The sequence below is a fragment of the Solenopsis invicta genome, chromosome 12 (assembly GCF_016802725.1).
Source record: "Solenopsis invicta isolate M01_SB chromosome 12, UNIL_Sinv_3.0, whole genome shotgun sequence".
In the NCBI taxonomy this organism is placed as follows: domain Eukaryota; kingdom Metazoa; phylum Arthropoda; class Insecta; order Hymenoptera; family Formicidae; genus Solenopsis; species Solenopsis invicta.
Window position 1 is genome coordinate 19,414,146 of NC_052675.1, and position 113,829 is coordinate 19,527,974.

The 113,829-nt window shown below is 40.3% G+C and overlaps 9 protein-coding genes across 13 annotated transcripts; 6 read left to right on the plus strand and 3 right to left on the minus strand.

Annotated features, from left to right (window-relative positions):
- Positions 1-23,499: 23,499 nt before the first annotated feature.
- Positions 23,500-26,347, plus strand: LOC105202575. Of its 2 annotated transcripts, XM_011171156.3 has the most exons (5): positions 23,500-24,001; positions 24,310-24,688; positions 25,189-25,365; positions 25,520-25,634; positions 25,895-26,347. In XM_011171156.3, the coding sequence occupies exons 2-5, from the start codon at positions 24,625-24,627 to the stop codon at positions 26,007-26,009; spliced, it is 471 nt and encodes a 156-aa protein (XP_011169458.1). In that variant the 5' UTR covers positions 23,500-24,001; positions 24,310-24,624; the 3' UTR covers positions 26,010-26,347. The 2 variants fall into 2 exon arrangements, with proteins under 2 accessions (XP_011169458.1, XP_039311596.1); XM_039455662.1 differs by having other exon boundaries at positions 23,500-24,688.
- A 145-nt stretch (positions 26,348-26,492) lies between these two features.
- LOC105202576 lies at positions 26,493-27,269 on the plus strand. Its single transcript, XM_011171157.3, has 2 exons — positions 26,493-26,719; positions 27,018-27,269. The coding sequence occupies exons 1-2, from the start codon at positions 26,555-26,557 to the stop codon at positions 27,267-27,269; spliced, it is 417 nt and encodes a 138-aa protein (XP_011169459.2). The 5' UTR covers positions 26,493-26,554.
- Positions 27,270-28,375: 1,106 nt separating this feature from the next.
- LOC105202577 (suppressor of fused homolog) lies at positions 28,376-32,531 on the minus strand. Of its 2 annotated transcripts, none has more exons than XM_011171159.3 (7): positions 32,142-32,531; positions 31,588-31,680; positions 30,173-30,482; positions 29,730-29,965; positions 29,418-29,639; positions 29,129-29,336; positions 28,376-28,973 (listed from the first exon to the last, which is right to left on the minus strand). In XM_011171159.3, exons 1-7 carry the CDS (start codon positions 32,339-32,341, stop codon positions 28,908-28,910), a joined length of 1,335 nt encoding a protein of 444 aa, XP_011169461.1. In that variant the 5' UTR covers positions 32,342-32,531; the 3' UTR covers positions 28,376-28,907. The 2 variants fall into 2 exon arrangements, with proteins under 2 accessions (XP_011169461.1, XP_025991877.1); XM_026136092.2 differs by having other exon boundaries at positions 32,034-32,147.
- A 1,423-nt stretch (positions 32,532-33,954) lies between these two features.
- On the plus strand, positions 33,955-36,372 carry LOC105202572 (translocation protein SEC62). The gene is made up of 5 exons (XM_011171150.3): positions 33,955-34,308; positions 34,645-35,088; positions 35,171-35,518; positions 35,616-35,716; positions 35,803-36,372. The coding sequence occupies exons 1-5, from the start codon at positions 34,273-34,275 to the stop codon at positions 35,963-35,965; spliced, it is 1,092 nt and encodes a 363-aa protein (XP_011169452.1). The 5' UTR covers positions 33,955-34,272; the 3' UTR covers positions 35,966-36,372.
- On the minus strand, positions 36,242-40,008 carry LOC105202573 (tetratricopeptide repeat protein 36). Its single transcript, XM_011171151.3, has 3 exons — positions 39,736-40,008; positions 37,170-37,370; positions 36,242-37,083 (listed from the first exon to the last, which is right to left on the minus strand). Exons 1-3 carry the CDS (start codon positions 39,830-39,832, stop codon positions 36,839-36,841), a joined length of 543 nt encoding a protein of 180 aa, XP_011169453.1. The 5' UTR covers positions 39,833-40,008; the 3' UTR covers positions 36,242-36,838.
- A 9,914-nt stretch (positions 40,009-49,922) lies between these two features.
- LOC105202571 lies at positions 49,923-64,043 on the plus strand. 3 transcript variants are annotated; one of them, XM_011171147.3, is made up of 7 exons: positions 49,923-50,280; positions 51,773-52,399; positions 54,811-55,044; positions 56,353-56,555; positions 56,957-57,357; positions 58,137-58,214; positions 63,543-64,043. In XM_011171147.3, the coding sequence occupies exons 2-7, from the start codon at positions 52,013-52,015 to the stop codon at positions 63,698-63,700; spliced, it is 1,461 nt and encodes a 486-aa protein (XP_011169449.1). In that variant the 5' UTR covers positions 49,923-50,280; positions 51,773-52,012; the 3' UTR covers positions 63,701-64,043. The 3 variants fall into 3 exon arrangements, with proteins under 3 accessions (XP_011169449.1, XP_025991876.1, XP_011169450.1); XM_026136091.2 differs by having other exon boundaries at positions 63,558-64,043; XM_011171148.3 differs by lacking the exon at positions 49,923-50,280 and adding an exon at positions 50,320-50,798.
- A 2,202-nt stretch (positions 64,044-66,245) lies between these two features.
- On the plus strand, positions 66,246-68,822 carry LOC105202570 (inositol polyphosphate 5-phosphatase K). The gene is made up of 9 exons (XM_011171146.3): positions 66,246-66,655; positions 66,756-66,878; positions 66,965-67,045; positions 67,267-67,414; positions 67,471-67,646; positions 67,716-67,943; positions 68,064-68,220; positions 68,293-68,470; positions 68,557-68,822. Exons 1-9 carry the CDS (start codon positions 66,630-66,632, stop codon positions 68,733-68,735), a joined length of 1,296 nt encoding a protein of 431 aa, XP_011169448.1. The 5' UTR covers positions 66,246-66,629; the 3' UTR covers positions 68,736-68,822.
- Positions 68,823-69,294: 472 nt separating this feature from the next.
- On the minus strand, positions 69,295-78,566 carry LOC105202569 (G-protein coupled receptor Mth2). Its single transcript, XM_011171144.3, has 7 exons — positions 78,110-78,566; positions 76,804-77,580; positions 75,854-76,092; positions 73,592-73,761; positions 72,188-72,421; positions 71,526-71,789; positions 69,295-71,261 (listed from the first exon to the last, which is right to left on the minus strand). The coding sequence occupies exons 2-7, from the start codon at positions 76,897-76,899 to the stop codon at positions 70,774-70,776; spliced, it is 1,491 nt and encodes a 496-aa protein (XP_011169446.1). The 5' UTR covers positions 76,900-77,580; positions 78,110-78,566; the 3' UTR covers positions 69,295-70,773.
- Positions 78,567-85,473: 6,907 nt separating this feature from the next.
- On the plus strand, positions 85,474-109,394 carry LOC105202584. Its single transcript, XM_026135995.2, has 2 exons — positions 85,474-90,039; positions 106,395-109,394. The coding sequence occupies exons 1-2, from the start codon at positions 86,642-86,644 to the stop codon at positions 106,537-106,539; spliced, it is 3,543 nt and encodes a 1,180-aa protein (XP_025991780.2). The 5' UTR covers positions 85,474-86,641; the 3' UTR covers positions 106,540-109,394.
- Positions 109,395-113,829: the final 4,435 nt, after the last annotated feature.

The following is a 113,829-nucleotide window of genomic DNA, read 5'->3' on the forward strand; positions in this document are numbered from 1 at the left end:
TTAACAAATCTTTAAGAAAAAAAATCGAACGATAGCACGTTCGCTACGAAGAACCGCGTATTACACATTTCCTTCATTTCGCAGCGTCAAACAAGGGGTTGCCTCGGTCCAGCATCTGTCTACCATATCTACCTCGCCTCGGCGCCGTGCAATGTGCCCCTCATAAGTAAGCGACGGCGGCAGAATCGCTCGAATCGCGCGCAGATGCGTCTCCTTAATAGGGATTCCCGGTGGCGAGGATGTCAGCGGCGACCCGTATGCATATAACATAATGTGAAATAGCGGAAGCAAGGCGGGATGGCAGGAAGTCGGAGAAACCGACGCGTGCGCGAACCGTTCTCGCATCCTCGTCCCCTCGTGGAAATATAGAAGGCGATGAGAGAGAGAGAGAGAGAGAGAGAGAAAGAGAGGGGGGAGGGTATTCTAGAAGTGTACTGCCGGCTCGGATTACTATACGCGATCCCCCCGAAGAAGAGAGGGAACAGATAGATGACGGATCCTCCAACGGTTGCTAACCTCCCACACATTGCTAACCTCTCGATTTTCTCTCGACGCAGCTGATTTCAGTCTAATCTCGAATTTCCTGCGCAAACGTATCTCTCAACGGTAAACTTCATTGACTGTCACGGCGAATTCGTCGCCGTTATATAATTGTTAGTTGATTTTGTTCGGTTACCATTATGCCGACTATGAAAAGTGGCAAGCGAAACGTACGGTGTAACATTGATATTACGTTGTATTTGACGTAACAAGATTACGATAGCCTGAGGTTTATAACTTTCTTTAGTTAGGCCTGGTGAGAGCGTAGTGTCAAATAATGAAACACCACGGTAAGGCGGACTGGAGTCTCCGCTTGCTTTGAGCAAGGAAGCGGAGATACGCTTGGCAACCCCTAGGCGGAATTGACTCTCGCGTCGAACGGGCAATGCGTCTGAAAGCAGTCCGTTCGGGTACAATAAATTTGGGGTATTACGTACGATCTCTCGTAAAAAAAAAAAAAGAAGCAATGCATGCAACGCTTTTCCTCGGCGGCGTTTCAGTCCCATTCACAACTCGGCATTTGCGTGCCGCGTTCGAAAGTAACGTTTCCGGAGGAGCAACGAGGCAGCTCATTCAAGATTTAGGACAATGAGAGAAGATCGACGCGATTTCCTTCTCCTTTACAATCATTTCTAAATCGCTCTGAAGCAAAAGATTGTGTTCCGCGATTTAACATCCATAATCAATTAAATGAGAGAGGAAGAGTGTTTTGCGCAACGTCAACGCGTTATAGACGCGTGGGAAGGAAAAATTTGTGCTACGCGGAATATTTGTAATTTTCGGTGCGACATTTCGCTTCTGTGACGTACATGCGACGGTATTACGGATATTAAAGTACAATATGCTTTGACGTACTGCGTGTCTTTAGAGGCACGACACTGAAGACACGAGTCACTAGACTAAGTTGACCCCATTGTACCACAATCATTCTATTATCACTCAATTTGTACCGATGCACGACGTCGTGCACACGTACGTGGCGTTGTGAAGAAAGTACGTTGTTTAATGCCGTTGAACGTTACTGAGAAAGTAGGTACGGTTCACCCAATTAATTTATATCTCATTTATGTCATACACACATACACACGTATGTATGCGGAATGCGAAAGTATCTATAAAACAAAGATTTTTTCTTTATAAATGCAGTTTAAATATCTCTCCTGTTTCAAACAAAGTTTATGACATAAGTAAAATAAAAATTACTTGGAGGAATCCGTTTCTCTAGGCAACATTCAATAAACAACATACACATAGCTTATAAGTTTAAATATATAATATAGCTTGTTTAATGAGAAAATTAGTTTTGTCAATATTCACTACACGCTTGCTCTTTTTCAGAATGACGACATATATATTATTATTAATCGCCTGTAGCAATTGCGGATCAATATCGATTTTGCGAATGTTCCTGCGGAGATCTACGAACGGTGAATTCTACAACTGATGAAGAACAATCGCAAACACTTTATTTGCGGTACAATTATCTAAATGTACGCGAACAGCTGCATACGGGCGTTATATACTCAGTCGCGTAATGATTCTTCAGCTGTCACCATATCATCCGAGACGAGACAACGAAGTGCCCGGTCTCTCGTTGCCGCGGACAATACCTAAGTGCACCTGTCCTGACGATGTCAGGAAACTCTCAACGCCAATAGCGTCGATGCCTAAAGAAATATCTCTTTCTTTTCGCTCATGCGGGTCGCTAGCACTTCCCTTTTATCGGTCAGTCGCTGATAATTCAACTGGATAGTCTGTAACGGATACTCGGCGAGTTTCAAACTCGATGAAATAACAGCGCGAATACCAAGTTCCTAAAATGAGGACAACTTCATCATGCGAAATGGTTGATAAGAGCAGCGTGCTCAACGTGGCGTCGTGCCGAGACTAAAGATCTCCGAGGAGCGCGGCGCGCTCGAAAACGCGTTATAAATTCAAGACCCTGTTAAATAAACACGCGGCTGAGACGTTTGATCGGCGATGCGAGAAGCACCGAGAGTGTGGAGCTGCTCAAAGTGCGTACGTAGAGAGCGGTTTGTTGAGCGAGTTTATAAAAGGCGTTCACACAGATTAGAGCGAGTAAAGCCGGGAGAAAAGCGCGCGAGATACGGACGACCGTTGAGGGACAATCACGGCGTAATCGGCTTTTTGGTAGCGACAAAGAAGACCATTATCTCGTTGCTCAAATAAACCGCTTATCGCCGCCCGCTGCACAGCCTGGATAGGTCGTGCCAAAAGTAATCTTTGGAATGTACAAAATGATGACTTTCCACAATCCGTCATCGTTCATCGGGAAAAATAGTTCAAGCTTAGAACTGACAGCGCTAATCAGCACTCATCAAATTAAGGCATAAAAGAGATCTAAACACGGATTAAAAAAATTAACCTTGTCCCAGATAGATATTTGATTTTTCTTTCATAAATCAATTCTGTTGAGATAAGATAATCGAAAAGCAAACACATATTTCCTATCCGAAATCACAATTTGTTTTATTCTGACATGTGTAAAATATAAAGTATCTAATAAAATATTATATTTTTTCGATGATTTTATTTTAATAATTCTATATATAAAATGACAAAAAATTGATTAATAAAAGAAAAAAGTGATGTTGAAAAGAATATTTTCAAACGGCTCGCTTCAGAGATGCTACATATCAAATCTCAGAGAGAGAGTCTGAATTTACAAACAGACACAGACTTTCTCGACCATGCCTACTCGGCGATCTTAGACAGGTTGTGACTTCTCTGATACATATCGCCTATTATTTCGTGCTCATTTGTGTTCGAACCATTGACAAAGAAATATCTCTGTGCCATTCTATTTATTATATTTATTAATTTTATTATTTCCGACTCAATGACGTCTTTTTTAAAAAATCTGTGTTAATTTATTATTTTACGATGTGACGTCAACACCTCACAAAATGGCTTGAATTAAGTTGTCTAAATTTTTTATTTTATAACTTCCGAGGATTCATGTTCACTGTCCACCACAGATTACGGCATGATCGCTCATATGTGGTCTCCATCTTGGTGGTCAACATTGATGGACCATAATGTGTAAATTCGCTCTGAATTCTTGTACACGAAAAAGCGGCGTGTCAATTTCTCGCCCTCGAGTGTGAGACAACGTATGCCGGACTTGAAACGTTTGCTTCTTTTGTTCAACGCGACCACCACAACGGTCATTTTAATGGAATTGCATCGTTGAAAATGACTTCAAGGAAAGTCAAAACGCGTCCGAATTAATATATACATATCGATGTACTAAATCTTAAATATATTGTATTACATGTTATTAACGCACCAATTACCGCGTTCTGACTCGCATTTCCTACGTTTCATTTTTTAATAAAGAAAAAAAGATTTCCTGAACAAACAAGTTGCTTATATTAAATAGTTAAGTTTTCGAGCGATGTTAGACATTTTTTACACGATTCACTCGAAATAATTCAATATTATTATTAGATGTAATTATCAGGTGTGATATTTATTGAGAGAGATAAACGATATTTTCAAACATTTCCAAGACAGAATTTGGAAAAAGTTTGAGCTTTGTCTCGTCCTTTTGTGAATGGCAGCTTGGATTCAAATGACGATATTTGAACCAATTCAATGACCACACGACATCCAGGAAACGACATCCACGGAAAGAGTAACATTGTCAGTACGCCTTTGCGCCAGGAAGTCCGAGTGCAGATCGCATGGCTGTGCACGCGATCACACATCGGTAGCGTCTGCTAACAAAGTATAACATTCCAATAACTACACGGAAAAGCAAGCACGTGCGTGCCTCGCAATAGTTACGCCAGAAGTGAACGGCATATGTAGCGTCGTTGTTGAGCGAATAAATGAGTGAGTGAGTGACTGAGTAAGTGAGTAATTCAGTGCACCTGGCCCGCACTGTGAACAGTGAGGGGGGAGGGGGGGGAGGATTTAACTATTTCAATTACCCTGTATAATATATATAATTAAAGCATAAATATATAAACCACGACTTTAGAAAGCTTACGTTAATAATAATACTGCAAAAAATTAAAAAGCAAATTCTTCTTCGCTCATTTCGTCGACTTCCGTTTAACATATCGAGCGAGTCCATTTTGATTTGCCAGCGTGTGAAACGGATAAATTTAAATACTTCGTCGAAAATAATTTTTTTTACTTGGCCAGAAAGTGTAGTTCATTCACTATCGCGTTCGCGTTCCGGCAGTTACGCAAAGCAGATGTTCGATCTTAAAAAATGAAGACTGACTTCCCACCCTGAAAAAATGCCGGGACGAAGAACAGGTGCTTGTAAAAAAATCTCCTTTCGGAACTCTAGAGTCGATCTTTGTACGGGAAAACACTGACTTTACCACCTCATACAATGTGCAGTTTTAATCGACGTTACTTGGAAATTATGAGACAGATATGTTCTAATTAGAAATAGAAAAGAAATTTCGCAACTTTCGAAATCTCGACTGCTGCTTTCTGACATTCCAATTTTCTTTTTTTTTCCTTCTTTGCAACTGATTAACCCACATGGGTTTTGTCCCTGCCATAACACATTTGACAATCACCGGTAGACCAACACGTTCGATAGGATGGCTTCCTAAATCGTTTTGTATAGTCGAAGATTTTTTTTTGTAAAGACCTTCACGTTCGCTAAGAATAGGGCGTGATTCGAAAAAAGATCGGCGTTTCTGGAAGTCACAAAGATGCAGGTAGTGGCATTCACTACTACTACTATTCAAAAATCGTCTTTAGAAACCTCAACACATTGTGAAAAATTACGTTTTACGATGCGAAACGACGAAGAAATGTGCATAATATCATCAAACCTTCTTTCCGCCATTCATGATTATTCATATAAAATATAGTATACCGTCATATTATTTAAAGAGAGATATTTAAGCCTTTGAGAGTCAGATACCCGCGATTAGGAAATATTGAAACTATGCGAACGTGCCAAATTATGTGGAATGTCAATACGGAATTTGTTATGTTAAGTGAACTCTCGGTATTAGGTTTCGCAAGACGCGACGATACGGAACGTATCCTTTTAAACGGCGGTCTTTATACCTGGGCAAGGGTGGCGCAATATTTTTCGGGACAACGACGTAACATCCTCGACTTTAAATCATCAGAGCAGGTAAAAAGACCTCACCTGAGGTCGCGTATATACGAGACCGCTTCTCCATCCAAGAGTTTCCGGAGACTGTCCCTTTCAATATCTTTCCATTTAAAACGCAGCTATTCAAGAGATTTAAACCGCCGATCGCATCTCAAGTGCCGAACCTATACCATCGTTATTAATGGATATATTCTTCCTTATCATCAAGCTTAATTTCCGCTCGTAACTTGCTAATTATAAATTGCTGATCATAAATTAACTTTATTACGGTCGTTATTATAAATTAACATTATACATTTTTGATACAGATGTGTATGTGCACGTGTGTATTATAGTTACATTTTATTCGTACGTGGTTTTACGCTAACCACATCATGCGCCAATTTTTATACGTTAATCCTCTAGTTTCTTTCTCGACTGCGCCGCATTTTGTCAAACGTTCACCACTTCCTCAATTATAAATAAGCCTGTATCCGCACTGGATCGCGTTTCCGCTATTCTTTAATCCCGCTCGGCTATTTTGCATGGCGGAACGGAGTTTCTTCCTGCTGCCGTGTTCCTTCCGAGGCGGCTCGACAAAAGCCGTTCGAAAAAGATGCGTGGCAGGTGCGTACGCGTGCCCGCCGTCCAATGGTGTTCAGCCGCCGCCGCCGCCGCCGCCGTACCGGTGAGCATGTGTGTACGTTTTACCAGGTACCAAGGAGCACGCGTGAGACGACAAGAGGGAGAAGAACCGCGATGCACCTTGCGCCGGCCTCGATCCCATTGACAGAATTCCCCCGCCACGAGCTCCCGCGCGCACGTAATCGTGCTTGGAGAAAAAAAGGGAACCCTCGCGAATTAATTGCACGCTCGATTAGGATCGTCGGGAATCGTTGAGCGACGCGACACCACCCATGTTAAGGATACCGAGGTGCGGGCATTCGCCTTCTCATTTTTTGCATGCAAAACGAGGACCGTTGTTGGCTACTCAAGCGCCTCAAGAAGCCGGTGTCTTCCGAGAAAAAAACGGACTCCGGAGTCCGCATTTAGATCCCGTATATTTAATGTAACTGTTCGTTCAAGCGTTCGGATCATTCTCTCTATTTGACAAATTCGAAATATCTGTTGTGCGTGATTAATTTCGGATAATCGAAACGGATATTATCCACGGCAATACTTTGACGCGATGAGCTATAACGAAACTGGCCGTTGGCTTTTTATCTTGCGAGTCGAGGATTCGTGCCGAAGTCCAACCGATCGCCCATGCCTTAATTGGAATCGAGCCCGCGGACGAATCCGACAGGTGAGTAAGAACACGATTAACGTTGAAACGGGAACGTTTATACTGTCCAGTTATCGTCCACCTGATACGGGTGGCGATCGCGTTGCAGGCTCTGTTTACAGGCTGTCGAGCTACGAACGGATGTCGTATAATGATGGAATTTATGCAAATAGAAAAGCAATTAAATTGTGCCGCGTAAACTTGTGTTACAGATGACAGCCATACATTGTTTAAACCTTCAAAAACAATGCCGTTGTTTCGACGAATGCTATTGTCGAATCTTAAGGAGTAAATTAAATTTTTCAACCTTTCTACAATTTTTTGTTGTAAAAAAAAGTCTTGAGAATTTTTTCGCTTTCCCTCATTTCAGAAAGCGACATTTATTCTTGCACCGTTGCCGGCTTGGAATAATGACTCTCGAGAATAATTACTACATTCTCGAAGCATGTACGCACGTCACCCGATCGCTTTCAGTATCGCCTTCGCACCTGTTTCCATCGTGCAGATCGATCGATAAAAATTCGAAATTTATACAGGGGATGGCAGTCGGGAAAATTAACGGTCCCGGATCCTCTTTATGCATTTTTGTGTAATGGTAGAGCAAAAACGCACGTATCTGTCGGTTTATTGGATATAAATCGTTAAGTTATCTCTTGAAAAAATATTGAGATTTTAGGATGTAATTTGAAGTCAAATGAAAAAAAAATATGCAATTTTACGTTTTCATTTAATTAAAAATGGAGTCTTTCGACTTCTGTCAGAAAGACTGTCAGTGTCTCAGGATTAAATGATCTCTAAACTGAAGACACCTATGGCTCTTGGTCCACTCACTCGACCAAGCCATGTACACCGCGAGGAGAAAGTACACCAAAGAAAAACGTGGAAGCGGGAGAAGTCGGCACGTGCTACGCGTTCCGTCCGTGCGGAGTTTACCAAGCGATCGTTTAAACAAAGTTCATTACCTCAAGAACGCCGGTCGCACAAAGGACACGCTTAAGTCACGTCAAGTGTTCATTCGTCTCCTCGGAATCTTCTCCGCAAGAAAAGAACATTCCTCCTTATGTATTCACGAGGCAGTCGTCGCGTCGAACGCGAGCGAACGTTAAATCCCAACGGAACGAAACGACGTAAACAAACCTACACTAAACTTACGTCTAACTTGCGCGCGATCCAAATGTTACGGCGTGCCTCGAAGGGCATGAAGAAAGATGAGGAAACCAATTTAACCATTCTTTTAAGTTATGAATGTATTTTTTGACGCGAGAACACACGCGTGTATATGCCAGCAATTTTCAGGATTGACAGGATGAATTTCGGTGCAGATGCCTTTTCGCACCCCATGTGCATTCTTTCAATTCTCTTGAAACGTATTCTCGTTACATAATCAAAAGCGTCAACCAGTAACCATGGAAACTCGCAGCGAACTGAAAACCAGAAGTTCCGCTGGTTATAATAGTGCGAGGTTGACCGGATTGAAAAGAGGAAGGCTGTATAGCGCGTACCACCTTTGGTTTTATTCAAATATATTCGTACCCCTCCGCCCCTCCCTCCAGGATAGATTCCGATACAGTTCATCAAACGGGGAGCCATCCTGGCGCCAGATGTTTCACCGCTGTTCAGCCCTCCGAACTTTGCCTGTTGCGCATAGAAATTTTCATCATTCTCGCGTGTCTATCGAGAAACTATTTAATAGATCATAAATTACTACGGAAGAAATTATATATTTTTATGGCATCATTATTTTAACAAGAAAATTTAAAAAACAGCAAAAAAGTTTGTGCAATTAAACTTTAAAATAAAATTAAACTTGTGCCAATATTGTAATTGTGTAACTAAATATAATAATTTTCGCAAAATTATAAGCTGCATTTTTAGAATTTTAATATAATTTCTTAATATGAATGCGTTTTTCCAAGCAGAAAGCAACATAGCAACGCGTTAAATTATAACAAGATAATCATTTACATATATTTTTAAATATTATAAGCAAAGAATTTAATTTCCACGCGTGAAAATAATAATTACAAGAGAAATAGAGAAGCGAGATAGCATTGCATAGCAAACCCATTGCACGTCGCAAAAATGTCGAAGCGCCGCAAGTTAAAAATAAAATAAAACTTGTATGTAAGGAGCATCCGAAAATGAAAAACGCGATTCGGCATATGTTTACCAGGTGTCAATTTTATGCAGGAGGGCATCGACACAACGAGAAGATCCCAGATGCCCAAATTGTTCGCCGATACTCCACCACCGAAGGTGTGCTTTCAATGGATTCCGATGCACATTTTATTGCGACGATGCACGCTGGTCATGCAGAAGCAGCGACACAGCTGTGTGCCAGACGACGAAGACAAATTGGCAAAAGATAAAAGAAAAAGGATTTTACACGGCAAGTTGTGAAATAAACGAAATTTGATTTAAAAAATCTATAAAATTCTTTCAGAACAAATTTGAGCTTTCAAAGTTAGTAATATTTAATTACTAATGTACATAATGTGATAATGTAAAAAAAATTCTGAACTGTTAGATAATATAAGAAAATACAAAATGTTTTTTTTTAGATTAGGTTGCAAATTGCTGGTATACGATGTTATAATTCAAAGAGACAATTATACGACTTCGACAGTTTTGCGAGTCACTATAAATGGTGGTCAATATAAATTGCGTACGTAATTTATAACCCTACAGTGTTACTCGTGTTTTTTCTGACGTAATATTACTCTGAGAGAAAATTCACTTACATAATTATTTATAAGAATTTTTTTAGATTTATTTCTATTTTATAAGTTGCAAGGTATTAAAATAATTAAACTCAGTTATTTTAATAACTATAACACATTTTTAATGCCAAATAAATTTATTAAATATTTTAAACTATGCAAATTTTAATAACGCAAAAACTGTACTAAATTTGAATTAGCTTCTGGATGGAAATTGACTTACAGTAGCTCTAAAATTAAGTAAACTGTTTTATAAATAATGAGTAGTTTTGCTAATTATGAACGGAGTATTGTCTTGACCACGAAGTATAATAATAGCAATTTTACAGCTGCTTAGAACACATAAGTATGAAAGTATAAGAGTATAGAATGATTCATTACACTAACACAGAAGTAAAAGAGTATAGAATTCATTGTCTGAAATTCAGCTGCACTTTCTAAACTTTCGAATATTCCTTAATAAGTAATAAAATTAATAAAATTTCTTCCGATGTTAGACAGGAAGCTTTTAAAATGCTAGAAAAGCAATTTTCAGATTTTTTTTTAATACAGTGTATATAATACAGTGATACACACGAAATTAATCATACATCATAAAAATTGAAATAATTATTTAAAAATGCTTGCTTCCCCCCCCCTTTTTTTCATTTTCTGATTATCATGTTATATAGCACATTTATATATACATATATATATATATATATATATATTATATAATATACATCTTTTACATTATAAAATTTTTGTGTACTATATAATATATACATAATTAAATAGAAGCTTGTATATTACATATAAAATTTTAAAACATCTAAAAGTTTAGAGAGAGTTGTTTTAAAATTCTACGTAACTACTATTTTCCATATGTAACTGAATTTATAATTCTATATAATATAAATATAATATTTTCCAATATTCAAAAAATTAAATTTTGTAACATATCTCATATCATCTCATTTCGTATAAGATATAGTTTTTCTTCTTTACAAAAATGTAGAAATCTGGTTTTCTTTTGTTGCGTCACATTTTTCGAATTTTACTTTCTAGACTTGCTTGAGATTTTTCACGAATTATAGAATTTATTCCGATATCACTGATATTGATAAAAATTTATCACTCGCCGCTTGCCGGGCGGTGCCACTTCTCTATCGCAGTCAGGGAATGTCAGCTGCCTTCTAGGGTACCCTCTACAGGGTACAAGCCAGACACCATTGTTCGATCAACAATACTCAACCGAATCGCTCACAACATATCCTATTCACATCATCCACCCACTTTATATCCGCCTCCGTACGCCTTCTTCATCGTGTACAACCGGCGAAAAAAGGGAACCGGAACAGAACTAACGTCCATTTGGTCCGCGGAAGAAGCTGTCACCCTTGCCGAATCAGAACTCCTCCCCTAAGGGGAGAATTTCTAGATCTCTCTGGTCAATGCAATCCATTCATTTTTTTTCTCTAATTTGAAGGTTTATTCTTACTCTGAAACGCGTGTACCTAATTATAATTTTTTTTAATAAAAATTATATAATAAAGAATTCGAGTTAAGAATTGTTATAATTTACATATAAATTCCGATAAATTATAAATACTTAGCAAATTTGGAATAAACGCAATTGTACGGGCAATTGTTGAATTAGAGCTTGATTGTCCTGTCTGATTGTCCGATCGTTTAGGCGGAGTTTGGGGCAAATTGACGCATTGTCCGTCCCCAATAGGGACGTCGGACAGTGGTCAGTCGATTGATAATGCTCGTATCTCAAATGTGAATCTTATTATGCCTACTACGTGCGCCGGGTAACGCGGGCATATCGATACGCACCGATCTCGCAAACCGCGGATGCAAAAAAAAAACCCCTTATTCTAGGGATATCTGCCTATATAGATCACGAAGAACACGTGGTAGTCTCGTTAATGAAGAGACGAAAGTCGTTTCTCATAAAAGAGTCGGCGGCGGCACGCGCCACCGGGGCGGGGTGTCAGCTGGTGAAGAATGCCGATCGGTACCCATACGTCCTCGATTCGATGCAGCAGGTTTTTATCTTCGCGCAGTATCTTCCGTTCTCGAGGAACTCGCTACCGACATGACGAAATAAACGATTCGCTTAATCGGTCGATTCGCCGTTCGGCAAAAACTTGTCTGCTCGTTTTCGCCAAGTAAATTTCTTATTTTTTAATAATCGGCATCTCGATTGGAAAGAGCATTGTCGAAGAAACAAACGGCATTCAAAGAAGGTAAATTTCGAACACCTCAAAAGGTCCGATGCAATCACGTGAACCTAGAGAAAAGGTTCAACGCCCTTCGAGCTTTCAGAGCCCATCGTCTCACCCTCCCTCTCTTTCCCCAGCATCACCATTCCCCCTTACACCATCATGGTCGTCTTAAGTGTCTCCTACACCCTATATTTATCCCCACCATGGTGGCCAGGCTGCCACGCGCCACCATGCTCCGTTGTCTTCTCGCCAACATCACGTCTCTCTCTCAGCAGCCGCTCTCATCCCTCTCCCTCCCTTCTCCCTTCTCGCTCGGGCGGACCCAGCTCTCGAGGTCGAAATTCTCAACATCTGTCGTATCTCCTACCACCGCCGTCGTTAATACGTTCACTTGGTAACAGCAGCAACATCCCAACGACCCTCTCGCCTGCTTCCTGTAATCCTCCAAGTTCTCTCGGCTAGAAGTCGGAACAGGGAGCTCCTTTCTCGTCTGTACGGAGATCCGCTCAACTTGCCGGAGAGTTATTCAGTTACCTCACGCGCGAATTCTATTCGCGGAAGACTCGAAATGATGTCGCGGCTTAAGACGCCTTGGAGTAAGAAAGGATTTCTCCGGTAAGTTGCCCAAACTTCCCTCGAACTTGTTGCAGTTTCGAAGCGCCAACTCAGTTACTGGGACCACTCGCGATGCTCGCATTTGCAACGCCCGTTGCAAACGAGATCTTAAAGTCCTACCATTGATTTACTTTGAAGTCGTCGTGAAAGTTCGTGCCATTCTCACCATCGGGACCAACTGCAACGACCGTGCTATTGTTTTGCGGAGCGCAACATGCACGACTAAAAAGAAAAAAAAACCTACGACAGTTTGCGTCGCCCGCGACGACGACAACGACGACGGCGACGCGGGTATCGATGTTGTTTAGGCTGTTTAAGCGGCCGGCAAGCTTGTTTCCCGGCCAGTTCGGCATCTCCCCGTGACCAGGAGGCGATTCGAGGCTTGACGTCGGTCAAGCCGGACCCGGCAACATCTGCCTGTTCGTCGTGGCAGGTGGCGACTTATTCTCTTCTCTCCGCACGCTCGTTTCGTCCTCGTCGCATCCCCGTCGCGTGATCTCTCCTCTCCATCGCTCTCGCTCATTCCGTGTGTATTTCTTTTCGGTGAACGACGTGCCACGCGACAACGGCACGGCAGGCGCGTGTCGGAATCGCCACCATGGCGGGGAGAAATGGCGCACTCCGCCTTAAGGGAGGCTGCGCCCGTGCAGCGGTTCATAATTTGCGAGCGTGACACAAATTCTTATTGCGATCAATTTCTGCGATCGTTTATCGTTAGCCTCCCGTTACATAAAAAGCAAAAAAAAAAAAAGAAAAATAAAAACCGAGAGAAAAGAAGAAAAAGGAAAGTTGATTTCCACACAATTCGGGGAATATATTCCTTCAATTCAAATTCAGATCGCGATTCACATGTGTGGGACGTGCTACGTATATTTTGATACTTCCCCTTTGAATTCCCAAAAATTCCTGTCCGGTTTTTTGTCACAAGTTAAATTACAAAGTTAACAATCAAAGAAGGGGAAAGATCCGTTGTCTCTTTGAGAAAAGAGGCGAGCATCGGGCGCTCTTCGTTACCCAATTTACAGGCGAGAGATATCTGCATGTGCGTGCGCACAATGTGACAGGCTCACCACAAACAGGTGGTTAGGAAAAAAAACATTTCTCTTCGAGTCACTCGGAGCACTGCGGTACTTGGAGGAAAAGAGAGAGAGACATAGAGAGAGAGGGAGAGAACACGCGCAATGTGTCTCTTACAACCAGCCAGCTGGTAATTAATTTAACGTCGAACAATAATATTTATACGTACAATGAAATGAGATATTCGTCTCGAATAAAATTATTAACGTCATTCCTTTCGAACGTCTACGTCATACAAGTCGACCAAATAAAAAGTGACAAGAAATTCGAACTGTCAGAACGTTTAAACGTCATCTAATACTTGAAGATCGAAGCTATAAGAAAAAAATAAGAAGCTCAATCAAAAGATTTGCTGTCGCGTATATCCGCGCCAAGATGAAAGAAATTATGTCAAGGAGTGGTTGCCAAGTGGCTATCGATGCAATTACGACAGGCGGAGCGAGCAGAAAGGGTTAGCGGGACATCGTGGAGTTTTTTTTAAGTCATCTTAAATTTAGACGACCACGTCGCGTTCTAAATTTAGTCCCGTTCATGTCGATTATTGCTCGCGCCGCGCATGTGTTCCGGAAATTCATTCACCAATCTCCGCCGCTGAAGACGCTTTCGCGGCTTTCCGAAAGACTTCAAACGATTAAACTCAATTTTGCAGAAATTTGACGAAAAGAATCATAAAATATAAATCTACCTCGTATTGACAAAGTATTGACCAATATAAAGCTCGCCGCAAAGGGTTAAGCCAAAAAGAGAGTTGGAGTGAAACACACTGGACAGGCCTGATGTGTCTCGGACCTAACATACCGTGAATTTCCGAAAGGAAGGGTGAGCGCGTACTTGAATGACGAAGGGGTTAATTCTGGTCATTAGCACTCGCTTGCGCGACGTGAACGATTGCTGCTGTTCCCACTGTTTGTTCCCGCGATCCCGATGAATTATGACGTTTCGAATCTGTTCACGCATGTTTCACCCCTTCAGACGTTCTTCAAAAGAAAAAAAAATCGCTAAAAAACGTGTGCCCAGACTCACGTGCGGATCAATATAGGTCTAAATTTTAAAAAGTAATAATCGGGAGACACGGGAGTTATATACACGAACTAACGAAAACTTTGTGTTCAACGAATTCGATTATTTATTATTATTAATAACTCCAATCATTTATTTTAATAAATTAATTTATTATATGATCAATATTCTTTCAAACAGTTAGCTTGGTTTTTAAAATATTCAATGGAAAGTATATAATGCAAATAATTAATATCACGTGACAGAACAAAACGTATTTTTTATGTCACAAAATATTATTAGTATACTAAGAGAAAATATTTAGTCTAATGATTAACTAAATGTTAACTTAATTTAACAATTATTTGGTTGCATAAAAAAAAGGTATAGTTCATCCATTATCAACCATTCAAATTTTTTAATCAAGAATTAAATAAATCAATTCAATATTTAGTTGAACCTATCGGACAAAATATTTTAGATTTTCGAAAAATTTTTTTCAGTGTATTTAAAAAAATTAAATAAAAAAAGCCAATAATAATGTCGCAATACAAATCGTGCGGAAAATTTCAATATATTCTCTGGGGAGGCTGAAAAAATTCGTACTTGCAAAAAAAAAGCTCTCTGCCTTCGGATAAGCATTTATTTCCTTTCCTCTAAAAAAGTTTTCCCCCTATCAAGTTGAACAAGGGTGGTTTCTATAATTGCAAGGGTTTCGAACATTTTATAACGAAGGATAAAAGCCTTTCGCCTCTCAATTTTCTTTTCTCCTCCTCCCTATCCCTCGATCGACACCCGCCGTGTACATCGACCCTGACATTCACTCACGCATGTGGAAATGCGCGCGCCATTTTAATTGCAGAGAGAGAGAGAGAGACAGAGAGAGATGAAAAGCACATAATTAATCGCGAGGTAAGATAAAAGCTTGTTCGTGTTCTGTTTCTCGCGCGATATCGATCCACATCGCGAACGAGCACTCCATTTAAATGGCGAAAGTGATTGCTTCGTTACTTTTATTTTACAGCGGAGCCGAAAGACGAATTCTTTTAAATAAATTGTGTTCAACGAGGCGACAGTAATGCGACGTGTTTGAAAGGCATTCGCGTTGCCGTCTTAAAACAAGACGTTTCATTCAACTGAATGTCCCGAGAAGAATTCGTGAGTTAAATCACGGACGATCAGCGTCGTGGAAAGCGAGATAGAACGAAAAGAGCAGTGGTGGCGGCGGGCGGATAGTTCCGAAATTGTCATTCCCTCTTAAAATTAATCCACAAGGATTGCAAATAGCCGGTGAGCTTGACGTGCGGCCAATTGCATCGCGCGCGAATCCCACGGATGCCGTCGCGCGGACACACTTTCGCCGATTCGACGACGTTGGACAGCGAAGACCGCGCGAAGGGGATGACGCGAGCGCGAAAGAGGACGAGCGCGGAAGAAAAAGCCTTTGGCACTTTGGCTCGTGCATCGGCGACGGACGAGGACGGTGGACGGATGGAAGAGAGAGAGAGTATCGCGCGGTTCGCGCCCCGTGGCACGACAAGAACCTTTTCCAATTGACGTCATAGACACGCTCTTTTGCCCTTTTTTCACCCCGCCCCTCGCCCCGCCGTCGGGTTAAGAATAACAACGCACGGCGGGATCGTTCGCGTGCTATGTGTTGCAACGCACTGGGAATAGACGGTGGCCGACTACCGGTGGCCACCGCCACCGTTGAATCGACTTTGTCGGCCGTGTTGCCACTCGACCTGAGTATATCCCACAAATCGCCAACATAAAATTTTTATGACAAATTCTTCTATAAATTCCAAGTTGGCTTTTCTCGAGTAGAAACGCGAGTAACGGCGAGATCTTCGAATACAGTAGCGAGGGAAAAAGAGAAAGCTCTTTTGCCAACTTGAGCTTCAAGAACCACAAAATCGTACCCTTCAATTAAGTTCAATAAGCCTTGTTTTAACAAAATCTTAAAATTTAATTAGACATGGAGAAAGGCAGGGGTCGTGAGATATCTCGTATAATTCTGGTTGAATTCTAAGAGCAACCATTAAAATTACTCCGTTACGGTTTATTACGTTCTTAAAACATCTCTAGATACCGTTCGTTTAATGATAAAATAATAAGAGTGCCACGATCTGTCATTTTTACTTGAGATTTATTCTCAAGGTGCTAAATCGATAATACGTACAAGCGATTCTCCTACGTGCCATCATTATTTGAAAAAAAAAAAGCTCTGGATGGAAGAATTAAAGAGGCGGATACAGTACACGACGCAACGGGCGTCGTGTATCTGGTGTCAGAAATAGCCGCCGTCTTTAAGGCACGCTCCATTACACATTCATACATGGGCAAGATGCACACATGTGACGCCGAATATACGTATGCATATACCGTTCATTTATATCTGCGTTCGAGAATCTTATCTCCTCGCCAGTTCCTGTCATTAATTTCTGATTAATCCATTTTAATTGAGAATAATTATAAAACTTTTATTACTGAACTGTAAACTCAGAAGCACAGTGTCGAGTGTACTACATTTCGGTTTCATCGAGAAATTGCGGTAGATCAGCGAGGACAAAAATAGTAGACGCAAGGGATTTCTTCCCTCCGGAATAACATCCGTAATAACCCATATTCCGCGATGTTCGGAACGTCGGGAGTTTATTGACAGATCATCGTACGAAAATGGACGCCACTCCGATTTACTGTAGCGTGTGCAGCAACGAAACGCGAGGGGATTCACTTTCGCGAATCCCAAAAATAAGGTTTGCTTACGCCTGTGCGCTATCAACGTCGCGTAGCCGTCAATTTACTTCTCTATACCTCGCTCTCTCGACGCAGCACGTGTCTATACGATTTTTGACGATAGCGATTGTACGCAAATAGATTTCCATATCAGCACAGAGGAGAGGAGGCCTTTCTTTCTCTCAAATCGATCGCACCGCTAACGTTTTCCGGGCGAATTTTGTCCGACATGAATCCGAAAGGTGCTTCGAGGGAAGAGAGTAATCTGAAAGACTTCTTTCCTTTTGCCACGGTATTTTCTCCTCAGCAGAGGTTCCCTGCAGCACCTTTCGCGGCTAGTTTTCCGAGTTTTTCCTTCAACGTTGCACGTACTACTACCTGACCCAATCATCAATGCCATACAATAGACCTGCTACCTTCTCAGTCAGGTTGGCGTGCACAATTGCGCAGTCGAGGCTTGCACAATACGATCTTTCTGTCGAGCTGCACGGTTCGAGCACCAGCAACGCTTTACCGAATTTTCTGCCGCGCCGCGTGCCGTTTCGCACAAAGGCGGCCTAGAGTTTTTACAACAAATCAGTGTGTGTGTGACGTTGCCTAAACCGAGATCAGCTGCGCACCACGTGACAGAATCTTCTGATTGAAATTTATGAGTGTCTCCTCCTTCTCTACGTTCTTGACAACCGAAAGTGTGATTTGCGATCGCGTGTGATGCTATTCTCTGGCAATTCCGTTTGTAACGATAACCGAACGACAACGCGCGTTAGCGTGGCTATCTCTGGGAATCTCTGCGCCTCCCCGATTTTACAGTCACGTGTCTCGCAGACACGGCGACGCTGATGCATCTCCGCGGTAACGAAATTATCTTTCAAAGTGCGGCAAGTGACGGGATCCCGTCGAAGTTGCGACGCAACCGAAATTGGATTTCCAGAGTCATTAGACTCGCGTCGGAGCGCGTCCCGTGACGCACGGAGAGACCTCTCCTCCTGTCTCTCTTTCTCTCTCTTCCTTTCGTCGTCTAATCCCTCTTTCTCTCTTTGGATCTCCAAAATGGCCACACGCAGCCAGCGTAGCGTCTTCTTGGTATAAATACATATGAGAACTGGGTCGCTGCCCTGAACCCCGGCCATCACGCACCGTCTACGATCCTTCTTCCTCGATAATCCCCTTCCCCGGAAGTGTCGTCTACGAATCCCGAGCGCGCGCCTTTTACTGCGTTTTTTTCTTTCAAAGAATGACGATTCCGATATATCATTAAACTTCGATTATCGTTATATATTAAAGAAAAAAATTCATGCTTTATTTTTCAATAGTTTTTGAACAATAACATCCAATAACATCGTAACCTAACACAAAATGTAATATTTTGTTAAATGCAATATTTTGTTATTTTAATTCAATCTCTTTCATATGTACTTGAAATTTTCATTTTCTATCCGTTCTATGGCCGCGTTCGCGGAGCGTATTATCAGCGCTATTCCGTCATTTTATCCTTATTTTACATTTAACGACCGACAAAGATAAAATGACGAAAAAGTGTTAATAGTGCACTCTCCGAACTAATCTCAAATCGTGCGAGAATTTAATGAATGTCATCCACTCGTCACGGAGTCGCTCCCGAAACGTAAAATGCTCCGGTCAAGACACTGGTAGCAAGAAAAAGAAAAGAAAGGAAAAAAAAGAAGAACCGACCGCTCGCGTGACGTCGATTAGATAATTCGATGGGAGGGAAACCCGCGCGCCGGGTCTGTCGTGGATTTGTGCGGATGTGCAATCGCGGTTTCACTGGCAGGCCGGCCTCTGTGTCTGCCATATGACAATACCATCTGCGGCCCATGCCGGGCGACCAGGGTACACCACCGATGATCCTGCGGGATAGGTAGCTACGCGCCGCGACGGGGGTGCGGGAGCATCTTGCAAGCCTTCGAGAAGCCCGCCAGCCTTACGAGACGGAATCGAAAGGTGTGTGCCCAAAAAAGATGCAGCTGGCAAAATATCGTGTAATCGCCGAAATGCAACGTAAAACCGTTCATCGCGCGTCGAGCATTGCGCGCGTCACGTCGTCTGGTGACGAACGATCCGGAGATAGATCCATTATTGCATTTGATTGTAGTGCAACAACGAAAAGTGCAAAATCCGAACAAATCAGGATTCATGATCCATAAAGGGGATGATATTAGATTAATTAGGAAGAAAATGCATCGCTGGATTATTGAGTAAGCGTCCGTATTAACAATTTCCTAACTTTAATTAAAATCGTTGATCCTGTAAATTGATCCAGATTAATTATATGCAAAAAGTGACGTTTTTTTTATTTGTGCTAAGGCTACTCGCAGGAATTTCGCAAGTAAAATTTTAATGGCAGACATTAACTTTGTGACATCAAATTAATTATAGTTCTAAAGAAAAAGAAAAGCAGAGAAAAAAAATAGTGCTCGCCGTATTACCAACGGAGCAAGATGCATCTTGAAGCAGATGTCGCCCGAAGACAGCGTCTGGTAGAATTTCTCAAGTAAGTTTGGATATATCATTTAAACAACTTTTGATACATCCGCCATGAAATATTTTAAGCTTATATTTCAAACTACAAAGAAATTTATATAATTTATTATTATTTATTTATTTTCATTATTACTGTTCATTTTCACTATTATTTGTATTGTAAAAAAATCTTATTTATTATATTAATAACATTTATGCATTAAACTACTGAATTAAATTAATTTTTTATCAATAACGTCTATCTCCATTAACGCTAATAGATAAGATTAGATAAGATTAATTAGATAGATAAGATTAATTTTGATCTTGAATTAATTTGCTCCTTTTTTGTTCAAATTCTTAGAACCAGAAAGAGATAAAGAGTAATTTAAACCAACATCAAAGTTGATCTACATTAGTGGAAGCGGACGTTAATCGCATAGATACTAAGGGCCACTTCTACCAATTTCGATTAACTTTGATCGACAATCGACAAAGTTGCCAACATGAAATGTAAAAGGGTTTATTATTAAAACAAGACGCAAAATTTGTTTTTCTTCTCTTTGTCATCTACACTTAATCGATTCTAACATCTTGATAAATGTTGTATTTTTTTTTATAAAATTACTAATTTTTTATTTTTTAATAAATGTGTTGTTGGCAACACTACTGATAGAATTAAAATTAATCGGAGTTATAACAGTTAAAGTGACCGTAAGCTATGCTAATATAAATACTTAATGAAAAAAGCATCATAGTTAATTTAAAAATGGCGAACTGTGTCAAAACTCTTATTAAAAAAACTACAATATGTCTGGGAGTATACTGTACACCGATAGTATAAAGTAGGAGTACTGACATACCATTTTGCATTAATAAAATAATCATTCAAGAAAATTGAAGAATCATTAGTCGAAAAAAAGATCAAAAAACATAAATGTAAAGCTAACATAAATGTTAGCGCATTACCAAACGTTTTTTGTTTACGTTTCTCATTAAAATTTTGCTTTCTCTTCAAGCGTCATTATATGTTAATTACCATTTCCGTTAAAAAGAAAAAAAAATTTTTAGTTTTTTAAATATTTCTTAAGCGAATTTCTCGTTTCGCTATCATCAAATAAGTAAAAAATGGTAAGTTCGAAATATTTTATAATTTTAACACATGCAGCGTGTCTTCGTAGGCTTGCGCAATCGCTAACGAGCAATTGATAACACTGTCAATTGACAATTCTTCAAAAATTGAAATTTGTCATGTGGAATCATCAAAAGACGATAGCGAGAACAAGCATTTCTTTTTTTTTACAAAGATTTTAAAAACGCAGTGGTGGTGATCTGATTCGTGATTCCCGCGGATGATCCATAAGCACGCTTCAGCATTATCAAGTTATCGCTGTCATGTCACATTATCAAATCGAACAATCTTGTTTCAGTTCTCGAGGGAATAATTTCCATGAAGGGGATTCATCTGGCGCTAATTCAGCGCGTTGGTAGATGGGAAGATACGAACATAACAATTTCTAATAGATACGAACATAACCTCTTTGAGAGGATTTTCGCGCGACGAAGGGGGACCGGATACCTCCGGTAATCGTCGAGATGTCGCCGGACAGCGGCTACGGATCATCGGTAGTCAATCGTCGCTGTCACGACTGACACATGACAAGCGCGCGCGTAAAGATACATTTGGGCCGGCAAGTTGCACGCGATCGTCGTTAAGAGAAAGCGTCATAATGCGGGGACTCACCGCTGTGCCCGGTGTTGCTCGACGACTGGCCCATCGTCGTCGTTGTCAGCCCGGCGGCGACGGCGGCGGCGGATGCGACGGCGGCAGACAATTGCGTCGGGTCGTAGGGCGGCGGTGCTCGGGGGCGGACGCGGGCTCACGTGAAAAAGCGGTCGCATGGGCGCGCGTGAAACGAACACATCTTTCGCGACGACGGTGGCAGCGGCTGCGGCAGCGGCTACGGCTACGGTTACGGCTACGGCGGCGGCAGCGGCGGCGGCGACGGCGACAGCGGCTGATCGCTGTCAGTCACGATGCATGGTACATCCGCTAGCATCCGCGGTGTCGCTACACGGCAGCGAGACGACGAGGCGGACGACCGCACACTCGCACCGCTGCGCCGCCGGCGGGCGGCGGTCGAGAACGCCGCGCGAGGTGATTGGCCCGGCGGCGGTGGCGCGCAGGCGCGCCAATTAGCGCGCCGCTTTGAACGCGCCGCGTCGCGTGCGGCGCGGTGCACGCGGTGCCGCAGCGCCGAAATTGATTCTCTCTCTCGATGTGATGCGGATGTGCGCCGCGGTGGATGCTGATCGCGTTTTTCCGCGGTGCCGCGGACATCCTCGCACACCTTGACCCGAGAATGCTCGTGCCTTATCCTCTGGATAAGGATTATGAATTAACGACTTTATCGATTTTTTATTGCGCGTACATACCTCTACGTTTACAAACGCGCAATGCAAAAAACTTATAATAATTATATCAGCATTGAGATTCGTATAACTGACATTTTTATAATATCAATACGTATAAGTATATTTTGATATTACACTGCTAACATTAAATAATTTACCTCTATTACAAATTATATTATTCAATCAATTTTGTTTGTATTTTTACAAGGTATATTTAAAAAAAAAACGCAAAATGTATTCATTGTAAATATGGAAATTTGTAAAAAGTTGTTATTGTGTTATTGTCTATGATTATTTACGTTATTTTCGTATTTTTTAAATAAAATATGCATAAAACACCTATGAATGTAATCGATAGTATTAACATACAATGATGTAGTGACGTATTGACGAAAATTTGAATATACGATCACTGCACCAGTCGTTGAACAACCACCAGTAAATAACTATTTCAGAAAAGTATTAAAATAATAAGACTTTAAAATAATAAATTGTAAATTAATTGTACTTGTTATAATCTAATTTTCATAAAGATTTTATGAAAATGTGTTTTCATTTTCTATTTAAAAATTAATTATATTAAAGTAATTATATTTAAATTTCATTTCACAAAAACAAAGGATTTGTGTGAGTCGTGCGTGGTTTACACATATTTCAACTTACATATTTCACCCAAAAGTAATGTACCATGTTTTGGCTATCTTTCAAGCCATTTTCAGACTGCTTTTATAAAAATTAATGTAATTGAGGCATCTAATTCTTTCTTCAACAACACGTTATCAGATCAAAGTCGACACCATGTCACTCTTATTGGTTAGAAAGCCGTATGAGAAAATATTCAAAATTTTTGAATATTTTACGTCCCTAAGAGATTGACGTCATGCTACAGAAATTAAAACTAAAGTTGCTCGTAATAAAATATTTGGCCATTACAGGTAAAATTAATAAAAACCGAATAAATTACATTAAAACTAGACAAATATTCTGGTCTGTATTTAAATCAAGCGATATCGGTAACTCAAATATATTATTCTTGAAACGATCACGCACTGACTATTAAAATTTCATTCAAATGTTCATTGACTAGTTCAATATTTTATTTGTTCATTGACTGGTGCAGTAACCCTCTGTATCGATATTACAAAAATTTTAATTTTATACTAATGTTTATGTCATATTGGAATAATTAAAGATATTGTAGTTTTAATAGAAATGTATATAATGTGTACATTATAAATGTATATGTATAATTAATATAATTGTTTCGAATAACTATGATTACTCGTTTTGTTATTAGCGTCATTCTTATGTATTCACATAAGTTATCATTTAATTTTAAGTTTGAGATTTAAAAAAATCATTCCTCTATTCTTCTCATATATTCTATTTTGTTACTGACCTGAGTCTAACCGAGAGAAATAGAAACATATGAGGTCACTTATATGCTTAGATCCTTCTTGAGAAACATATGAGGTCACTTATGTGTTTATGTCCTCCCAACATCTTGGAGACATCAAGTAATTTAGCACATTGCAGGTAAAAGTTCAGAAATAAATGAACGAGGAATCACAAATCACCATATTTTTTTTTACACTATTATTCATCGTAATTCCTAACTGCACCCACTATTCGCGTGTCGCGTGACCCAAGGTGGGACCATACGAGGAGCGTTCAGAATGATATAAAGACCAAGTTGAGCCCGACCTCGCAACATGTTCTCACACGGTTTGTGGACGACGACGACGACGAAGTCTTATGTTAATACTTGTCATCTGTTGGCGACGACAGAGATGCTCGACTAAAATCCATCGATCATAATGTTGTAAGATAACATTGTTCTAGTCCCTTTTCCTTTGTAATTTGTTTATGAAATTAGTGAGACACAAATCACTCTCCTTTTCGTTTATATTGCACCACTGCGTATGCGCTCTAGTGCTTCTTTTCGCTCTAGTGCTTCGTTTTTTCTGCCTTCATTCCTTACGACAAATTAATGTTAGCCTGCACGTTTAACTTATACTGCTGTGCGTTCGAGAAAAGTTAGAGTTTATTAGTAATAAATTTTCATCAGAAAATGAATTCAATTATGTTAATCTCATTTGATAATCACATGACACTTAAATCTTCGTCAAGGATGAAATCGAGGTCTACACGACTACGAGCCATAGATCGTCTTGGCAACCGAACGTCAAAACACTGTATATCGGAACATAGTCAACGTCGACGAGAAGCTGTGATCGGGAGAGTTCGGCCAGTCACACGGTATCCGATAGATCATTCTCTCCGGCGATAATCCCGACGATTGAACGATCGACGATTAGAGAACGTCGGGTCCGCGACTGAGATGGTCGCCGGCGCGGGATTCGCTCGGTACCATCCAGAATGTAGAAGCTGACGTTTACGAGAGAGCGATTCCACCGGGAACGAACGCCTCCGGGTCGCCGAAGCATGAACGTAGGGAATCCCCGGATCGTTTGCCTTGTGCTCACCGTCCTCGCCTTCTTCCAAAGAGGTAGATGATTAGGTGCTGAGCACAGTCGTGATCTTGTGGAAGAATAGATCACTCCCGGTATCGAAATCAAAAAGTGGAGTACGACTGGGGATGGGGGGGGGGGGGGGGGACTATCTGCGAATTTCGCATTAGCAAAATCGATAACTGGATTGCACTACATTGCTTTCGAAGACAAGCCGCATGACGTGTATAGTGTTTACACTGTTTAATATAAAAATAGCAGGCTTTTGGCGCCACCCAAGTTCCGAGACCGTCTTGACTATCACTGAGAGAGATTTTATCTCAGTATAAAAATTTCTCGTGACGAAATATTTTTACCACTTTCTCCTTATCATGGAGCAAGTATATTGGCAAGTGCAATTTTGTATCTAGATCAAAACATTCGAACAAACGGGATATCCCAAATACTAGAGACGTCGGGCTGCCAAATTTTATTTGTCGCACTCTTTTTCGTTTCGCCTCACGATCGATCGCGAGTATAAGTTTTGCCTCTTCCGCAGGGTGGGCCATCGACTGTTTCAAGTGTGTCTCGATCGATGGCAGCAACAAACCCTGTGATGACCCATTTCATAACAATGGCAGCCGCGCTTTCTTGGAGTCGCCCTGCTTGGGGGGTCGGAAAGGCCGAGACGGCCTCTTCCCAGCAACCGCTTGTCTCAAAATTGCTGGCGTATACGGTAAACCAAGTTACCGGAATATTACTATTTTTTATTATTTTATACAATAATATTTTTGTTCATTTTTTCATACATTTATTGTGTCAAAGTCGACCAAAAATATTGCCTTTATCTTAAACTGTATCTTAATCGACTTGCGATGGCTTATAATTAGGTGAATCTGGTCAAACCTTGATGGTGAGGGGCTGTGCATTGGACAGCGGAACCCTAACAACGGATTCCGAGATAATCAGAATGTCTCATTGCGGTGGTTTCTACTTTGATGACAAGTAAGACAAGCTATCGATCGAGAACATTTACAAGTTTCCCCAAACTGCGCGCCGTATGTTTGTCGAACTTAAAATAGCTTTTAAATTTAATAATTTTGATGCCTACAAGTATCTCTATGATCTTTTGTTATCCTAGTAATTTAATATAATATTAATTATATTTCATTCAAGAATATTAAATTCAAACAAAAATTCAATTTGCTTATTATATTTTGCTTATTAAAATTAATTATTTTTAAACATTAACAAACACTTCGTAGGTACGTGCGCGGGTGTGTGCAATCATGCAGCGATGCGGACGCGTGCAACGCGTCATCGAAGAATCTTGCACCACTGATCGCCCTCGTGTTACCAATTCTCGCGGGACTCGCGTGATCCATTCATCGCTTCGCAATGAAAGTGCGATTGGACGTCGTTTTGAGAACGGGACAATCGAGATGCAACGGCGACAATGAAAGAGATTACAATAGCGAGCGTTGTGTAGTGGATATTAACCATGATTTTTATTATTAAACCTTTGTTATTAAATCATATGATGCATCAACCATATAGTGAATATACTGCCAGATTATTAATAATAATTAAGTGTAATAGTTTCTTTACCGTCAAGCAGCATCCACGCGCCATTTACTGTAGCTATCACTGGCTATATATATGTACGCTGATTTTAATTATAGCTTCATATCAATAAAGCATAGCCTGAAATTGTTAAACAAACTGTCTTCTTTGCCCCCTTTTCTCGTAAGACATGTGCGGATAATTTCAGATAATGCCATAAGCACTTCGTCGCTTTTTGTTTCGTTCAAATTAATGGACTTATTTCTCTTTCTTTATTATTTCGGATGATCAACGCGACTGCTTCAGTTTCGATTCGTGAAATTTCTACGGCAAAGCGTAAATTTTAACAGCAATGACCGACCATGAAAAACCGAATATTATCCAATGTCCCCGATCAATTCGCAAACCTTTTTTGGCGAGTTGCTTGTTGGATCTGGGAGACTCTCGAGCTCATTCTGATCATCATACTTGACTGCTTAGCGAGGCTAATTGAACTAATACTCGTGATGGTGAAATTAATATTTCAGGTAACGACGCGCTCGTAATTATATTTCAAATATATTGCAAATAAGATATCCGTCGATTCAAAAACTAAAGACTAAAGAGAAATATATATATATACATCTTTTTTTTCAACTAAAATATATTGACGCATTTCAAAGGATTTAAATTAAAATTAAAGATGCATTTTCGAATTTGTTTCAAGTGATTAGAAATATGCAATAAAAAAATGAAACATATTTATATAACGAATACATCTCGTCCTTGAGAAAAATTTCACGGATATAGTCGAGAAATTGCTATAGAAGATAATTGAAATTTTAGGTGATCTGTTTCTTCAGGGATTTATGCATCGACGCGATGCAGACATTCGCTCATGTTTTTCGAGGAATCGTTAATGTCATTAGCAGCATCAGCTGCGATGACGTCGAGGACTTCGCCTCTGCCTGCATCGTCGTTGCCTTGTGCACCGGGGCCATTAAGATGTTCATGGACCTTCTGAAGAGGGTATACACAGAGTATATCGCGATAATCGTTATTGTCAACAACGGACAGCAATTCGCCGAAGCGGGTTAAAATCGGTCGTGAATTAGTAAACAACCGCGCTTATCTCAGCCTTGAATTTTAGAAAATACATTTAAAAAATTATCAGATTTATACATCTGAGATATTCAAATTTTAGAAAGTCCAAGTTTCAGAGAATAATCTCATACCTTCTCAATCGAGATCAAAACAGGACACCCTGCATTTCAAAAAATAAATAAAAATCTTTTCGAAATTATTTTTGTTTATATAACGATCCTCAGAAAATTTTACAAAATGGAACATTATGGGCATGTCCCATTCTGGCCAGTACTGTTTCCCGTTGCTGTCATTATTTTGCGATCGCTTGCAAATTGTGATACCCTGCTTTTAGAACTGTCAAACAAGGCGAAGTGCAGGTACTTTAAACCGTTCGTGCGCGTGTCTTGCAAGGATTATCGCTGCAGTATGACAAGAAAAGCTACGGTGCAAAAACCAGGTAAATTACTTTGTAGACTACTCTTGCGATTGATATATTGATCACGATTGATATATTGATAGAAATCCGCGCGTGGTCGCATGGTGCATTATCTGGTTTTTGATCCAACAAGAAAAATTTAAATGTTTCCTTAACGTAGACGGTTAACAGTTCCGTTAATTGTTTGTTTTTAATATGCTACATATTATATATATATATATATATATATATATATATATTATATATATATATATAAATGCAAAACTCACCCGACAGCGAGACGATTTCATTATGAGTGATGTCAAAATGCAGGGAAATTAGATCCATTGCTGCGATTATCATATATTAAAAGCAACACACTGCAACTCAAATATCAAAATTTGTACCGTGATTGCTTACTCTCACGTCAAAATGTTAACTAGTTCCACTCAACATGTGCGATTGATTTCAATGTCATGTCGATACTTTAGAATCCCCACGCGAAGCTGTTTGACATGTTTGGGCAACGCGTGACGCAAAGCGATAACAACAATCCGACAGCGAGGAGCCACGGCCAGAAAGCGTGTCTTCCGGCGAAAAAGACGAGCAGAAGGCCAAAGCAACGAAATAACAGGCGATATCGATCATAAAAAAAAGACAATTACATAAGGTTTCCTTTGTAAAGTACGAATATCTCTATCAATTATTTACATAAACGTTTATTATCTACAACAATATGTAAGGCGCATATCAAATTTTGTCGTAAAATAGCATATAATTTATGTCGTATTTATGTATGTACATAGTGAAGTATACATAAAAAATTTGCAACATTTCATTACTTACCGTTTTTATATAAGAGATAACAATATTGTCAATTTGAACAACTTGGCAAGTGTTGCAGAAATTTTTCATGTATATATAAGCAGGCATCAATTTGTAAAAGAGAGACGTTCATATATAGAAAAATACGCTGTTTTTTAAAAATTGCATCTAGGAACGTGCGCAAATCTCTGCTTTCGCACATTGATGAATGGTTCAAGTCTCTTAAACGCGTAAGATAACATTTATAAATTATAAAATCTTACGTTAGGTCATGGGAAACGTAGTTATAAATAAAAAGATTCGAGGCTCGATAATACTTTCGTTGTCCTATCTTTAACTTAAATAATATGAAACGGTATGGAGAATGATGTTCGTGAATTGCAGTTGGATCGGCGGATCGTTGAACAGTTTTAATCATTGATGATGGTGATGACTAAATTATGTTCTGGCCAAGAAAACGATTTTGGCAATTGGATCTGTAACAAGATATATTAAAACGTTAAATATTCGGCAATAGCAGTATTAATAGTAAGACTAAAGATATTTTTAAATTTTGAAATAACTGGACGTGGCTTCCTATATACGCTACATTATCGTTTTAATAATCGCAATCTCGCAATCTCGTTGTTACCTTATCCGGCGCGTTAAGGACTTGGAACTCCTCGGCCATCTTCTCAGACAGCTCTTCCGAAAGAAGTACCTGCAGCCACGGTCCTTGAACGACATATGGCTTGTCTTTGGACACGAAGGTGCCCGTGACTGATGGCGCGACTATCGTTACGGCCGAATGGGACAGTATGGATTTAAACGTGAAATGCCTTCCATGCATAACGCGACCCCTGCAATATGAATATTGCATTATTCATCGAACGTCGTCGTTGCAGTGCTGTCGCATGAACTCCGTTTCTATCATTACTAACTTTATCGCCAATGGTAACAACGAGCCAGCTTCAAGGTTGAACGTTAGATGTAGTCCAGACAAAGTTCTAATACTATTTTCGTCAGAGACGTTGGCATCCTGCTGCTCACACGGCGATAGCCTCTCCGTTTTCACGATTGGCTTCACGTCTTCATCGTCGTCGGAATCGTCCCTTTTCTCCCTGTATCTCTCCGCGCTTCTGTCATTTGTTATTTGCACCCACCTATATATAACACCCAAATACATAAAGATACAATCCTAATAAATTCAACTCAAAATAACATCCAGTTTCTATCGATTAGTCATCACTTACCAACATTTGGCTGATACGCCGCTAGTATTTGAGCCGTCTCTTTCAATGCCACATTGTATCTTCTCCGCTATAGTGGGATCGTCCTCCATAGCGGAATGCATTCTGCTCATATCCGTGATCAACCATGGGCCGCAACCCCTGGCGCTTCTCAGCAAGTTAACCACACCCAGGCCATTCCAATGTTGAGCCGCCTGCAACTCCTCGGAAGTAACGCCGACAATTTGAACAAACGAAACCTGTTTCCAACAATAAGAGACTGTATCAACGATCCACCTTCAACATTTAAAGCACATATTCACTTTTTCCTTCGTTCACAATTTAAAACTAAACGGACTTTCGCCAAAGTTACAAATTTTATTTATCTGCCGTAAAAATCTTAAGAAGTTTTAAAATCATCAAATCGTCTTATTTTATGAATACGAGCTTAAGCTTTTTATACGTACGTCGCCGTGAGGTGTCGAGATCGACGTTGAAAGCTGCGGGTCTTGTCCCATCAAAATCTGGGTGATACAACCATTTCCGCCGTCCAGCGGAGCGTGCCAAGAGACGTGGTCGCCCGGCATCAACGTGTTCCCGGAATTGAAAACATATTTGGCCAATTGCTGCATCACGTTTGCCGGCCACGTGGGCGGTGTCGTCTCGCCCCTCTCACGAGCGAGACGGAAGGTCAACTCAAATCCGAATCCGCTGGGACGGCCCGGACCAGGTTTGGGATGTAATCGGCCATCGCCATGTAAATCGCTCAACCCTAAACTGCATTTAAACGAACGGAGTATAAAGCTAACGTAAAATTAATGTCTCGGTACTGTACGTTTTTTCCTGTCATGCTCTTCTTCTCTTTTTAAAGGTGATTTCTAACCGTAAGAAGAAATAAAAATCTCGTTGAATTAAACAGCGACTTAAGGAAACTTTTTAAAAATATACGCGAGAGAGAGAGAGAGAGAGAACTCTCAGCAATAAAAATCTCGTAAAAAAAGTACGTAGATTTTCGTCAATGGCGAAGTATAATTAGCCGGCGCAGACGAAAAAGGGGAAGTCCGGCGCTTCTATTTCCGACTCCCCGCGACTTTAAACGACTTCGTTCCTCCTGCACCCTATGCACTCTCTATATATAGAGAAGCGCGCGGAGTAGTATTAGGACAGCTGTCTGAAGAAGCGAGGGTCGCCAAGGCGCAAGAAAAAAGAGAAAGGGCCCGCACCCTTTGGCGGAAGATCATTCGTCATTCCGCACACAGATTCCAATGAAACATCGGAATGAAACGGTAGCGTCTAACAACTAACAACATATCGCGCATCTGCCATAGTTTGTATTCCACTTTCTAGAAAATATCAAGATCTTGTGTGGATATCTAAAAGATATCTCATTAAAGAATATCTTCAAAATATTTTTAAGATATGTTTAAAAAAAATATTAAAAAATACTTTTAAGATATATGTTACATATAATATCTTTTAAATTTTTCAAAAATATCTTCCAAACATCTCCATAGACATTCCTCTGAAATGATGTATCAAAATGTTGCACAAAATATCCTTTAAATTACTAAATCTGTCTTTTCAAAAAAATGTAAGACACATCTCGAGACATGGTAAGATATCTTTTAGAAGTCTAAATATCTTTTGTTTATGCAAATTAAACTTAATGAATATGCGAGTCTGAAATACAAGCGCATCTTAAATCATATATTTAAATTCAAATGTGGGGAAATAAAAAATATATAAACATTCTGATCTTAGTTGCTCGTTTCTTGAGCTCCAAATAAAACTGGAGCAATAAATTGCTCCAGCTCTTTAGATTCGAGATGGAAATACCCTGTACAGATCTTACTTTTAACACTAGTATAACAACCATTCTTACCTGATATAGTGCCAATGTGGAGGTACTCCAAGCTCGGGGTATCCCGAATTGGCGTACATACTGATGTAGTCGAGGGGATCCGGTCCTCCTAACCTAAAGGGAAAACTCAAGTCAGCTGACGGGATATCCGGTTTTACGTGTGTAAAAGGGGAGGCTAAATATAACCACGGTAATCGCCTTTTCTCGCGAGGGAGGAATGGAAAAATCGTGTCTCAATGCTTTCGAGAGACGTATTTCGTATAACGGTTTACTGCAGCTTCAGTGCATTGACTCGAGAAGAAAATTGATATAATAGCTCATAGAAAATCCCCGAAGATTCCATGCAATAATTGCCGAGAAACAACAGAGAAAATTAATGCATGCTAATTAGATAAGTTTAATTAATTAAATACAAGTGATACAAAATAATTGCTGAGAAGCTTCTGAAAAATTAATTAATCGACTACCTAGCAAGGGACCACCAATCGCCAGGCCGAGCATCCAAGCCACCTGTGATCCTTGGTAAAACGAATGACGTTCTTCGACGAGAACAATCGGCGTCGTGGGGTTCTTACCAATATTTCACGATCGCCGTAACCGTCAACGGGTTGCTCTGGTCCGGGTAGATCTGCTTGCAGAGGCTATGCAAGGCGTCCAAGCCTGGAGCCCGTGGCGACGGCGGTGGTGGCGGCGGTGGCAGCGGGACCTGGGCCGGTTGCCCCGGTAGAAAACACCTCGAGAGCTCCTCGCGCTCGCGCATGTTAGCGCCGTACATAAAACCCCCGTTGATGTACGCCGAATATACGCGCCTTTGTTTACCTGCAACAGTCACGCACGCAACGCGACGCGCAACGACACTCGGAATACACCAGCAGTAACAGGCTGTAACAGCACCAACAGTGACCAACAGCACTGACAAACAAAAGCCTGATCGTCTTCAGCGCGTGTAACGTACAGTAACGTAGACGAGAGGTCGACGAGCGAGTGGAAGCCTCGAGGATGATGCGCGCGCAACCCCATCTACAGGAGCGGAAAGTTATTAAAAGCTGGTGCAGCTGGTCTAGTCATGAATCACATTGAACCTAGGACAATTTAGGATTGTGATTTTATGCGTAAAATTATTATACATACCTATTTTATTGCTCCTAGCTATTACATTCTAGCTGTATGTAAGCCAGAGAATGAGACAAACTTCTTCACTGCCGACTAAATGAAAGAGCTGACAGGTGATTAACGTTGACATTAGAGGTTTGTTCGCGTCACATGCTCCAATATATTCCAACGTGCTCCAATACGTTTGCTGCAAATGCATTGGAGCACGTTGGAGTATGTTGGAGTATGCGACGCGAACAAACCTTAGGTCGATCACGAATCGTTATGTGAGAAGGGTTGTAAAAGTGAGATGTCAGATTTTAATGTATTGATGTTTCACATTAAATATTTATAAATTTTTTGTTAACCGTTCACAAATATTTGTATAATTTTATACTTTATTATAATGCAGACAAGATTCTTTTACGGTTTTTTTTGTAATAAACATACATTTATAAAAGTTATTGGTAGTCATGCACGTAGACACAAAAAATATTAAGAAACTTTATTATAAATAAATATATTAAATTTTATATTATACATAAATTTTATCATTGATAAAAATCTGCATTACTTTCTTTAATATTTTTTATTTTATTTTCTGATTTGGACTTAACAATCATATAATTACGCTACTGCAATGTGCATGAGTGGAAAAATTCCATTCGTTTGAATTCGTGTAATACAAAAAAGCCTGTGTTCTTTAATTACTAAACAAACTCTAGCTAATTAGAGACAATGAGGAAAAAGAAGAAACAGATGGATCGTACAAAGTACAAAGTTCAGTTGCAAAGAGAGAATGGCATACTTAAAATATATTTATTTTATTATACACATATACCTCGAATCGATTAACAAAAAGAAACGCGCGACAAAAAGAAAGAGATCTTTTCTTTATTTTGAAGATTGCGTTACATAAAACTATCATAAAAATCATTTTCATAAATTAATAAATCTTAATACTCTAATTCTATATATTTATTTTTAATTTGACACTTTCATTTTCTCTTTTTTTTTTATTAATATTGTATTATTACTTCAATCATTTACAATCTTTCACTATCTTTATTTGAATTATTATATGGATTTATAAATCATGCTAAAACAATTGTGATAAATTGGCAATGAAACAGTAGACTCGTTAGCAACGTTCGCGAAACCAAAACGTTCGACAATGTCATATAATTCTCCAATTGCCCTCCTCGATGGTCCATTGAAGTCCGATGATCCGAACGCTGTTCACGTCATCGGTTCCATGACCTTTCTAAAAGCTTCCCAGATACGCCACTGAGCCTCTTGATCGGCGCTACTGCTGTTTCCAGTTTGTGAATCGGAGTAAACACCAGGTGGTGTGCCGTGTCCCAAAAGAGACGAATATTCACGCTAGGAGAAGGCAGGAGAAGGTGCAAAGGAAGTGAAGGAGCAGGAGACGAAGGAGGTGGTGAAAAGAAGCAAACGCGGACGACGTGACGGGGATCGTTTCCGCGTGCCACCACGGTGCGTGCTTAGGGTTACGCATCCGCGGCGTTCGCATATGCCAGTTCGCAGCAGCTTCGGCGGCCGGCAGCGTGAGCAGCGGATCTGTGCGCGCAAGCGTAACACGGGATTCACAGCATGGCGGAGCGCAGGAAAAACAGGAAGCGCAAAGATGTAAGCCGTCGCATATGGGCGAAAATCGCGGATAGTTGCGTGTCACGTACGGCACGCGACCCACAAACGTACGTCGCGATCGGCCAAGGCGAAATGCGACGTCATGTCGCTGCTCGCGATCCGTCGCTCCGTGAAACGCGACAGCGCCGATAAGCGCCGCTCTGAGTGACGTAGACAGATTTCTCGAGATGTTTTCTGCGATCTTTCCGTTCCCGAAGGATCGTAAATCACAGCTCGCACTTCCCTTTCGTGTCAATCAAATTCGCATGTCTCCTTAGATCTTTCCTTCGCTCTCGAATCAAACTGCCTAACGGACATTGTTGCTTTTTGTAACAGGAAGTAGCCAGTTTGGATACTAAAGTCGCCCAGGACAAGCCGTCCAAGGAGGAGTACGCGGTAGCTAAGTGGATCCGCAATAATGTACCGTCGAAGAAGACCAAGTTCGATAGGACTCACAATGTCGAGTACTTTACTGGGTCGCGCGCGATTGACGCTCTACTGGAAAATTCACCCTGGAGCACAGTGTTCGAGACTCGCGAGCAGGTCTCTCAGTTCTTGGACCTCATGCTCAGGCACAAGTTCTTTCACCGAGCCAAGAAGGTGGTAATCTCGGAGGAGGAGCTTAACAAAATGCGGGGTATTAAGAAGAAGCCTACTAAGGAGGACAAAAAAGGAACTGACAAGGAAGACTTCAAGGAGAGCAAAGATACGGCTGTGGTGAAAGATGAGAAGAGTGAAGAGAAAATTGATGAACGGAAGGAACATAAGAAGAAGCCAAAAGTAAGTGTGAAAATTTATTCGTCCCACTAAAATTCTCTCTTCCTTCACCTTCTTTCTTAATAAAAGACACCTTTGCTTTCAGGTAAGACTAGAAATGCACATGGAACAGTACTTTGTGGATTGTAACGATGCATACGTGTGGATATATGAGCCAATTCCTGTGTATTACTGGTTTTTTGGTACACTTGTAGTCTTAGGTGCAATAGGAGTCTGTCTGTTCCCACTGTGGCCCTTGACTATTCGTCATGGAGTTTACTATCTAAGTGTCGCCGCTGCGGGATTTCTCGTATTTATATTAGCACTGGCTATTATTAGAATGATTGTATTCTGTCTTCTGTGGGTGCCCACACTGGGTAGATGTCATCTATGGTTATTGCCCAACCTGACAGCCGACGTTGGCTTCTTCGCGTCCTTCTGGCCATTATATCAGGTTAGTAGTTTATCACATTCATTTGTTCAGTCGCAGTGATAACATTTAATTTATGTATCCGAACATTTTAATTTATGATACAAAAATATCTTTACAGTACGAATATTATGGTCCCACGTCGGACGGTGACAAGAAGACAAGTAAAAAGAAAAGAAAGAAAGAGAAGGATTCTGACTCTGAAGATGCACCATTAGTTCAGTGAGTGTTTCGAGATTCACATTTGATAGACAATCTGAAATATAATAACATGTATTTCTAATTCTTTATACTTTTATCCTTTTTAGAGAAGAGAAAGAACTTGTAGCGACGAAAGTGTCTAACGAGGAATTATCCTTGCCTAGCGAAGAGAGGAAAGCTTCGTCCGACTCGGCCGAAGGAGAGGACGGCAGTGAGGAAGGTTCGGAAAGCGAAAAATCTAATACGAGTCGTGATTTCGTTATGGTTTAAAACATGAGAACTGGGCAGTAGATAGCTTCATGTTTGCTGGGACAAACAGCTATATTAATTGTCGCATTAATCATCACTGAAACTGATATATGCTTGCGGGTACGTTAATCCGAGTGTCGTTCGACGCACGAATCTAAGAAATCGACCGTAGCAGGTTCTCCACATTTATTGCATTTAAGGGTCGAGCATGAACGAGTGGGAAAATCACTTGTGACTTTTGCATGGATAGAATTTCCCGGCGTGAATGTAAAGTATTGTCTCTAAAAAGCATAAGCGTGATATAAGGCATATTTTATTCTATACATATATAAATATCTATACAAGTATATGTGTGTAATATGAAGAAATCATATTAGGCATAATTTCGTTATCGGTTTCCGTTGAATAAATTGTGGGTACTGTTCGAAGTCTTCAATCTTTCTCAATGCGATCAATGTCTACCGACAATGTAGTTAATTAATACGCACCGAGTTCTCTCTCTCTCTGTTAGATGTAAATCTTCGAATTTAGGGAGAACTGATTTAGCTGGAAGAGAAGGAATCTTTACGGGTATACAGAACTTGACGTTTTCTTCGTTGGCGATTTAGCGCGAGTTCCTTTTTAACAAAAATTAGGCCCGATTTTACAGATGGATATATATATATCCGGGTTTAATACAGATAATTTATATTTTTATGTGAAATTTTTTTCTAATGATCATTATTGTTAATACTATTATTATTATATTATTACTTTTACGATTATCATTATATCAAGATCTGTAGGTCTTGTGGATCCGTTCGTGGATTTATCTATATAGAAATAAAATAAAACGTTATTATCTATTAAATGATCATTGTTTTGACTTGTAATCCTATGTTAGATCAAAGTTGATTAGTTATGAATATGCGTCATCTTGCGCAGCATCGCGTTGCACATAGCCGCGTAAGGATTTAAAGCGACCAGTTGCGATTTAGCGAAACTCGAACCAGCCTTGGCTGCACGGGTAAAATCTTCTCTGGCCTTGTCATCCTGCTCCATCGAACGATAAAGAGCACCGCGTTGACAAAGCGCCTGGATCCCCGCCTTTCCTTTTCCTCCACTCAGTTCCACCGCTAAATGTAAATCCTTCAACGCCTCTAAATGACAATTTACATGATTATCGAGTTATAATTCTATCCTAAAATTTTTATAGAAACCCTTGTATTATAACTAAAAGTAATACCTTCGTCTCGATTCGCCAGACGTAACGCTTGCGCTCTATCATTTAAGATCAACGGCGATTCAGGTGCTTGCTTTAATGCCTCGTCAAAAAGCCGGAAAGAATCGTCGAAATTCTTCGCTTCCGCGAAGACTATTGCCTTCTTCACGATGTCTAATACATCCGGTTCTAAGCGAGCCTCCTCTAAGGTATTTGTTGTCTCTTCTTAATTGAATATTGAAAAAGATATGTGTATTAGGCATAGCTGTTACACGTAACGTACTTACAAAGTTCCACATTATAATTGCACATTTCAAATATATCAATTGTTCCTTATTATTAGAGAAAAGAAAGTATTTATTTCAAATTCAAATTTCGTAGTTTTAGGGTGGAAATATAATTTATGTAAGATATTTTCTACATACATTTTATACATATTTTGATGAAACGTGTATGTTACGGATACTTTTTTTAATGAAACCAAATAATTTTTTACATAATACAATTTTTCTAATTATTTCAAATAAAAAATATTAATGTAGTTATTTTAAAAATTCATAAGAAATGTAGTATTCACGATATACATTTTACATTTTATTTTACTATAAAATATAACATATTAGATTGTAACAAGTATTTGTTCGATTTTTCAAAATTCAAAATTTAAATTTGTAGAAATAAATCTTTTTTCAAAAATTTCCATTTTTAAAAATAATTTTTAACAATTTTTAGAGATAATTTTATGATTTTATTCTTCTAGAATTTCTTAGATTTTTAAATAAAAACTTGCTCACGATAGATTTTACAGTTTTTTAATAAGAAATGAAATTTTGCCCTTGAAGAAATATATCTATAAAGAAGAAAGAAAGTGGTAATTTGAAGATACAAGGTCAGATGAGTATGGCAAATGGAATATGTCTCAACCAAGTTGTAATAATTTTTGCCAGAGCGACATGCGGTCTGGCATTGTCCTTGTGGAACACGACGCCCTTCTGTTGGCCAATTCTGAACGTTCTTTATCGATCGCTGTCTTTAGTTTGAACACTTTTTTGATTTAATCGTTTGAGTCGAAAGTAACTCATTGTATAATAATTTAATTACATTAATAGTACACAATATTTACCAGCACTTTCCCATCGGACATATAGCATGATTTTTCTTGGAGCCGACTAATAGCGGATTGCTTTGCTTGCTCCCAGAATCTGTTCTTATTCTACTTAATGTTTTTGTAAATAGTTCACTTTTCGCCTGTTATCATTCGTCGAAAAAAAAACGAATCACTTTCATTGCGCTTTAACAGCAAATGAAGAGACGGTTAGCATCTTTTTATGTTTGCTTTTTTTACGTTTGCAGTGCATTCTTACCTTTAATAGAAAGATGCTCATAATGCACCGTATCCTTTTCCAATTTTCAAAATTATATACATATAACGAGTACAATATTAAATTTGACCAGATATCAAATATTTTCAAAAGGCGTGATTCGGAATAGTACACGTTTAAAATGATTGGACACACAATAGTCACGAATCATTGTCCATATTATCTATTGGCAGAAACACTGAACGAATACGTTACAATCTATTTAAATATTTATCTCGTAAAATATTAATTCTCTGACCTTCTTTTCATGCTTTTACAGAATAATAAATTAAATTAATTATATATAAAGGAAATGCGCAGTTATTTTTAAGGGAAAATGTAAACTACTTAATTGCCTAGTTATTTGTATGTGTCTGTGTTTAATTTATACGTACACAGTTTACAAAAAAATTGAATGACAACATGAAATTTTATTAACTCTGTAGAGCGTAGCCTTGAGAATATAAAACAAGAGACTTTATCTGTTATTGCATCGCGCGATTCCTTGCATATTCATGATGATCTGAATGTCTGGCGTGAGAGTTGACTCGCGCCAGACGAATGCGGTTACTCACGGGCTTTAAGCGTCCGCGAATTTTTCGAGCGATCTGAGGTGCCTGCGGTTTGAATCGTGTCCAACTAGTGCAACAAGTGTCTCGACTACACCGTCATTAAAATTGAATGGCAATCTCGGTTTTAAATCGCACGCGGCGGATGAGTTACGCGCAGATTTATAAAGGATCACCATCCATTATTATATGCTCAGATTTTAATCTTTACACTTAAAATTTAAAGAAATTTTAATGCCGATTGTTTGTCATTTATCATAAAAAGTAAGCATAAAATCATACTACTGTTACTACATTTATTAACACGTTTTCATATATGTCGTATATAACGTCATATAATCAAGATGAACAAACTTTAACCATGACTTGAAGATAATGTTTTCCTTTTTTTTTATTTCAGCAATCTTTCGAAAAGCGTATGGAATAACCGTATAAATATATATGAAATAATCTTTTCGAAATGTTTATACAATATTATCATGAAATGATTAAAAGTACACATGAAATCAACATTTCTAAATGTTGTTTAATGTGCCTTGCTTACTGGGTTTCTTCTATAAGACTTTTAGCGTAAAAAAAAAATTGGTTGTTTTAAAAGTTCTGATAGATACCACAGTAAGTATTTTAATAACTGCTATATTATAGTTAGTAGCCACGTACCATCTTCCTGGAAAACCGCGAAGCCAGGAAAATCGGATTGAAACGGATCGAAGATCGTCTTCAAGACAGCCCTGTCACCTTCGCTCAGACTCTCCATGATGTCGACTGATTTCTTTCTAATCTCGACATTTCCGTCGCACTCGACGGAAACTCGTTTCTGTTTATCTATCCGTCCCGAATTAATCGCCTTGCGTAATAGATTAACAGGTCTGGAATGCTACCTGAATGTAAACTGGCTGTATCGTTCGAATTAGTGGGGAGTTCTACTTTACACATGGACACGATGTGGGAATTTTCCAGTGATCGCTGCTCAGTCACACTCGAACGATTACGCAAGTATCAAGTGGCGCGAAAACAAATATTAATTGCAATTGATTATGGCAAAAAGCCGGAATTGAACGTCAATAAATCCTCGCGCAGGATTTTCAGGAATGCCACTCGCGATGCCACACGTGGTTAACGACCGCGTCGTTAAAGAGACAAAAATTCTGATCGATTCCTAATAATGATTAATTAATTTAAATTAACATTTGACTTTTAATTAACTCATTTCGACGCCGGAGACGAGAGTCCGCCGCGTCCGTGCAACTCGTTACGCCGCACAAAAAACGCGAGTTGAGCGGAGAGACTCGCGGGTGCCATTAATTTCGGGAATCCCCCATAAATTTACGGTCGCCGTGCGTGCGAGGCGAAGATATCCGGGAAACGGCTGCGCGTTCAATCGCTATATTTCTCGCGGATCGTCGTAACAGTAAACGCGAGATTTGACGCTCGGCGAGGTAGATTATATTCGATGGGACGGGCGTAACCGAGCGCGCGGCCAAGAGGCGGCCGGGAAACGACTCGCGGAGCCGGTTTTCGAAAATTGACTACGGGACACCAACGCGCGTCCCGTTTCTTCGTCATTAACCACGCTCGCGAAGGCTCGAAGCACGGGATTTTTCACGATTCCTCACGTCGCCGCGACTCCGCCGTTACCGTTACCGCGGGGGACTGTTAAATGGTCTCGTCGTCCTTACGCGCGCTTTCCCACGGATAGAAAAGACACACCGAGGGTTTTCCCTCATCATAGCCAGATCGCGGCAAAGTCCACGAACCGAGCCGTTTCACGGTGATTCGATTTGAAAATAACCCGATCGAACGATATTGTTTCTTCTCGTTTCTCACGAGGTCATGTATAACAATAGACTTGTGCTTCAGAGTTCGAATCGTATAATTGTCAGCAGTTTCTTTGTCAAATACTGTTAATCTTTGCTTATTATAAATTATTAGAGATGTGCGAATAGTTTGAATTTCAATTTGAATAATTCGAGAATTTCGAATCGATCATGTATTTTGATTATTTTGTTTATATTGCATCATTTATATCTCCCGCGAGATCAATCTTCAGCTCATGCTCAGCACATGCCAATTCTCATGATTTGTCTACTTTCAAAACCTTTCTATTGCTTCTATCTTATAAACTATTCAAAATTTTGTGTATACGATAGATGATTGTTTTTGTAAATTTGTTTCAACTTTTCATAGGTTTGTATCATGAGATTTTATAGTATTCAGAACAAAATTTCAAATTGCTTCATTTTTTTAAATGAAAAGTACACCAAACAATCACTACACATTTATCAGTATAATACTCTCCCATTTATTGTCTAGTATTTATTATCTGTAAATGTTTCTTAACACATCATTTTTTTTTAATATTTGCTTAAATTCTTGCGATTAATTTTCTCTATTAAAAAAGATTTGCAATTCATCGAAAACACTTTATTATGTTTAAATTACCATGTAATATAAATTTGAAAAAATTTAATTTGAATTCGATTCGATTCAACTTTACAAATGTTTGATTCGCACATCTTTATGAAAAACAAAAGCAGAACAAAAAAAAATCATTATGACATCAAAATGACTCCAAAACAATTATTAAAATCACTTTTGAAGTGTTACAATTCATGTTAACATCATCGTTTTGACGTTATCATGATTTGTTCTACTTGAGTACCTACTCTGACAAACGTAATCGATAGATAGGACGGCATTCCTCTCTTTAGGGACCTAAGTAAATATTAACTGTTCAAAATTCCATTCAAATTTATTCCATGTTGCTTATACAGAAAGAATTTTTCGTTATATTTTACAAAATTCAAATTTTAACTGTGTGATAAATTTAGGATAACTTGGCAACCTATGAAATACAATTCTTACAGCACAGAATATTTTAGCAACATTGCGATATTTCTGTAATATTAAAAAAAACGTTGAATATATTCCTATAACATTACTGAAATATTCTGTGCTATATGGAAGAAATTTGGATCGAAAGATTTTTTCAGTTCAATTTACAATTTAATAAAACATCGAATATCCCGATTTTAATTTCAATTTCTTGACTAGTGAAGAAAAGATAAACTGTAAAAATATTACAGTCTTTTACGGTTTTTAAATATATGATTATAGTTACTCGCACAGTAGGGGAGGAGTTTAAAATTAAAAAAAAAATGACTAGTTACAATATATTGTGTATTAAAAGAGAAAATTGACCAATCATAGTGACGCCGCGACACGCACATCATTTAACAATAATGACGCAACTCACGACAGACAGTGACGTGAGTAGACAAAGACGCAAGCGTTAGAGCCCATGCAAGCACGTTGTGGTAACAATCTTTTCAAGAATATACATATATCGGTTTGTGCAGCAGTGCAGAGAGCATTTTGCCCACTTTCTTCGTATCCTCCATTTCTCATTCGTGCATAAAAGAACGCAACACACAGTAAGATGTAAATCTCAGAATTAATATCTTATAGTTACATTTTTGTTTTAAAATAATTGATGATAGCAGAACACTATGTATATGTGCATGAAGTTTTTTGCTTCTTCCAATATTGCTTCATACACCGACATCTACGATTCGGTTCACATTAGCTTATTTCCGAGTGGTGCCTATATAATTTATAAAGAGTTTGAGACGCGTGACGCGAGAGAGGCGAATCGTGGGCAAACGCACTACGTAGAAATCGGTGCGATAATCGGACAAGGGCAGTCTCTCTCGCGGCCACCTTTGCGGACGCATCGCGATAACCCGACTCGCCGACGGACGGCGCGGTTCGCGAAAGCGCAGCACGGTTCAGCGCATTACAATACGGGCTGTGCGCGTCTCGTAATGGAATAAATATTTCATTTCGCGCGGCGCGGTGCAGCCATCCCAAGCCCTCTCCTCCCCTTCATCCCGCGTGCTTTTCCTCCGGGCGGCCAGGCCGCAGTGGCGATGCCAGCTCGCTACGCGCGCTCGCGCGCACTCGCGAAGCCGAGAAGGGCTTCGGTCCCGTCCCGTTCCGACCCGTCACGACGGCGAACTTAACGGCCCATAATTCATCGCCGACGTATAATAAATATCGTTAGCCCGTCGTGAGCGCGCGTAGACACGCGGGCAGCGAGCTCACCCGTGCGGGCTCCCTTCACCCCTTCGCTCCTCCTATTCTCCCCGCCGATCCAGAGGTTTTATTGTACATGAAAGGAAGGCCCGTATCGCGTCAAACGCGTCCCACGAATCGATACGTCCGTGTGGACCGTGAGGAACCTCTCCGATCGAGCTTGAAAAAATCGAGGATGAACGTGTGTGGCCGACCGGCTTTGTACGCGACCTCACCCGACAGCCACACACAGATCGTTTCGCTGCTGGAAAATCCGCAAGGGCAAGCGTGCATGTATCCGCTAATAACGCGGATTTGGACAGCGCACGTTTAATTACAGACACCCCCTCGTGGCGAACGCGCAGACTCGTTTTTCGGCCGGCGAACGGCGCGGCGTCGGATTTATGGAGCATCGCGCTATATGCATTTATGTGCGATATTTATGGTTATAAGAAGACGACCCTTTCGTGCGCACGGTACACGCCTTCCTCTCGTCGACTTCTCCGGATGCGGGCTCTGCGGCGAGCTTTCGGCCTTGGCCGGCCTAATAAAACTTTCTTGAATAATGCGCACCGCGCTCTCTCGTGCATCGATGCCGCGCACATAATACGCGGCTAAAACGCCTAAAACCAATATTGGAATATGCTAAAGTGTATTTATCATAATTTTAGCATACCCTGGCAACGTACGAAAAATATTCTATAAATATATATGAATATTCTGAGCATATCCTGACGATGTACGAAAAATAATATTTTATAGAGATGTTATAAAAATATTCTGAGCATATCATAGATATTATTCATACATTCCGTATGAAAACAGAATATTTGTATATCATGTTCCGTTAGGGGAGTTGCGCCGTCTTGAGAAATACACAGCAGAGTAGAAATTAATACGGCAAAATTATAATAATCATTATCTTATAATGCATTGCTCTTATTACAGAAGCACGTGATTCTTTCATATTTTTCCCTCGATCTATGTATACTTGACAATATCAATTAACTGCAAAGATTGGTTACAAAGATCAGTCAAGGCTCGAGTTCCGACGAAAGCGAATATATTTTTCAATTATGCGTAATACGTTTATTTGTCTATTTTCATCCGCCCCGCGTGCCAGGTTAATCTCGCTCGACAAAAAAATTCCGCCCAAGGGCAGCTCAACCGCGAATAACCATTTCGAAATTTTACGAGATCGTTACGCGGCGCAGCTGCATCCTGTGGACCGTAGATGCTGCTGATCTTCCTCGTTCTTGTCGGCGGGCAGGCGGGCCGATAGAATTTCAAATGAGGGTGCGGTCGCGCGTACGAAATCGTCCGAATGAATTCTCGTCAGGGCATGTTCGCGCTCGCATGATCGGCGCATCGATTCAAGAGGACCGCCCGAGTCGTGGACATCGCGCGAGGGCATTAAAATTGCCGAACAGAGAGACGAGGGATCGGAGGAAAAAGAGAGAGAGAGAGAGAGAGAGAGAGAGAGAGAGAGAGAAAGGACGACGAGAAGACCCATCGAATAAAACCACCAAAAAGCCATGAATCCAGCACGACCAACCGTCGCAGTCGATTTGCGGTTACCGCGAATACGCAACAAAAAAAGAAGATTCTGCTTTTTGTTTCTCTCTCTCTCTCTCTCTCTCTCTCTCTCTCTCTCTCTCTCTCTTTCTGTTTTCTCATATAGTGTTTTTTTTCTACTTTTATTTTTACTCGCGTTTCATGTATCTTCTTTCGTTTTATATTTTATTTGCAAATTCACTTACGTGATTCTTTACTTCTTAGTTTACTTTTTTCTATTATTTCTGTTGTATTATTTCTGATTTATCTTTCTGTATTTTTTCTGATTTCTATATTATTTTATTTGTTCTCAAGAGAGCTTACTCTGAACGCGTTGATAAACGCTCAGTCTGTCTGTCTTCGCCCATTCACTTCTTCGCACGTCCTTAGCGTTATCGTTCCCTTCCGATCCTGCAAAAGTCTTCTATAGTAAGCGAGGGAGAGCGCGTAGACAGTCGGATTTATATTCAAATGAATTGCGATGGAAATCTCGATTTATCGACGCCCCATCAAACCCCGTGGCGCACGTATGGATTGCGCAGGTCGTAGGGACGGAAAATCAAAGGGTTAAGTTACGAGAGAGGAAGGATGCGCCTAAGGAGCCAGATCCCTTTCCTCGCTCGCTCAACGCTATTACCGCTCGGGGGCTACGATCTTGGCAACCGAAGTCGAAGATTGCACGGTATAACAAGCCTCTTCTTCGGAATCCCGAATTTTTTCCTATCATTATGTTTTATAATTATATACGTTGAATTAACGGCACGTCACGTCGGGACTTCCTTCAAAACGTTACCGCATTCTTCATCTGCGCGCGCAGCGAATGTTTCCGCAATAACGCGAGCATTGCTGAATCCTCAGGACCGTCTTAGTCGACGATAACGCGACAACAATCTGCGAGCCAGCTTTTTCGAGAGCGCAATTAACGACATGGCGGTGTCCTACCCTTGCAGCGTGTGCGTGCGTGCATGCGTGCGTATGCGTGCATGCCTTTATTTAGCTTTAGTTGGTTGAAACCGGTTGCAAGCGACTCCACTCCACTCTGTGATTCGGGAGAGAAAGAGAGAGAAGAGAAAGAAGAGAGAGAGGGAGGGAAGAATGGGAGGGAAGAAATGCCCGTGGTCCAACACACTGCAACTTTTAGGGTTCCCCTAAGGCGCAGGAAGGAATTTCGCACGGCGGAATGAAGCGACGTCGTGAGATGTCCGTTTCTTTCAGTCGGAAATCATCGCTGAGGTAACATCGTGTCTGGCCGTCACAGATTATCAGCGAATACGATTCGATTTGAATAAAGAATTACCTGTTTATTTTGAGCCCGTTGTGATCATGGTACCGAGATACGCATTATACATGATAAAAAGAATTTCCGTACACGTATTGAAATATATTTGGACAAATTTTTTATAATGAGACAAAAATAAAAAATCTATGATTAAATGTATATTTTGTATTAGTCTGTACATGAGAATTTATATTCAAAGTATAGATTTTTCTTTCCTTACCTAGCCAGAGATCGGCAATTAATTATTTTTCTTGTAACAAGTGATTCTAAATGAACTCGACAAGTAATCTTATTTGCATTATTTTTAATTATGTGCACAGGTGCATTTATGATCCGTATTAAATATTATGCAAGGTATAAAGTAACACGTAAACAAGGGTTCAGCGCAATTTTCCGCAAAGTGCTCAAACAAAAATCTCGCACTTCTCTATCGAAATTCGGTCAGGGTCGATCGGGTAATTTGCTACCTGCCCGCAACCGGCGACTTAATTACTCCTTCTCGCGCCCTGTAATTTTCGTTTCCACCTCACTCGCGGATCTGTCCAGAACGAAAGCGTATTACGTGCCTCACGCTAGATCGCGTGGGCAGCTTGCGTCATTAAGGGGTAGTAACTCGCGGTGCCGGAATGAGACTTTAGCTACGGCGGAGAAAGTGGCCGGGTGTGGCCAGACACTACCACTCTAGAAGATAATCTCTCTCTCTCTCTCTCCCCACCTCTCTTTCTGACTGTTTGTATGTATGAGAGAAGTCATTCTCCTTTAAAGAACCACTTTTAGATTTCTCAATTGCCTCCGAATTCTGAATTCTTTCGTAATAGACGACAAGTATGGGATGCGCATGCACCTCAATCATTACTCCTCGTCTCGAGATAATTACGTTTCTTCGTCCTGCTGATTCATTGCGGAGTGCGCTCGATCTTCCGCGATCACTCTCGCGTCCTCCTTCTCGCGTTCTCTCGCGTGACACGTGCGAGAACGGCGCACGCTACGATCGCACGTGGGTGCACGCGTCGCACGTCACGCGGACCGACGACGGCGAGTCGGTACACGCGGCGCGCGTTCGGTAGCCGCCGCGCCGCATCGAACGGTTGGAGTTCGACGAACTCTTTGTCTCGAAAACCGGACAAACCGTACGTTCGTTCGTTCGTTCGTACGTACGTGCGTGCGTACGTATGTACGTACAACGTCGGCCACCTCTGGCCATGCCGTAATAGCGCCTAACATACCTCGCGTTTCTTGCCTCTCCCGCGACAAAGTCGCCGCCGTCACTTTCCTCCCTTTCGCAAAATTAAATGCAAACTGTTTCTGAGATCGGATGTGCAGTTTTGCAACAATGAAATTTGACGACTAAAACGAAACTAATACCTAATTCGAATAGATAATTGAATAATTTTCCTGTAACACATTTACTACACTGACGTAATTTAAAACTTTTCCAAAAGAAAGGTAAAAATGGGCGCCAAGTGTGTGTGTGTGTGCTTCTAAGAAAAACATTATACTATATATTTAATTTTTTATAAATCACAAAATTTTCGAACTCAGCTTAATGTTATACAAACCCAAGTGATAATATCTTTAACATGTTTAAATTCAAGCGGTACGTTTGTATTCATATTTAGACGTAATTTAATTCAATGAGAAAGGAAGTCTTCTATATGGCTTCAGCAACTTCGCGCCGCGCCATCTCGTTTTGGGGAGAAACCGGGAGTCTCAAGGACAATTGGTTGTGAAAATAAGCGTGTTTATTGTTGTGAGATTTACTTACGATATATATATTCGGTGTTTTCTCGCCGCTGTTTTTTACCTCACGCTCGTTCGCTTCACTCGAACGCGAAGTCGGTGAGTACACCTTTGCGGTTGTCGGGTCCTCGCTTCTTAACCGCGGGCCCCCCTTTTTCTCGGGCCGATTTACGGCGCGATATACGCGAGAGGGAATTACGCGGCGAATTTTTATGCGCGTTTTATTCTTTTCTTCCCCCACGCACACGCTTACGCGCGGACATCCGAAACAGCGTAGGTATCGCGCAACAATGTTACGGATCACCGGCAAACTGGCAGGAAACATAAATATCGAGTCTTCGAAAGTACCGAAGCACCGAAATACGTTTCCCCCCTTTTACGGGAGCGACCCAACCCTTTCTAGACAGGACGGCGATTGCAGTTTTGCGTGCTTTTTACGCGATCGGTGTATCAGAATACTGGTAGCGCGCTAATATGGCACTTTGGAGAATTTTTAAATTAAGCTGTGATTTGATATAAAATTATGCTAATCGAAAAAGACAAACAAAATTTTACAACTATTCCTCAATAATAAATTTAAAGTTGATTCTATAAGTGCTACAATATTATTTAATATTAAATAATATTCCTAAATGGTTATACGTTCACTCCTGATAATATTATATAAATATGAGAAATAAATAATTTTCAATTATCAAGAATATTATAACTTTTAAATGTAATAATTATAAAGTTTATAAACATTTTATGCATAATTCATATTAATTTTTGAAAAAAAAATTCGTAGAACATTTTCATAATATTCCACGGATATTGAAGTAATATATGACGTATAAAGCAGACATATAACATTAATACAATATTTTTATAATATTAAAGTAATATTTAAAAAATTGAATAATATTCTCGGAATGTTATTTTAATATTATTTCAATTGTTTACAACATTCTAGGAATATTGTAACGCTTATAGAGGATACACTGTTTTAATTTTTGAACAGTCTGCCTATTTAAAAAGACGAACAAATCTTATTGAAAAATAGTTTTAATCTGATTGATAGAATTCCATGGAAAGCTTTTGATTAGCGAGCATCTGCCCTCGCAAACGTTCCGTCTGTCATTGTTTGAGATTTCAGACGGTTCGTTTGCTAAACGTTTCTTCTCAACCCCGCTTCCTTTAGTTCTCGTCTCTCTCTCGGCCTTCTCGCCTTTCGCTTGAACCTCGGGCCATTGTTAAAACTTTTTCGAGGTTATTACATGTGAGATATGTAAATGCGTCGCCGGTCGGGGTCGGTCCTCGACGTCGAAGGACCAGCTCCACTGGCTCGTTCCCACTCGTTCTTTCGGACTCTTCCTCACTCTCTCTTCCCGATTCCTTTGCTCTACTCAGCAGGGGCGGATCGGACTGTGGTGTAGCAAGTAATTCGCAATCCTGTGCAATTGCATACATACGTGGTTAATCTTCATTACATTTATGGCGATTAAAATTGTTGAAAAATTTTTAACAATTTAATCACATCAGGATTCGAGTTACTTAAAAAATTATTCAAAATCGAATATCTCAAAAGCCTTAACATCAAAATCTTAAAAATATCAAATCTTGAAACTCTTGAAAATCTTAAATGTTCAAAAAAATCTTTCCTCGAAAATGTTTGAACATTTAAACTCTCTAAAATTTTTCAAAATAAAAGTTTTCTATAGCAGAGAATCAGAGTTACTTAGCATTATAAATATTTTTTAAGTTCATTATTCGAAATAATATGAGATTTTTCATTATACATATATTTGAAATAATTCAACATGCTTATAACTTCTTCCTTCAGTTAACCACCAAATTTATTTAGGATGGATCAAACTAACAAACTAACAAACTAACCCAAAATATCGATAAATTTATATGAGAAAGTTTCTGAATCAGTCAATCAAGTGTCCTACAGATTCAATTCACTCGTTGCTGCTGTGCAAATATCCCTGGATAAGAATGTAACTGACATTGTTTCATACGTCTTACAACGATATCCTCCCTTTCCGAGTTGATATTATTTAATCGCAACCCCGGTGCGTCGTCGGAGATGGAATTTCTTTTCAATATCCGCTCCTGCTCCTCACCGTCGCCACCACCGCCGCCTCTGCATCGTCATCACCATCTCCCCGACTTCTCTGTAACGGATAGGCCTCACCTCCGGAACGGAACTGACTCCAGTCTGCTTTCGATTTGGCCATCGCGAATGCCAGCGCGCCGAGCTCAGTAAGAGCGCGGCATTCACGACGTGCGCTTCGCTGACCACCGATCACGCGAGCGTCTCGTTATCCCGGCTAAAGTTTTCGGCGATCAGAGACCATCGCTTAATTCGCGTCGTCTCAGTTCTATCGCTCTTCGAACGAAAAGAAGATCGAGGCAACACGTGCGCGCACGCGCGCGCGCGCGCGAAAGGACGAGAATCCTGGAAGTGACGAGAGAATCAAATCTAGGATACCGCTTGTGATCGGGTTGGAAGGAATGAGTTCAAATAATTCGGCAGAACCACGCGAGAGAAGTTCGATGTTCAAGAAGAGCCTGTAAGAGTCCTCTCTGTTGGAGAACTTCTTTTTCTCAAATAAAATAAGATTCGAGATTCTTCCAGTATTATAAATAATTAACTTGACATAGGTGAATTTCTTAGCGATATATGTACGGACATATATCCTCAGATAAATTGTTACGATGTGCTTTCCCTATTAAATCCACGACGATCAGTTACAACAATTCAATCGGATCATGCAGTGACTCTTAAACTAGTGCTAATTGGTGATTAACCGTGATTGATTTTAATACAGATTGTTGCCACGATCGAAGCCTCATTGATCGAGATTCGAGATCGAACGAGACGCATGGACAGATCCTCCGTTGTTCCGTTTTAACGTGAAACCGAAGAGTCTGTCGCGATGCTCGACTCTTCGCTCGATCCTCGCCAGGCTGTTTCACTCCGTCCGTGCTTCACTCTACTTACTGAGGCTGACCCTGTTCGTAATAATTAATGGCGTTACACCGGGCGAGTGCGTGGCGGTGGTTTACTCATGGCTAGTCCCGGTGATAAGTATGTATTATACATACGAACCCAGGTATCCGTTCGCGAGTAATGCCACAGCGCGCCCACTCCTCCTCCGGTTATTAAACAATTTCCGCGCGCAATTGAACACGCACGTAATTAACGACGTTGTAATTAACGGCGCTAGAGTATACGAATCGCTCGTCAAGTTACGCGCTTGTATTCGACGTTAGAAGCGAGGCGCGGCCTAATTGGTCATTAACATCGGGGGATCCATTAATCTCTTTGCCCTCCTTCGTTTTCGGTTGTGACTCCGTCGAATATCGCGTTATTATTGTAATACGGCGGCCTGTAAAGACCCGGAACACGGCTCACGGTCGGCTTAAGCCACATCGGGTGGTGATCCGTCCCAGAGAAGTTGATACGCGTCTCTGATAGCCTCGATGTGCACTGGGATGATATGATTGAAAATATTCGAAAGGCTCGGGCGTAAACACGCCGAGCCACACGAACGAATTTGACACGCGAGCGTAGCGGAAGGGGAATCATAAATCATTAATGCGATCCGGCATTCCTCCGTTAATGAGATCCCCTCCCACGAGACGAAGCCGGAGTCGGTTTTCGCAAATGCTGAGCATCAAGAGCAGCGAACTAACAATTACCAATTATGTTGCGGCTTGCCTTTCAATCAGTTTTAAGTGAATTCCACGTAATTGATCCAACACATTGAGAGACAATTACATTTCTAACTTGAAAACTATGTCGAATGATAGATAAACATATTTGTAGCTTTACAAATATGTTTGCTCATACTGCTTACATCCGTTTTTATGTAAAAAAAAAATATATATATATTGTATATAGGAAACATTGTTCGAAGAATCTCGCGATTCAACAAAAATTTCACCTATTCGCAGAAATACGTAAACTGATTAAGAACTCGTGTAGGGACTAAAAGGACCGATATCGGCTGCAGGCATGCTAACCGGCGAGTGCCATTTAATCACGAGTTGGTTTTACAGGCGCAGCCGGTGAACCCTAACCGAGACCACGAGCAAGGGTGCGTGACTGCAAGGATGCGCGCACGCAGGAGACGGTGCGTGATGTCCCGGTGACGACGACGGCGACGGCCACGATCGCGATCAAGACCACGATCACGCACGCACGCACGTACGTATTCACGGACGTGTACACGCGCGAGAGAAAAAAGACAGAATAAGAAACAAAAAGGTAGAGAGCCAGAAACAGCCGCCGATGCCGCAATGAGGCTGGGTCCGATTATCCTGTCCTGGGCCACGGCCACGGCCGGCTGGCTGGGCTCATCGAGCGGAATCGCGACGGCGACAGCGGCGGCAATGGCGCGGGCCCCGCGCTCTCGGGACTACGAGCTTTCGACGGAGTTCTTCCTGGTGCCGTCCGAGATCGGGCACGGCCTGGCGAGCGTGGCGAGCGTCATCAGCGTGCCGGCACCGAACCGGACGATCACGGTCTTCAGGACGCCGCCGGGCGTCAGGAAGAGCCAGGAGGTAGAGATGCGACCGACCCCGAAGTCCCTGCTGAAGCAACGGCCCTGGGCGCTGCCGCTCGCCGCGCTCAGCGCCGCGGTGATGCTCCTCATGGCCGGTTTCGAGGTCTTCGTCTTGTTCAAGGTAGGTCCGGAATTTTTTAACAATTAATACATAATGTTATCTCTTTCTTTGCTCTTTCTAACTTTCAATTTCTACGAGAAGAGAAAGGAATTATCCTCCGAAATAAAGGACGAATAACATAAACTTTTTTTTCTTTTTTTTTCTTGTTTCTATTGTAAATATTTCTTAAATACTTTTATAATAGATTATGATTATACCGAAATTTTATTCGCGAAATGATATGACCTATAATATTATGTATCTTCATAATTGAGTTCTGCAAATAATATTATTTGATTAATTGATCGTTTAAGAATCTTTATACTCTTCTTTTTATCTACTAATGATTTTTCTTTTTAAACTAAATTATAGCTGTCTTAAACGCGCAAATCCACCTTTCAATCCATTTCGTCTCATTCGATTTATTTCATAGTCCACACATCCATGTAATTCCTGCCTAGTGCACGTCTTATTAGAAATCTACTTTTTATAATCATAATCAGAATTTATTGTCAATTTTATTCCGAAGCGTAACAAATATTGTCATTCGTTCGCTCGCTCGCTCTCGCGACGTCTTAATTTCACTTTTTCACGTCAATCGTATACGAAAAATGTGTGACCGCGGAGCGACGTTGAGGAGGAAACTGCGAGTGAAATGGAACGCGTAAACATCGGCAAGACTTGTCACTTGGCGATCGCGCAACCGCGGGATTAATAGAGCTCGGAAAAGAACTCGTCTATCGCGCGCCGGCCTCTCCCCGCCGACCCACTACTATTAATCGTTTTCGTTTCGACAAGCTCCAGTAACCGAGGCACCGAGGGAATTTCGCCGAGACCTAGGCCCAGTTTACGCTCACGTCAAACCGGCGCCGGTTTTCTCCCGGTCGCACCCTCCGACGCGCTCCACTGAGCACTTTCGGCGAGAAAGGCCAAGCTATAGCTAACGCTGTCAGATTAATTAATGTCGGAAATTCGGGATTTCAATCCACACGAGAGAAAGTAAATCGAGAATAATCGAACAAACAAAATTAAAATTTAATATTTAATATGATGTATAACCATTTACGAAAATCATATTAAATAGAGAATATCGACCGATATGTGAAAAGAAAAATGTTAAACGAAAAGTCTTATAGGTCGCAACTAGATCTCAGTGCTGATATTTGTTGTCTGATTTTACATTTTTAAGTTCACAAAACTACGCACCAAATAACTTTTCGGTCTTAAGCACTAATTGTAAGATCTAGCTCTGACCTATAATAATAGGCTTTTCGTTTAATATTTGAATTTATGAAAACCACAAGGCTGAATTAGTAAATTTTTTTCGACCCGAGCTTTGTATCCAGATCGGCCCAATTATATGTATTATTAGAATTTACTAAAATTAATTAAATCAATGATTAATAAAAAATGTCATTACTTTTAAAAAGTTTATTTGCAGTAACGTAGTAAAATTGAAAAGTAAACTAGAAAATTAACGTAAACAAAAAATTTTTTAATCAAAGAAGAGATTATATAGTTTAATTTTAAAAATATTATTTCACGTTGTAATGGGGAAAACGTGATAGCGTACATGTTTATAAACAACGTCTAAATTGGAATAAGCCAGTGTATGCACTCTCTCTGTATGCATATTGTTAAAACAAAGAAGCAGCAAATAATGCAATTTTTGCATATATTCTCGCGTTCCACTTTTATCGGTTTTGTTTCATTTTCTTCAGAAAAGTCTTGTTCTTAATCATCAGTAGCAATATAAGTGATTAGAATTTATTGCAATTTCCTTAATAGTTCCATTTTAAGACAAAGTCGGTTCCCGATTGTGTTTTTCGCGAATCTACAGACGACCGACTTTTCTCAAGCTCATGCTGGCCCATGCATTATTCTTGTTAATTTATTATTTATTTATTATATCATAAAGAAAAGATATGAAAAAGAAATGATTTATTTTTTAATATAAGAAGCGAGTCGTGGCGAAAAGCAGAATATCGGTTATTTTAATTGGAGAAATTAACATTGGCTCCACGTGAGCTCACTTCAAGTTTAATCCGCGTATAATTATGACACGCGCGAGCGGTTACGGTCCACTCCGTACGATTCGCATTTCGCGTCTCGATCCTCTTTACGGAATTAATAGTGTGAGAGCGATATGGAGATCGGTACTTCCAGGGCTTTTGAAAATGCACTCTTGCATCTTATAGAGTAGTACGCGTCAAACCACCCGAGCGTATCAAACGACGAAAGTGCATTTTGTATTTTAAATGTAAACGTATAATACGGCAAAAGTACAACTTTAGAACGGCCCCAACTTGAGATCAATTAATTCTTTTCTACGTACATAAAAACAAAAAGAAATTTTATCATGAAGATTATTTTTTAGAGAAAATAATTATTTTTTTATCAGTCTGAGCAAACTCTTATTGACACTGTTCCAGGCTAGAGCAACGGCACCGAACAGACGACACTTGTTCCTGGGCCAGGCCTTGCTTCTCGGCCTCTTCCTCCTGGCGGGTCTCTCGGCCGCTGCCTCCCTCAGTCAAAATCCACTGTCCTGCGCCGCTTTCCGGTTGGTGGGCCTCCCTGCTGCCCTCGTGTTCGCCGCTCTGCTGGTCAAATGCGTCTTCCTGCTCTCGTTGAATAGCGGCGTATACCTGCCGGCGCCTTATCAGGTGAGCGATCATATGTACAGACTGTCCCAGAACCACGAGCGAGTTATCGATTGATTTAATATTCGTTTTTGCATCTTGAAATTCGATGCCGTAATTTCTAATGAGCAACGGAGATCCAAAGATATTTTGGATTTGTTTTTCGTGCAAACAATTATGTAGAAAAAAATATCGTTTTGAAGTCTGAAACTGAAATAGCCTCCCAGCGTATTAGAGAATCGAAAGTTAAAACGATATCGAGAAATTCATGTCGGTCGAAGGAGTGGCTGAAAATAATTTCAGAAAACGCGCGGAAGACGAGCCTTGGATAAGGCTCAGACGGTTAGCCAAAGTAGGCACAAAAATATAAATTATAACGTCATTCTATTCGCCTTTTCCCGCGGAGAAACTTGCCGCGCAGCGAAGCGACGATCTCCGTCGATTTTTCCGTCGTACCCGCACCGATCCGGATGTTCATCTCGCACGGCCATTTGTACGTCGCGGACGGATCCCGGATTCTCCCATCATCCTTCTCCCCTCGACTTCCCTTTTTCCCTTGTGTTGCGTCATCGTACCGTACGCGCGACGATTAATTACAGGCGTGCGCGCGCGCGAAAAACCACGGAGGCAATTACCGCGACGGTGTGTTGGTGCGCACGCTGAATGACAGGCGTGGCAGGACATGCGCTTCTCGCCCTGCGGAGGCCTCCTCCCCACAGGATAAACATCCATTTTTCACGTTCGACGTGTTACCCCGCCTACCCCGGCGCCTCGCCGGTGAATCGCCTTTGTACGAGGTGGAGAAGAGGCTACTCTTCTAAAAACTCGCGAGCAAGAACGAAATCGGGACGGTCCGTTCGCGGCTGACAAGATGAAACGTCCGGTGAAATGTAATTACATTTCGCGTAATTAAGAACACTGCCGTTGAAATGTTTGATTAAAGGAAAGCAGTGGCTGGCCGATACGCGCGAGTGACATTAATAGGATTTTAACGATGTAATTATAGCCCTTGTATCTATAATCTTCTCGTGTCCTTAAGAAAGAGAATATAAGAGTAGAGATTAAATTTCTAATGGATGAACGCTCGCTTTTGAAACTTGCAACTTTTCCACACGCATCCCTCGCGTTGAGTGTGCCATTCTATTTCTCATATGTCACGCGCGTTTGACGTCACGCGTTAAAAGAACGCGCGCCGCACCGGCAATGTCACCGCAGGCCGTTCACCTTTAATTAAAGGCGATCGACCATCAGGGGTAGACGGCCGCGTGAATCTTATAGAAGGGAAGTGTAATCGTGCAAGGGCCTTTCTTGTCTCGGTTCTCGATGCTGCAGGCGCTGGTGCTGGTGTTCGCGGTGTTGGTGCAGGTGGCCATTGTCGGGCAATGGTTTTACGGTGAACCACCTGCGGTGATCCAGGTGCAACAGCAGCAGCAACAGCAGCAGCAGACGCCACGGCAAGCTACGGGCCAGAGCTCGTCGTCGTCCACCATCACTTCCTGCAGGACCCCGCTCGGGCAGATAGTGGCTTCCCTCGGGTAAACTTCTCTTCCTTCCCCAATTCGAGGGACAAATCGAATCGATCGTGACCATCTCTCTAAATCAGTGTATTATTTACTGAAAGATCGATACAATGAATAGTTGGATTTCAATGATATATGCACTGTCTTTCAATAACAATATATTGATTCCGGTCAATGAAAGTATTCGGTGAATTACCGAAAAACAGTGAATAATCATTGATCGTTATAAGTACACAGTTATAAGTATAGTACTGGAAATCAGTAAGATTTCACTGATTCAGATTTAGAGAGTACGTTGGTCAAATTGTTTGAGTAAATTATTATCCACGAGACACGCGACTCTCGACCTGACGATCCCAATGATCCACTTTCACTATACAAGTAAACGAAAGGCGTCCTGTCCACGCAAATTGCAGGTATCCCGGAGCGCTGTTGGTAGCAGTGGCATGCTTAGCGATCCGCGCGCGGGGCGTCCGGGACAATAATCGGGAGGCGGCCTTCATCGGCCTGGCCGTCGGGCTCTCGCTGCCGATTTGGATTTCCAGCGGCATCGGCACGTTCGCGGCCGGCAGCGAGGGCGATCGAGAGGCCTGGCTGGCTTACGGCTTGCTCGCCACGTCACTCTTCGTCTTTCTCACGATGTTTCTGCCGAAGGGCCGCCAGCTGGCCGCCCTGGGTCGCGAAGGACCCGCCGCGGTCATTCGCGATCGCGACGACGCCCTCAGCTCTCTCCCCGGTAGCGGCTACTCGCCTTCCTTCTTTCACTTCAAGCCCGCGGAGGCGTCCCTCAAGAGAAAGATGCATTATCACAGCGCCGGTAAGTTGCCGAGGCCTTTTAAGTAAACACGGATTTTAAGTAAACACCGAGAATACCGAGAAGCCGTTCGCAATAACGACGCGTCGAGCAGAAGATGCGCAACAATATTATCGCGATGATCTCTCTTTCTTTCTCTTTGCTTATCCGAATATCCGAGTTTCTCTCGCCGCGCACGCACGTTACGCGATTATTATATGCCTCTCGGAGCTGCAGCGTGCAACGTTCCGATTCGTTTGTTCGATATCCGCAGGCGGCAGATATCCTCAGGTCACCGCGCGGTAGCCGCGCTAAAAGCGCGGACAACGTAATCGCGCGCGCCGAATAACGGAAATGCGGTCACGACCGCAAGCGGGCTCGGCAGCGCGTGAAACGTGAATAAATGGGTAAACGAGAAAGTAAATAAACGGAACGCGTATTTTCATCGCCTTGAAAAAAATAGAGCGGCAATTCTCGCGATCGATGACGCGAAAACGTTCTCGCGATCACGATAACCGCGCGCGCGTGGGAATGCATCGCGCGCGAATGTGCGCTACTTAACGATCGAGCCGCGATCGAGTGTCGCTTAAATCCGATCGAGAACCCAATGTCCCTTTAACTCGCAACGCAACCACGGTGATAGAGACGGTGAGCTTAAATCAAGCGTGATTAACTGGCGATTGGTTAAGACGGCGCGCGGCGCGCGGCGGTTTCTGGAGTAGATGGTAATGGCCTCGTAATTCGCGTAATCGCTCTTTCCCTCCCCCTTGAGAATATCGTAACGTGGAAACTTCTAATTATAGATCGAGTCGCACTGGTCTCGTCCGGGATACCCGGATGCAGCGCCTGCAGGCACGGAGGAAGTCCCATATACTCGGACGGTAAGCCGTCATTATTTATTTTCAAAATTAGTCGACCGATTATTATTACGCCGCCGTATGCACAACTACCCTGTTGCACATTGCCCTGTAACGTATCGCGGCGCAAAGACCCCGTCGTAGATGCTCTTGGGACAGGCATTTTCACCAGTTACGGTACGGTGTCCTTCGCGTCACGCAACGGCGCGGGCAGGTCTGCGACGAGGCAAACGATAAAAGCGATTCGAATACGTTATAGTTAGCGCAACAATCTTAATTCTTTCACGTCTCGCGGAACATGTATGTCCCAGCACGTTTAAGCGATCATATTTCCGTAAAATATTGAGTCACGAAAGCCAAATAGAAATATTTAAAAATTTAATAAAAAAAAACATGTAAATGGTACTATTATAAAATATCAAAAGTCATTTGCATGATAAAGTCAGAGATTTCTCGGATTAACCAGTTTTGAGTTAGTGTTACTTTCGCGTGACAAAATCTGATTCTGATAACATGAATTTCTCTAATTATTATATTTAGACTATAAAGTATAAATTAAACTTTCGAGACTCATATATATTCTCTTATCATGATTATACTTGCAGATGCGCTATATAAATTACATTGAAAATCTGTGTACGTGTCACGTAATTCCAATATCGATTTAATTATATTTTTTATTTCGTTTAACAAAAATTACGTCCATAATATCTTGCAATCCTGAAAACATCTCAATTGAGAAGCTTTCATTAGAATTTAGAGATATTTTATCTTTTGCATTCGCGTCATCCAAATGTCCTGCGCAAAATTTGTTCCGTATATTTTTTATCTTTAACTTAAGAGAGAGACTTAGTTTAAACATATATTCTCTTCCACGTCGGTATCGCGCGTACATCCGCAGAATCTCGACATTTCCTGTCCGCGCATTTCCTGGCCCGAAACTTTTCCTTCGTCACGCTAACGCCCTCGACGACCTTCACCTCGAGGTGCGAACGAACGAAAGGGAGGAAAAGCGGGGGAAGGGGTCGCGCAGCGGCGGAGAAAAGAGGCGGAGAGGAAGAAAGTCCGAGGCGGAGGTCAATCGCTTCTCGCTTCACGTGATGTTGGAGACGCGGGTGAAGCGTGGAAGAGGGAGAATAAATCCCGTTAGATTGGACCACATGCCCTCGTGAAACGTCAACGCCACGGTGACAAAAATCTGGCGGCTAAGGTGGAATAGAATGATCGCGGTGAACCGCCTTCCTCGCTTACGGACGAACGATATCTCGCGGAGACGCGCGTGGAGCGGCCTTTCCTCGTCTTTCCTCGTCCGAGAGAGAATTCGAGTTTCCAAATATATTTCCCTCTGGAGAGAACAACATTGTAAGCGGGAGTTTCACACTTTCTAGAGACACATAATGGAAAAGCGAGCGCGCGCGCGTGAGTTTCTAGATCCTATTCAGCTCTATTCGAAGGGAACGCGCCATTGTAACGAGGTCACTCCGTTACTCAATGTGTTACAGATATGAGCCAGGAGCAAATAATACAAAAACAAAGAAAAAGAAAAGGAAGACGAGAAGTCTCCCATCGACGCGAATCCACGATCATTTCTCAAATGCACGCGCACACGCTCGTACTACACGACGTATGAGACGTAGATCATAGCTGGATCGTAAATCACATCTGGATGACTTTCACCCACGCGCGATACGCATTTACGTTAAAGATCCTGCGCGCGCGCGCGTGTCCATTCAGCGAGGAACGACGTAGCACACTTTGTAACGAGCGTACATACGCCAACATCACGGCCGTCAGGCCGCGTGATTCTCGCGTCGGATCTTCGAGAAATCGAGAAACATGCCACTTTCGCCCGAGGATTCGACAAACGGTTCCCGACAAGCGCGAGGATTTTCTCGCGGATATCGATGTTAGAGATAGTTGCACGCACATTTCCCGACACGATACGGATTTCTTTGCGTTTCTTGCCGGGCTCATTATTACAAGCAAGGCGTGAAACGTGTGCGAGAGATTACGAGAGAGCCGAAGGTCGCTAGCCTCCTCGGACCGGGAACGCCACAAGCTGGTTCACGACCCTCATTAAGCGAGGCACGACGTCTCGCTGACAGAAGCTTCCTTTACCATTAGTCCACAGTGCGTAGCACAACAAATGCAAACACGAACAAAATATCCTAGTAGAAATAACAATGAAACCCTTGTCTGGAATATATAGCGACGTACGCGATGGAAATCGAGATATTTTCATTTGATATATTATATACGTTTCATAATGTACGTTTCAAAAGGATTATTGCAATCATTCCGATTAACTTATTGTATAATTTAAAATATAATCAGATTTCATTGAAACAAGAAAAAGATCTTACAATTTCAATACATGAAACTTAATGATAATGATAATGATATGGCAATTTTAACAAAAAATTGTGAATACAATATATAACATATCTAATTATAACGTATAACTGTTATATACATATTATAATAGACTGTTTTCAAATCCATAATTTTTTATGTGTGGCATTATTTAAAAAAACAATATAATCTTTTATAGAATATATTGTAACTTTTGCTAATGTAATCAGAAACACATACAGCAAGATTGGCTTAGATAATGTATTTTTTTAAATTAAGTTAAATTTATACGGCTTATAAAATTATTTCAGTTATGTTAAAAAGTTACACGATCAAAAAACTAACTAGTTGAAAGTTATGTTAAAATAAAATTAATTTAATTTAATTTTTGAAAAACATTTTATTTATATTAAATTAAAAATTCGTAAGTTTTTAAAGTTGGAAATTATAATACAGAACAATTATAATACAGATTACCAAACAAATTTAATATTTTATTTGTAAATTAAGTTTACATGAAATAACAAAAAAATATTGTTTTTTATGTAGGAATGTATTATAATTTTTCTTTTATAATTTTTTTTCTTTTTCACTTTTAACTTGAAGGAAAAAGTTAATAAATTAAAGTTTACATGTTTCAAAAATAATTAATTAAAGTTAAAAATTAAATTATTTCAAATTAATTAAGTTAAGTGGTATTAATTTTTTTAATTTATTATTTAACTTTTAGCTTTTTAACTAATTATTATACAACTCTGCATATAATTGATTATCAGCTGTTATTATATAAATATTAATATGAGAGTATTACATCATTTATTATTTAGTAATAAATATTATAATCCTTCTGTTCAAAAATAAGTTTGGTTATTACAAGTAAAAAATAATGGCAGAAGTGAAAATTACTAGCATTGCGTTTTGTTTCTTCCACCAGTAAAACTAGTAGACGATCTCAAATAAAAAAGTTATTAATTTTATTATTTACCTTTTAATTTTTTAATTACCCAACCCTGTAAATAAATTACGAGAGTTTGTAATGCAGTGCGATGCAAGAAGATATCCCTAAAAGTCGTTGTGATATCTCGTGTAGTGAGAGACTCCGCTTTCCCGAGGCGCTCGTGTTAAAGCCCCGCCATTCGGGTCGTTGACCGCACATGGTCGCGCACGTGCTCGCCGTCTAGGCCGTCTCTCCCCACTCTTCTCGGCTGTCTGGGCCGCCACCCCACTCTTCTCGGCCGACGACGCGCACGTGCGGTCAACGACTCGAGTGGCGGGACTTTAACACGCGCGCCTCGAGAAAACGGAGTCTCTCTCGCTGTGCGAGACTCCTACGACGACTTTTAGATAGATCTTCTTGCATTACACTGCATTACAAATTCTCGTAACTCATTTGCAGAATAGGGTAATTAGAAAATTAAAAGTTAAATAATAAAGTTAATAACTTTTAACTTAACTCAGTTAATTTTAAATGATATAATTTTTAACTTTAACTAGTTATTTTTGAAACACATAAACTTTAATTTATTAACTTTTTACCAAGATAAAAAATTTATTTGTATAAAAAAGGGTTATAGAAAAAAACATTTTGAAAGAAAGAAAAACAAAGAAAAGTAAAAAAAAGTTTAAAATAAAGAATAAAACACAAAAAAAGTAGGAGAGCGAATATACACAAAAAAATAATACATTTTTAATAACCGCTGGATTAGGTGTAATATTTGGAAATTTTAATACAGAAATAAAAATTTATTTAATAAAATATTATTTTCTTTTCTGTCTTTCAGACAAATCACATATAATAGATGAATAGATATTATAAAACATTGGATATAAAAAAAAAAGATAGAATAATGAAAAATGACAGGAGAAGAAAGAAAAGAGTTTTTAAATACGGAAAAAAGATGAAGATGAAAAGAGGAAAGGAAAAAAGGAAGAGAAAAAGTTTAAAATTAAAAAATTCATATTTTAATAATATTAACCATTAATATAATATTTGTTATAAAAAGCAAAAGTTAGAATCATAACCAGCATTGAAAGATTAAAGAAACATTGCATAAACTTTACATTGAAACAATATTGTAATATTGTGTAGAAGTTACAAAAGATTTTTGCAATGTTACCACAAGCTTGCGGTAACGTTAAAATGTCCGCAATTTTAAACCTGAAAATCTTTATAACGTTTTAGACTATTTAGGATCGTCTACTGGTTTTACTGGTGGAAGAAACGAAACGCAGCGCCAGTAATTTTCACTTCTGCTAACTGCATTATTTTTATTAGTAATAACCAAATCCATTTTCGAACAGGCTATAAGTCGTTATATTTCAACAAAGCATTATAAAAATAAATTCTCATATAATTATGCTTTTTTCATTTCTCTTTTTCTCTTCTGTTCTACGATATTTTCTCCATGTAGAAATACTTACATGGGAAAAAGTAACATTAATCAAAAGACTCGTGAGAAAAAAATGCAACATAATATCTGCAAATTTATCAAATTTCTCCAGAGAAAATGTTCTTCAATTTTTTATAGTAAACTATGTTAGGAGCGTATCAAAAGTAGAAGCTTAATTACAGATTAGGCTACACGTGTCAAGGCAAAGACGAATTTACGTAATCATCTTGTAACGACAGCTGTGAACGACGAGGCCTACTTTAAGCAGACGCCGACGATTTGAAATTATAGTCGCGCTCAACGCGTGCAGCATAACGAGGGCTCCGGTTATGCACAATGCATTTTCGATTCCTGCGTACATCTCGATACCTGCAATTTATTTATTATCGCGAGGCGAAAATGATAGCCACTAGACACGCGGCACGGAAACGCCGGGATTATGACCGGATGCGCGCCTCTCCGATCGATACTGGATAATAATACGGTGGACCCGCGTTAAATCAAGGCAATGCGTAGGGCGGTTCGCTCCAGTTTTCCTATCCAGTCTCGATTCTCTCTTTTATAAATTAATTGCTCAGAGAAAACGAGTAAACACTCAATATTATTCCAGATTCCCTGTTTCCAGATGTGCACGGACCGATGGAAACGTTCGTTCTGCCACCCGGTATGTACTTGAGACCGGAGGACGCCGGGAATCTCTACACGACCTTGTCGGCCAATCCCAACGTGTTCTTTCAAAGGGCTGCCCATCCCGGAATGATGTACTGAGGCGAATCTTATCTCGTCGATGACAAGACTCATGTATATGCGTGTCGCGTATTAAGATTAGATTACGGACAAGAGCGCGATTGTTGATCTCTCGTTACTTGTAAATAATTGCCGTTATCAGACTTGGCGAGCGACTCTACGTACTTCTTTGTAGCTCGAACGATCATCACGCGGGAGTGTGTATCTCCCGCCAGAGACGCACACGCGATCAATTGCAGATCGCCGCGAGCAATAAACGAGCCGCCTCTGCGTACCGCGGATCACCGATACGAGAGAGACTCGAACTGAAAGTGTACGTGCCTCCAGAATAACGCAATAAATGTTACGATACATTTTTTTTTAATACGAGAAACATTATTTTCCACATCATCATCATCATCATCATTTGAGGACAAATTTCTTCAACGATATGTTTGAAAAATATTTGTGCTAACCATTTCTTCAATTAATCGAGAAATGAAGATCGTTTTTTAATGATGCTACGATTATTGTGAGCGTCAGAATTTTAGACCTTTGGAGGAAAATCAACTCTTCGAAGACGACTACGATCAAATTAGATTAAACTTTTGTGCCGAATATAATACAATATGTATTATGATAATACAATATGTATAAACGAAATGTTAGGGGATGCTAAAATTGTCCTTTTTTACCGACTGAACGTTACTTTTCGCGCGCGCCGTTTCTTCTAACTGTAAGTGCATTTACAGATTTAAAAATCCTCCTCCACAATTAAAGTGTAGGCAGTAATCTATAACGGACGCTACATAAGAATAAAACAAGAAAAATTGAAAATAATTTTACATACTTTTTCAAATTCACTAATTAATTAATTCTCTATAGGCGTTCATTGTCTATTGTTATCAATGTAGATTAATTTCTTTAATTTATATCTTTTTCTTATTATAAGAATTAAAAGAAGATGGGGAAATAAATTAAACCGAGATTAAAGTTAATCTATATGATAAAAATAGACATCAAAGAAATTTAATATGTATCTCTCCGGAGGAACAAAAAAAATTGACTGATATGTGACGATTAAATTCAAAATTGCTTATAATTCGTCCCTGACCTTTCTCTCCGTCATGTGTCGAGAGATAAGAAATTAATAGTTCTACACACGTTAACAAAACAGGTATTACATGACGAGGTATTGATCGCTAATAAACCTTCGTACCTCACTTTTTCCTAAAATAATGAGCATCTAATTCACGTCTAAGTAATGGTTTTTAGGATCGCTGATTATAATTATAAACTTGTAATCAAAATTTCAAAGTTTAAACGGCGGATCACAATTCAATAAAATTTAACATTTGATGCCACATTATATCCAACATTTTTAATTTTGAAACTTTTACTGCAAATTTAACAATCTCAAAAAAAAAATATATATATATATATCAACTTACATGTAAATGCAACAAAATTTAGTATTTTAAAATTAGTAGCGATTTTTTAATATAACCGTTTCATTAGTCTTCAAAATAAATTTGGAGAAATTTCACTATCTTGATTTTTGTAGAAGACAAATGGATTTTTCACTTTCAACTCATTTAACGAATATTCAACGAGGTATACAGATCAAGGGATGAAACTATTTTATAAGGGTGTTGATATTTTTGTTTTTATATAAAGAGTCCTATCCTTCAGCTTTAAAATGAACCCAGCAGGCCTATTCTGTAACTCTCAACTAGTTTCGTTATCGTTACAACGTCATTGTGCAAATATAATATATGGTAAAAAAAATTGCACAACGACGTTATAACGATAACAAAACTGTTATTAAAAGTTACAGAATAGACCTGCGGGAAGACGTCGCTCTCTTTATTTTTGTGAAAAATACGAATTTTTGAAGGATTGGGACATATATGTCCCATCAAGCACACGAAAGGGGTAAGTTATTCAAATTGAACAGTCCGGATTCGCGAAGAAATCCATCATATAATTTTTTAATTCATCGATTGATCAATCACATTATGCGCAAATGCAATTTTGTTCTGTAAAAGCTGCATTTGCGCATAATGCTAATGAATTAAAAAACTCGACCAATATATCTGCTGATACGGGACTAAATTGAATATCTCATCTCTTTGCTGCAAAAAGTTCAGAGATCGCGACGACGACGAAGAAAAATCAATAAATCACTGTAGTTCTCTCTTGATGCAGGTTCAAGAAAAATGCAACAAAAAACACGTAATATATACCAGGAATTACAGAAAAACCGGTATATATCTTAGCTAAATTACAATGTTAATCGACGCGTACATCCCAGAGACAATGGCACAGAACACGACAATAGGATATCCGCTACCGCTGCAAGCGGCCTCACCCAGGGCCCGGGCCCATCGCCCTAGCACCACCCATCAATCATCGATGAGATACGTGTGTTGATATATAAATGACGCGCGAATTCAAATTGCAATTGATTTTCTGCAATTACAATCGCCGCGTTCGATCGCGATCGATTGAGCAGCAGTGCGTGCAGCTGCAAGGTACAACTGTACAGATGTCACGTGGAACGACAATCGTGGTAGGGAAAGCTCGCGAAGTGGGGAAGAGAACTGTCTTTCCCCAGTTTTGCCCTGTTGCCCAGTTCCCTCCAGTTCCCTCCACACTTGTCAACAATATGGCTTCGTAGACGATGCACCGTCGTACTAGATTCGCGTGACCAACTGACCAGATGTTGCACGCGACAGCAAACGCGACGAGGGTCTCGCTGTGCGACAGTATTCTCGCGGCCGATATAACCGCGAGTGAAAGCAAGAAGAACGAGAACGTGACGCGTATAAGTTCCTAACCTGCGCGGACGATGTGTTTTCCAGCGTCGTGCGGAGTCACCGCGACGTGAATCCCTTTTCGTAGCTACACGTATTACGTAAATTCCTCGTCGAATTGCCCCTTGCCTCTTGTGTCATCGAGGATCCCCGAAATGGCGTGTCCAGTGGAACGACTCAGGTAAATCGATGGAATAACCGGTTCTAGGAACACGTTCCTACTGTCATAAATTATATTTCACAAAGATATTACTTAACGCGCTTTTTTTCACGCTACATAGAATCTTCTTCGTGACGTACAATGTGGCTACGAAATTCCCGGATCCCAATCAGGATCTTCATCAGCTCTTAGGCATTATACCTTGCGACAAGTCAATGTTATGGCCAGATTTATATTTCGTCGGGTACATTCAGAACACTTTTCTGCATATGTAACAGATCTATTATATATAATTTTATTATATAAATAAAATAAAATATATTCTTTTAGTTTACAAGAAGTTAAATCACAACCACAAAATATAGTATTAGACTATATACTGTTCGAGGATCCATGGACTAAAGCCTTCAGGTAAGTCTACAGCCTTGTGCGAAAGTGTATATACAGTTTTATTTTTGCCTGCCTCTATCACAATTTAAAATAACTTGAAAATTATAAGGTGCCTGATACTTTTGCACAAGGTTGTATTATGTAAAGTAACTAATTAAAATATCATAAATATATAATTTTTCAATGTATATTCATTTAGGAGATGAAAATTAAGTGTGCTGACATTTAAGATTTTTTTGCAGAGACGTGCTGAAGAAATATGATTATATTAAAATACGTTCACAACGAATGCAGGGACTCGTTCTAAATGCTTTTTGTCTGAGGAAGCACTTGACACGTTTAAGATTGATAGAAGCTCAATACACTAAAACAGGTTTTGGTGGCATGTGGGTAAGGAAACAGTGCAACGACGACAATTGTTATTCTACTAACAGTGTTATCTTTAGGGAAACAAGGGTGCGGTGAGCATAAGAATGAACGCCTACGGAGTCAGCGTTTGCGTAGTAAATACGCATTTGACTCCCCATGACCACTTGTTAGCTGATAGAGTTGCGGATTATAATACCATTGTGACAGATCATACTTTCACTGCTCCATACACATCGAGGATATTATATCATGAGTATGAACATCGTTCAAATGGAATTAACTACATTCTTTGTAATGTGTAATATACTGTCTCTCTTGGCAGCTATATATTTTGGATCGGTGATTTGAACTTTCGGCTCAATGGAGAGGAATTAAGCGCTGCGGATATAAATTTATTAGTGAAGAAGGAGCAATTAGAGGAACTTCTGAAAAGAGATCAATTGAGGGCAGTGATGAAGGAACAACAGGCTTTTGCCGAATTAAATGAAAGTAGCATCACATTCCCGCCTACTTACAAATATGAATTTGAATCTCAGGAATTTGATCTCAGGTAAATTATATCTTAATATTTTGATAAATCTGACAATATAGTAATTAAATATAATACTGATATATATTCTTTTTAATGAAAATAGCATTTTGATATGTTCTATAATTATTTGCCACATAGGCGTAGACCATCGTGGACCGACAGAATTTTATACAAAGTAAATGCGGCAGATATATACGACGACATAAAAATTAACACTGTACAGCATACTTACAAGAGTCATCCCGATTACAGTGTTTCGGATCATAAACCTGTAACTGGAGAGTTCGATATAGTGGTAAGAATACACAGTCTTACTGTATATTTTTTTTATCGAGTTTTGTGTGTGAAGGGCAAATTTTTTTTCTAGGTCAGACCTAATGTAGAAGATCAAATTGTGGAATTCCAAGACTGTACCGTAGAGGACAATTTTATATCTTACAAATTGCAGAGAGATTTTGTCCCGAGTAATGGGGATTGGATAGGTCTCTTTTCTAACGAATTTTCCAGTCTGGATGATTACATCGTTTATGAATACATTGGCCGCAGTAAGTTTTTTCTTGCTATTACATTCTGATGTCATTTGATGACATCGTTGTATTCAAATCTCTTTTAATAACTACTTAATATTCAGGTAAACCAATGTCAGTTTCTGATGAACTTTACGCAAACACGGAACGAATATCGTACAATGATTCGGCGCTTCGTCTGACGGAAAAGTACTGCTTGGTATATGTAGCACAACGAGGAGATATCGTAGAAATTTTGGGTGTAAGTCCGGAATTTGCGGGCCCTCGTAGATCAGTCGAATGACGCGATTCATCTACATAAGTTTTATAACGAAGAATCAATTTACTTAAAAAAAAAAAAAAAAAAAGTTTGCACATGAACGGTAATCGTTTTGCCAAGAGATTAAATCAAGCTTTGTGCAATTTTCTAGACGAAAAAAATTTTTTTTTTTACTTGATTTTATCTTATCTTATTAAGACAATCTTTGCAATTTTGGGAATAACATTTTAAGGGTTAAATAGGTTCACTACTCTAAATTATGAGTAGGAAAGTTAAATATGAATCAAGAAATATATGGCCTTTACCAGAGGGTGCTTTTGGTATAATGTGATAAGTTTATAAATTAAAAACGTCGTGAAACGGTACTTTACACATAGGTTTTAGATGTTACTTTTGGTACCTGGTTTTCGCGCTCTCAGGGTGCATTGCGGCAGTGCCGCTTAGAGTACGTTGTGACGTTATTCGTCTGCTTTAGAGCTTGCAGTGAGTGCACCGTCACGACTCTCTACACGCGAAATTTTCCTTGATCCATTAACGTCCGCTGTTATTAGAGAATAGAATAGGTATATAATTATTTTTTTGCACTGGGTGTTAATGGGTTATGTACGTGTGCGCTCACGACTGTTGTATGTCACAACAGTTTTCTTAGCATAATTTTTAGCAGAAAATTTTAATTCTGGCAAGGTACGCTTGAATTGTAAAAACTTACATTGTTATACACATTATATATATATATATATATATATATATATATATATATATATAGAAAGCGCTGTCAGAATAAATTAAACGAACAAATGTACATTATGGTTTCAAAGGGAACGCAAAAATAAAGGATATTAATATTTTTTATTTGTTTTGACTCATTTGTCTCGTCGTGTAATTTATTCAATAAATTAATGCTTGCCACGACAATAAATAACACGCTAGCTTCAACAACGCGGTACGACAATAATATTGTTAGTATTGTATAAAACCTGTTCTTCATTCTGAATCCAGTTACAATATGCAATATTAATACATCACAAACTTATAGTTGTGTACAAATATGTTTTGATGTATCCTATTTAGTATTCTGCGATTTTGTTTGAACTTGTAATATTAACGTAATGTATCATGCTGGATTCGCGAGATAAATGTTTCGCACAATATTATTATTGTACACGTTATTGTGTCTTTTAACAGTAAGCGACACGTAAGTACGAAGGTATAAATGCTAGGTTATCGATGTGAACATTGACTTGCGACATTTGAAGAACTATAAGTACCGTCGCAGGATTGCAACTTATGATGCATATTTATTATTAACAAGTAGTCGCATTTTTGATGAACATCGATTACAGCCGGTTCTCACACTTGCGCGCCAATTGCGTTCTTATCACTTGAGATCCTTGAGTGAGGTTTATCCGTTTCCTCACGTTGTATAATTCGCCCAGAAACTTCGCGACGTAATATGCGCTATATTTCATGGAAGCGGTCGAATAATGCGTTGTGTAACGCGTTACCTTGCAGAAAAAAGTATATTTTCACAATGCCGCGATTTAACTGCAATTCAACACGCGCGAAGTCACGTTGCAAGTTCCCTCTGTGGATGTATTTTACTCGAAATTAAAATACGCCACTTGCACTGATAATTACGATAACAGATATACTGCAAAGAGACTAGAACTATTATTTATAACGATTACGGTTCAGTTAAATATAAATAATCTCCTTCGGGCGGAAGTTCCGCGCGTTGGATCTCGCGGGCTAATTCCGTGCTAACTTGAATAGGTTCCTCGAGTGGTTCGCGACAAAACTGCATGAATAATATATTTCATGTCTCTTCACGTGAGCGACGAGAAGGCCGTTCCGTTGCATACAGCGAAGTTAAAATAACTTTTATCGTCGTCGTGAGACCATGCAGCCCGGCTCCTTCCTTCTGCCGGTTCATCGGTTTATCGGTTTATCGATCGTTTCAAATTCACGGCCGATATCACTTCGACCAATTACCTACATTAAATGCAAAGTCCACTCTCGTTCAAAAAAAGATCAATCTATGTCTTTCTCTAAGAATTCCTTTCTAAGAATGATTGAACGATCTGTCTGGAATATCGCCGTTTATTACGGGCAATAGCGCTAGGTCCATGCTTCCGACGTCCAGTTCCGTGGTGTCTATCCCCCGTATCTTCTGTATTCGATGCCAGACCAAGTCTCTGATAGGTCTTCTCAGAACGAACAGGCCGAAGATGAGGACACCCTGGAGTGCGTTTACCAAATCAAACGCCGTCCAGTCGAAAGGATCGCCGCCGACCGACCAGGAGATTAATTCCATCATCCAGTTGAGACCCATCAGAAAGAAGAGCACGAGGCAAACGATGAAGATCCGCTTGAGCCTGCGGAAGAGCCTTTGATCCTCTCGATCGGAATGCTGGTTCCTCGCCAAGCGTCTCAGCGCGAGCTCCTGCTGATACCGGCTGATCCTGACAGCGGTGATTATGAAGAGGATCATGTTCACCAGTAGAAGGAAACCGACCGGCACATAGAAATACGGCATAGCTTCCGCGTCGGCTGCAGAAGAAGCGATAATAATTAATATTCCGACTTCCCTGAATATATTAAACGGAGATGTTAAGCAAAATGGAAAAATATGACAAGTTTGAATTGCGATATTTCATGATGAGGAAATTGTTAGAGCCATCGGATGATGATTGGATCAAATTGTACATACATCTATTTTATATAACTGTGGAAAAATGTGAAATGCTTCTTTAGTATGCGTATTTGTGATGACGATGAGACGTGCGATGATTACGAGTGTCGTAAATGACTCACACTTAAACCAACAACTCTCGCTACCGAAAGCGGGCTTGACATAGGTCATGGGTATTGTAGGACTGAGATCCATCGCCATCGAGACGAGAATGAGGATCGCCGGGAGGCCCCAGGCCCATATCGAGTAGTAGAAAAACAACGTTTTAGGCTGGATTCTCCTGTACGCGCGCTGCTTCACGTGATGGCGTATCAACAACCATGTTTCGATGCACATCACGTTCAGCCAGAAGAAGCAGGCCACGAACGAGAACTGGATGACGAATGCTGAAAACGACGCCCGTCCACAAAACTCTCAATCAATTTGCTTGTCATCTGCGTGTCGTCAGACTGCCCAAAGCAAACCCGCCGCACGCTACCCGTCGCCGTCGAAATTATATCGGTCAGTAAAAACGACGGTCCAAAGTCCAACATTATCAAATTATATAGACTACCGCTTGAAAATTATTAATTACTTGTTACCGTCAAATTTCTATAACTTCTTATAATAACTTCGAAATAGAAAAATTAAATGCGATTAAAAGCAGCGGTGTAATTAAAAAAAAATCAAGATTTTCTACTAGAAAAAAGTAATAAATTTCTAAAAATCTACACTATTGTATGTAACTATTATCTAACGATGTCACACTGACAATGTGTCTCTCGTTGATAATTAATTATCTTACCTATGCTAACGCAGGCTTGAGGCGGTAATTGTGCACTCGCGAGTTGCGTAATAGCCAAAGTAGTGAAGGCCAGTGCCAAGCAACCGCAATAGTGGCAAAGGGCTTTGCCGTGCACGTCCCTCAACCTCGGTGTAATTGCATATGCCGCAATGGTGAGTATCAAAAAGGGAACTGAGATCAGGAGCCCGCAGGCGTAAACGGTGACCCGCGCATCCGCGGTCGGGGCAGCGAAGTCTGCAATCGTTGTATTTTATTAAGAGACTTCATTGCGAAGAGACTCCAAAGAAATTATATGTCAATAAATTGTCGATTTTTTGTGATATGTTATGAATCTTTTGCATAAACGATTCATTATGCAAATGAGTAATAAATATTTTCTTGGATTGAAAAATTCCAGAGATACATTTAGGAGGATTATGTTAATGAAGATTAAATATTTTCGTACAAAATATACGAAGTAAGCATAAAATCATGCCCTGTTATTATATTACATATGAACAAATTATAATTTTCTATTAGAAAAAATATTCGTTTTCAAGAGAATACCATTGCGATGCCAAAATTTGCTTTATGGTACGATATTCTACATGTATTGAAGTATTTTTGAGAATTTTTTCAGATTTTTAAAAATAAATATAATTGTTCATTTCTTTATTTAAAACTAAAAAAATTAATTTTTTCAATACTATTAAATTTTTCTCACTAAAATTAACATTTTTTATCTAAAAGTATGAGAAAAATTCTAAAAAAAATCATATCTCTAAAAATGTTTTAATTTTAGCTATAAATGTTAAAAACAAAAAAATTTCTTTTTTTAATTTAAACAATAGCCTTCAATATCTTTAATGCAAGGCATATAACACTTATTTCTTTTATCATCAATCTTATACAATATGTTCACTAATGTTTTCATTATCATTTAAAAAATCCCAACAGTTTATTTTTAGGTGAACCCCTTTCACGTAGAATGCCTCATATATAAATATATAAATCTTAAATACATTTTCAGTTTTCATAAACTGTCCACCAATAGACTTGGAACTCAATAATAAACTAAAACTAGAAATAATATCATAAATTAAATTAATCGTCAATTTAATAACGATACTACCAACCAGTTTAAAAAATTGTAAATAATTTATTGAAGAAAATATTATCCCAGCCAAAATTCAAATCAAGTTTCTAAATGTTATTTTAATGCTTCTTGCTTACCAGGACTGCATTCCAATATACACTGTCAGTACTAGACATTTATAATTCATGTTATGTATAGATTTTCAATGCCGGCAGTGAATTTTGGAACACACCCCATGTATAGATATAAATAAGAAACATAAAGAAAAAACATAAAAGATGAGAGGTAGGGGAAGATCGGGAGAACTTTCAGATATCTCAGTTCCAAACCTTGAAAACAGACGAGTGCCCTAAGTCCCAACTCTGGCACAACCTCCATACAGTAATTTTCACCGGGCATCAGCATAAGTGGTACATGATCGATTCGCGGCGCGAAGAGGGAACCATTCGTCAATAAATAATACACATCGTCCTTGCTTTCCTCCGGGAATAGCATATACCTGAAAATTGCTTCGTCAAATACGTGCGCGGGAATGTGCAAACTTGGAGCGTGTCGGCTCAAGAAAGGTGCTTTAAGTCGAGTATTTAAAGTAAATAAAGTTTTAATTTACTTTGAATACCCGCGCACCAGGATACACATGACCGCGACAGAAGATCTTTCCGAGAAAACGCGTTTCTGTAATCAATCTCTGAGAAACGAGTTTTGCCTGTGCACGAGGAAATAATTCTCATTTAATTACTACGGGAATGACAATTACATTTTACGGTGGAAAAGAACAGAATATAAAGCATTATTTACCACACAAAACGTTGAACGTCGCTTCTCAATATCGCGTCTGCGCGGAAAGAACAATTTTACTGCAGCATTTAAAAATTTTGCTAGATACAGATCAGAAAATAATTTATTGGGCCATCAAAATGACTATGTAGAAACTCCAAGTATATTAATGTTGCTGCAAACAGTTTTGATATTATAACAACCAAGTTAAATATTTAATATAATTGTTTAAATAGTTCAACATAATTATTTTCAGATCTGTGTTTCAGTAAAATTGTTCTTTCCGTATGTATGTATCCAGCATGCTTAATAGAAATTTGTAAACAAAACTACTCGAATCGATCCATCGAATCATGTTACAAGAATGTTACAAAATTCATCTTGCTAATTACTCATTTCAACAGAAAAATTACATTGACTGCGAAAGAGATCGTTTAAAAATTATATCTAGTTGTTATATTTCTTAAAAAAGTGCAATATATGTTTTATATATTCATGTTTATATTTTTATTCAGCCGTTACGTTTTTATTCCAAAAAATCTCTTGATATTTTGTATTTGAAGATTTATCTTCTCGAATTCTCTTACGTTTCCTGGCGAGGAACAAAGCCTCTCGAGATCAAGCAATGCGATGTTTTCACAAATCTGGATTCGCGCGTTGTAACCTTCATTTCTACAAGTGTTCATAAGCTGTTGCATTATCCGTTCATTTCGCACTCGATATTTGTATCCTTCGTCAATAGTTCGTGAACAATAGCGCGGCGATGTCACTGTCATCTGTCGCTAAGTTACACATTCGGCGAGATATTAAACGTCCCTTTATGATTTCATCTTGGCGGGTTATCACGGCACGATATAATTTTCTTTTTATGAAAAAAAGTAAATATTGTTGATACGTTATCTGCCGTAATGGAGGACGCAATGAGTGCGCGCGTGGACTCGAACAGTTTGTAAATTACTTTCAATAATACACACAATTGCTTCGATATGTCAAGTATCTGAAGAATGCAACATCGAGAGTGCAGTTATCAGTACGCTGGTCCTCTCCTCTCGATTTACGCGGTATTTTTTATACACAATCTCTTTTACGTGGTCAAAAAATATAATTTTTCATAGTATTTATTAAAATTATTTTATTAGCGAATCCTAAAAATTTTTACTTGATTGTACTTATTATACCGATTGACTGTTTTGGAGTACTGTAACGAATAAAATTTAAATTTGTTTTTCTTAACTTTTTTTATTATTGTTAACTTTTTATTATTATTTTTTTGCGCATATACGTGAAATAAATATTTACAATGTAATTAATATTTTGCACATTTTTTATTTTATTTTATTTTTTAACAGACTCCATTTACACTGTTCTCAATTGTGCAAAAAAAATCATGTGTTAATACTCCACATAAATGGGTATATAATATCAATAATATTTTTTTCAATCAAAAGAAACGTTGTAAATAAATTCATCTTTCGTTTCTATGTAACAAGATATACCTATACATGAGCTTACGTAAAGCCTATAAGAATATTTCACGTGATTGTTCTTTGTTTGATTTGCCAAATTTTACACAATCGTTAACTTGGTATTTCAGTCGACAACAATTCGGTATAACACGAAAACGTAGTCTTATCAGTAAATGGCCAACTGACGTTCCGATTTATTGATAAGGATATATCGATAGTACGAGGTCTATACATTTTATATTATGTAACACGCGACCTTCGGTAAGATGGTTTCTAACGTGAATCTCTCGACCGATTCGATCATCCAAATCTTTACAGATTACTCCTCTGTGTTCCTCATATACGTACTTTCGATCACAGGGATTTCCCACGATAGCGGCGAATGTCTTATATTCGTCACCGGGCACCAGCGCGCCGGTTTCATTGAAGTCGCAGAAGAAAGGTGAGAAATACATCGCCGACGAGTCGTTTGAAGCGGCACAAACGGTATTCCCGTCCGTATCTTTTGCGAGGACCTCGCCTAAGGAGCAACATTTTCCCACCAACGGCAGATGCCTGTATTCCTCCGGCACTGCGGTCTCATTTTGCTAAAACGAAGATATTGAAAATATATATATTTGCTGAGTGTTGTGAGAACGACGTTACCGAAAGCTGGGTGCTTTAAAAATCGAGGAAAATGCAACTCGGGACGCGTCGTGAGTGTAAACAAGAGAACAATGACGTAAATGATGACAGAGATTGTTGGCATTGTAAACTTGTCACTATTAAAAAAAAAAAAAACTGACTTGACATATTTGAAGTCTGAGATTCGAAATCGAACAAAAAAAATTTGATGCTTTCTTGTACAACTTCGAAACTCCTGCAAAACAGAGTCTCTATACAAATAAGCGGTAGATCGTTGAGTAAACAACAATACGTAATATCGTAATTCATAGATTGATAGATTGACTGCACGTTTTCCACAGAATTTCTAGTGTTTACGTCAATTAGCAAGAGATACCGATTTGCATCGTGTATCTTCTTTTAGACACTTTGTTTTTCTCAGCTTTTCAATTTCTTATGCAACCTCGCAAAACAAGATATCTGCGTAGAGCTTTTACAACCTGGGTTATCTGGACAATATCAAGAAACTGGTATCAATAGCGGCTACTCTGATCTAAATATAATTCCGTGAGCGAGCGAGAGAGAGAGAGAGAGAGAGAGAGAGAGAGAGAGAGAAAGATGAGAAATACGTGAAGCATTCAGATAAATAAATATGAAAGCTAAGTTTGGTATGCCATAAATGTCGATGTACTTACCAATGGGATAGGATATATGGTGGGTATCACGTCATTCCAGCACGCAATTGGCGTCAGTAAATATACGAAAAGGACGCAGACGCGAATGAGTTGCATCCTGAACGGTAGAATTGCGCCTTATCAAAGTCTACCGAGTCGATCGTAAATGCGCTCGAGCCTCGCGCTCGGGATTTATATTGCGTCAAACTTTAAATTAATGCGTGTCGGGCACTTTGCGTTCAGCATAATCGAACTTTGGATTTTTCAATTATTGAACTTTGCAAATGGAAATGGTAATTCGACTCGTGCTCCGGATGCACCAACGCCAGGATATTACGCTACCATGCGACACTCGTCTCGGCGACATTTAGGCGAGACAGGCGCTTTCGCTACTCTTTCGTCGCTCGATATCATAGTAGATCTTACACATTTATCGCGTCACACCCTGGTTGCACTCGCCGATAAGTCTTCCGTGTAACGCGGGCGTTGTATTTGCTTGACCGATGCCGGTTTCGATTGAAGATTTCTCTATTTCCCTCTTCTTCTGTCCCCTTGTGTTTAATTAGCCAGTTTTACGAGACAGATAAATCCAAAGAATTATGGAATCGAGACTAGCGATGCATTATCGGGCCATTCTCCGATGATCACTCGCTATATCGTTATCTCTCACCGACGAGCGCGCACCGACCTTATTCAGCGATCTCTTCGCACGAGTTGCACGTGTCATCAATCACCGATGTCCCGATGTGAGCATTAAGTCATCCGGAAAGTCCTGCTGGGTCCCGCGATCCGAAACACCTACGGCGTCAACACGATGAAGATGTTATCATACAGTTATCGGATTGGATTTCGTTGCGAGGCGACGTCAAGCCTCATCAAGCGAGGCTTAAGTCGAGACGCCGAGACTTCCGAAGGAATGACCTTGAGAAACGAGATCCTCGCTCATACGTATATGCGCAGCTATTTTGAACCGGATTAAAGCGATTTCGCCGGACCGCACGACGGAGACGTCATTTTCGAGAATCGGAAGGACTGAAGGAGTGCCGAGATGTGTGTGTGTGTGTGTGTGTGTGTGTGTGTGTGTGTGTGTATGTGTGTGTGACAAGAAATGATGACAAATGGTCATTGACCTGCAATTCCCGCTATCTCATCATCGAAGACGCGACTTGCAAAGAGCGGCGGGAAACGAACCTTATCATAGTCCTGCGCGATAATTTCCGCTCATTAACTTATCCTATGCTATTCCCCTCCTATTCCAAGACCGGCCTTCGAAATTGACGTCTCCGCGCGCGCAACGTACGTATTATACCGAGAAGATGGAACTTACGCGTTGGAAATTCGTAGATCCTCGCTGTCGCGGCGGCGGCGGCGGCCACGTGCGCGATCGGCTCTCTTTCTCTCTCGTGAATTACCGAAGACCGTATAGTACAACGGTCGATTGATTATCGTCGAACGATTATCCGCGGATGCACATGCACACACATACACACGCTCGCTCGTGCTTAATCACCTAACCAAATTGTCGGGTTTTTCTTTTCAGTTGAAGAATAATTTCTAAGTAAATCTTAAATCTCGGCACTTGACATCGATTTTTTTGAAATATTTTCCGCTTATCTAACCGATTTCTTCGTACACTTCCGCGGTATTATCTCATTTCCACTTGAAGCAATACGAGATCTTTTCAGCGGCAAAGATCGATAGCGTGCCTGGCGCTCGGTAGGATCCAGGCGGCACGCGGTTTACCGATCGACGTCCGAGAACTGACTGAACGGACACCTCGATCCGCTGGTGCCTTTATCGAAGAGAGAGAGAGAAAGAGCGAGAGAGAGAGAGAGAAAGAACGCGATGCACACAACGAACGTGCCGATGGCTAAGTAAGCTCGTACATACGTACGAACGTGATATATGTCAAAAGTATTTTACGAGGGGGAGGAGGGGGCTTTATCGATCATCGGCGACAGATATTTGTTCGATCTGGTCGATTCGCTAAATAATCGCGTAACCCGTTGTTCTTGGAAAGACCCATCCCTTAGGGTGACTCCCGCCTTCGATTAACTTAATCGGCAATTTACTCGCAATATCTGCAGTAATCTGTTGGAGAGAGGAGATGGGATTGTTAATTTTTGATTGCCTCAAAAAAGTAAAGATTTCTTCTATGAGAGATAGATCAGGAATAGCGAAGTGCATAGTTAGAAACTGCACTGTAAGCGCTGTAAGCAATTCTGCGGGTTGAATCAATCATCGATCAGGTCAATCGGAATTTAGTCGAAGTCATCTCCTTGGGGAGGCTTCGCTAATTTTATCTCCCAGCGCTATTGCGCAATGTTCGCAAATAAATTCGTCGTACGACGTAAATTATGCTTGAAATAAATCATAAATTAACCTACGCTAATTACGTAGATTCACGCTGCATATAAAATAAAAATAATACGTTAATGTTTGTAGAAAGTGTCACGTGTGGCTTACCTGAGTCATACACGAGCGCGCGTCTCGCATTCATTAGAAATGTTTTCAATGAAAAATAACAAGGAATGCCCAAACGGACGTCCCATTAACATTTTGTGAAATTGTTCAATCTTCTTGAGTGGAGGCGAATCGATAGCGGCCTCCTGTCGGAATCTAGACTTATCATTCGAACATCTGACGCAACGTACACATTTTTTAAGATAACGCAAGCACTCGAGCATTATAACAACACTATTGCATTTATACCATTACCGAGATTAAGAACAATGTAAATACGTAGCCAAAAAAAAAAATTTTTGCAATTTTCATGGGCACCCAGCGATGCAACTATATCGGTTTATCGCGAAGACGAAGTATTCTCTTTTCCTTGAGTTATTTTTACTTCGTCACCTTTGATAAGGAGGAAGTAACTACAAGTTGCCCGGTAGATACCCAAGCTATCTTATAGGAAATCACGTAGACGAAATTCTCTGTAAGCTACGTAATTCGCATCGCCACGTCATTTGCCTCCGGTACGAGCCTCCAGTGAACTCATTAATATTTCAACGGTCACAAGTAATTCACTTGGCGTTTCTTCGAAATAATCGTATTCAATCAATCAAATCTTCTTCCGCGGGACGTGTTTGTTGCGTTATGCGAACTTTATGCGTACAAAACGCAGCGGGGTGCAACAAACGGAACGCAAACGAAGACCGGATTGCGTGGGCCTCGCAAGGTGTTACGGCAAGGCATAGAATTAGACTGTGTCTCTATTTTCGGTCGGTGGGATGCAAACAGCTCCACATCTAACGTCTGTTTCGAACGTTCTTCAAAGAATCATTATTATTACGATATTATTATAAGCGTCGTTTAAACTCCACGCTCTGAGCTTAATCCTTCGTTTCTGTCATTGCGTTGAAATGACGGAAAAATATAAAGAGAGAAGTTCTCTTCAGAACTGCCGGATAAGAAAACAAGTATCTAAAAATTACTCGTGCTAGATGAAAACGTAGTTGAGAACAGTTTTTCTGTTAATAGAGAAAAAAAATAAGACGTTTACACAGTCGTTATCTAGTTGCAATCTGATGCTATTAATAGTGCATAGATGTAGATTCAAACTGCGCGATTTGTGTTATCGTCTCGCTCGCAGAACGAGTTTTGGACTCAGAGTTTGCAACACTCTTTTAAAGCAAGAGTTGTTTACGCGATCCAAATTCGAACGGGCGGATTCATCGTTCGGAAGTGAATTCGATTTTCGCGTGGGTGACTTCTTTATTTTACTTCAGGCTAAGCCCGGGGATTACAGTCCGAAAATCAGATATAACGATACGTCGTGACGTCGTACAGATTATAACGAGTTTAACAATCGTATCTGCCCTGTGTCGCTTGCATCGTTCCGATGTGATATCGGGAAGTTCCATATACAGACGAATATGTCATTATGACGATTAAGTCACGGACCCCGGTACTGGACTAAATATAATGCTTGACGTCGCAATCTCTTTCTACAACTCGCGTTGGTGCAGGAAGAGGAGAGGTAGGCGTACGCACGTCTGGTGAAATGAGAAATAAAAGACTGAGAATTCTCTCAATAGCGCGCCGAAAGAGAGAAAAAGAGAGAAATGTGTATAGGTGCGTAACTAGGAAACTCATATCGTGACGTCCAAACCATCCTACACATGAAGGAAGTTCCGACGTCACGCAGGAAGGAAAAGTGACCAATGCTTTTGTATGAATTAAAATTCCTGAAAGAGAATTTTTATGTAGGGAAAAGTCGTCTATTATGGGATACCTTTCTTTAAAGGCTTATAATTTATTTTATTTATCATCATTAACTTCTATTTTTATATCCAAATCTAATATTTAATTAAACAAACAAACATATCTCGTATTTTTCTATTGATACGACTTTACTCTATTACTGTATGCAGCATTCATTATCAAATATTTGTTTATTTTATGATTTGGAATTTTTACGTTAAAGCGCATGGATTTTATATCGAGAAATGAAGATAGTAAAATGACAATTTTATTAAAAAAAAAAATGAAATAATAAAATTTGGAAATAAAATCGGATATTTTGGACTGAGATGCTCTAGCAGATTTGTGTCCTGAAAGTGCACATAAAATTTGACGATAGATTCGATTTGAAGTAACTCGTCTTACTATAGAATTTTATGATCTTTCTTCTGACGAGTAAATAAGAAAGTAAAATAAAGACTATGAAGATTTATGTAGGCAAAGCGGACGAAGTTAATAATTACGTATGGAAAGCTCAATGCCACACCGTTTGATATCTGCTTCAAGTTTGCCTCATGAACTATACTGCTCTCTGTTAAAATGTCCCGCAGACTCTGAGATTCCGACAAACGGTCGGTAACATAGCGTATTTACGTGGCAGACACTTAACGAGTCTTTCATTAAAAACGTCACAAAAACCGCGAAGTCGAACTATTGCGGAAGCTTCGCGTTCTGAGGAAACGGTGCTTCTTAAATGACAAAAATTTCGCGAAAAATCCAGTGTAATTAAGTACCTGGTCAAATTAAGGCACTCGTTTAACAACAGTCTCGTAAAATATTAAATTTTTAATAAAGTTCTCGAATATATGTACGTAAAATCATCCTTTCCTGAAATTATATGTTACGTCTCGTAAAAGTACGTCACGGTTGCGACAGCTGAAGTTTTTATTGCAAGGTTCGCCAAGTCACACATACACGCGTACGTACATCCGCAGAGGGTCTAGTTCCCGGCGACTAAAATCTTTCTGACGAAACTTGGAAGCATAAAACTACTTCTTCGTGCTTTTCCTTCGTACGCACTTTGTACGCATGAATTATTAAAACGCAGAGTCAGCAAGCTGTCCACATTTGTATATTTATGCATAAATATACTTCGTCGCGTGCGGTTTACATTACCAGAGCTCTTCTTTCTATTTCACCTCGCGCTGTCTCTTAACGTTCGATTTTTGTTTGTCAACCTACACCGCCGATGTTGCGCTCTTTGAGCTTACATCAAGAAAATTGCGCACGGTATGTAAATAATTAACTAAATAACTCGATTCATAGAACTAATTTATATACGTAATAAAATTACACGTCAGAGAACTAAACGAATCAGCGCATTTTCGCGAACGTCTCTATCGCTAGTATCTCTACCTTTCGTAAAGATCAATTTCTAAAGATGATGATAATAATAATTTAATGCTTGTTCGCGATCAATAGACATAAAGGCTATTTTAAAGAAACCATCTGTTTTTTTCTCTTGGTGAGGATTTCGCGCGAAAACTTCTTTTATCTTGGAATATTCAATAGTATATCGTTCGTGCGATCACGGATACAATCGCGAGGTTTCGAGAACCGGATCCAAGGGAACGCGGGTTCTTTTCGTGCCGAAGGGCCGAAACGCGACGTCACGCGCGAAATTGTCGCGAGTCTCGCGTGCATCCACGGTCAGTGACGTCGGTTCCTCTGTCTGTGCACTCATCGTTCGCTTCACGGCGACCACGCATCGGTCCACCCGACCTTGGCAAACGTACTTCGCCTCGCCTTTCCCTTAAACGTGCAAATAATAAACAGGCACAGGTTATCAAGTCTGGGGTCGCAACAGGTCGCAAGAAGCCTCGATCGCGATATAGCAGAAATTATACAAATACACAACATACACAAGAAGGTGCTTGATTTGGATAGCAAAAATCAGTTTAAATAGAAAGTCAAGCCTAATGCACAATAAAGAGCACTGGTAATAAGAACAGAGAATAAGAGAATATGACATCAAAAGATCAAATATAAAATCAAATCACTGTGATTGGTGAGGTACAGGCAATAGAGAATAGAAATCCAACACGTCGGAAATTTATCCCTATTGCCTGCTCCACATTCCTATATTTTTTAAGATGCATTAAGCTTTTTCGTAGATTGAAATCTAATAATCTATTGTCTGCGCGTTATTCTCTATTCCTGTCGCCTGTGCTTTGTATATTAAACCTTAGACTCTTGCGCGCAAAAAAGAGATTATTGATTAATAAGTTTTCACTGTTTACGAACTTTCTTCCTCGTACGTGAACAATCTTAGCAAGAAATGCAACGATTGTTCTTCGACAAAAACTGTTCAACGATTAAATAATAATCCGAGCATCTTGAACAGCTTTCTTTGTCCCATCACGAAATTGCATCTCTCACAATCCCTTCGCGCGAGTTAATGCAATTAATTCTCAGTTTGCGTGCGTCGATCGCAGGCGGAAATATGGCTTAATGCAGCTTCGCCGGGGACCGCCATGATCTTTCCCCCTCCTCTTCCTTCCCGCTCCATGCGCCCTTTTTAATAAAAATATTTTCCCCCTTCGACTCCATGCACGGCCCTTTCCCCTACTCGAGAGAACCCGACTTCATCCCCTCCTCCCCCCTCTCTCGTCCCCTCTTTCTCGCTCTGTCGTTCGCTCGCTCGATCCGCTCGTATCGCGGTGTTGGGGTGAACGCGATTTGGGATCCCCCTCACTGAAGGCACTTAGCGTGAAGGTATTTGTCTATCGAAAACTATACCCTCGTTGCCTGTGCCGAGAAATCTGTCCCCTTAGCACGCCCTTTTACGAGATTTCCTCGCGCAACGCACGAGAATTGTGCCGGTTATTTCGGATTGAAGTGCTCGGTAGTTGGCGACACGTGTGGACACGATTTGTGGACACGAGGGAGAGGCAGAAATCAACTCCGATCGCTCCTTTTTCCACCGATTTTCAGGGTTCGCGACGCGCAAGTTGGCGCGCGCGCTAAAAACGTACGATGCCATAAGAATTTTTAAGAAAATAAATAAGGAGAATGATAAAGAGGATATAAACTGCTTAATCGTCCAACATATTATATTACGCTTACAAAGTGTTACGGCGTATTATCATATCGGACATATTATCATACTATTGTATTATGCGAAAACTAAATTAAAAATATTTTTTGACGCTCTCGACAAAGCAGCATTATATTATTTAAAAAGGAAGAAAGATAGCGAAGTAGACATAATAATATATATCTCCCTATTTTAACTTTGTATTTCGCGAAATTTCAAATTCCACCAGAGCTTTCGCCGTGAACGCGTTGCCCCCCGCAACCATTCTAGATATCTTCGATCCACACTATATAGGCGTGTGCATACGCACACGCATTATGCATCGAGGGTTCGGAGCGAGACGGATTCCTAATGAAAGGGAGGAGCGAGAGGGGAGGGGGCGGATTTTGTTTCGCGGGGTGTGACACGATGTCGCCGAGACGATTAGACGATTGTGAGGCTTAACTTTTTCTCGACGGCCGACCTTCAACAATCAATCGGCGCTATCGAAGCCGATGTTACCTTCGGTACACTCTGTATACGTGTGCATACACAGTGCAGAGGCGCACTCCCTCTTTTCCCGCCCTTTCTCTCTTTCTCTTTCTCTCGATCTATCTCTCGCTGGAACCTTATCTATCTCCGCCACTCTATCTATCCGTCTCTCTTCTTCTCTTCGCGGTCGGTACTCCGCTGCCTCGGGGCGAGGGAGAAGAGCGTACCAGTGCTGTCGCTATTTATAATTTAACCCCGCTCTTGATGCCCCGAGTGTGTTGAGCACAAACTTTTTTTATAATTTTATTCGTTATATTTAATATATAACAAAATTATAATGCATGTTTAATATTGCCAAAAAGAGATTCGAAATCGCAAATTTCACATGCAAATCAATTTCAAAAAATAAAATAAATATATTTATTTAAAAAAAGAAAGTTTTTTCCAAACTCATATATATCATTCGTTAAAAAGATACTAATAGTACTGTAAGATATTCTTGTAATATTAGAGATACATCACACACCTATTGCTAAAAAATATTTTATCTTTCATATATTTACACATAGAATTCCAAGAGCATTTCTCTTAATTATTAAATAATATGTTTATCTTCATTTCTCATTAAATTAATCTATAAATCTACTAATCTATAAACAAAACCATCCTACTACTTACAAAAGCTAAAAAATATTTTCTGAGCACAACTGCAGATTAAGAGAGAAATGTTCAAAATTACAGGTATCTACTACATAGATGACAGATGAGCTTGAAGAAAAATTCTCGTTTCGAAGAGCGTACGATCGCGGTTTCTTCTCAACTAATCAAGAGTACGTCCTCTCGAGCCGCACCTGCGTCGCGATCCCGCGGAGCGGGGCGGCGAGGACGACGGCGGTGGCGGCAGCGGTGGCGGCGGCCGCGGCGGCGTAGAGGAAGGCAATGAGGAGGCACCACCGCACCGCCAGTAGCTCCCAGACAGTGACTCCGCGTGTAACGTGTGACCGGTGGGCGACCTGCAACGCCTGCACCGTGTGTTATGTCATCGATGACAATCCCTGGACGCGGTGGTGCTCCGAATTTATACGGCGTGAAATTCGTACGCGAGTGATCGAGGATAAAGTGAATACGTGACGGGCGTAATAGACCGTGGGTGAAAAGTACGGATTGTTCGATCGTTCACCAAGTCGGAAGGTACATCCCGATTCGGTCTTCGTAATTTCCCTCTATATTTTCCCGGCACATTTAACTTCTTCGTAGGATCAGCGCTTTGGTATCGGTGTTTCTCGAAGAAAACACCTCGCGCTGGGCGAACAGCCTAGATAACGACGAGAGATCGTGAACCGCCCGAATGGATCGAATTGGATACTCAGCGTCGTCAGCGGTCGTGAGCTCGTGTGAGTCGACGCGTCGCGGCGACGAGTTTCGATGAGGATCGACGCCCGCGCCCGAGTCGCTCTCACGTATCCCTGTGTTCGGCGGCGGGACATCAGCGGTGTCACGGTTCGATAGCCGGATAAACGCCGGCGACCCCGTCATCAGCGTCAGCGACGTCGACGGTACGACCGAGCCTGGGAACGTCGAGTTCGCTGCCGCGAGGGAACGATAACGACGCGAAACGTGGTGGTCACGACATCCGCGTGCGACAGGACGCGTTTAGTCCCGGATCGGCGGCGGAAGCTTCATTCCGGGTCGACAATGGCGCGGTGGCCTTGAGGATCGATCGCGCGGGAGCGAGCCGGGTGAACGGTCGGGGTTTCGGTCTGGCGCGATTGAATCCGCGCGATCCACACGCTGCGCGATCGTTTCGCGCGCGCGCCATCGGGTGTCTACGATGCGCGGAGTGGTAACTGGGCAAACGTATCGTAATTATATCGAAGAGATACATTGCCGCGACATGTGGAAACGTCAAGGGAAGTATGTGAACTATGAGGCTAATTCGTACACGTAGGCGGATCGCGCGCGCGTAAAAAAAGATCGCGTGTCACATTACGCGCTAGTTGCAATAATTCGATAACGCCAGTCATCGCCAAAGTCGTCATCGAACGTTCATTAGCAGTCGGGAGACCGGAAGAGAAACAGAGTAATCACCGTTCGTTGAATGGAGTAATGAGCGGGGCCCCTGCGCGGGGCACAGTGCCCCGTCGTCAAAGACGCCACCATCATCACCATCATCATCATCATCAGAAACATCAGAAGCGCGTCCGGGAAGAAGCGCCGCGGAACGTGACGCTGGACGAGCCCGAAGAGAAGAGACCGAAGGTCAATCCGATCTTCCTGTGGGCGTCGCAGCGCGAGCAGAAGATCGTCGAGGTGAGATGCGAGGACTACGATAAACGTAATCGCATCAAGCTCACCAAGACCGCGCAAGGATGGCGTTCGATACCGCGTACCACGTCCAACGTGTACACGATTGCCCTAGCCGATGCCTGCAACAAGAAAACATCAGGTATGGCCGACGCGTCGCCGGCCTCCTCGGTCTCGTCCAACGACGAGAAGGAGAACGGCAAACGATGTCTTCAAGAGCCAGCGAGCGCGACGGTCAGTTCCCTTCGGTGCCATCCACGAATATATTCGTCGAACGGCACGACGAACGGTTTGCTTACTGGCGAAGGCGCAGGCAGAAAAAGGCGAGGCTACAATGAAGAGACGAATAGACGAGGATATCCTTCTTCCTTGGGAGCATGTGAGATTAACGGTGATGAGGGCGGAGAAAAAAATGGTGAAGACGATAAGAATCGCGAGCAGAACAAGTCGAAGGATCGTCTGTCCATCTTCAAGAGTAAAAATAAGCTGAAAGGTTGGATCGACCTGCAGAGATTGCAAATGGACAAGCTGTTCCAACCGCGTGTCGTACTGGAACTGCTGCAACTATCGCAACTCCCTGAGAGCGCGCATCAAAATGTCGTTCGCCACGCGAGAAATAAAGACGCAGCGGCGAATGAGACGAAGCGGAAAGAGGAAAATAACAAGCGGGACGAGGAGACCGCCGTAACGGAAGAGGATGAAGAAGAAAGGGAGGAAGAGATGGACAACGAGGAGCTGGAGGAGGAGGAAGAAGAGGAGGAGGAGGAGGAGGAGGAGGAGGAGGAGGATGAGGAGGAGGAAGAAAACAGCGAGAAATCGAGTCGAATGAACAAAGCGGGTATTCAGGACATATTAAACATGATAGATGCCACGGCCTCGCCCGTTCTCGCTACTGATACTCCTAGCGCCGATCTACCGGTGGACTCTACCCCGGTGGACTCTACCAAGACTTACGAGGTCCTCGACGAGAAGCAATCCGCTGAGAGACAGCAGGTCAAGGACACGGAGTCCGACGATGTAAAGGATCGAATCAGGAGCATGTCCAGTTACGAAACCGAGGCCATCGACCAAGACGATGAAATTGATGATAAGTTGGAGGTGCACGAGGAAAAAATTTTAGAGAAAGATTGCTTTCTTCAGGAGATAGAAGACAAAAAGATTCGAGTAAAGAACAATCTTGAGCTCTTTTCGTTGAAAAGCAATGCCGAGAAGGCTCCGAATTCCTGCAAAGTTGCCGAGGCTGACGGAGGTTTCGTCGATCGACCGAACTGCGGATCAGACTCCCTCGTTACGTGGCAGCCGAGCATACCGACCGAGGAAGAGGAAGCGCCGGATGAGCCCGGCGAACCGCTGAAGCTCGATTACGACAGCTCGAAAATTCTTGACGCCCTGAGGAATACGCCGGGTCTCTCCGTGTCTATAATGAGGAACCACACACCTGAGATCAGTAAAAATTCGATCGTATCGCCTGCGAGACCACCCTCAAAGGCGTCCTCCTCGAGTAGATCGCCTGATTCTCAGGCGGAATGCGTCGAAAAGCTACTGAGAAACGCGAACGACTTCGGTCGCGACGGTTTGCCTCGCAATCTGCCAGGTCTATCGATCGTTATACCGAGCTACCGCTATAAAAATGTCTCCGGCCAGCTAACAGTCTCACCGAGCACGAAGCATCGTGTCGAATCGCCCGAAAGCACCGTTAACTTCAACAAGGCCGATGTGTATCCGGAGGAAATAAAGATGGACAGGTTTCCCCACGAGGAGGACAGAGATGAGGAAGAAGACGAGGACGACTGCGACTCGCAAGTTTTGGAAGACCTTAGACAGCAGAAGGCGGATTTGCTGGCGTACGACGGTATCGATGCGGATTACTACAACGGGTCCAGTACTAAGAGCAATCAGGAGGATCGCAAAACCCCGTTAGAGAATGCAAAGAGCGATCCTGTCTGCATTGGCTCCTGTAGAAACAGCGAGGCACAAGCCAAAGGTAAATACCAGGATCTCGAGCATTTTGATGAACAGGTCCTAGAGGAGCTGCGATCCCGCGGCACTGTAGTCTCTCCACAGCCAAGCGGAATTCCTTGTTCTCCCGCATCCAGGAGACCGTCATCAGCATATCTCGAGAGGTTACTACCTAGTCCGCCGTGTTCCGTGTCCTGTTCGGAGGATGCTAAGAGCGAATTAACGCTGAAGAGCATTCTGGCCTCATCTAACTGCGCGGATCCGCGAGATTACGAAAGGACGAAGGAGGCGGTATCGATCCGATCCGATCAAAACATTGATCAGCCTATCTCTCGACCTGTGCATTCGAGCGTCGATAGGTACGCGAGAAAAACTAATCAGCGCAGCTTTCAGGAACGTCTAAACGTTCACAATCAAGAAGTGAGGAACTCTGGCAGGCCAATGTCCAGCGGCGACATTCATACGACTTTTTATGCGACGGCAGAGCGCACCGCGCCCAAGAGACCGATGTCTGCCGAGTGGCAACCAATGACTGGACAACGACAAAGGAACCAGGCCGCCTATTATCAAAAAATCATTAGTAGAACGAGGGGCCACTTTACCGATCGGGACCAAGATCACATTTCCTATGCCACATCCAGCAGCACGGATAAACTCTTGGATCCGGCCAGACAGCTCCGCGAACTAATTGAAACTGTCGGTCATCTAATTCCTGATCCTCTCCTAGTACCTCGTGACTATTTGCCAGCTCTGGCTGCCGCGCCGGCGACGGAGATACCAAAGTTACTGGCCAGTAGACCCGAGCTCAGGCTGCCTGAGGCTCTTACCAGGCCTGATCTTCTCCGGGATCCCGATCTGCTCGTAATATCGCTGGCGCATCTGCAGCACGTGCTGGATCACGGCGAGGGCCCGGTTTCCAGATCGCGACAGTCGCAGCCGCAGCAACCTAAAGCTGTCGTTAACGGTGCCGTTAACAAAGGATCGTCTGGTTCGGTGAACGGTAATAGCGTGAGAGGCAGTAGAGTCACCATTACTGCTAGCAAACCCAAACTCAGTTGCAAACCAATCTGCACGTTGATGCCGACGCAGCCTATAGACCTATCGAACGGCGGTCGATCGCGCATCAACCCCTATTCGCCCTTGCTCAGAGTGCGCAGCGGACTACTCAAACAGGAGCCGGAAGTGAGCTCTACCGCGAGTTCGCCAGACGAGTCGCAACTGTGGCATCCATTGTTCGGCAGGTAAACATTAATTTTCATGCTTTTATTCACCTTTCACTTTACATCGTAGTCTCAAATTTCTTAGCTGATCCACGTAGTAACTGGTGAGAAAAAGCAAAATGACTCAACGTGCAAGTAGCATACATTTCTAGATAAAAATATAAGAAAAGCTTAGATTTGATAACAGAAAGATATAAATATGATAGCTGAAGTCTAGTGGTATCTTATCTAAGTATTCTTTTCTACATTGAAATAATCAATATATTAGCAAGCAAATATTCTTCAAAATTCATTAGTTTAAAAAAAAATTGATTGATGAGTGATGACGAAATATACATATTTGTGAAATATAACTCACTTTTCTTATTGATTTATTTCGTTGCATTTACATAAAGATTTATTTCGGCGAAATAAATTTATGTCTCACAAATAAATTTTTAAGTATCTTTTTCTCAATAACCGTAGAATTTTTTAGCACTTTTTATACAAAATATTCCAAAACTTATGAATCAAAATACTAAAAATATAGCAAGAAAGTTCTCAAAAAATTAAAATAAAAATAAGTTATTGCAGATTTTTATTTCAAGAATATTTTTTTGGAATATAAAGTCTTAAAAATAGTCAATCAGAGATTGTGTTCAAATAATTTCATGCTAGTATTAGTGGCTCAGAAATATATGTCTAAACGTAGTTTGTGACTAGTCGGCTTTCAACTTTTATATCTTAAAAACTATTTCTTCAAATAAAATCTATAATTGTTTTTTTTTACTTAATTTTTCGAGAACTTTCTTGTTGTAATATTTTAATTCATGAACTTCAAAATACCCTGTATATAAAACGAGAAGTTTAAAAAGAGTTCAACACGTACGTAATCTGTTTATTTAAAAAGTATATTTCTAAAGAAGCACAATTAAATTCAGTAAAATGCATACTAAAATTAATGCGTTTTTTTTTTAAATTACATTTACTTTCTTTCGAAATAAACAATTCAATTGGTCGCGTCGAGAAAATTATAGGCGAATGATGAACTTGAAGCGCTACTCAGGGATAATCGAAATAAAATCGATCAATAGCAATGATTACACATTTTTCTCCCGTTGGGTTATCTAATCATATAAATTACTCTAGTGCTGTATTTGATATAATCAAACGTTCATTCAGAGCTCAATATATATGTCCGATGAAACGCACGGAGAGCGTCGCTAGCAAGCGGACGGCACTTTGGATATATTTAGAGCGAAAGAGGTGAACGCGTGGAAATATAAAAAAAAAAAATGAACAAAGCATCGATGCTTCGCGTACTCGCGCGCAAATAGGTTGGCCTTAATAACGATCGTAACGAACCGAGTGCACGAAAACAATGCTGTTAATTCCATCGAGCAGCCACGAAGGCGAGAGACGAGAGCCAGAGAGACGACAGGGCGCGACGAGGTCGAAAGAAAATCGACGTTAGAATATACGGTACAATCGCAGGAAGTACACAAAGTTGATCCCTTCCGTGTCCGCTATTAATACGCATGTTCGTACGCATACGAAATGCGCCTCTGTTCAGTAGGACGATTGAATTTATGTATACAGACTGTCCCCATGACCCGAGAGATTCGTCGTATCTTTATGCATACGAATCGCCGTGCAAAAGATCGCTGCTTCGCGATTCCGTTTGATTCGCCGGTTCCAGGTGGAATCGACGACTCGCGATGGTGACGCGCGCGTCGATGCGATGGGGTTCATTTGCATCTTAATACTGATGTACCGGTTGCGATACAGCGGTGTGACTAACAAACTCCAGAGCACTCGAGCTTGTCACTCGGTCTTATAACGAGTCGATCGCACGTCGCACGTACATCGACACTGTTAAATATTTAAATTAGATCGAGCGTCTGTGCGACCGGTGCGACAGGCGCCATCGTATCGTGCCTCCTACATCGACAGATCGAGCATGACCTACTCCTCCCCCGCTGAGGCGTCGGAGGAAGGATTGATGACCGTCGTTAGACGTAATTGGCAAAGAAAATAAATAGCTTTAGAAAAGAAAAAAAAAAGAAATCGCGACGCAATGATAAAAAAATTACACGATAAGTAAAGTTCCGTTTCGGTCTCCATTTTTCACTCATCTTTGAGATCGACCCTCGGATAACCTCACGTACAAAATTCTACGAACATTCGCCTATTCTCCCGTTGCCTATTCAAGTACAGCTTGGAATAGAAATCCGCGAAATTATACCTGGTGTGCATAAAAATTTTTGGCAGCACTCGCTCAAAACGCGCAGATCGTTTCATGGAGTAGATCTCGAGCAGGAAGTTGCCAGTCTCTCTCTCTCTCTCTCTCTCTCTCTCTCTCGATCCTGCGGCGAGCGGCTCGAACTGCTAATTGGCGATCGAGACTTCTCTAATTAGAATCGCCCGCTCGGATGCACGATCGGTTGCATTGGCACAACACGAAACTGGGTCGTGGCAACGCTTCTCGTCCAAACGTTCGTTTGCATTATACCGAGTTTAACTTTTTTCCAAAAGATGTGGTCGACTACCGCGTGTATCTTGCGTTTTCGCGTCCAGCGGGTAGAAATTATTCGCTAGCTCGACGACGGCGACAAAGGAAACGAGTACATTGTGCAAATCAAAGATTCATAGATACGGATATAGATCCGAAGAAAATCCACGTATTAAGGATTCATAGTCGCGCATATAGATCAATAAGAATGCTTATGTAAAAAGGACGGAATGTTGTTCGGTAACGCTATGCTATTTCATTTTACCGATTACGCCACCAAAGACACGTGTGTGACATCGCTATTCGTGAAGGATCACTTCATTTATTATGCTTAACTGCTTGGCGCGTTTGGAAGTCGTCTTGATAAATCAACCTTGGATAAATTTGATTAGTATAAGATCGCAACTTTCTCATTCGTCCTTCGAACGAATAAACGTCTAAATTCTACACAACAGAATAACGAGTTTATTTACGTTTCCCTCCATCACTAGAAGAAAAATATCAACTATGTGCCACATAGTTGAGATAAAGTTCGCCGTTAATATATGCACGATCGGAGAGAAATATTTATTCATATAATACAAAAATATATTTCTCAATATAGAAGAGAGACAATATAAACATGTTAAATTTGCAAGTTAAATTTATCTTGGGGTCTTCGTGATAAATAAATCTGTTTAAAATATATACAAAGTAGATTGTGAAATTCGTGAGATAAATTAACGGTAAAAATTTTGTCTCTCTGTAACGTTTACAAAATCAACGGTTAGTTATCGATTCGCAGAAGAGCAGCTTGTATCAAATCTCCTCGTATCTCGTTAATGAAACGCGAGAGACAAAAGGACTTTGTCGGCAATTAATAGAAACCGACCGGAAAGTCCCGGTCTCTCTCTCTCTCTCTCTCTCTCTCTCTCTCTCGCATTTGGGATTACACGGTACTTGATCGCGCGATCTGCGCGACGTAAACACAAACATCAGGCGCTTACGTGTGCACATGCACGGCCTCGAAAGGCACGGGTCTTGAACGCCCTTTCGCCACGGCAGAGCACTTGTGTAAATAACATTAGGATGCTACTCTCCGCCGACGAGGACGAACGGACGGACGGTTTTAATGAGAGGGAGAGGCATTAGAGGAGAGCCCTCGTCGTCGACGTCGTCGTCGTCGCCGTCGCCGTTGTGTGACGTCGACACGAACGTTTATCGATCGGCCACGGGGAATTCGAAAGCACGGAGGGTCGCGGAGAAGAGGAGGGAAAACGCCGGACAGGAAGCAAAAATTTCATCGGGGTTTAACCCTCTCGCGAGCGAACGAGCGAGCGGCTGGCGGAGCGAAGCGGCGAGCGGTGGGAGAAATTTGTTATTCTGGCGTAACGCTCTAGAGGATCTCGCTCTAGAGGATCATTCCGTATTCCTGACATTTCAGAATATTCGGATCTAAATTACGATTAAATTTCAATTTGCAATTTAAGTTTCAAGGTTCTCCAGTAAGCAAGATAAGCGTTTTAGTTCCTAGGTGTTACATACAATATACAAAATAATTTCATTTTATATATTACAATAAAATAGAGAGAGAAGGAAAGAGTACACGTATGAGAAACACGGCTGAGAAAAACTATACTATGTAAGCAAAAGGCGGTACCCTGTCTTTGATGTAGAATTACATCGGATCTACATGAATAACAATATTTTTTTTCATTATTCGCTCTCTTACGGCGGTACTTCTTGCATAATTCTCTTACATAACGAGAAATCATCATTCCTCACACAACATCATAGTAAAAGTTTGGCTGAAAATATGTCGGAGTATCGCTCCGATTAGTATTCGTCGTGCAACTTTACAAATCAACAGGATGTACATCGCCCGTTGATAAGAATTCTGCGTGTGTTGCAAAAAGCGCACGACGTCGTGCGTCGTCGAGTAATCAAACGATAATTAAAAATAACGGACATCTCTAATGTCGTTCTCGATAATGTAACGTTGAAATCAATACGCCAGGAAACGGCAGGAAGAGTGGCATCGTCCCTCCGTTCGTATTTAATTCATATGGCGGTAAATACAACAAACCATAAGCAATCCTGGTAGGCGTAGTGGCGTATTGACAAGCACAGTGGCGAAGTATAAGCTTGCGCTCAAATCATGCAAAGAAACGATCAAAAATTTATGTAAAATAAATTTATAAATTATTTAAATAATCAATAAATTTTCATCTAAAACCAGCTAAATTTTTAAATTTTCATCGAATTCGGGTTCGAATGCTTTATTCATAGTTCGATTCTTATTTCAAGATACCTTAAGATGATAATAAGATGCTAATCTCTGATTAATCGATGGCACCTTGAGAAAATTTTAAATACTAGAATCGACTATAATCATCGGGCATAAAATTCGATCTCGACCGAAAGATCGAGTTAATCGAATTCACGAGCATCCGCTTATAACTAATAGCCGGTGATATTTTCTCGCGAAGTATTGCGCACTCCCGACTCCGTCTTACTCTACGATGGAATCCGAGATCTCCCGCCGTAGAATTGGATCGGCAGGGACGTAGCTGTCGACGAGAAGACAAGAGGATCCGAGGGTCATCACGATTTACGATCCGAGATCGGCCAACGCTCGCCGGCCCTGAAGACTCGCCCACGTCCACGCCCACGTTCCCGCCGAAAGCAGAAGAAGAAGAAACGACGTGAGAAAGGAAGACAAGATCGGGAAACGCGCGAATAGAAAGATAGAAAGAGAAAGGGATCAAGAACGAGCGCAACCGAAAGAGAGATGAAGAATACGACTTAAAGTTGGTGGAAGAAAAAAATCGATAGACGGAGAGTAGCCCTTCGTCGCTCTCTTTTCTCTTTTTCTCTCTACCCATCTCTCTTCCTCTCTGTCTTTGCTCTCTTCAGCTTCTCGATCCCTTCTTCATCCTTGCCTCGTTCATCGTTTCTTCGTTCTTTCTCGTTCTTCCTTCTTCTATCTTACTCTGCCTTCATCTTTATCGTTACCTCACTTTCTCCTCGCTTCCTCTATCCGTTTCTTACGTTGCCTTGCTCACCGTTTCTAGCCTAACTCGCCTCGAACATTCTCGACCTAAGCTGCCCGAGTTTGCGGTATCGCTTATAAAGTCGCCTGTGTCCGTGACGAACATCGCGACACAGTGATCGAGCCTGGGGGTCATTGGTCCCCTGGGACTGCTACGGAGAGACTCCTCCTCTACTATCTCTTTGCCGCTCTGCACTTCCCCTCTGACGCCTGTATGTACGTAGGTATATCGCCAATGTGAACGCCTCTTTAAAAGCGGATCGATGATCACTAGGAAGCATACATTCCGCAGTTCATTCCGTTGTACGAATAGGTGAAGTGAATCAAATTTTGGAAGATATTTTAGAATACCTTTATGAGAAAAAAATCCAATTTTTATTAAGAAAAAAGAAGGAAAACTACTGATTGTGAGACAAAAAGTAAATTTCGTGAATATGGAAAAAAGAAATCACAATTTGTATTTGTATCGATGTCGATGCACTGGGTTGAAATAAAAAGTTCGTAGTATTTTTTAAATAAAATTCAAAGAAAAACGTTTAGATGTTTGTAGATTTATTCAATCACATATATGCTACAAACTTTTTATTCCAACCCGTAATAAATTTGACATTTGAATTCACGAAAAATAAAATTTTCGCTACCATAGCCAATCATGATTTATTAAAGCTACATTTGCTGTCGTAATTATAAGATAAGCTACAGCAAAACTTGTTTGCTATTGTTCCAAATACATAAATAAAATAGCAAGACGTGTGTATCCATTAGAATCACGTTGTACAGCAATGTAAAAGTAGTTATCGGAACTAACCGGTATGTCAGAGATATGCAGATAATATACTTGATAGCTAATTAACGTGGTTACATTGAATACCTTTTTAGCTACAGAGTATATTATGGACGTAGCAAATATGTTCTGCAGTAAAACTCGTGTATCAGGTAGTTAAACTCCTTCAACTAAATAATACAGGTAAGATATTAGCTGTCCATATATTGCAACTGCAATTTAGTTACCATACCATATGCAGTTTTTAGCTACTTCTTTTTTTCCCCATGAAGAGTATCGACCATCCGTGCAGCCGAAATACTATCGTGGAATGTACTAGCGAAATGAAGGCTATATACTTCATAGAAAAGAACTCAACTTATAACACGCGACTATTCGCAGGAAGTAGAATTGCAACAATCGCACGACGTCGATAAACTTCGGGAGAAAGTTGGCCGCCAAGTTCCGTCGCTGTTCTGAGGAACAGGACGCGGAACAAGAGAACTCAAGGCTGAAAGTAATGACGGTCGGACGGACAGCGAACTTGACGCAATCTAAATTCGTTCGACGGAAATCAGGGATTGTAGTCGAGAGTACGTCACGTCGGGCGCCTATAGGATAAGTGAAAGATAGGCCAGGTAGACGAAATGGAAATGCGAGAAGCGCAAAATCGATCGAACGGGAAGCGGTCTTCTTACCTGATCAACGGTTCCCCGCTAAAGAGTTCTATTATATTCGAGAGTGTGCGTTCTCGATATTTCTATTCGTTAACGATACGCTGGGAGCCTTATCCATTTCTTATTTAAGTGAAAGGGACGACGGTCGTCCACTTCTAAGTTTTATAAAGGACGAGATGTACATGTTTAATGTAAGTCTCGGTGCTCGGTGCATCAGACATTCGCGCGTGATGCTAAATAATGAAAATAAGAAATCGGACATCGACGTCGGAAAATCCGCTCATCACCAGGTTGACGACACCGACGCGGTTGTCACGCGACCTTGAAGTATTTACGTAACGAGGGAGCCAACGCGGAACGGGAACACGCATGCGACGAAGTTACACACCACGTGCCATCGCTCTTCGCGACGCAGATATTCGTACTTCATTAGCACACGGCCGCTCTCGCGGATCGATACACGCACACTATCACGGCACAAACAATGGCCGCAAGTGTTCTTTGTGTTCATTCGGCGCTAAATGCGTCCCTCCAATGCCGAGCATATGCGAATACAGATACGAGAACATCAGATTACCGGCTATATCAATTAACGTCAAACTTAGTATCGCGAACACGCGATTATCTTCTTCGTCCCGTACATTAAATCTAAAATCTCAATTATTCTGATTAAATTTTTAAGCGCAAACCTGCAGCGCAGTAGCGTCGGAATTAAACAAATTTGAGTATGCCAATTCTAATTCCTTCCGACAATTCCACTCCTTCAACAATTACGAATTTATTTCCCAACGAATATGCGCGAGCGTTATTCGCATATTATATTGTCCCTTTTTTCAGAGATTTCAGTTTCTCTACAGAGGGGACAGCGCGGAATCTTTCGCGGATCGATGTCTATGTATAGCCGGCGCAAAATATGGCTGTAGATGCGAGATGAGCTATTTCGGCTCACCTGGGCGTACTTTGAGCTGTCGGTACCAACGGACGCGTTTTATCGCTAGACACGCTATTATTACGATTCATGGCTTTTCGAGCGATCATTTTTTTTTCAGTCGTCCATCAAGCAGAGCTGATAAATCTCCGTTCGCGTTCATTCTACAGAGATTTATATTTGTGAACAAGGGTTAAGCTGATAATTATACGGATAGTGCGTGTCGCTTGACGCCACGTGGCTTCTTCTCGAACGGATTAACGACGCCACCGCGCGAAATCCGTGATCGTGACAACCACGTAAAGATTCACTTCGCCGTGAATAATGCAAACACTGGCAAACACGTTCTTTGTGCGACCACACACACACGAACGAAATCGTAGAAAAAAAAACAACGAACGAACGTGTCTTATCATTCACCGCCTTCTTTCATTTCGACGCTGGCGTCGTCATTGCGTCAATCGCGCAATGTCACAGACGCGACGATCGATGAAAATAAAAGAAATTAAATAAACGAGGGGGAGCGGGAAGGGGGAGGGGATTGTAAAGCAAGGAAGAATATTTGAAGACAGTGAGGTTGATCGCCGACAACGCGGATCGTTTTTCATTTAGAAAAAAAAAAGTTTATCGTCCGATGTAGAGCCAAAGGGGATCGTGCTCGTCCCTTATGGGAAATATCGTGCGCTTAAATGCAAGGAAAATTTACGCAGAAAGCGAGTCCCCGTATTTCTGAGTAAAGGTAACGTGGCTCTATACTAATGCAGCTACAAATACAAATCGTTGTTACGTTCTAAATCCGTTTCGCACGAAATTTTCAGAAGTAGCCAGACCTGCAAAAACAATAGTCCGGAAATCGTGGTCCCTCCCTTGCCTATATCTTACGTACATACGTCACGTGTGCGCCGATAACGAATTTAAATCGAATCATACGAGGGATCGATTGACCTTCGCGATTGCCATTGAATTGCCGAATGATGTGTGAAAGGCAATTTACAAACAAGAATGACCGGCACGCACGTGTCGGGCTGACGTGGCCACGTGGCTTTTCTTACGCCGCGCATACGTATTCACCACCCTTTGTACTAAGATTTGCGAAGCATTCGGCACCACCGTGAAGCCACATCGCCCACCCTCGCTACCGGATCGATGTGTGTCGTGTATAGACACGTACACATGCGTACACATACACGCGTGCTTACGTAGGTATGTGTACGTACATTGTGCGTGAGCGCGTGGGTGACTCTATGGAAGGATGGCTATGTTAGGCTTACCTCGGCGAACAGTGACGTGGTGCGGTAGCGTAGAGAGAGGGACGGAGAAAGAAAGACAGGACTGTGGGAGAGGAAGGGACGGAGATAGAGAGAAATAGAATGATAAAGGAAAGCAAAGGAGAGAAGGAGGGAGGGGGGAAGAGAGAGAGAGAGAGAGAGAGAGAGAGAGAGAGAGAGAGAACTACGTAATCTGCGCACGTGCGGACCGAGAGCACCTCGATCGATCGTCCTCGTCGCTGCGAAGAGTCGTTACGAGCTGAGTACCGGTAGTGTCGTGGTTGGTACTAGTATCCATACTACAGCACGAAAACTAGAGAGCACGCTGACACGTACTCGAGGCTTTTGAATACGCGAAATGAAAAAATACGAGATTTTTCCCTTTGTTCGAAGCCTTTGGCCTTGTGTTTACCGAGTCCCAGGTAGCAAGCTAGGTCGTTTTGACGTCAAAATGTCGTTAAAATGTCGTTAATATGACGTTAAAATGACGTTAAAATGACATTAAAATGACGACAAATAACACTTGATGATATATCTACGAAAACCCAATTTGAATTTTTAATTTTAAGTTGACCAGAAAGTTGGAGAAAGAATATATAAGAATTACTAATACTATACTTCACATGTATCTATATATAAAGTATAGTAGATACATATTACAAAATATATACATACATTGTATATATTTTTATATACATATATATAGAGCTAACTACTTTTTCTCGTATTAATGATCGTCTCTTTTCTATTCTTAGCAAATACTATCTATAATATAAAATAATTTAGGCAATTATGTATGTTCCCCTCAAAGCGACCCACATTTTACCTCGCACGACTGAACGGTGGTTTAGCTAGAAAGACGATCAGTGACACGAGAAAAAGTACTTAGCTTATCAACGGATGACCTCAATAAATATGTAACCTCAATCTGATTGATCGAAAATGATTCATACAGTTAAATAAATAAGTCCCTATTTTGAATATTATTTCTTATCATATCTGCATTTGATTATCTTATGCCACAAGAAAAACACAATGACATTTGCACAATGACATTTTTATGACGTAATAAACAAAATGCGTTATTAAAATGTAAAAAAATACATATAATTACACAATATTGTATTACGTAGAAAACATAAAAAACATGTTCTTTGTTTTACTCGCCCAGTTATAATTATTTAATGCGTATGACGTATATGTGTCATATCATTATAACATAATTTTACTTATACTGGGATATACAGGGTGTTCATTAATGGTTGTCTCCATGTTTTACCATAGGAGCACGAATTTGTTATTTCTAATATAATAATATATTAGAAATACATATCCGTCGGTAAATCATGTTCCTATGGTAAAAAGTGGGTACAACCATTAATGAACACCCTGTATATAATTTGACTTTGTGATTTTTACTATCACTGTACAAGTAAACAACTTGTTTAATTCGTGCAGCACGATAAGAGGTGGAATACGAACACTGTAGAATCGAACTAACTTTCGTTAATGTAAACAGATTTATTTATCAATCAACAAGTCTGCTTGAACTTTGTACTATCTATATTAAGTGACTATATTAAGTGATAAGGAAAAAATTCTTGGTCACAGAAGTCCGCGCCACAATCAAATCCACTGACATTTTTAGGGTAAATGGCACGAAAGTTTCGGCTGACATTCGCCCATCAGGAACACCTTACCTCATCAAAATTTCAGCACGGCACGCGGTCGTAACCATTCCATGTACATATTTCTCTCTCACGCGCGCGTGAACTTTCCCAAATAAAGTTCGGAACTTCTTTCAGACTAAACACGAGCATGTGCAAACTTTAACAAGATACGCAAATCGAGGGAAGTTATTAGGCAATCTTGCTCGTTACTTTGCAAAGCTTATTTCTTACAAAATCTTGTACAAAGAAAAACATGAAACGCGCAGCTCCAAATGAAGCTCCACAAGCTGAAAAAATTAATCACACGAATAAAGAAGCGTCAACTACGATTGTAGTTTTAGATTTTGGAGCTTATCCTTTCAGAAAAGATTTTTAATAACAAGACTAAAAAATATTCTTAACGCAACCTTGCGCAATATAAAAATAAAGCAATATTAACATGAGATCTAATATAATTTCTAATCTCCTTCATTGAATTAAATAAGATTGACTTATTATTTTGAGACAAGAGTAACACATAAATTTCAGCTTGTCTAATATAAATCTGAAAATTAATGAGATAACACCAAAAAAATTTTATTCTAGATTTAAGAATTTTTCCATTTATAGATATAATATTCCTTTTTCCAATAATAATTACGATGGTCTCTATAACAATCTTATTTTATATTGATACATAGAAGAGTAATAGTATTGAATTCAGAAATCTTTTCTGTGGGTATATATATAAATCTTAAATATATTTTCAGTTTTTGTCAACTGCACGTCAAACACCGTCGGACGAAACACTATCATAAACCAAGGCTAGAAATAATATCGCAAATTAAATTGATCGTTAATTTAATAATGATGCGATGCTGCCTCATTCTGTAACGGGTGTGAGAGAATTCCAGATTGGAACCTTGGGTCAGAGTAATATTTTTCGCAATAAATTATTTACAGTGTTTTAACGTATTAAGCATTTATACATAAAATAATATTAGACATCAAGATCCATTCTCAGCCGTAGCTGACACTTCTTTACTTACTCATTCGTGTGATTACATTTAAACGGTCTAGTTTAAATTATTATTGTTGAGAAAATTAACTTTGATCTCTATATCAAATTCAGAATTAATGCTATGCATGAATGAAACGTATTCCGTAAGGTACTATACGCTTACGATTTATCCTTTGTTCTACGTTAGACAATGAATTGTTGAGAAAATTCTCAGACACGTAAAATGGATTGTAAAACGGATCACAAAGTTGTGCTGGATTATCATAATATTTTATATCTTTCTCAAACATTTAACACAGTAATATTATAAGTGTTACTTATAATGTAATCATAATATTTTCGCTCTACATGCTTGAAAAGTCAAATTTTTTATAAATTTAATGCGTGAAATATAAAATGCGTAGAGTCACAGAATTAAATAGATTTGTGACAATTTTTGCTCTTCTATTATAATTAATTTTGCGGACAATAAATCAAAACTACCATAGACGAGCTACCGAAGTTCATAGTTTAAATATTTATTTCAGTTTTGCAATGCTTCACATATAGAAACAATATCTCCTAATAAAGGGAATAGGTGAGCTTTTCGTTCATCCGTTCCCTACATTAGAAAAATTATAGTTCATTATCGGTTGGCTTAATATTTCATGAATATCGGAGCGCCTTATTATCATCCCCTGTAAAAGCGGCGAAACAGGTCATCTCGGGTAGAAAAAGTTTAATTGCTGCATTAATGACAAAACCATTCAATCGTAAACGCGAACATTAAATATTCCCATGCTATATACGCGACGCGACGTCCTTACATATTCGACCACCTGACATATTCTATATTCGTTGTTACGACACAAGATTTAAATATATCATTGAAAGGAGCACGTCCACATGTACACATTATAGTATGGAGTGGAATCAATACGACGCGTATGAAAACCGTAATTTGCAGGGACAATAAAAGGAAAAAAAAGAAGAAGAAAAACCGACCATGTAATCAAAGTCAGCTGTGATGTCTCCTTTATCGCGAAAAAAGGGAAGGATAACGCTCAAGACGCTACTGCTCGCGTTAGCGAATTTTGTTCGTGCGAATTTTGTTCGTACGAACGCGTGGTGGAGTCTCGTTCCGCGAACACGACAAAGTTTTCGCGATAGTAATCCAGTCGCATCGAACTCATTCACCCCTATCCGTGCGCATTTAGAAGAAAGAGCGAGAAAGAGATAGAGATAAAGAGAGAGTCCCTCCTGCGTGTCGGACATAAAGTCCGAAGTTCTGGAGCGCCTTCGATCGGGAATTTATATTTCATATGCCAGTCGCCGTACCCGTTTCAAAGAGAGAGAGAGAGAGAGAGAGAAAGACGAGAGACCGAGTCGTTCACGGCGCCTCTGAAACTCGGCCATCTATATTTCAAATCGTGGTGAGCGAGCAGAGCGAATAGATAATCGTTGTCGAGTGTGTGCGAGGAGAGCGTCTTCACGTTGCGTCGCTCGTTATACAAGGAGAAGTCGTCGACGCGAGTCAGACGTAAAAAAGTTTCGCTCGCTCGCTCGGAGAGGGAGAACAGAACTCGCGAGAGGCGCTTCGCTTTGTGCGCACAACTTTCAGCCCACCGCGCCGCACCGTCCTGTCCATTTGAGCCCCGCATCATTTAATTCGCCGGGATTACAACCGCACCGTGACCGTTAATTACGACGAACCGCATATCCCGAGCGTTGTCCGTCTTTCCTCGCGGAGGCGCGTACTTTTCGCATGAACCCTCAAATCTCGCCCGAAAAAACGGCGAATGAAGAGACGACCGAGCACCCCATCCATCCGCGACGTGACTCTCCGAAGAATGTTCGTTGTGTCGCGTTGACTAGCGTAGACTACCGTCTCTCAATCACGATAAAAATATATCTTGAGTCTTGACGAAACTTAAAAAAAAAAAAAAAAAAAAGCGACCATTAAATAAAGATCGTAAATTATTTCTCGTCGGCCTCGTCGCCGTGAGGTGGCTTGCAGCTCGGAAGGAGAACGCTTTCGGACGCACGTTCGTTTCTCGGCGGCGTAAATGGAAGACGAGTCTTTCCCTTATCTTTTCAAGCCGTTGTACGTTTTCTGCTGTGTTTCTTTCGTACGTTTCGTATGTTTCTTTTACGCCGTGAGAATGCGCCATATGCCCGGTGGTAAGGGTAACGCGAACGTGCGCGCGACTTCCAGCGTCGAGGTCGCGTGCGAATAATTGTCCCGATTACCTTTGCTTATTGTTACATTATGATATAGGAAAAGTGCTCTTAATTAAGCGGTGCGTCCTAATTGATCTCTCTCGACGCGTGCACGCAGCGACTAGCCGCGATAACAATCGCGAGTGTTAACACGAAGGTTATTGATATCGTTTGCGAACGTAGACGTTGAACAATGGATTTAGACAACTGTCCGTGCCTTTTGAAAAAATCTGTTTCTTAAATTGCTGTAGGAATACAGGGCCGTAAGGCCGATTGAGTATTGATAGGAGGTCGGAATAATTATGAGAGCGACCTTTGTGGTGTAGCCTGACTAGGAATGAGAACGAAGGCTGCTGAGTTCAAATCTTATTGTCAGTCAGATTCCGTTAATTTTTCCGTCGCTTATAATTTCAAAAGTACATACAATAGGATTCGCTTATTCTTACGTTATGAGAGACTCAAAAGAAGGGTTAAGGTCCTTAGAGATGCACGTGCAGAGTTTTGTTGCTGTTGTTGTTGCTGCTTATCTGACATTCAGAGGGGAATGTTTGGCTAGAAAAGCCTAAAGATTTTCAGATGGATAACAGAAGATCCCTCTCAGTGGCATTTTATATTCATGGCCGTCGCTACTTGGTCATTATACTATTTTGATTGTTTACAGCTTTCTTTCACACAAAAATCTTTTAAACGAATGCATAAATTGAATTCTAGAACAATAATATTATATGACTCAAAAAGAAAATACATGTCTGAAGTTAAAGTTCCATGGACTAATATTTTCTGCGTAACGCGTATCGCGTAACCAATTAAAAGCGTTCTGCGTTTTCTCTCGAGTTTTTTTAAAAAGTTGATTGGTTACGCGATACGCGTTACGCGAAAAATAACAGTCCATGGGACTGCTTCAGTCTGAGTAAAAAGAAATTTTAAAATCAGAGTAAAAAAGTGATTTTACTGCAGCTTTTTTACTCAATATTTCTAGTTTTTTTTTGTCATTTGTTCTAGTTAGTTGTTTCGTGATAAGAATAATGGTTAGAGTGTTTTATGGAAAATGTATGCAATGGTTAATGAGAGAAAAATTCATGAAAAATTAAATCTCTCAAATAAATAAAAGCTAAAAAACTATTTTTTTTTTTTAAATTACTGTATCAAATTTTTATTCTACATATGTATTCAGAGAGAGTATTTTGTCGCTAGAAATGCGAATGTTGAATGTTTCTACCAAGTTTTCGGCTGTCGTTATCAGTGATATATTGATGCATTCGCGTCGATAACAAAAATACAGGCATGCACGTATTCACCTCTCTAAATTGTGCAACCCAATAATTGCCGAACGAGCGCTGGACCATCGGCATGAATTTTGCATTCCGTTGTAATTACTAATTCAAGCCTCGTAATCTCGCTCACGTGGATACTATGACGCTCGTACTGTCGTACTGGATGACTACTAAACGATATTCGTTATTGTTGTAGCGACGCGCGTGTCTATTATGCGCAGAGAGAGATTGATCGAGACGCGACGGTGACGTCGCTTCTCGCATCCTCCAGAATTCTTTTGTCGCTTCCAGGAAAAGCGTTACATATACGCTCGCGTTATCCTCGCGAATATCGAGCCTCGCAAAGGTATGCGCATAATTCCGCGCATTCGTGGTTTCGTAATTGATTTCGTAAAGAAGCAATGTACCGAGCACGTGCGCCTCCAAGCAAAAAAAAAAAAAAAAAAAAATACGTCGGAGGAGGCGATCCGAATCTTATCCGTTATCTGCAATAAACTAGGCGAGCTGTTGACTCTTTCTCGACGAGAAATAACAAAATGTTGTTTCTATAATATTTTACATCAATTTATATCTGTTATCTTCTAAATACGTCGTTTTACATCTTTTTTTCTTTTTATTTTTTTCTGTTTCAGTTTTTTATCTTTCATTATGGCTTCTCTATCCAGAGAAAAAAAATGCTATTGAATCAGTCCAATTAAAAGTTTTTTTGTTGAGTCAATAAGAGCATTAATGAAACGAAAAGATTAAAAATAAAAGCGATAACAAGTATAATTGAATGAATAAAATTTAGTTAAATAAACTACATATATTTTTAGTGACAGCTCATAATTTGACGTTTAATTGAAACAAACTACGCGTTTGAATTCACATTGCAGCATTTTTTTTCTCAATGTAACTATTTCAATAATATAACAAATTAATCCCCTACATGTCAATAGTAAAATCATAAAGTGGAAAATGTGTAAATATAATACTTCCTAACGCGCGTAATAAAATGTAACAAGTGTAACAACTCTGTACGATATTCGCAATGTCAACAAAAATAATAATATACACTCTTGTTTTTCATTTGCAGCCAAAAGAGACAACAGCAGCAGCAGCAACAGCAATTGACGCAGTCGCAGCTACAGCAGCAGCAGCAGCAGCAGCAGCAGCAGCAGCAGCAGCAGCAGCAGCAACAGCAACACGCCTCCTGGCACAGGACAACTCTCGCCTCTTGACCAGCGTAACCTTGATCTTGACTGCGAGTCCAGTGATTCTGAAAGGGCGAAGGAGGAAAGAAAGGAGCCGCGAGACGTACGAGGAACGCCGTGACACCGCTTCTTACCGTGGTTTCGGCTACTCGTTGAAGGCTACTCGCGCATCGCGCAGCCAGGCGGAAAAATGCGGATGAAGAAACGCCGCGGAGCAGCGCGGCGCGGCAAGGACTTTCGCGGAATGACCGCCGCCGCGCCGCACGACACCCGCAGAAGCGTGCGCTTCCCCTTCGCGGTGGTGTAGTCGAAGCGATCGAATCGATTCCGTTAGTATATTTTATTTTAATCCGTTGTTGGTCGCCCGTTGTATTCGTACTTGAAATTATTGCGCGCGCATACAAATTATCTTCAAAATAATAACAATAATCTCAGAATTTGTACTTTATCGGGAACAGTGTTGAGTAATTTTGTATTTAGGATTATCCTTACATATTTAAAGGCTACGATTAATTTTTTTACTCACTGTCACTAGCAAGACAATGAAGGACGCGATAAAATATATATAATATATGAGCGAGACTGACGGCGTCGTTAAAAGATTAATTACGACACGCAGTGTTAGTAAACTCAATGAACATTCGTAAGTAATATAAAGGCGTAAATCATGTGATAAATAAAATCATACGCGAATGTAGACGATAATCAATTACTAGAGGTAGATTAGAGGTAATGTACTTTGACTGAGAAACTCGGCAAACTTCTTAGCGAGTTCGAGTCGAAGATATATTTTTCTGTTGGCCTTTTTGTACTGACAAAAAGACGTATTCTCATATCCGTGAAGAACTAATGCCAAGCCGTACTAGGACCAGTCAGTATAAAAAAGAAATGTACACATCAATTGTGCAATTACGAGGAATTATGCAGCAAGAATTAACTATAATAAGGTTGCAGAACAGAACTTCGATACGCGATTAATTTGTCATGATACGCAATTACAGCGGACAAAAAGAAATATCTCGTTGATGTAGACTCGTCGATGTGATGTTTTGTAAGACTACACCACTGCTTCTACGATATTAACTTCGCGGTTTTCTCTCTCTTTCTCTCATGACTCTCATCGTCACAACCCCGTAGAGACCCCTGACACAAGTGCAATGATATGCGAACGCCGTGACGACGCTTTTTCATTTCGTACATATCGTACATATCGTTATCTGTTTCGATAAGTAAAGCTAAAGTTTATCTAGATTTAATTATTTAGATACGAGTTTTCAAAACAGAATTGTGTAAGAAGTGAATTGAATCTTATTATCTCTAGGAAAAATAGAGATTGGGCTAATGAGAATTATAAGAATGTCACAATTAGAATGAATCCCTGTAAGAGCAGATTCATTCTAAAATTTGTTCATTGTAGATACAGTTTTATATTTATATTTAAAGTTGTATTCGCCATTGTTTTATTCAATGCAATTCAGTGAATTATTTAGTGCAATTTCTTTTGCTCGCCGATTGTTATTATACAGATTGTTACGTTATAGAGTACGTTATTAACTCAACGTTAATGTGTTATACATTCGTGTGATATTTTCCATTTCTGCCCGTCACGGCGATCGTAGCTAGTCTCCCGATCCCGGCGAAGTAGAAATTAGTGCGTCACGAATATCAAATATTTATATCCACGAGCCGAGTTTACACAAGCAGCGATTACTCTCCATCTGCGCAATTAACGACGATGCGTTTTAAGCTCTCTGTTTAATTTCCATCGTAAAATCTCGTTGCTCCCTATAGCGTTAAATTTTATGAAAAGCTGCATGTTAAATGACAAATGCGCTACTCTAGAAATCTACCGATGCAGTTCTTTACTTCACGGAGAATTAAGTTAACACTAATTAATATATACTTTGGTAAGCATTTCTTTTTGCTTCAATTTAATTCGCAATTGATTACTCGCGTTGCCTCACGATAACACGCACTCATAAAAAAAGAAATCTAAATCAGTTGCGAATAATGTTTACGTAGATATAAAACAAATATTACATGTGCTTTTATATGATGTATCACGCGATAACGCGGCGAAATTTACGATTTTAGAAGCAATCACATATGTGCGTGTGTGCGTACGTACACGTCGACCGAATCTATTGCAAAGAACTCGAGATAAATTCGAGAACTTTACACAGTTATTTTATCTTGTTTTTTTATCTTTTTTATATTATTTCTTTTCGTATGGCACGCAAGTGACGATATTGAAAACAATTATTTTAAATGCGATTCATGCAGCTTCCGACTAAAAATACAGACAATTAAAGAGTATCAAGCTGATCACGGCTATTTGATTTATCATTTGTTTTATCATATAGATACATATGTGTGTGTGCATGCGCGTGTGTGTGATAACGCGGCTATTTACGTCGAGTACCGAAAAATCTCAGAGACACAATAATCACAGATGCCATTTCGAAAATAGTCACGTTTTAGTGTGTTTCAGAGCGGACGATCATCTATTATTATGTAATTGTGCACGTCCTTATCTAATACCGTTGCTCGCATTATAACTTGACGCATGGGATGGAAGACTTGCTGTTATCGGTGTAAACTCGGCGGTCACATCGACAGTTTAATTGTGCGCGTTGATTTTTTGCAATTCGACAGATATATCGTACAACGATCCTTTGCCAAAAAGGTGTCAAAATAATTTTTGACAGACCACTTAGTTTTTATGTTACATATGTACGTATCTCATGTGTATGTGTATTTCCTGTGTTACATCAAAATATCTGGCGAGGGAAAGAATTGAAACGCACGGAAGAAGAAGATAAAAAAACGGGAAACAGTGAAATGCGTAACGTACGTGACGAGAATAGGTGCTATTCAGTAGTTAAAAAAAAAGGGGGGGGGAACGAGGGAATGAAGGAGAGCGAAGAGGGCCACGAAAGCGAAGTGTAGATAGTCCATTTATAGGTAGGGAAAAGGTATTTTATACGCGATGTGTCGTACACGCGTGTACGTGACACGCACGACATACACGAGGCACTATCGCGCTTGATACCCCGATTGCTGTTTTATCAGAGTTGAAATCCGATATCGCGACGAAGAGAATTTCGCGTGGTGACTCCGCCGCAGCATTTGGCGCAGTTCTTATGCCGGATTTATTCGAGTCCCCGAAATGTGGATTAGCGTCAGTCAACGAAATTCCGTGGTCCCATCCGTAAAACGTGTATCCCATGATATTGTATAAGTATTTTGAACTTTGAGTTAGTTTTTATTACCCAATACAGTAAATATCGAATAATTAGCGTGACAGAAATTTCTGAATATGCTAGCAGACGAAACGGAATTTTAAGGCAGAAGATCAAATTTTATGCTAGATTTCTATAAGCGCTGTAATATTCTTAGAATATTATACGAATATTATTGTGATTATTGTATTAATATTATATGTTTGTTTTTATATAATATTCGTGGTATATTATTTCAATACAATATATGTTGTGAAAATGTTCTACGAATATTATTTTGGTCAAAAATGATGTAAATTGATAAATTTTATAATTATTACATTTAAAATTCATAATATTTTCAGCAATTCAAAATATTAAAATAAATAATATTATTTACTTCATATATAATGTTTATATAATATTTTCAGGAATGAACATATAACCATTTTATTAATATTAATTAATATTTTAAGAATATTATTTGATATTAAATAATATTGTTGCGCTTGGATATCTCATGATACTTTGTTCTCTCAAAATTACGTGATTTCAAATATATATTTGATATTACTGCGTACGATTTGATGATAAAAATTTCTCTAGACATCGAATGGAATTTCAGTCGAAATAACACCCATCATCCGGTTTCACTGAGATTTATTATAGCGTGGGATACACGGCTTATTATCGAGGAAAGAATTCTCTTTCTCCGACTGTATATCGTAGCTAGAGTTATAATCTAGAGAGCCACTAAATGAGCAAAGAAAATTGTTAACCATTTAATTATGTGAGCCGATAACTAAGCATCCGTGATTGAGTTAATTATACACAGCATACGCGCGCGCGCGTTCACACACACACACGCGCGGAAACGAGAGAGAAACCTTCTTTTATATTTATATTATCAACCACGGCTGCGATATAGAGGAGGATTATTAATTATCGTGAATTAATCGGAATGAGCTAAAGTACTGTTACAACAGCAACTGTTTGTGCGAGATAGAAGCGATACAATTTCGTGTGCAATTTTGCGTCCACGGTCGCAGATAACGCGGATGCATATCGTCCGGCGGTGGCATCGGCCGTTTCAATTCCGACGGAAATGCACGGCGGTTATTAGCGTGTCCGCGCGCGGTGACCCCGTTTAGAAGCCGCAATTTTAACACACCTACAACGGACGACGATGCAGACCGCGTGGCACACAGTACGTTGCGGTTAAAACAAAGACAACGACTGTTCTGTCCCCGTTTCGCCATCGGTAAGGCGATATGCCGCGCTGCCATGTAAAAGACTATCAGCGAGAATGAGACCTGGCGGTAGTAAAAAAAAAAAAATTATTTCTAAGCGCGACACGCAGCAGTCGACTTGCAGCTACTCCCTTACCTCGTTCCCAATTCAAGAGGAAGTTTTAATTGCAGAAGTCTGGGGTCAAGGCTGACTTAATATAAAATCCGATTATATTAACCAACATGCGGCAGCATGTGAGGCTTAATATCGGAGGTACTCGTACGCGTTAGATGAAAAATTTAACTTTTTATCTTCTTCGAGCGTTCTTAACGTTCCTATCTTTAGCAAAGACGATTTTTCTTACGTTCGAAAAATTTATAAAGATTTAGAGATAGCGAAGATGTCGGTGAAAATCGCGGGAGAAAATAACGACGAGCGCTCTCTCTAGATGTTACGCTTCGTTATTCTCTCCGCATTTGAATCCAGACGGTGCTAATGACAAATTTATATGATCCGCGAACCATTAATTAATTCTTCATTTACAACGCATGAAAGGATTCGTCGCGAGATCGTCTCGTTATTTGCGACTGTGGCGTACGATTATTAATCACTAGCTATCCTCATTAGCGCGGTAACGCGCGCGGAATGTATAAATTTGTATTTGTTTGTTTATTTATTGTTAGGTAGAGCGGACGTGACGGAAGTTCCGCGGCTAGGCAGACTCACCGACTTTAGATGATCGAGACTCTGTGACTGTTTAGCCTCTAGATTTTATTAGCGACGTAAAAATGACTAAAATATTATTTTGTTGATATATACATATATATATATAATTACTATTGATTATGAATTATGAATAATCTGTAAATATACAAGAACACACAATATGCCGTGTTTCTCCTATAAAATTATCTCGATAGTTGTCCCTCCCCTCATCCTGAAATATTTCCAGATCCAATTTTTGCGAATGCATTTCGACCCAAGTCTTTAGTAGATTTGCTCCAGTCAGAGAAAACAATAAAGTGAATTTAAGGATATTTTGGCTATACAACATGAGCTAAAAGCTATCGAAATTAAAGCTCTAGGTTAATTCTTTTCTTTTCCTAATCAACAAAACATTAAATAAATTTTAAACCACTAAATGATTTGTGCTCGAATTTTACACAGATACTCAATTAAACGTAATATTAGAATGTTCTGCGAAATTTTTATATTTTTAGTAATGTTCTGAGATATGAACCAAACATCCTTAAGCCGGTAAAGCGACTAGGTCTACCCGACCAGCGATTGAACATGATTGATTGGTATCTTACCTATAGATCCGACTAATCAAAGTTCAATAGCTCGACGACGACGTCTAGCCGCTTTGAATTCATCCAATAATTACAATAATTATCGCTACCATTTACCTTGACACTTTCCGTGTTTCTGCTATAAAAAAATTATGTGCGTTTATTTACGTCCGTTCGATCTAATGTATGAAGTTCGATTCGAAATGAATCGAACTTCGTACATTAGATCGAACGGACTGATGTCTGACGATCGCCGCGAGTTTTTCAAATCCAGTCATTCGTTCCTTCAAAAATTTTCGAATGTAATGCAATTCTTTGAAATTTGACATATTATGTGATTAAAATTTGTATTTTAGACTTACCGGCTTTATGGAAATACAGTGTTAAAAATCGGCGATTTTACAGTGTTGAAATGGCAGATCTGCGAACACGGATGATAATTTCGTGTAAATTCGCGCAAATTCATGTTACGGTGCTTCATCTTCATATCAAATAAGCTTACTACCGTGCGGCAACGATGCCCGAGCTCGCATAAATCGTGAAAATTCACAGCGATGGAGATTCACGCTACGCGATTTCATCATTTCTGTTAGCGACTTTACTCGCGGTAAGAGAGTTAGATTAGATTACCAAATTTGACCGCGGGAGCGAAAAGACGTCGAAACACGATCACCATGTTGTCGAGGAATCGACGATCTTAACGCGCCGCGATACGCAACGATTTCATTGATAAGATTTGCAAGAACATTGCAAGGAAAACCATTACACAACGACATGATCCACAGCGACGGAAACCTTGGCTTTACTGTCATTCAGTTACCAACTTCTCTCAATAGATTTCGTCGAGATATCGAATTTGATAGAAATGAATTTTGCTAAAAAGTCTAGTTACCGAAATCACTGCTGTTCTAATTTTTGGTAAGTTTCTCTCTCTCTCTCTCTCTCTCTCTCTCTCTCTCTTCAACATTATAAAATGATATAAAAAATTAGATTAAAAATTCAAAACATGCGCTCGGCCACTCTCTATAACTTCATTAAGTGTAAATTAATCTATGTAACAAATGAAAATTAATCTTAAATGTTAAAAATATTTATTATAAATTTTATAATATAAAAGTAAGAATTGCGTTTCATGTTTTTTTACGGCTTCTTACGTTTTATTTCCAATTTATTATTTATATGTCGTTTGTCATTGGCATTTTACTTCATTCAAATAATGTAGAGACAAATTCGAAAATTGTTCACGTTTCATATATATATATATATATATATCGATTATATCAGTTGAGAATTGTTTAAACTGGCTGAGGATGGTTATGTAAAATCGAAACGTTCCTATATTTAAATAAACTATAAATTACATATAAATAACATCGGTTGTCTGCTCACTGTATTTGACCTTCTCTTATTTTGATAAATTTAATTTATTAATTAATTGTTTAATTAAAATAATTAAAAAATTAAGTTGGGGATAATTGGTTTGAAGTTTTGCAGTTGGCTATTATTAAATTTAATTGGTCGATCAAGCTAATTGGAAACGATGAGCCGACCTTGAGTTTTCTCGAAATTGTATT

Excerpts from the sequence above, each read along its gene's own strand:
- LOC105202575 (XM_039455662.1), top strand. The coding sequence starts at position 24,625 with ATGAACGTAGGGAATCCCCGGATCGTTTGCCTTGTGCTCACCGTCCTC. Across the intron at positions 25,366-25,519 it reads CAAAATTGCTGGCGTATACG|GTGAATCTGGTCAAACCTTG; the intron begins GTAAACCAAGTT and ends GCTTATAATTAG. Across the intron at positions 25,635-25,894 it reads GGTTTCTACTTTGATGACAA|GTACGTGCGCGGGTGTGTGC; the intron begins GTAAGACAAGCT and ends AACACTTCGTAG.
- LOC105202576 (XM_011171157.3), top strand. The coding sequence starts at position 26,555 with ATGAAAAACCGAATATTATCCAATGTCCCCGATCAATTCGCAAACCTT. Across the intron at positions 26,720-27,017 it reads TGGTGAAATTAATATTTCAG|GTGATCTGTTTCTTCAGGGA; the intron begins GTAACGACGCGC and ends TTGAAATTTTAG.
- LOC105202577 (XM_011171159.3), bottom strand. The coding sequence starts at position 32,341 with ATGTACGGCGCTAACATGCGCGAGCGCGAGGAGCTCTCGAGGTGTTTT. Across the intron at positions 31,681-32,141 it reads ACGGCGATCGTGAAATATTG|GTTAGGAGGACCGGATCCCC; the intron begins GTAAGAACCCCA and ends TTTTCCCTTTAG. Across the intron at positions 29,640-29,729 it reads GGCGTATCAGCCAAATGTTG|GTGGGTGCAAATAACAAATG; the intron begins GTAAGTGATGAC and ends TGTTATATATAG.
- LOC105202572 (XM_011171150.3), top strand. The coding sequence starts at position 34,273 with ATGGCGGAGCGCAGGAAAAACAGGAAGCGCAAAGAT. Across the intron at positions 35,089-35,170 it reads AACATAAGAAGAAGCCAAAA|GTAAGACTAGAAATGCACAT; the intron begins GTAAGTGTGAAA and ends CTTTGCTTTCAG. Across the intron at positions 35,717-35,802 it reads GAAGATGCACCATTAGTTCA|AGAAGAGAAAGAACTTGTAG; the intron begins GTGAGTGTTTCG and ends TATCCTTTTTAG.
- LOC105202573 (XM_011171151.3), bottom strand. The coding sequence starts at position 39,832 with ATGGAGAGTCTGAGCGAAGGTGACAGGGCTGTCTTGAAGACGATCTTC. Across the intron at positions 37,371-39,735 it reads CGCGGTTTTCCAGGAAGATG|AAGAGACAACAAATACCTTA; the intron begins GTACGTGGCTAC and ends TATTCAATTAAG. Across the intron at positions 37,084-37,169 it reads TCTGGCGAATCGAGACGAAG|AGGCGTTGAAGGATTTACAT; the intron begins GTATTACTTTTA and ends ATTGTCATTTAG.
- LOC105202571 (XM_011171147.3), top strand. The coding sequence starts at position 52,013 with ATGAGGCTGGGTCCGATTATCCTGTCCTGGGCCACGGCCACGGCCGGC. Across the intron at positions 55,045-56,352 it reads ACCTGCCGGCGCCTTATCAG|GCGCTGGTGCTGGTGTTCGC; the intron begins GTGAGCGATCAT and ends TCGATGCTGCAG. Across the intron at positions 58,215-63,542 it reads AAGTCCCATATACTCGGACG|ATTCCCTGTTTCCAGATGTG; the intron begins GTAAGCCGTCAT and ends ATATTATTCCAG.
- LOC105202570 (XM_011171146.3), top strand. The coding sequence starts at position 66,630 with ATGGCGTGTCCAGTGGAACGACTCAG. Across the intron at positions 67,046-67,266 it reads CCATGGACTAAAGCCTTCAG|AGACGTGCTGAAGAAATATG; the intron begins GTAAGTCTACAG and ends ATTTTTTTGCAG. Across the intron at positions 68,221-68,292 it reads CTGGAGAGTTCGATATAGTG|GTCAGACCTAATGTAGAAGA; the intron begins GTAAGAATACAC and ends TTTTTTTTCTAG.
- LOC105202569 (XM_011171144.3), bottom strand. The coding sequence starts at position 76,899 with ATGCAACTCATTCGCGTCTGCGTCCTTTTCGTATATTTACTGACGCCA. Across the intron at positions 76,093-76,803 it reads CCATATATCCTATCCCATTG|CAAAATGAGACCGCAGTGCC; the intron begins GTAAGTACATCG and ends TCTTCGTTTTAG. Across the intron at positions 71,262-71,525 it reads CGAGAGTTGTTGGTTTAAGT|CCGACGCGGAAGCTATGCCG; the intron begins GTGAGTCATTTA and ends CTTCTTCTGCAG.
- LOC105202584 (XM_026135995.2), top strand. The coding sequence starts at position 86,642 with ATGAGCGGGGCCCCTGCGCGGGGCACAGTGCCCCGTCGTCAAAGACGC. Across the intron at positions 90,040-106,394 it reads TGGCATCCATTGTTCGGCAG|CCAAAAGAGACAACAGCAGC; the intron begins GTAAACATTAAT and ends TTTCATTTGCAG.